Genomic DNA, 144,179 nt, shown 5'->3' on the forward strand with positions numbered 1-144,179 from the left:
AAATGCCGAACAAGAGGGGGCCCAGGACTGAGACCTGTGGGACACCGCTTGTGACCGGCTTAGAGTCTGACATGGCACCAGCAACTCTAACCCTGTGTGTTCTGTCCTTGAGCCAGTTTGCAACCCATCTTGTGACATATGGGTTTACATCTAAGCTGGTGAGCTTTTCTATGATGCCCAAGTGGGGTATTGTGTCGAACGCTTTTGCTAGGTCAAGGTAGGCTGTGTGAACTGCCTTACCCTCATCAATGGCCTTAGTGACTGTTTCGAAAAAGTCGACCAAGTTCAAGAGGCAGGATCTGCCCTTGACAAAGCCAAATTGGGTAGGATCCAGTGTCTGTAGGTCCCCAATGTCTTTATTTATGAGTTCCATTATGATCCTCTCCATAGCTTTGCAGACAAGGCTCGTCAAGCTTATGGGGCGGTAATTTCCAGGGTCCGTAGAAGCACCGCCTTTGTGGAGTGGGACTACAGTTGCCGTACACCATTCTCTGGGTACTTATCCTGTAATAAGGCTAAGATTAAACAGCAGCCTTATGTGTGGGTTTAGTTCCTCATTGAGTTCGTGTAGCACACAGCCGGGGACACCGTCCGGTCCCATTGATGCTGTGTTTTTGCTTTAGAGAGCAGCTCTCACCTGGGCATCTGAGATGTTTGGGAGGCTAGACTCTGGTGGGATAGATATTTCTCCTTTTGGGGAGGGAGGGCAGAAATTTGCACTGAACCTGTCTGCCAGTATGTTGGCAATGTCTGTGGGTTCAGTGATTTTTTTTATCATTTTGGACTAATTCTGAGCATATCTGGGAGTTTCCACCCAGGTTTCTAACATAGCTAAAGAAGGCCTTATGATTGTCTTTTGTGTCATTAGCGATTTTTCTCTCAAAGTTGGCCTTGGATGATTTTATGAGTGATCGTAGTTTTTTGCTAGTATTGATCAGAGATGCCTTCCCTTTTAGGGAGTTTGCTCTGTCATGTAGTAGCTTTCTCCTCTAGTTGTAGAGTTTGTTTATGGCTGGGGTCCACCAGACTGGGTGCCTGCCTTTGGTGGAAAGGGTCTTGATTTTATTAGGGATTGCTTGATCCATACATTCCTGGAGGTGCTCGTAGAAGGCATTTGTAAGGGTTTCAGCAGCGTGGGTTGTGGTTTCCACTGGCTCGGGGGCCTTGAAGGATACCACTCCAGTCTTAAGAAGTGTGAAGTTTGCTTTTGAGAAGTTCTTCACTGTGGTCTTTTTTGCTGGGGTGGGGGTGGGATGTGGATCTCCAGTGAGATTAATTTATGGTCTGATCTCACCAATGAGGGATATACTTCGGTGTGGAGCATTTTGTCCCCATGTTTGTGATGATCAGGTCTAGTATATTTTCTCCTCTTGTGGGAATGGTGACTAGTTGTTCCATAGCATTTGAGTTTATGAACTCCAGGAATCTTTGGGCTAGGGTGTTGGGGCTTGAGTAATGTTCCCAGTCTATGTTTGGGTAGTTGAAGTCACCCAATATGATGGTGTTTGGAGAGACATTCATACTCTCCAGTGTCTTCAGGAAGGCTGTGTGGGTTTCCTGAGTTTGAGAAGGTGGTCTGTAGCATGCTACAAACTGTAGGGCAGTTTTACCTATGGTTAATTGCACCTGGATGGTCTCCGATGCTTCGTGCATTGCCACTAACCTGGAGGTGTGGGTATCCTTTATGAATATGGATACTCCCCTCCTTTTGTGGTTCGGTCCGGATTTTGGGGCGGAACGCATGATATGAGGTATAACCTGATAGTGCTGGGGTGCTCTCAGGAGCCTTGAACCAGGTTTCAGTCACAGCACAGACATCGATGTTCTCCATACTGAGGAGGGCTTCGAGGGCGTGCATCTTGAGGTTTAGACTTCTGGCATTGAGCAGTATTACCCTTAGTTTTTCTCCATTTTTGTTTTCTAGGGCGGTAGGTTTATCATTTGAGCCTTGCCTAAAAAGGCACTATGGGGTGGCAAGAGCCTTTGCCAATATCCGGAAGCCCAGGGGTGACAGGTGCAAGCCGTCCCTTGCAAAGCAGCGTGGCTTGTCAAGCATGTCATCCCAGGCAGACAGACATTGGATCCCCTTAGAATGACACCAGTAATTAAGCCAATTATTAAAGCTGATCATTTTGTCTCTGTATTGTGGCATCATTCTTGGTGAGGGTAGGATACTGCTCAGGGTCAGGGTCATACCGGCCTGGGCTACATAATCTGAGAGCTCCTCTATGTCTCTTTTCATGTAGTCCAGGGAGGTACGTCTCAGATCGTTCACACCATCATGGACAATGACTGAGTCATACTTGTACTTGCTGTGGAGTGACCTGAGTGCTTGTGTTATGTGGCGGATTCTAGTGCCTGACAGGCAGCTTACTGTGATCTTTTCCTTGTTCAGTCTGGTGAGTGGGACATCAGTGTGTCTGACTATGGAGTCACCTATAACAAGTGTGTCTGGCATTGTGTTTGGCCTTAAGGGCTGTAACTGTTTAGCACACTGACTTTGAGAACTATGTGTTGCATGTCTTATGTCTTGAGGTGGCAGTTGCTTGGGTGTCTGCTTTGGAGGCCTCTGTAGTTTTGGTAGATTTTTGATCAGTGCCTCTGAGTATGTCTTTGTGTGTTTATGTGTTTGTTTTGCAGTTGTGATAGTTCTATGTGAAACTGGGTTTGTGGTGTGCGTGGTTTCCTTCTCCTCCTGTCTGGTCTTGCCAGTCCTGAGTTGAGAGAGCTCAGCCTCCAGTTTGACTATATAGTTGCATCTCTCACATGTATTTGTGTTTTGTGGGAGAAGGAGTGGGTTGTCTGTGTACATGAGGCAATTGTAACATTGCCTCAAGATGCCCAGATTCACCAGCTGAACAGGAGAGGACGCTAGCAACTGGCCCTTCGACATGCTAGAAAAAGTGAAAAAGTTTGCTGTGTAACTGAGTCAGAAGGGACCTATAGGAAATGGGTACTCAAGGGGATTCTAGGCTAATGTAGTACTTTGTTTAGTATATAAGTACTTTACCTATATAAAAATGCTTTAGGAGCAAGTGCTGAGCTTTTGAGATAGAGAATAGACTGTTTAGATTGCAAGTAGAGAAGTTCTAAGGGAAAAATTGAAGAGCAGACTTTACGGAGCCAGAAATAGTTTAACCTTGTTTAACCGGCTGCCCGATGGTGCTCTATGGGCAACTCCGCACTAAATCACGCAAAAGCGCACTAAAGCGGGCTTTATAGCAGGGGGTTGAAAAGAGCTAGGAATTGACCCAAAATGGCCAATAGACTACAAGTTTCTGGCTGGAACCACTGCTCTAGGGACAAATAGGCTGCTCAGTGCTCCCCACTCCCACTGGTGAACAAAGAAGCTTCCCTTTATCCAAATAAGGATATGGAATAGCACAGGAACCAAGCCAAAGCCCAGAGATCAGCAAACTCTGAAGACTGGACTATTCTAGTTCAGTAAGGCGGGAAAACAAGATTTTTTTTTTTTTTTTTTGCAGAAAACAGAGGAAAAACAGACAGTAAATGCTATAAATGCTTTTAAACGGCTAGCACTTGAGTGTGTTAGCCTACAGGTAAAATTAAGCAACAAATAACTTTTTAAAAGTGCAAAACAGTTAATCAACACAAAAACAGTTTAAATAGAATGCAGAGCTGTATAAACAGGCGAAAATGCAGTCGCTAAGCAGTAAATAATCAAAAAGCCAGAAAAAAATACTTAAATCAGGAAAAAGTCACTCTTTTGCTCTCTGCTGCTTGTAGAACTCTGCAGGACACCACGAGGAGCTGTGCTGAGTTGAATACAAGTGAAAAAGCGCGCTAAAGTGGGCTTTATTACAGGGGCTGAAAAGAGCTAGGAATTGACCCAAAATGGCCAATAGACTACAAGTTTCTGGCTGGAACCACTCCTCTAGGGACAAATAGGCTGCTCAGTGCTCCCCACTCCCACTGGTGAACAAAGACGCTTCCTTTTATCCAAATAAGGATATGGAATAGCACAGGAACCAAGACAAAGCCCAGAGATCAGCAAACTCTGAAGACTGGACTATTCTAGTTCAGTAAGGCGGGAAAACAAGATTTTTTTTTTTGTTTTTTTCTTTTTTGCAGAAGTTAAAGTCAGTAAACTTCTATCATGATGTGTTTGTATATAATAAAGCTGTTTGAACAAAACCCACAAAGACTTCTATTGCATCCAGAGTAGGAGAGTGACATGGTGTTAGAACCAGGATTTTAGAGATTGATATTCGGAGCCACGAGGTACAGAGATGACAGTGAAGGTGAACTAACATAAACAAGCATGAAAAAGAGCCAGAAGTAATGAAACTTGCACAGTTTACTTTATAAAAAAAATAATGTGGAGCATTACAAGGGCACAAACTGCATTATTAAACAAGCGGCAGGCACAAAAGGTTTATTAACTAAGAGAAATGCTTAAGATTAAGATATTTGATGAAACGATTATCAGAAAAGCAAAATGAGTATGTTTAAAGCAAAATGAGTGCGCTAGAGGCAAAACAGGCATATTTAGAGTAAAAAGGGCACACAAAAGTTCAATGGGCATGAAAAGAAATTAAGCAAGCAAAACAAATATAATAAGGGCAAAAAGTGGCACATTAAGTGTAAATAAAGCAAAGCAACTACATGTTTTTTGGCAAAGTGCTGTGTTTTGGCATAACTACGAATTCATACTGTATCAAGGGCATAACTAGAGTTATCTGAAGTATCTCAAAGTGTGTAAAAGTGCTTACACTGTGTGCTTATCACTGTGAATGTATTCTGAAGAGTTTATATGTGTGCAAAGTGCAACTATTTTGTGAAGTACTGTCAAAGTATAGCCACTTCAAAAACTTTCTTGTGCTGGGTGTGTCTATTTACAAAGTGCCGCCATTACAGAGTGTTTCTTTCATTGTAAAGAATTATCTAGCAAGGTACCACCATTTTGGGGAAATTTCAATGTGCTGTGTACTGTTTATTTGCAAAGTTCAATTACTTTGAAATGTTTCTGACGCTGAGCTTCTTCTGCCCAGTTTATTCGCATCATGCAGTTATTTCAAATGTTTCTTAAAATGATGAGATAATTTCTTGTAATACAGTAATTTCAAGAGTATTACAGTGCCTGAGAGACTTATTTCACAGAGTTCAGTTATAATGAGGCTTGTTGTGCTATTCGTCAAAGTTATAAATTATTGGCATATGTGTATGTTTTCATGCATATTTGCAAAACCCTTCAGTGGTATGTGTTAATATGGCAGATGGATTTTGATAGCCCTTACCACTTGTATTTGATCAGAATATTGTAGAGAATTGGAGAATATTTGAGCAAGAGTACAATATTTTTATACAAGCAGCTTATTCAGACAAAGATGCATGCTCCAGGGCATTCGTTTTGCTAAACCTAGCTGGGTCAGAGGCCACTGAAAGAGAGCGTTCATTTGTGTATGCCCCAACAGTATATGAGGAAGAAAGTGAAAATCATCATATTGTTGTCCAGGCTGAATGAAGGGAAGACCCCGAGTGTCTGAAGTGCAAATTCATGGAAATATGCACCCTCCAGACAAATATTACATTAGAGAGGCATTTGTTTTACACAAGACATCAGAAACCAGGGGAAACTTTTGCAGCATGTAATAATGACCAGAGAAACAAAGCTAAAATGTGCTGGTTTGGTGACTTAAAAGATGAGTTAATAAAAGACAGGCTATTAATAGTGCTGCTGTGAGAAAGATTTTGCTTTGTGACAGTGATTTAACATTTTGTAAAGCCACAGAGATTTGTCAAATCCATGAAGTTACAGAAAAACACACACGTATGCTTGCAAGTGACAAGAGCATGGTTTCGGCAGGCTCCAGAGCAAATGTGGATAGCATGCAACATGTGGCAAACAGAAGTAGGCCTAAGCACATGGCAGCCCCAACCCCTACTGGTTCACCTAGGAAACCACATAGTTTTCCAGTAAGTTCTAAGAAAGGAGCATGCTCAGTGCAGTACAAGCATGAGTCAACAAAACCCAAGTCCAGCTTTATTGTTAACTGTTGCAACTGTGGTACCAGTCATGAGTCTAAAAGAGAGAAGTGCTTAGCATTTGGTCAGCAATGTCACAAGTGTAAAAAATTGAACTATTTTCAAAAGTTTTGCAAATCAGATAAACCCCACACAGTTGTAAAGAAGGGTCACACAAAAAAGCAAATTGATCAAATAGACTGCAACCCGACTTTCTATGTAGATGGTGCATCAGTGATTGGTGAAAGAGTTGATGCAGTGAATTTATTGGCAAAGAGTGAAGTGTTTTATACTGTCCAGATTAATAGTAAATCCACAGAGCTAAAGTAGACAATGGTCCAAAGTGTAATATTATATCAGCAGAGACACTTGCTAAAGTGAGAACTAGTGAACAACTGAATGTGGCTGGTAGTGAAAAAACATGTTGCTTATGGAGGTGAAGAAATTCAGACCGAGGGCTCGGCAACGCTTTCATGTTATTTGGCTAAGAACTGTTACAGCTTGTTATTCTATGTAGCTCAAAGACCTGTGCAGTCATTATTGGGTCTCAAATACAGTTTGAGAATGAATCTGCTTTCTTTTACCAAAGAAATTTATCACATAAGTGCAAATCCCAGTTCCAACTTTTCTGAAGCCATTTTCTCAGAGTATGCTGATGTTTTCGATGACAAGTTGGGCAAATTTCCAGTTGTGTATTCTATGAAGTTAGACCCATAGGTCACTCCAGTAGTCAGACCAACAAGAAAAGTTCCGATAGCGATGCAGGATAAAGTCAAAGCTCAGTTGAATAAAATGGTACAGCAAGGTGTAATTTGTCCAGTTACAGAACCAATTGAATGGGTGCCATCCATGGTAGCTTCTCACAAAAAAGACTCAGATAAAATTAGAATATGTATTGACCCAAGAGCTCTGAACAAAGAATTGAAGAGGCCACATCATCCAATGTGTACAGTCAAAGAGGTTGCAGCTCTAATACCGAATGCCACTGTTTTTTCTGTCTTGTATTCAAAAAGTTCATTTTGGCAAGTGATACTTGATCGCAAATCCTCATTACTAACTACTTTCAGTACTCTGTTTGGCAGATACAGATTCCTAAGGATGCCATTTGGAATAAATTCTACAAGTGAAGTCTTCCAGCATACAATGGAGCAAATTTTTTCAGGTTACCCTTGTGCCATAATAGTAGATGATTTATTGGTTGGAGGTGATGGTGAAGCAGAGCATGACAAAAACTTAAAGAGAGTTCTAGACAGAGCAATTGAAGTAAACTTAAAGCTCAGTCTTCTGAAGTGTAAATTCAGACTACCAGAAGTTACATATGTATGTCATTTGTTTATCAGTACTGGCTTGTGACCAGACCCAACCAAGCAAGCAGCTATCCTTTAGATGTCAGCATCAGATAATATTCAAGCTCTACAGCATTCCCTAGGCATGGTCAACTATTTAAGTAAGTTTATACCAGACTTCAGTGAGTTAAAAGCACCTTTAAGAGAGCTGACATACACAAATGTTACATGGTCTTGGTTAGAACAGCAGCAGAAGGCATTTGAAGACATCAAGCAAAAAATTGCCACCCCACCTACATTAATATACTATGATGTCAATAAACCACTTTTTCCTGTGATGCTTCAAAATTTGGTCTTGGCGCAGTTATTCTTCAAGAGGGCAGACCAGTGCATCTAGAACATTTACCAAACTGAAATACAATATGTTCAGACTGAGAAAGAACCTTTGGCAATAGTATTTGCATGTTCAAAGTTTCATGATTATATATATGGTCAGGCTATTCAGATTGAAACTGACCACCAACCTCTAGTTATTATTTTAAAGAAGCCTATGCATTCCGCTCTAGCGAGATTACAAAGAATGATGCTCAAATTGCAAAAGTACAACTTCAAAATGGTTTATACAAAAGGCAAACTTCTTTATCTGGCTGATACCTTATCCAGATCGCCCAGAAATACAACAGAATGGCTTGACACAGAGAAGTTTGACTTTGACGTGATGGCAGTGCATAATTTCTCTACCACTAGACTTGATGAGCTAAGAGATCACACAAAGACTGATCCAATTTTGCAAAAGCTGAACCACTACGTTAATGTTGGATGGCCTTCAAAGCAATATAGTGTACCACCTGAAGTGCAAACCTATTTTCCTTACAGAGATGAGATGTTGATGGAAGATGGCATTATTTTCAAAGGTCCTAAAATTGTTGTTCCTACTTCCTTACAACATGAATATATCCAGATTTTGCATCGTGGTCACTCAGGTTCCGCATCTACTAAGAGAAGGGAGAGAGAACTAGTATTTTGGCCTTCATTACTGAAAGACATTGATAAAGTACTTTCTTCTTGTTCAGCATGCAATAGTACTAAAACACATTTGCAAAGAGAGACACTTCAGCTAAGTCAAGTTCCTGACTTACCTTGGTCAACAGTAGCCACTGATACCTTCGAGTGGGACAATCAACATTACTTAGTATTGGTAGACTCTTATTCGGACAGGTTTGAGATTAATCTAATACCTAATCTAACATCCACTTCTGTTATAACTAAGTTGAAACATCATTTCTCAGTCCATGGTAGTCCACACAAAGTGATTTCTGACAACGGTACTCAATTTACTAGTCAGTTGTCTCAGAAATTTGTAAGAGAATAGGATTTTGTGCATGTTACTAGCAGCCCTGAATATCCACAGACAAATGGACTGGCTGAACTAACAGTGCAGAGCGCAAAGCAATTACTTGAAAGGTCAAAGAGTGACAACACTGATGTCTTTTTGAATTTACTTAATCTCAGAAACATACCCCGTGACGATATACTTGGCCCACCTGCTCAAAGACTTCTATCCTGGCAAACCAGAACAATGCTACCTATTAGTTCCAGTTTACTGAGGCCTAAAGCAAAGAACAACAGAACCATCAAAGCCCAATTATTCAAGAAGCGTTCTATCCAGAAGTCCAGTTATGATAAACTGAGCAGATTTCTTTGTCTGTTTAAAGAAGGAGAGACAGTGAGGATACAAGTGGCAAAAGGTTTCAACCAGATTGGTCAAGTTACATGTATATGTATGGAGCCAAGATCCTACTTTGTAGAAATTAAGGGTGTGGAGTACAGGAGAAATCACAGACATCTTCTTCCTGTACCAGAATCATTATCTCATTATCACAGCATTGTTCCTGTGATACAGACTCTAGATCTCAGAGCAAGTCGGACATTGTTCCCATCCCAGAATGTATCTTAACTTCTACTTCCATTCCTGAGGATGTTCCAGATATTTCCAAGGTTAAATGTTCTGCCGTAGAGACTGTTCCAGTTGCTAAATCTAATTCTCAGTTTTATGTCACACAATCTGGTTGTATTTTCAGGCCCAGTGTGAAATACACAGCAACATGGACATAACTGTATATATGTACCTAATTCTGTATAATTGCATGACAAAGAACTGTTTGTATTATCTGCATGCCAAATGTAATTCATTGCATTGCATGATCTATTTCTCAAAGAGGGAGGATATAGAGCAGAGTGTATGTGCTGTATCTTTAAGAAGTATATCAAGGACTGAACGTGCACATATAAATAGCAGGCATGTGCTATACTCAGTGCCATTTTGAGAGTGCAGCCACAGAGTGAGCATGTATGATTGCAATAGCTAGTTTGCATATAAGTTATCTAAGTTAAAGTCAGTAAACTTCTATTGTGATGTGTTTGTATATAATAAAGCTGCTTGAACAGAACTCACGAAGATTATTTTATTGTATCCAGTTTAGGAGAGCAACATGGACATTGTGCAAAAATCTTGACAGTTGACAGCTATATCTGTGATGTATCAAAAAACAAAGTGGCCCATTGTTCAGAGTACAGGTTTCACTGACATAGGGTCAAGTCTCAGTACAATCAGTCTGTAGAACAGAGCATGTGTATGTAACTTTAAGAAGCATTTCCAGATATAGGCATGTACAAATCCATAGTGAGCATATTTAGGCAACAGTGCCATTTTGAGAGAACAGCCAGAGTGTTAACATATATGAGTGTAGTAGTCAATCTGTTTTATAAATTTATTTAAGTTAGAAAGCCTCATTCATAATATGTTTGTGTGCAATAAAGCTACTTGAACTGAAAACACATCCATTCGTCTGATTTATCCTGACTGGACAAGCGACATGGTGTCTGAGAGAGCAACTTCTTCAAGCCATGAAGTGCAGAGCTGAAGGTAAAGGCAGATTGAGTTGGTTGAGTGAAACAGAGCTCAACAGAATGAAAGGGCCAGAAATGAACTAACAGTAACCAGAACTTGCACAAATAATTTATTTTGCAAAGAAAATGAAACGGAGCATTTGTAAGGCACAAAACACATTATTAATTAAATGAGTATCACAAAACGGATTATTAATCAAACAAAAGGTGCAAAATGCATTACTAATTAAATGAGATGTTGGAAACCACAAAATTTGAAATATTCATATGAGCTCAGAATTACCTTGGTTTGCATAACGAGCATATTTAAAGTAAAACGAGCAAAAGAAAAGTACAATGAGCATGATAAAAGAGATTAAATGAGTATAACAAGTACATTAAAAAAGGCAAATTAAGCTTAAAGAGCAAGGTGAATGCCTGTTTTTTGGTAAACAACTGTGTTTTGGGCATAAACTACTATTTTGCATTGACCAAAGCCATTCAAAGCAGAACTAGAGTTGTTCAAAGTATCTCAGAGTGTGCAAAATGTTTGCAGAGTGTGTGCTTTATTACAGTCAAATTATATCAAAGAGTTTGCTTTGTGTAAAGTACAGTTATATTGCAAAGTGCAATCAGAGCATAGCCATTTCAAAATAGTTTCTTGTGCTGTGTGCATTTATTTGCAGAGTGCCATCATTTCAAAGTGTTTCTTACACCATACAGAGTTATTTCACAAAGTACAACCATTTTGAAAAGTTTTGTGCTGTATACAGTTTATTTGCAAAGTACATTAATCTCAAAGTGTTTCTTACTCTGAGCTTTTTCCGCTGTGTACAGTTTATTCACAAAGGACAGTCATTTTAAAGTATTTCTTATACTGATGAGTGGTTTTACAAAGAACAGTGATTTTAAAGTGTTCCTGTGCTATGGACACTTATATGGCAAAGTACAGTTATTTCAAAGAGTCTGTTGTGCTATTGGGCATAATTACAAGTACTGGCATAAAGTTCTGGCATATTTATGTGATTGTATGTTTGTACATAATTCCAAGCACCTTCACTACTGTGGGTTGATATGGCAGAGGCACTGTGTTTGATCATAATATAGCAGACAATTGGAGAGTATCTGAGCAGGAATAAGATATTTTCATACAAGCAGCTTTTCCTGACAAAGATGCATGTATAAGGGCATTTTGCTTAACTTGGCTGGGTCAGAAGCCATTGAAAGACAGCATTCATTTGTGTATGCACCAGAAGTATTTGCAGGAGAGGGGGGAAAAACCATATTGTTATACCAATTGAATCAAGAGAGCACCCTGAGTGCATGAAACATAAATATAGAGAAATGTGTAACCCCAGACAAATGTTACATTAGACACCTATTTTTTACAAGAGACCAAAAGCCAGTGGTCCTGAATACCCACAATCAAATGACCTTGCTGAACATGCAGTACAGGGTGCAAAGCAATTACTGGAGAGGTCAAAGCATGACAATACTAATGTCTTCTTGAATTTATTTACTTTCAGAAATATACCCCGTGACAACCTACTTGGCTTGCCTGCTCAGAGACTTCTATCTAGGCAAACCAGAACAACCTTTCCTATCAGTTCTAGTTTGTTGGTGCCTAATGCTAAAAACAACAAAGCAATCAAAGCCCAACTCTTTAAAAAGCATTCTTTTTAGAAGTTCAGCTATGATAAAAAGAGCAGATTTCTTTGCATGTTAAAAGATGGAGAGACAGCGAGGATGCAAATGGCGAAAGGCTTTGATCAAATTGGTCAAGTGAGAGGTATATGTGCTGAGCCAGGATCTTACTTACTGGAATCTGAGGGTATAGAATACACGAGAAACTGCATACATCTTCTTCCTGTATCAGAAACTATATCACAGCATTGTGCCTGTAGTACAGACTCTAGATCTCAGAGCAACCCTGACAACATTCATACCGAAGAGCATGTCTCAGTATCCATTCCCATTCCAGTTGTCCCCAAAGTTGAACATTCCTTGAAGAGAGTCCCTGTTGCTAGATCCAGTTCTGACTTTTATGTTACATGATCAGGTCATATTTCTAGACCTAATGTAAAATACACAGCAACCTGGACATGATTGTTTTATATGGGTCTACTTTTGTATAATTGCATTTCAAAGAATTAGTTCTGTATAACTGCATGTCAAAAGATCATTTCTGTGTAATTGTGTCAGTGAATACTGTTATTTAATGTATGAGTTATTTCTCAAACAGGGAGGATGTAGAACAGTGTGTGTGTGTGTATGTAACTTTAAGAAGCATTTCCAGATGTAGGCACGTGCATAAAAATAGTGAGCATGTGTAGGCAGAAGTGCCATTTTGAGAGAACAGCCAGAGAGTTAACATGTATGAGTGTAGTAGTCAGTTTGTTTATAAGTTTATTTAAGTTTAAGTTACAAAGCCTCATTCCTAATGTGTTTGTGTGTTATAAAGCTGCTTGAAATGAACCTGCATCCGTTCTTCTGTTTTATCCTGACCAGAAGAGCAACACACTCTGTGATGCCCATGCACTGGTCCAGCAATCATGGAACCTCAATTCTCACCACTAACACCAGTGAGGGGGTGTCCATATAGAGAAAGGATAATAAATACATACACAGTAAAGTACAATTGCCCTTAAGAGCATATAGAGATCACAGTCAGTCTGGTGCTGGTTTCTCCCTTTCTCTCCAGATCCCCAATAAGACTCCCCACTGGCACAGCTATAGGGTCCAGATCTCAGCCTAGTGGGCAAGGTAAAACCTCCAGCACCCTCTCTGTACAACCAGTGCTTCGTGTCCCTGCCCATGTAGCTGACACACACAAACACAGACACACACACACACACACACACACACACACACACACACACACACACACACACACACACACACACACACACACACACTTTAAGATAACAGTTATATACAACCACACAGACACTGGTGGGGAAGGCTGGCACAGGTTCTCCAGCTGTGCCCCTTTTACCCAGGCTATATGGTTGAAATCACTGTCACCACCCAGCTAATATTTATCAGCTACTCAAAGGTCCTTACTAAAGGTTGTCCAATTATTACTGTGTAATATTATTATCCAAATGGTAAGTGTGACTGAACAGCAAAGCTTATTTGGAGTGACTTGATAAAGTATCACTATATACATGCAATGTACTCTTACAGCTTAAATTATCTCTATGCAAAACAGCTACAGTTGAAAGGTTTAAAAATATTTAATGATGTTTGTGTCTTTCGGCTTTTCCCGGTTAGGGGTTGCCACAGCGGAACTTTGGTCCGCTAATGATTGGCAGTAGATTTTTACATGCTGACTTGCCGGGCCTAACGCACAACCTTCAATGAAGGAACGCCCATTCATGCATGTCGACACACAGAAGACGCTCTAACTGAGAATTGAATGGGCAACATCTAACTGTGAGGCGACAACGCTACCGCAGCACCACCAGCGCAGTACTTAAAAATATTTAATAATAAATAATAAAAACACAAGACAACATTTCTTACTACACAGTGTTAGGCAAAAGTTCAGAGATCACAGAGAAATGTTTAAAATAATATAGTAGAAAAGTTCTGACATCACAGAAAAACAAACTAGTCTAATCTTCCTATTTCCTAGCTATATCTAAGAGAAACACTAAAATCTAAGATCCTACTTACATATAGATACAGGCAGTGCTGGTGTTGTTTGATGTTCTCAAGACAAATGTTCTAATGCTCTCATTCTTTCTGTCCTTAAATTGATAACACAGTACCACTGATTCATTTCAAATTACATCATTTCTTACTGGTTCCCAGGCTAACAGACTCTCAGAGGTTAATAGCCCTTTTGATCTTGCAGCTGGTCAGGAACCAGAGCAATAAAATAAAATATACATGCAAATTCTAGCCATTAACTCTGGCCTCAAAACAATAGGCAGAATTCCTTCATCCAGACATATCACCTCTAAATGTTGACATCAAAGACAGTCATAAAATGCTTGACTTAGCTTTCTTACAGCAGAGTGCACTGTTGTTACATTTTTGCATTTCAAAATCCAATGCAGTATTTTCACATTTAAGAGAACAAGCCTGTGGCTTACATTAATATTTACAAATGACAGAATTATCTACAGAATTCTATCTGGCTAGGCTGACAGCCTTTACCTATCTTCACACACTCCATTAAGACAAAAAAAACAAAAAAAAAACTGGTAAACACCCAGTATAGAGTTCCAAACAAAACAGTCCAAGAGTAATAAGTGAAAGGAAGTCACAAAGTGATGTAAAAATACGTTTAAGAGCAAAGCTTTCAAGATAAAGCTCTTCTTTAGTGCTTAAAATCATACTAAAACACATTTTCATATATATATACCATATGAACAAATTGAAGCCAATAGAAGCACAGCAACAATAAAATAATTAAAATAAACAATGTAGTGCTTCTTTCTTGGAAAAAGAGACATTCTCTTAAGAACAGGTTTTAAACTTACAGTATCATTCAGCCCAGTGGGCACATCTGCTTGAAAGTAATTAATCCACCAATATTCAACTTTCTCAGTATTCAGCACAATACACCCTCCTCTAATATTTCTTTCAATGTTTTATAACCCTAAATGTAAAACTATTAATTTTATCTGAGTTTATGATATGTTTAGCTAAAGCATTACTCTCCATTTCCCTATGTATCTCAGAAAGGTATCCTTTCTTTTAACATCCTGTTGGTTTTTCCAACATAAAATGAAGTACATTGATCACAGGTGGCTAAGTAAACCACATTCTTGGTTTTACAAGTGGCAAACGTGAAAATAAAATGTCTTACTTGTATTGGGGTGTACAAAAACATTGTTTATAGAGACACAATTGGCAATCATAGCAAGGCACATTATTTTTAGTTTTTATTATAGCATTGGGCAGTGCAGTGGTACAGCGTTAACGTGTTGCCTCACAGCAAGAGGTTCCCCTGTTCAATTCTCAACTGGGTGCCTTCTGTGTAGAGTGTGCATATCCTCCCTGCATTCACTTGGGTTTTCTCCAGGTGCTCTGATTTCCTCCCACATTTCCAAAGACATGCGTCTGGAGCATTTATCTCCAGGCCTCTGCTGAAAATGGGCTCTGTCCCAGATGGACTTTTCCAGTAAACAAATGTTAAATAAATAAATAAAATTCTTAAAGCACATTTGTAGGTCTTTATAACAGAGTTGTTGTTTCAGATTCCTACACTTCCTAAATGCAAAACTAGGTGATAAACTTACAATTTCTTTAACCACATCAGATGTTCATAGTATAGACCAATTTGTCTTATAAGTTGTTTAACCCAATTGGTATGTGCATTATATTGCATAATATATCTAAACTTAGCTCTTGATGTACTATCCATAATATTACTTACAGGCCCCCTCAGAACTACTAGATCCAAAGACTTGAATTTTTACTTGTGACATAAACAGGACATGGTAGTCATTACTTGGACTTTCTTCTATATCTGAGAAAGATGGTCTAGCTAGGCCATCTCTTTCACTCAACAATTGTTTTTTTTTTATTTTCTTCTTACAATTTATTACTGAAACCACTATATTTAAACTCTGTGACCATCTCATCTAGCTGTTTAATACAGTCAGATATATCTGTATTTAGCTGACTGGCCCTAAGGAGCTGGCTACGCTCAATGCCTTTGTATATATTGGGAGTGAATACTACTGTTATGTAAATGTCTAGCAGTTTGAACTTCTTTTATGTAGATTCTAGTACCTATTGCATTATCTTTAATATACACATTAATATCCAAAAAGTTTATATCTCATTTTAAATATCTAGGTTTAAACTTCAAGAAGGTAGTAGTAGAATCAATATATGTAAAAAAAGGATTTTAAGGTTTCAGTACTGCCCTGCCACACTAAAAATCATCATCCACAAAGTGCTTAAAAAACTTTATCTTTCTAACAAAAGCACCAGTGTCAGAAAATATATTCTCAACTTCCCAGATGAAAAGTACAAGTTTAGCATAAGTGTTGGCAATGGCTGTACCCATCACCACTCCTTTCACCTGATGGTATAGGATTTTATCATAGGAGATTACTAGGCTAATGGCCCTGGGGTCCTTACAAGCCTAGCCAAGAGTTTATCCCCAAAAAAGTAACCTCAATTAGCACCTTTTGCCCTGTCAGTGAGGAACACAGGTGGAACCCCTGGGCCAACTTTGTAGATGTTCTTCGTGTTTCACTGTTGCAGTTATTACATTTGGTTATCAGCCTGCAGGTAGCCCTCAGCCAGTCTGAATATTAAAGTCTTGGGTCCTGCATTGGATGCTGTCTCTTCTTCCATGACGTCAAGTCGTCAGGGGTATAAAGAATGCAGCCGATGCTATTACACCAGTCTTTCTTGCCATGCGGTGCCCGAAGCAGAAGCAGTTCACAAGTGGCGGTTGACCGACTCCTGAAATTTTTGTTTTCGAGTTTCAGAACCGAAGTCTTCAAAAAAGCTAAGTACCCCATTGGGGATCCTTTTTCTTGCTCTAAACTGATGTCAGTAAAAGTTAACAATTTTATTACCTGTGGAAAGCAAATACCTCATAAAGATTTTCATTCGTATTGCATTCCTTGCTTAGGCCCAGACCACGACGTCCCTCACTATCAGTTTTGTGCCTTATTCAATCCTCGAACTATTCGTCATCGGTTTATTTTTGCATCAAACTATTTCGGTACTCGGTTTAATTATCCAGAAATGGCTTCGGTAAGCCATCCTACTACTGACATTCCAAAAAACGTAAAGATAAAGACAGAGACAGACCATATAGGTCCAAAGCTGCCAACGACACTTCCATTAAGCTAGTCGCCAGTTCACCAGTGCTCAGTGAGGCTTTTTCGCAGCCCCTGATACCCACTACTTCAGATTCTCAGGGCTCTACTGAGACCCATTCAGAGTCCGGTATGCCGCGAGATGCTTCTTCAACCATGGAACCTGCGGATGTCTCTACTTTGGATGGGTTCGGAGCCACTGTGCAGGCACCGGCTTTTGAGGGTGTATTCAGGCCTACTGACTTGCATTTCAAACCGACGCCATCTTCTTCTTCAAGGCCTAAAACTCGACTCACGCCTAGAAAACTGACGTCCAAACCACATGGTCAGGCCCATATGCCTAAAAAAACAAATGATAAGAATGGCTGAAGACCTTATTACTCTAATTAGGGGAAGCCAGCCTTCACCCTCAAAGAGACCTACAACTGATTTTCCTTCTGATTCTTCTGATCAGGATTCTGAAATTTCTGCTTCTTCTGTTTACCAGGATTTGCTCTTATCTACCTATGAGGACTCTGATGCAGACGACTCTGTTCCCTCTGCTTCCCCTCCAGAAGATTTTTCTTTTGGTGAAACCTTGCACACTCTTAGGGAGCATTTCCACTGGGAAAGCCAGGATTACTCTGATTCCAAAAAGAGACTCAGGGAATTTGTACTCCTACCTCAACACAGGCCTTTAGCTATCCCTCCTGTTCTGGACATTGTAGATGATGCCTTCTTGGAATCTAGCCTGGCCCCAGACACTTTACCTCCAGCTCCCAGGAAACCTGACAGGTATTACAGAGTACCTGACTCTCACAAGTTCCTCTTCAGGAATCCTACTGTGGACCCAGAGACCATTTCCCTGGGACCTAAAGGCATTAAGGCTACTACTGCCAAAAACCCTACCCCCATTGATAGAGATTCCACGGCCTTGGACAGATGGGGTAAGAAGGTATACACTTCTGTTAGTTTGGCCATTACGGCTTTAAACTGCCAGTTTCATAGGTTAAAGTATCAGCAGCATAATATGGGACTATGTAAACAGAAAATGATGTTGATTCCTGACTGTGCTAAATAAAAGGATTATAGGATTTAATGCATTCTGCTGAACAAGTTGATAAACATACTTTGCAATGTGGTTTTGACTCTTTAGAAGCATCTTGCAGGGCTGCTGTCACTGGGTCTGTTCTTAGAAGGCATGCTTGGCTTAAGGAGCAAAACTTGCCAGATCATGTTAAAGCTAAATTACTGGATGCTCCCTTAAACTAAGACCGCCTGTTTGGCAACAAAGCAGAAGAAGTCCTTAAAAAGATGGAGGAAAAAACTAAATCTATGCAAACTGTTAAAGATTTCCTGCAAATACAGCTTCCCAGATTTAGTAGGCATTGATGTTCTAAGAATTGGTCCTTTCCTGTCTCTTCCAGGCCTTCTCAGTCCAAACGAAGGAACAACAGACCACCTAGGTTACAGCAGTATCTAGGTACTCACAGGCCTAAACAGTGGGGGGGCTCCCATTCTAAAACTGGAAGTAGTAAGACACCCCCCCATAGAAAACTGTCACAATGACTAAACCTTAAACCTTCCAAGCCCTGCTCAATTGACTGCTCCCTTAAGGGGAAAGATCGCCCTGCATGCAGAAAACTGGGAACTCATTACCCAGGACAAATGGGTTTTAAATATAGTTTCCCAAGGATACAGATTCCACTTCCACACCTTACCAACCCCAAACGGTTGGCCAGACCTACCACCAAATCAGTGGGCAGAGGCTGAACAGCAGGTTCTCTCTCTCTTCTAAGTATCAGGGCTATTTGACCTGTCCCAGCAGAAGAAAGGGGACAAGAGTTTTACTCAAGACTTTTCCTGGTACCCAGAAAGGACAGCTCCTGGCATCCTGTCCTGGACCTCTCTATTCTAAACACCTTTTTGGTAATCCCAAAATCCAAAATGCTAACACTTCATCAGCTGCTTCCTGTGCTAGGCAAAGATGCCTGGTTGGCAACCTTAGACTTAAAGGAAGCTTACCTGCACATTCCAATAAGGGAATCTTGCAGGAAATACCTATGCTTCAGAGCAGGCTCCATGCACTATCAGTTCTCTGCATTTCCCTTTGGCTTATCTACTGTGCCCAGGGTATTCACAAAGTGTCTAGCTCCAGTCATTGCATTTTGCAGGCAAAGAAATATTTTAATATACCCATACCTGGATGATTGTTTAATTCAGGCAGAAAGTCAGGACATGCTACTAAATCATCTGGCATTTGTAAAGAAACTAACCTCACTGGGGTACACCATAAACGAAAATAAATCTCATCTAGTACCCCGCCAACAAATTGTATTCCTGGAAGCAAGCTTGAATACAACTTCCCAGATGGCTTACCTCATGCCAGAAAAACAAGTTTATTTGACAGCCTACTTCCAACTACTGGCCACAAAGACCCAGCTATCTGCAAGGAAAATCCTGCAAGCCCTGGGGTTTATGGACTCTTGCATTCTACTAATTCCATATGCAATACTGCATATGAGGAAACTACAATGGTATCTAAAAAGCCTAATGTGTCAACATTCTCAGGACCTGGAATCAATGATTCTTATCATTCCTTGTATAAAGAGAGTTCCTTTGGTGGGCAGAGGCCTGCTACCACAACAAGGGACTGCCATTCACTCTACCCCCTGCCGCACAAACCCTAACAACAGACGCATCAGACTATGCATGGGGGCTCACTTGGTAGGGCTGCGCATTCAGGGCAAATGGAACCCAAGTCAGATGCACCTGCATATCAATCAAAAAAAAATGTTAGCTGTACAGAATTCCCTGACAGCCTTCAAGGACCACATTCTTCCAGGACAATTATTGATAAAGACAGACAATACCACTGTTATGTGGTACATAAACAAGCAGGGGGAACCCACTCGTATCCTCTCTGCAGACTAGCCATGGCTCTGTGGAACAAAGCTTTGAGCTACCAAGTGCACCTACAACTCAATTCCTGCCAGGCAAGCTAAATTGACTGGCAGATGACCTAAGCAGAAATCTCATGGACCCACACGAGTGGAAACTGGAACCAAAGATATTCAACATTTTGAGAAACAAATGGGGGAACCCAGAGATAGACCTGTTTGCCTCCCCTCAGAACTACCAATTGGACAAATTCTGCACAAGGACTTCCCACAGTCAAGCTTGGAAGGTGGATGCCCTGTCCTTCACCTGGGAAAGCCTCTCAGTTTATGCCATTCCCCCCCTGCCTCTCCTCTCGAAGGTTCTGCTAAAGATCAAACAAGACAAACCAAGGACAATACTGATTACACCAGACTGGCCATGCCAACACTAGTACCCCCTCTTGCTCAGTATGACACTGCTGGAACAATGGCACCTGCCTCAGATCCCTTCCCTGTTGTCCCAGCAGGAGGGCCAGATTCTTCATCCCCAGCTTCAAACACTGAACCTTGCAGCCTGGCTAATTCCCTGAGCCCTCCAATAGCATCCCTCAGTAAGCAGGTGCTAGATGTCATTCTGAAGGCAAGGAGACCTAGTACTAGAAAATCCTATGCTGAAAAGTAGAAAAGTAGAAAAGATATTATTCCTGGAGTCAGACTCAGGGGATGGGCACAACAGTGCCCAGCTTACCGCATATTCTTCAATACTTAATAGAGATGCTCCACAAGGGCCTTTCCTTCTCATCAATTAAAATTCATGCCTCAGCCATTTCAGCACATTATAATACTGAGCCACCCCTCTTCTCTCACTCCCTGCTGAAACAATTCCTCAGAGGGGCCAAAAATTTAAGACCACCCAGGAGAGCCCCTATTCCAGCCTGGGACTTTAACTTTGTATTGGAAAAGCTCACTCTACCTCCTTTTGAGCCAGCTGCAACTGCAGAGATGGAATTCCTTTCTTGGAAAACAGCCTTCCTCCTAGCCATCACTTTAGCAAGAAGAGTGTCTGAACTACAGGCCCTCATGGCAGTGGAGCCCTTCATCATCTTCCATGCTGACAGGGTGTCCCTCAGGACCAATCCTTCCTTTATGCCCAAGATGGTATCCAGTGTGGCCCTTAATCAGTCCATTTTATTTGCCAACCTTTTTTCCTAATCCACAGAACAAAGGAGAACGAATACTGCACTCTTTGGATGTGCACAGACAACTTAGATTTTATTTGGACTGGACTAAGCCTTTGCTACAGGGGCAGATGGGAAGACCATTTCAAAGCCATCCATTTCTAAGTGGATAGGCCATTGCAGTAATTTCTGCTATAAGCACAATGGAAAACCTACCCCACAGGGGATAAGATCACATTCTACCAGGGCTGCATCTACCTCTACAGCCTTTCTCAGTAGTGTCCCTACCAGGGACATCCTAGAAGCTGCTACCTGGAGCTCTGTACATACCTTCACCAAGCATTACCACTTGCCTATTTTTTTCTAAGTCCAGAGCTGGTTTTGCCACAGCAGTCTTGCAGGGCTTAATAGCTGGCCCTAATACTGTCTAACTTCCTCCTCCCTTCCTTAGCTTTGGGAATCTACCCAAATGTAATGACTGCAACAGTGAAACATGAAGAACATGGTACAGTTGAGTGCACTTACCATAAATGGAGATGTTCGAGTGTATTTACTGTTGCAGTCCTGGTTACCCTCCCTCCAGCCCCCTGACTGCTCTTGGCTATACCTTTCTTCTTGTTTAGTGTATTTCAGCTTTCTGGTGTATTTGCTTTGTGTTGGAGGTGTAACCTTATATAATTGCTTCCCATTATGGGGGCACCTGACATCTGGGGCAAGAAAAACTGATGTAATGGCATCGGCTGCATGCTTTATACCCCTGATGACCTGACGTCATGGAAGAAGAGACAGCATCTGATGCAGGACCCAAGACTTTGATATTCAGGCCAGCTGAGGGCTATCTGTAGGCAGATAACCAAATGTAATGACTGCAACAGTGAATACACTCGAACATCTACATTTATGGTAAGTGTATACAACTGTATTTTTCTCATCCACTCATCAAGGTTGTGCTTGAATAGGGTCAGTGACATACTTTGTTTGACGTGTATGGGGAGTCTATTCCAGAGACAGGGCAGCCTCTGGGAAACAAACCTGTTTCTCCAGTAGGTTTTGTTAATGTCACATATTAGACTTAGGCCTTTTGATCAGGTAATGTGCAAGGAGTTAGACTTACAGATATGAAGCATCTCTAGTAGACAAGGTCTGAAATTGTCTTGTAGGTGAGACACAGATCACCTCTGAGCAATCTGTATGATACCGAGTAGACTGATAGTGATTTGTGCCTGTCTACACAGGACAGGTTTTGGAGGCCATGGATTTTCTTTGTGAGCTATTTCTGTGGCCTTTCCAGTTGGTGCAGGTTTTTGGAGAGGTACATACCAAATGATGTGTTGTACTCAATTATTGGCCTAATGAGGGAGGAGTATAGAGAGGTAATAACCTCCTTTTTTCTGGATTCAGTCCCTTTACCTATGCGATGAACCAATTAAAAGGCTTTTCTGGCCACTGCCGCTATATGATGGTTGAATGTGAGATTGTTGTCAACCTGTGCACCCAGTTCTCTCACCACAGGTTGTGTGCTTAGGGGGTTGCTGTTGATGTGGTAATCAGAAGGGACCTTGTTTTTGATGAATGGTATGATACATTTTTTTTGCATTTAACTTAAGGCCATGACTTTGGCACCAGTCATTTGTTGCTGTGAGACCCTCTTGTAGTATGTTAACATCATTTGGGGAGTCAATGACAACACCCAACTTACAGTCATCCACAAATTTGGTCAGCCACAGACCATTTGTCTTTGCCTAGACCTCTGAGAAGTAGATGCCAAACAGTAGGGGTCCTAGGACAGATCCCTGGAGAACACCACTAGTGACAGGTCTGCTGTCAGAGGTGGAGGCACCTATTTTGACCTTGTGGTTCATACAAAAATACATTATTACATAGTACAAGCTCTAATAGACTACAGAGAACTTCTACTCAAGTGCTACTCTTGTCTGTGTACATACAAAGATGAAGCCTAACAAATTAAACTCCATAGTCATTAGGTATGTAAGTAAATAAGGAGTTTACATCTAGTGTTACAAACACTATTTCTTTAAATTTATCTGTTACAGATTCAGATTCATTGTTTAGTTTACATTTATGTAATTGCATAATAAAGTATCTTGTGTCTTTAATATAACTTTTAACAAACTTCAGACAAGTTTTCAAGTTTTTTCTAGAAAACTGGATATGAACTATGTCACCCACCCAGAGCCCAAAAAACTGGTCTCACTGGGAGCTTAGCTACATCTTTATGGATCTTAGGAAGACCATAAATAACAGGTATAACAGGGTGCATCACTTTTATATACATATGCTCGTCCAAAGTAATAGAGTGTGTAAGCTGCATATCTTATAAATGTGACTTGTCAGCAAAAGACAACTACTGAACAAAGCTTGCGTCTGCCACTTTAAAAGTACTGTTATCACTTAACAACATCATTCTATCATTATATAACATTGTATCCATTACCACTATAGCCCCACCTTTATCTGCTTGTTTAATAATAATTTCATTTTTTCTTTTTTTTTCATTTAGTTCTTTCAGAGCTAGAGTCTCATTTTTACTTAAATTATACAGTTTATATTGGTTATTTGTTTTAAAGATTTCATACAATTGGTCTTCACACGTTGTTTAAAAAGCACTCAGGAAGGGTATGCTATTAGGTATAAAAGAACTTTTACATTTATACTTAAGTGTATCCACAGTACTAACATTTTTTTTAAAAACAATTTTTAAGTTAAGACCTCTAAGAAACATTCTTAAATCTGTAAGGGCTTCACTATTATCACCATTACAAGATGGCACAAAATTCAAGCCCCTGGATAGAACGTTATACATATCAGAAGTCAAAGTAAAACTAGAAAGACTGAAAACACCATTAATAATTGTATACTGAGTATCAACATTCATACGTTCTACCTGGCTGCTGAGTTCATTTTGCTGTCTGTTTGACTTCTGGTGTTTGGATAAACAATCTGACCTTGTTGTTTCTTTTTTCTGTCTAAACTTCTTACTGAATTGGATCTTTTTCAAAGGGAAACTGTTTGTGGCAGTTGGATAGTCATTAAAAAAAGACACCGTAGTTGTTTCCATTTCATCTGTAGAGTTTTCAGATACAGCTGGAGTATCAGAGGCACCAGAAACACAGGCCACTTTCTGATTCACAGCTTCCTTAATAGGAGGCATGATAACATAATTCTGAGCATTTAAAAGCTCTGTTGCCATGGTGCCAGGCAGCCCAGTCACGTGTCATGTGCAATATATGTAACAAGCAGACATTAGATATGATTTATAAAACACAAGTAAGGTGGGCTGCAGTATAGATGTTAGGAATAAATACAATTAAGGTAAGCAGTGCGAAACAATAGTCAGTAGGTAAATAGTACTTAAAGCTAGAAGAGGGAGGGGGGCATTGTACAGCTAATGAGTCAAGGACAGTGGAGATACAAATATTAGGATAAATATTAACGTAGAATCTGGTTATAAGAAAGAGGTGGAGAGTATCTGAAGGAAACATAAAGAATCACCTATTATCAATAAGATATAAATTGAGTATATAAGAGACAACTGCTTCAATAATATATAAGTCCACAGTCCAGGGTTTCGTTCCTACTATCTGCATTTACATCTTCTGTAACTTTGAGCAAACCACTTAACTAGACCAAATCTGAAATGTAATCCTTTAAAATATCTGTGGGTCTTACAAAGGTAACAAACTACACACACACACACACACACACACACACACACACACACACACACACACACACACACACACACACACACACACACACACACACACACACATCCAGTTTCATCACCCTGGTGTATAAGTAAGCTAGTAATTAGCAGTTATGTAAATAGAATATGATAAATGTATTCTTCCCCACTTTATGAGACAAGATGTCAATATTATACTCTTCAATTGAATCCTATCATGTAATAAAATATCCAGAGGGGTTTTGTAATGCAGACAGTACCACAGTTTAAGTACTGCATTAACATTTCCAGTTACATTAAATAGAACCAGATTGCACAGTGGGAATGTTAGCAATCACAAAATGAATTAACACAGGTCTGAGATAAACTAGTGAGGCAGAGAAGCTCAACTAAGGAAGGGCAGGACCAACTGTTTCAGGGAACCATATTCATCTTCTTGGGGATTGGAAATATGCACCTGTACATCTTTTCAAAGCTAGAGGTACAAAAGCAGGGAGCGATTATATTTATAAAGTATGTGGGGCAATGGACATACATATCCAAAACCAGAAATGAATGCCATGCTTCATATGGGAAGTAAAAAAAGAGACTGGTGGTGGAAGCATGATACCATCTGCTACCATACTATGAATAATGTACCAGAGGCCAAGTCTTCATTTTACTGAGAACAAGAATCTATACTGTTATTCTTTCTTAACCACATAGGTGGACTTCTGAACTGATCTTTTTCCAGCCATAGCCTGAGCCGTACAGCAAAAGTACAGACAATAAAAAGGTACATTATAAAGTGACAGACATAAGGTTTTAACATTTATACAGGGTACATATACAGTCATTGCTATTCTGTACAATAAATAAAAAGGTTTGGGGGTGATGGCACTAGACAAGAAAGAAAGAAAAACAGCAGTTGGACAATACACTGGTTCATTGTACTGCTAAATAAATAAATAAATAAAATAGTAAGTATGCATAAGCCTTTGCTACGTAGTTATCAATTTCAGCATATTTGATCTCCATAATAAACTATGGGGTGAGTTTCATTTCCATAATGCAAAAACCACTAAACATACAGTCTGAAAATTCCTAGTGTAATCACAGTGCCACGATACTGATCCACCTTGCATGTATTGTGTTAAGGGGGATCTACAGGAGGACAGGATCTAGGTTAACAATCAGCTATAAGCTGAAACATGAAATATGAAAAGGCAGTGATGAAAGCATATAACTAGGGAGAGGATACTAAATATTCTGAGATCACCCTCTGACTGTACTGCGTGTTAGTGAGGTTATTTCTAGAGTATTATATGAAGCTTTTATGGCCATGGAGACAAAGTGATATTAGGTTTACATAAAGTCTGCAGTGGAGCATTATAAAAATAGTGAGGAAAATGAAAAGGAATAGGGTTTGAGAAGACACATCTGGTTTGTTGGTATGGCACAGCAGGATAAGGCCACGAGCTGCTAAATACGTTCATAGTGGTACTGTTACAGAAACGTTTCTTTTTTTAAGGCCATCTTATTAATGTATGCTAATCTTAACCCTACCCCTCTGCTTACCCTAACCCTATATTTTACCTTAGAAAACACCTTTCCATGTCTTTACTATTCAGACAAATAAGGTCGGAATGTTATGGAAAGGTTTTGGTTTAGAGATCAGAAAATGAAATAGTTTTTCTTTTGCAATCTTTTTTTAGGTTCTGTGTTTTTAGTACTTGGTTACGTGAATGTACAAAATGTTTTTGCCAAACCTTATGTATACAACATTTTAGCATTTTTTATGTTTCAAACATTTGTACCATAATGATATATATATGTATATATATATATATATATATATATATATATATATATATATATATATATATATATCTTCAGATTGTTAGTAATCCAGCCTTTTATTTCGTTCTCATTACATTGCAATAGCTGCAGCCATTTAAAAAAAAAAGTGAACAGCAAGCTATTTATATCAGTTAATACCTTCTTTGTATTACATTAACTGTTATGAATTGCTAATGATCAGTCATTAAGGGTTATATTAAAAGCTACTCTAATATTTTTTTACATTTTGAAATTGTAAAGCATAAAGGGTTGATATTCCAGGCTACAAATTAGTTCTACTTTATAGAATCCTAGAACTATAATTGTTCACTACTGGTATTGCTATTTTGCCACATTGCATTTCATCAACTGCTTTAAATGAAAGTCGAAAAATGAACAACTGTATACTGATACCATTAGTTGAATGTTTAATAACCACTGTGTATTGCTATAACTATTGAGAAAGTCGTGATGACGCTGCAATTCTGCATACCTGTTTCATGCATTTTAGCTAGTTGCTCAGTATTAAAGCTGTGTCATGAATTTAGCTAATTGCTCAGTATTTAAGCCTATCTGATATCTTTCTTCTCTAACAACAGTACCTCTCAATGTTTTACTGCTTTCTTCTATTACTACTCTTTCTCACTACCATAGCTGCTGTTCAGTCCTATCTAGCTACTTAAATCCTTCAGTTTTTCTTCTCCTCCACCTTCACCCTTCTCCCTTTTTTTTCTAAGTACAAGCACCTTCTGTACCACCTTGTTGACTGCCCTTTCCACTACCTTCTGTTGTAATCTTTTAGACCCAGCAGAACTATTGCATTAACTGTACCTGCACCCAAGAACTTTGCTGAGCCTCAGGATTCTAACGTTTACCATTCAACCAGCCTCAGTAATAAACTTATGTTTATCTCCTAACTTTAAGCTTTGTACTTCACAAATGGCTCCCTGCACACCACCAGAACTCACAGATACCTCCCACCTACTCATCCTCTCTCTCTCTCTCTCTTGTTTACAGCCCTTGCTAAATTACCCCTCAAGCCTACAACATATTTCTAGGTAAGCTTTAACACCCTACCTATCTTTTAATCTCTCATGTATACAGCCACAGCCCACTCACTCCATTGTACATTCTATACTCTCTATGTCTTTTCTTCCTACATACCTAAAACCCTTTCACTACCATTTTCTGTATCTAGTTGGTCTCAGTACTACTGCTACCTTTTTTCTGGACTTTCCTTCCCCTATCTGAGCTCCCCTTACTACTTTGCCTTACACAAAATCTCACTCCTACATACTCCCCTCTTTAAACTTCCCTGCTCTGGACTACCTTCTTTTCCCTCTCCTTTGTTTCCTTCATCTTTCTTCTTAAGTTAAACCATAACTGTAAAATCACTTTGCCTGGGCTGCTTTGCAACCACTGATTGTTTTTTTGTGAGCAGCTCTGGCCAGATGTAGCAGCACTCCATTCTCCCTTGCTATGCTCGGGCTAACTCTGCTCCTCTACCCTACCCCTATTTCCACCCACCCCATATCAATTACATTTATACCTGCCTTACCTCCTCTTCTTCAATCCTTGACCAACTTACACACCACCAATTATCTCTGTTATCTAATCACATACTTCCAATAAACTTCCACCAAATCTGATACTTACAACTATCTTCCAGCAAATCATACCACACTCACCTCCCATATCTCATCACTCTGCACACCCCACTCAACCTACTCATGATTTTTTTGCCACCTATTAAATTCTCTATCATGTTCCACTGAAAACCTACCACAATTCCCCACTCATTGCCCTTTCTCTCTGTATTCTTATACGTATCACATAATTGAATCCCAGAAACTTCCTAATAACAAAGAAATCTACCACATCCAGTACTTTCCTAGAAAATAAAATAGATACCTTCTCTAATATCATGCAGCCTTTATGATTCTAGCATACTATTATTCACCAAATATAGAATTCTACAAGCCTACCCTAAACTAATGGGTCTACTTGAAATAACCAAAAGACCACAACACCAAAACCCAGAAGATTGAGACCAGAATCACGAAACCTCAGAACACCGAAAAGCGTGAAATTCAAAATCACGACATTACGGGAGTTTGATTAATCACTTTTGGTGTTCTGCAGTAGGTAAGTATGTATGTGTAAGTGTAGTTGTGAGGGGTATTGCTGTGTGTAAGTGTGTGTTGTGACTTTGGTTTGTGTGTGTGAGGGACTGTATTGTGTGGGTGTGAGTTTGCCTTGTGTGTTTGTGCAATCTTGGAGTTAGAATATTAAAGTAGGGGGGTGTGGGGGGTGCAGGGAGGCTGTGCCCCCTGCCTATCACTTGTGTAGGTTGGTGTGTTTACTAGTTTGGGGTAGTTGTGTGTGTGTTTGTGTGTGTTATGTGTGTGGTTTACAGTTTCGCTGTTTTCGGTGTTTTGGGGTTTCCTGATTCTGGTCTCGGTTATTTTGTGTTTTGGTGTTGTGGTCTTTTGGTTATTTAAAGTAGACCCAAACTAACCCCCCCACACTTAACCACAATAAAAGCTTTTAATCAAAGCTACCCTCCTTAACCACCACTCAACAATCTACTCCTATTTAGCCCAATGTGATGATATCCAAAACAACCCAAGTCCCACTTTGACCCCTACCTCTTCCAAAACTTCTTCCGCTAAAAATCTATTTTTAATCACTCTTAATCTGTGCAGTATCTGTGACAAAACTACATAGTTCCATGTATGGTTGTCTTAACACTCCCCTGACACACATGCAGTCACTGAAACATGGCTTAAGCCACATATTAAAGATACTGAACTACTTCCACCAGGTTATAAGCATAATAAGAGCAGACCAAACTCATAAAAATGGGGGAGGTGTAGCCTTAATCTATCCCAACACTCTTGCCATACTTTCATATCCCAAACCCATCCCCTCCTTCTGTACTGCTAAAATCCTCTTAAACTCCTTAATAATCAATAACACCAAACAACTATGAATCGATGTCCTGTATATCCCATCTGGGAACAACATCACAGTATTGAAAGACATCCTATCCTGGATCTCTCAAAACATATTTAATGAAATCATAATCATGAGAGACATCAATGTTAACTGGCAAAACCTAAACTCTGACTACCCCATCATTAGCATAAATCTACATGGATTTCCTCAACTCATCTCTACACCAACTAGAAGTAAAACAAGGATCTACTCTGGACTGGATCCTGGTTTCATATCCCCATGAATACTCCAACTCCTGATTCATACCCAGATATTTTAAGTGCCCACCTCCCACCTACACTTGTAGAACAATGACCCACACCTCCAAAAAACACATCTATAAAACTTCCTGCTACTTGTCTAACTTCAACCACCTCTTTAATTCAATATTAAAATTTATAAACTGGTCCATACTAAAAATCCTACCATTAGAAGATGCCATCAGCCACTTCAACAAAGTATTTCTAAATACTCTTAACAACCTAGCCCCACTCTGTTCAAAAAGAATAAAAAACAATCATGATCCCTGGCTAACCAAGCCTACCAAAATATTGCTAGTAATAACAGATAAAGCCTGGCAAGAATAGCAAAGAATCAAAAATGACATACATCACCAAAAATATAAACAGCTAAGCAACCAAGCAAAAAAAATAAAAAAACATTATAAACAATAATAAGAAGCACTATTTCTCCCAGCAACTAACCTCCCACAAAAACAACCCCAAAAAATTCTGGCATACCATTTCTCTACTCCTCACCCCTCGGACCAAAGAAAACTCATCTCCTACCACTGATAAAACCCCATCCCAAATAGCAGATGCATTCAACGCACATTTTATAGACAGTATACTCAAACTACTCAATCACTCCAATAAACCCTCACCCCATGCACCACTCCAGCTCCTCCAAAGCTAATATAAAGCACTCCTCTTCTCCTTCCTTTCCCCCACATGACACACTTACAACTGGCCAACATCTTCCTCTCCTTATGCTTCAACCCATACCCACTCACCACATTCATAGGTTACTCTTTAAACTAAAAACCTGCTCTCCCTCTGCTGACAACCTCCCACCAGAATACTTAAAATACACCAAAGATGTTATAGCTTATTCTGTCAGTATACTTATCAACCGATCCATCTCTGGATCATATATCCCCACCCTATGGGAAAAAATCCATAATAACCCGCTTACACAAAGGTGGAAAGTGCAATGACATTTTCAACTACTGTCCCATCGCTATCCTATCTCCCTTAATCAAACTTTCATACACAAGCAACTAGTTAAATATACTGTTCAAAACAAATAAATGAAAGAGCAAATCACACCCCAACAAGACAAATACTCTGTGTACTACTTATGATAACAATCAGATTTTAGAAATCTTTAAGAGGAATTGGGCAATTTTAACAGTGGATCCGAGGTTGTATGAAATTTTAGGTGACGCACCTAAATTTCATTATAAGAACAAATTGAATCTGAAAAGACTACTTTGCCATCCAAGAACTAATATAGCAGAACCTGTGGAAGAAGAATTTTCCACACATCCATGTGGGAAATGTAATTTTTGTCATTATGTGAATTCAAGCAATGTGTTTGTCCACACAGATACTAATCAGTGTTTTGAGTTCAAGGCTAGAGCTGATTGTTTAACCCCACATGTTGTCTACCTAGCGGAATGTGGCTACTGTCAACCATTTTATATTGGTAAGACAGAATGTTTAAAAAGAGAATCAGGTAACATCTTTATAATGTTAAAATAAAACCAGACCATAATGCTTTGCCTAAGCATATCCTTCTATTAGGCAATGAACATAAGTTTAAGTTCAGGGTGATAGAAGTTATTGCTCCAAGTATTCGTGAGGGAGACCTTAGAAATCGCATGGAAAGTAAGGAAGTGAAATGGATAATAAGGCATAGAGCAGACAGAGGTAAAGGGCTCAATGAAAGAGCCTCATTAAAACCGCAACTTAAATCAAGAAGACTGCAGATATGCTAGGCCTTTATCCATGTTTTTATATATTTTTATATACTTAATGGAGTGGCAGGCAGTTTTCTGGGTGTTTGTTATAATGTCAAGAGTATATATGTGCATCGTAATATAGTTTTTAGTTTTTTTAATTTTAGTTAGGGGTGTAGTAATGTTGCAGCATTTTTATGTTAAATATATGTGTATATATAGTGTGACTTTGCCTATTTTAATTTTGATCTATAGTTGAAGTGACTGGTCAATGTGATGTGTTCTGATTGGTTGCTCTGTATATTTAAGCAGTCATGTCCTTATTCACATTTTGATGGTCTAATGAATCTCTTTAGTGAAAGTGCTTACCAATTTTAGTGTTAATAAAGATTTTATACTCAGTTTACTGCATGGTTGCTCCGTTACCATACGTTGTTTTGGATTAATACTATTCAAAACAATTTACTTACCCTCATGGCTTCAGAACATCACACAGTACAACTACTGCATTAATCTCCTTCAAAGATACAGTCAACAAAGCCAGAGATGCCAGACTACTAACTTCAGTAATACTTCTTGATCTACATAAGGCCTTTGATACAGTTTCTCACCCAAAACTACTACAAAAACCTTCTACCCTTGGCCCTTTCCCTACATCTCAACAATGGTTCAACAGCTATTTAACAGACAGACAGACAACAATGCATAAATTGGCAGGGAAGTCTCTCCCACTATCTACCAAATAAGACAGGAGTTCCTCAGGGGTCCATTCTTGGACCACTACTCTTTAACATCTTCATTAATAGCTTTATACCACCTCCTACCAAAGCTCCCTAATTCAATATGCTGATGATTCTATCATCATCTCCTTCTCCAACAACATAAAACATCTTCTACATGTAACCCAATCTGCTTTCTCTTTCATTGAAACCTGGTTAAACAACCTGGTTAAACAATGCATAGCTCCTGCTGAACCTCAATAAAACCAAACTCCTTTTTACGACCGAGAATTTCTCAGCCAACTTTAAGATCTTTTCACTAAACAACACTCAAATAGAAGTTATTTTTCAAGACAAGCTACTAAGAGTGACCATAGACACTAAACTTTTCTTTGACCTACATATCCACAAGGCAATCAAAAAAAACTCACTGCAAACTAGGAATGCTGTACTGGCACAAAAACGTCATGAATACGACCACCAAAACCACCCTGGCCACTACTGACCTGCTCCCCTCCTTACTTTATGATGCTCCCATTCTAACCAACAGACTACCCTAAAACAAACTCGAAGCCTGTTATAATAAAATTGCTAAATTTGCTATAAATGCACCTCATTGCAAACACCACTGCACAACTCTCAGTACCCTAAACTGGCTCAAACTTCCACATCTCCTAGACTACCTAAAACTAAATATGGCACACAAAGTTATATATCAACCCAATAACTTCCCTGCTCTTTACTCAGTCCTCCAAACCTATATACCCAGCAGGGCTCTCTGATCTGAAGACAAGCAACTAGTAACCCTTACAGACCAAACAAAAAAGCTGGACAGTGTCTATACTCCTACACTGTAGCAAAACTCTGGAATGTCTTACAAGCAAACATCAGAGCAATTACAAACCACAAACGTTTTAAACACACACTAAAAACGACCTTCTAAAAACTAGTATTTGCCCCTGATTTAATACTAGTTAGAAACCCTTTTCCTACCCCCCTCCCTACCCCTTCCCCTTCTCTCTATTATACTTTCTTCCTTCCTCCCCTTTTTCCTCCCTCACCCTCCACCCCTTCAATCTTTCCATCCTCTCCTACAGTATATTTCCAACTCACCCTCCTCTCCCTTCTATATATACCCACCCTAGAGACTTTATTTCCTTTTAGCAAAAGTCTACATTCCTGCTTAACTTCTCTACTAGATCTTTTTCTCCTTGACATATCTAACCTACTTCCTTAACCCCTCTATGCATCTATACTCCTCCCTTACTATTTAACCTGATTTACCTTTACATTCCCATTTCTGTCTTCTTTATCATCTCCTCATAGACATCTCTTCAAAAGACAAAGCAGCTAAATATACTGATACATGATTAAGAACTATACCTCTCAACTGTACAGATTTTCACAGTATGGCAAGATTTTGGCCTAAAATTTTTGGTCCATTTTTCATATACTTGTGATTTTCTGGCAAATTAGTGGTAAATCATTACAGATTGAAGTTAGAAAATAATGACAGACATTTGAGCTTCAGAATTTGCATCACTGAGGTGGAGCCTAGATGGTCAACTGAGAGCAGTGAATTTTGAGAACTCCATAAACTAGTACAATAATATAAGACAATTTTATTATTTTCAAGTTTAAAATGTCAGAAATATATAGATAAACCACTAAACTACATAAATATCAATTTTGGTGGAGATATGCAAAAATTTTCCTGTCAAGTAATATATTGAGTCACTGAATATGAACAACTCAAGGAATTCTCATCCAGATACTGCTTTGAAAAAAGAACTGCAATTGATGACATCTACCTTACAGGAACTATCTTTGAAGATGGAAGGCTTTAACAATGACTTCGAAAACCTCAAATTAAATTCTCAATAACAGACTGGAACTATTACAGCAACACCATACAAAAATAACAAATATAGAGACTTCTCTAAATGACATTGAAGGGAGACTCAAAGAGGAAGAATTCCAAAAAGAATTTCTGCTTAAACAAAATACGTGTCTGCCTAACAAAATAGATGACTTAGAAAACAGTGAAAGGAGAAGCAACATAAGGATCGTTGGTCTGCCTGAAAACACTGAACGAGAAGACATTATTTCATTCTTAACAACCTGGATTCCTGAATTTTTAGACTTGAAAGAGGGACTTTCATTTGGAATTGAAAGGGCACATAGAGCACTGAGGAAACCTGCTTCTAACTCAACAAATACTCCACTTAGAACAATAGTTATAAAATGTCTTTCATTTCTGGACAAGGAACTAATATTAAAATCTGCTTGGAGAAAATCACCCTTAAAATACAATCAAAGCCTGATAAGGTTTGACAATGATTATTCTTCCAGAATACTAGAGCAAAGGAAAAAAAGTCTGGCCAATAATAAAACTGTTGAAACAAAACTGCATTAAAGTACAGCTGGCCTTTCAGCCAAGATAAAAATACTTTTTACCAATGAGATGAGAACATTTAATGACTTAGAAGAAGCTACTATATTCATCAAAAACAATATAGTGTCCATCCCAGATGAAATGGAATGGATAGCCCCTACTCTTAAAAGAACAAAAGAAGCAAATCATTTGGACTTTTTGCTAGAAAGAAGAAATAAAAAAATGATTCCAAAGTATCAACTGATATGGTACATCACTTGTCATCTGTTTTTATTGTAAAAAAGGAGGGATTCTTAAACAACTGAGAAACAATAATGATTTATTCAGAATGTTCAAAGAGTCCAGTAATTCTTCACAAACAAAGGTAGGTCAAGATGGGTTACTATTTACATTATATATAAGCCAAACAAAGCAACATATAATACAAACACAGAAGTTTCTATTTCTTTACTTGAACTCAGTGAATACTTATCTTGTTAATTTTTCATTGATTTTACTTATAATAATTTAAGTAATTAATTAACCAATTGAACAAGATACCATTCATCAGAGTTCAGACTCAAATGTATCAAATTAATATTATATATAATAGCAGTAACAGCAGAGTGTTTTGAAAAAAAAATGCTGTCATGGAGACTAATGCCTTCTTCAGTTAAAGTATGATTTAGAAAAGTCATGTATATCCTGGTTAAATAATAGTAACAAGCTCTTAGTACAAATATCATCATTATTCTGTCTAAATATAGTTAATATCAATTATGGCAGATATCACAGCTACGACTGATGTTTGATCAATCCTGATATGGTGTACATGGATGCAGCTGTGTCTGGCAGCTAGTACAAATGTCATTATTATTCTGTCTAAACATAGTTAATATCAATTATGGCAGGTATCATAGCTTCAAGTGCTGTTTGATCAATCCTGATATGGTGTGTGCAGATGCGGCCGTGTCTGGCAGCTAGTACAAATGTCATTATTATTCTGTCTAAACATAATTAATATCAAATATGGCAGGTATCATAGCTTCAAGTGCTGTTTGATTAAGCCTGACATGGTGTATTTGGATGCAGCTGTGTTTGGCAGCTGTTATATGTTGCCATTTTCATCTCCGGGAAACTGTGGGCTGCGGTTTATGATTGAGGTTTACTGATGCTTGCGTATTAGGAAGAGGCATTTGGTGTTTTAGCCTGGATCTTGGGAAGGGTTGAATAGAACTGTGATTTGGGATATTTGGGCAGAGAATGGTTTGTTTGTACGTCTGCTGAGTGAGAGGTGGGAGGGCTGGAGGAGTGTGTTGTCTGTTGTTGTGGTGGCTTGTTGGGAGTTTTTTTTTTTTTTTTTTTTTATCTGTTTGCTCTCTGTTCTTTTCCTGGCTGCTGCCTCATTGAAAGGGAGGGAATTTAGGCTTGAAGTTGCAGTGAAGTGAAGCTTTGCTTCAGATGCATCACAAGCCTCTGGTATGCAGTACACAGACACACTAACAGAAACAGATGCTCCCAGGTTGCTATGGTAATGGAGACAGAGTGATGATAATGCTTAATGCCTCTGAGGAGCCTCTGAGATGATTCTCGGCAATGACGTTTTTGGTTTAAAAAAAAAATATATATATATATATATATATATATATATATATATATATATATATACATAATAAAAGGGCTGTTTTAAACCACATGTACAAATATTGATGGTCTCCCAACACTTCGTTTAGCTCATTAAGTTGATTCTTAATAAAAAAAATAAATAAATAAAATAATAAGCGCAATTTTATATTTAAAATGTATTTTGGTCTAAACACATTAAGGACTTACATAAGAGTGGAAGTCTGAGTTATTGTGAAAGACTAAGAGCACTTGGTCTTGTGCAGTACCATTTGCAGTGGTCTGGGAGGAGAGCTTGCTCAGACATGTTGGACATATTAGGATAGCTGATTCTAGGGATGTTTGGGGTTGCCGGGAAGGGCTAGAAAGTCAACAGATTTCCTTTGTGGAAATATCTGTGGGAATGGAAAGTGTGTTGAGTGGTTCACTGGCAGGGTGGCCACTGCATGGAACAGGCTGGTAAAATGGAACAGGGCAAATATTGGTTTGGATATTTTAAGAACAGGCTAGAAACACACCACATGAACTAGTGAATGGCATTCTGGCAAAACTGGACGGGCATTGTTGCCCGTGCTTAAAGTGCTGATATGTGTGTATGTATGGATGGAAATATACAAATAAGGAACTAGAAGGGTCTCATAATTTAAAGTCTATGGACTGTATAAACATGCTTGGAAGGAGACAATAATAAGAATAAACATTACATCTTGTGGCCTGTCAAATAAATAACCAACAGCCGAAAATAAGAAAACACACACACGATAGTTATGTAATGTATGATTTTAGTAAATCTAGACATAAAATATATAACTGTCATATAAGATGAAGCAGTCTGCTGAATTTAGATATTAAAGACAGGATTTAATCACATGGGCTTGTGTATAATAACACTACTGTCTTAACTTGTCATAAATGTCATATACTACATTGAACATCAAGGGAAAGCATGATGATTTTCTTATATAAGTAAATATGCATAACAAGTCGTGTAATTGCTTTAACTTGAAATGTAGTTTTTGTAATCCATCTTGACCATATATAATACTTAAGTGGTTACCAAGGTAACTAATGTTTTATACATGACATCAAACTGAAAAAGTTGTTCAGGAGAAACAATAGAAGCCTGAACTTGAAATAACACAGAATGTAACAATCATATTCTGAACAAATAGTATTAAATTGACAATGGACACTCAGTTTAATAACATGGGCTTGTGTATAATAACACTACTGTTTTAACTTGTCATAAATGACATACACTATATTGAACATCAAGGGGAAGCATGTTGATTTTCTCATATAAGTAAATGTGCATAACAAGTCATATAATTGTGTTAACTTGAATTGTGGTTTTGTAATACATCTTGACCATACATAATACTTAAGCTGTTACCAAGGTAACTAATGTTTTATACATGATATCAAACTGACAAAGTTGTTCAATGAAACAATAGAAGCCTGAACTAGGAATGTCACAGAATGTAACAATCACATTCTGAACAAATAGTATTAATTTGACAATAATCAGTCAGTTTAACCTTTGCGATTATACAAAATATAATGTTGCCATTTAAATCTAAAAACTTTCAGTATATGCCATAAAATGGCAATTTATGAATATAGAAATGGAACTTGTAATCATTAATCACAATAAGTGAATGTGTTGTTTTAACCTATAATTTCACTCATTTTATAACAAGAAATGACAGATATAAAAATCCTTATGTGTAGGAAATAGGGGGAAGAGGGATGCACTGATAATTAAAATGCACTAACTTTCATCAATGTTTATATAAAACAAACTTGATGCTTTAAGTAAGTTAGCAACAAAGTGATTACTTAAATGCTGGCAAACAATGAAATATAACTTCTGATATATCTAGTAAAATACATTGTATTATAAACATTAGGTATAAATATTATTACCATCTATTTATATTAAGTAATAAGTTTTGAAAGACTTCATCAATAAGGGTGAATATGTTAAATAATTGTGTGCTATAATCTTTTACTGAGGTTTTATATATGGTACATCCTACTTTACTATGATTGAATTGCTTGTCATCTATCTTTCATGTAAATATTAATTGCTTATACAATAAGTATACATTTATATTGTATTATAATTCTGTCTAATCTACAATAGTACTATATTTGTTCAAAATAATATAAATATTGCTTATTCCTGTTTACAAATATTCTCCATATCATAATTCAATTTATGGAGCTCATATGTTTGGGATTGTCAATGTATGAGTGATAATCGGATGGACTTAGGTTTCTCCATCAGATTAAAATGATTTTCATTCCATGGCTAGTGTGGATCTTAGTTTTGTTAAAATTTATTAGTTTAAATTTATTTCACAAAAACATTTTTAGTATGCATGACCAAAACATGACTTTACTGGTAAAGTATGAAAATGATAATTTCCTTTAAAAGCTCAAACATATACTTTATAGTTATCAGAGGAAAATGTTTAATAGTCACAATAAAACAAAAAACAAATAGTCTAAACAACCTAAGATGAATTTAACTTTATTATCTTTAAATACCAATGGCTTAAAAAATCCTAGCAAGAGATCAAATCTACTGAAATATTTAAAACTGAACAAAGCACAAATTGTCTTCCTTCAAGAAATGAATTTCAAAACAAATGACAATTACAAATGGAATCCTAAGGAATATATGATATTGGCACAATCCACTTATAAGACAAAGACAAAAGGGGTAACAATTTTATGGAAAACAAATGTGATTAACCCAGAAATCATTTATAAGTATGAAGCTAAAGAAGGCCTTATGGCATTAGTAATAGCTAAATATAATAACAGAATATAGACCCTAGCCAATCTATACTGGTTCCGAGGCATTAGATTAGGAACTGTTAAAAAACACTTGGATTTCATTTCCAATAATTACAAGGGCAACTTAATATTAGGAGGAGATTTTAACTGTATATTTGATATTTCTGAAACTACAAATAAAAGACTGTTGCATACATCTGCTGTATCAAAAGCTTTAAACAAGTGGGTAAAATCATTTCATCTTGTAGATACTTTCAAATTTAAAGAAGATAAATCTTTGTTGTTTTCCCATCAAGATCACAGATTTGGTACCCAAACTAGAATAGATAAAATATTTGCTGCCCATGACTTACAGTCTAAAATCATTAATTTCTCAATCACTCCCTGTCCCTTTTAGACCACAATTCATTGATACTAAAACTTCAAAATGGGTACAAACCATTAATCTTTAACATAACTAAAATTAAATAGTTCAAACCCTGGTTATTATCTGAATTACAGTTCTTCTTAGACATTAATTACACCACAGAGATAAATAAAATAATGATATGGGACTCATTAAAAGCTTACATATATGGTAAAACCCAAACTTGGTATAAAAAAACATAGAATGGGATTCTGAATTATTAGATCTACAATGGAAACTTTTGTCAGTAAAAGCTGAAAAAAATAATTTGGAGATGAAAAAGAAAGTAGAAGTATTAAACAATAAATGCAATGAAATTTTAACACATGAAACTAGTTTAGCTTTAGAAAAACTAAAATTTAATACCTTGGCCACTTCTCCCAAATATCTACATAATTAATCCACAAGAATCAAAATACAATCAAAAGCTAATAACATGAAAAATATCTTCCATGAAAAGAAAGGGAAAAATGTCTTGGATATAGATGACATTCTTGATGCCTATAGAAATCACTATATGGAACATTTCCAAAAAGAAAATATACATACCCATCAATTAAATCTAGACGAAAAATGTTCCAACATAAAAAAAATACCAGAAAAATTAAAACTTGATCTGCAAGCACCCATATCCTACAAAGAAATTACAGATTCAATAAAAGAGGGTAAAAATAATAAGGCTCCAGGTATAGATGGCATAATTATGGAAATATATAAACTTTTTCTTTCAAAGATACTATCCCTCTTCCATAAAACTCTATTAGAAATTCAGTCACAAGCTTTAATATCACCCTCTTGGAGATATTCCTTAATCACACCAATCCTAAAGAAAAATAAATCCCCAAACCTCTGTACCTCATATAGACCTGCATCATTATTAAATAATGGCTCTAAGATATTTATGACAATATTAACTAACAGAATGAAAATACCACTATCCAAAACAATAAGTAATGATCAAACTGGATTTATATATCATAGACACACACATGACAATATTAAAAAGATAATTTCTCTTATAGATTATGTTAATAAAAAAATAAAGAAACACTCATAATTGGCTTAGATATAGAGAAAGACTTCAATTCCCTAAATTGAGACTATTTATTCAAAATTCTGATATTATTTGGATTTCCTCCTTCCTTTGTTCATCTACTAAAGAATATATATACAAATAATTTAGCATATGTTAAGCTAGGTCCTTTCACCTCTGAATCTATACATATAACAAAAGGTACTAAACAAGGATGTCCCATGTCACCAATTCTATTTGCTTTGGCTATTGAAATGTTGGCAGATTCAATACGTAACAATACAAAAATCAAAGGAGTAGATGTTTATGAACAATACAATTCTAAAGTAATGTTCTTTGCTGATGACATATTATTAACATTATCCAATACAAAAGAGACATTAGAAGAATTAGTTATTTTAATTGACACATATTACAGGACTTCAGGACTCCATTTTAGTAAATCAAAATGTTTATTTTTATTTTTAAATAAAAAAAGAATTGCAGATTAAGGGGAATCACATTGCCGGGAAACAAGAATCTACCTTAAAATATCTAGGAATTGAGTTATGCAAGGATAATAATGAATTAGTCTAAAAAAAACTACAATAATATCATCAATACAATTAAAATCTCTGTGGAAAAGTGGAACAAAATAATATTATCATTTGAAGATAGACTACAGTTAATAAAAATGGTTTTACTACCCAAGATTCTATGTATAGCTTTGGCAATACAACTGTTACTAGAAAGGAATATACTCACAGAAATAAACTCATGCCTAATAAAATTTTTATGGTTTCCAAAAAGAAACAGAATAGCTTTAATACATCATATCAGACCATGGAAACAGGGAGGATTAAACTTTCCTGATATAGAAACATATATAAAAGCATCAATATCTGAAACAATCTCAGATTGGAAAAGTCCAAATTATTCTGCAAATTGGAAAGAATTACTAACTGTAATATTAATAAATGAATTTGAGTTACAAAAAAAATTCAAATAACAGATAAAAACAATTTGCCATGGCACATATTATGCATTAGTATGCAGTATAACATAACTAAGCACACTAAAACGTGTATGATTAATTATTACATTGACTCATTTAATGCAAATATAGATTTAAAAATCTGTTTTGATCTTTTAACACAATTCATAGTTACAAAGAGCTATCCACATAAAATATACAGAGAAATAATTAATTCCTGAGAACAGAAATGATTTGTTTGTTGGTTTCAATGTATCAAAGAAGTAAAAGTTCTGGATATACAAACAATAGAAACAACATACAAAATTCCACAACAAGATCTAGACGTACTCGCAAGATTTATGCAGAATAATTAGTAATTCTTCATTTAAAGAAATACCTAAACTTATGAAATACCTATATGAAATCATATACAATCATTATGACATGATAAATAGTAGTTAGAAACTTTACAAGATATTGATAAATTATAAAACAACACCCAAATCCTCATATTGGAATTATATAATAAAAGGGCACTCATTACAGCCAACTGAAGAAATTAAATAAAATATTTTATTATCAATAAAACATACATCCTTTACACAATACTGGAAATTTGCTAATTGGACATGCTTGCACAGAGCATTCTTAACTCCAGATAGAATTACTAAAATTAATTATTCAACAAAGGGAATATGTTGGAGGTGTGAGCAAATACACAATGCAGATTGGAATCACATTTTTTTCGACTGTGTTAAAATTAAGCCATTTTGGAATGGTATTAAAATCTTTTTACAAGCTTTATTTAATGAATCGTTCAACTTATCTAAAGCTCTAGTATTATTAAATGTGTACGAAGGTCCTCATTTGAATGAGTCAAATATGTATCTAGTATGGACAATACTTGCAATCTCAAGGAAGTGTATGACAAGAAGATGGAATACAAACACCATACCAATTTTGGAAGACTTCTGCAGCCTACTGAATAACACAGCATTGTTGGAAATTAAAATTAAAGAATTAAGGATTCATCCTAAGCCATTTATTAACAATTCATGGAAAAAAGTCTTATCATTGATTGACACTTTACAATAACTGAACAGATACACTCTGATATCTGGATTGTTATACCTATAAAGTAATGGTATATATTGAACTCTGTTATAGTGTCAGGCTGATGTAAATAGTGCACATAGTTATTAATATGTTATATACAAACACTATGGAATTTATTCAGCTGTAGTTGAAAAATAAAAAAAAAATTGAGGGAAAAATATAATTCACATCCTTCAGAAAAGTAATGCTAATACAAAACATGTTATCAAGTTTCTAAGTTTGTAACAGCAATATTTAAAAATTGTCCCTATTTTGCACCTTTGTCCCACTTTTATTTATGGCTTTGTCCAGATTTCTTGCTCTGAGAGGTTGAGAGATATGTTAAGAACTTGATACATGACTACAAATATTAACTTTCCCCATATGCTCTGTAAATTTAGCTGGTAGTCTTACTGATGTATATTAGTTAACTAATTTAATTTAATCCCTTTTCTAAATGTATACCATCAGTCTACCTAAAAATCATTGTAATTGAAAATCTAACTGCATAAACTTACATTTCTGTATTCTTGTTTTCAAAGTCTACTGCTCTGGAGGTTTCTCCTCATGTCTATACTGTAAATGTACATCAATCGTCTGCCTAGTAGTTTATTGTAATCTACATTACCACATGTACATTTAATATATTTATACTTTTTTATTAATGTTTTACTGTTGTGGAGCTTTTCTCCCTGGGCCTCTGCTGAAAATTGGTTCCTGACCCAGTCGGACATTCCCAGTTAACAAATGTCAAATAAATAAATAAACAAAAGATATATATATATATATATATATATATATATATATATATATATGTATATATATATATATATATATATATATATAGGTTTCCAATCAAACCCTTGAAGTGCTTTCAGCTGAATGCTTATTGCTCAGAACCAGAATTTCAGAAATAAAACTTCTCTTCACCCCCCCCCTTGTTGACCCATGTTAATATCGACAGTTTGACATTTGCTGTTATGGAAATATGGCCATTGGATTAAATGTGCCATTCGATGTTCAGTGTTATGGTTCACTGAGTTTTTGTTCAATGACTAGTCACTTTAAAAACTGCCTGTCAATGTTGCTATCTATGACTGAATACACTTGATAGTAAACCAAATAAATAATATATATATATATATATATATATATATATATATATATATATATATATATATATATAGTAAGTACAGAAGAGACAGAAGACAACACTTGTATAAACGAGTGTAAGAACAGAGAAGATTCAAAATAAGCAAAATAAATAATAATTAAATTTTTTCTGCTACGTTCTTACAAGAGTAGAGAGAGCTAAACAACAAAAAAAAAAGCTAAAAAGCATATATATATATATATATATATACACATAATGGTATATCTCTCATACCAAATGTTGATGTTAACGTCAGCAACACAACATTGATATCATTCTGCTCAAGGATAAACATTAAACCTCAAGGTTAACTTTTTGAATTCAGGGACAGCCTTAACATGGTGCTTTTGGATGAAGACATGCAGCACCGGGTTTGGCTGTCTCTGCAGCTGTGTTGCTTGTTAATAAGGCAGCCTGGTGGAGAGGCATATCTTAGTTAGCCATGTGCTCTGTCCCCTGAAACTGTCTCAGGGAAGGCATCTATGGATCACTCAGCCATGTACATTAGCATGGCTGCTCCTTCCATGTAACAGTACTGAACATGGCTAAAAGGCTGTGTTTGTCTATTGCGGTAAAGGTAAATGCTAAGTAGTTTAGTGGTAAGGTAGGGTTAAGAAGTGTGTGCTTAAGTGTAAGCAAGGGGCTGCATGTGTGAGTGTATGTGTGAGTGTGTAGCTGCCTAGGTGGTAGTGGTATGGGAGATAGTGAGGGGAACATGCATGTGTAAGTGTGTGTGTGTGCGTGTGTGTGTGTGTGTGTGTGTGTGTGTGTGTGTGTGTGTGTGTGTGTGTGTGTGTGTGTGTGTGTGTGTGTGAATGGACGAGTGTATGAGCATGATCAGGTGAGAAGGGCACTGTATGCATGTGTGTTTGTGCATGTATGTGTGGGTGTGAGGCTTGTGGTGCCTGTCATACCTCTTCATACCCATAATGTGCACAGTCTGCAGTATCAGATGGAGGGGCTAATAGCCACCAGAAAAAACTCTAAACTCATGCCTGAGCAGCATTTAAACACTACAGGGATTGAGGGAGATTGGAAACACTAGCCACTAGGAACAATCTAAAGTCGTGCTTGAATGGCACATAAATACTACAGGAATAGGGTCTGAGGGTAGCACTAGCCACCAGGTGCAAATTCTAAATTTGTGCCTGAGTGACATTTAAGCACTATGTGAATTGAGGGGGGACACTTGGCACCAGGAATACTAAATGTGGCATGCTTTAAAGGAACATATTAAAAAAATAAATTGTGGGGAACCACTGGACACCAGGGATAAGTAGTGTGACTTAAAAAGGACTAAACCAGCTTCAAACTCTGTACCCAATCACCTCCCACAGAGGATATTAGTTCTATGCACTATCACTAGATAACAACAATTTATTTTTACCAATATTTAAATAAAAAATATATTTAAATAAAAAGGGGGGGTTAAACTGTGTGTCCCTGGCACAGGGGATGCTGATATTAGCCCACTGCACTGACTGAGAAGTTAGTGCAACAGGTGGGTGACTTATTTAAAATGTATGGAGGATCTCAGGCATTATACAATGCTTGCAACATGTTGAGATGCACAAAGGAGAGGAATAGGAAATATAACATGTACTTCTCAAACTTTTAAACAGCTTTTGCCCTAGCATTCATTTACTGAAGGATACGAACTGTGAAAACTGAATGGCTGACATTAAGGGTTGAATGTAGTAATTTGAAATGATCTGGCTAGGCGAAAATGAGACATGGTGGATGTCCTGCCAATAGGGACATATATGGGGTATGTGCTGTGTGTGTGTGTGTGTGTGTGTGTGTGTGTGTGTGTGTGTGTGTGTGTGTGTGTGTGTGTGTGTGGGGGGGGTGACTGAGGGGTGTCTGTGCTTACATGATGTGGCTACCATAGTTAACTGCCATGGGAAGTACTGATCTGCTCTTTGTGGCAGTTTACTACAATTCATAGGTATGCAGATTAGCCAATAGTGAGATCTTTCTTCATTGCAACCAATATGTCTATGAATTGCAAAACATCGCATTGTGTTAACAGGGTCTTTTTAATCCAGGTTGTACAATCTGCTCTAGGGATCTTAATGAAGCCTTGGGTATGTCTTACGGTAGTTTTAGGATTTTCCAACTGATTTATTTCATTTTGTTTTTAGTTTAAACTGATCAGAAAAGTAGACATTTCATTTTTAATTTAAATTGATTTCAAAAGTAGCTTGTCTGTCTATTTTTGAAATTAATTTAATGAGGAGTTTGGGAGAATTTTTTGTATTGTGAGTTTTGTAGTTTGATGTGTTGGTGTTATGAAGTAATGTATCTATATCTATATCTATATCTATATCTATATGTGTGTGTATCTCTATATCTATCTGCATATATATATATATATATATATATATATATATATATATATATATATATATATATATCTACACACACACACACACACACACACACACACACACACACACACACACACACACACACACACATATACGTACATACACTCTCACACACACACACACACACACACACACACAAGTATCTATACATACATAGAGACATTTAACAATACTCCTAGTAGGCCTAATCCTAACCTTATTTTTAAAAATTGTGAGTCACTGGGGGCAGGCAAAGAATCACATATTGACTCATACCTCTCAACTGTCCAGATTTTCACAGAATGTCCAGATTTTTGGCCTGTTCCTCATAAAATTTGTGGTTTTCTGGCAAATCACTTGGATGATCTCAGGATTAAAGTCATGGATGGGAAATCGCAAATTCATCCCTGGGATCTTTTCTGTGTCCCTGCTCGACAGAGGCACAGTAAACTAATCTTAAAGGGCTACCTTCTGTGACCTACTATACAGAGGCACAGTAGGCTAATCTAACTCGGGCTAGGCTTATAAATGCCCTAGGGCAGATAGCCTAGTATCTACCTATGAACCTATGAACCTAAAATAATGACATACATTTGAGTTTCAGACTTCAAATCCTTCAGAGAATGTATATTTAAACAAACCTCGTTAGTCTAGCAACTTTCTAAGTTTATTAAAGCAATATTTAAACTATGCCCCTATTTTTGGGCCTTTGTCCAGATTTCTTGCAGTAAGAGATTGAGAGGTATGTATATCGTAGACCTCTTGTCTTTAACTGTATGGTAAAATCATGCAACTGTGTAACTTCAGAAGAATCACATGTACACACAACAAGACCTATTTAAGCACATCTAGAAATCTCAGATATCTTCAATGAAGTCAACCTATCTCCTAATAACCAATGTGGAGACTCCGTTAACTCTGAAAAAACCAAGAACTCAGTTTCTTCAGATGTAAGAACAGAAACTTACCTAAAACAATTTCTACTAAAAGTAAAAAACTACTTAAAAACTGAAAAAAAATGTACTTAAACTAAAAAAAAAATGCTTATTCAACACCTTAGCAGTGAAAAAAGTTCTACAGTCGCTGCACACATTTGTAAATTCCTGTACTTATCTGAAAGTGAAACAGGTAGCATACATCTATAAACTAACATAATTATGACTGCATGTAAATTGTATTTCAGTGTAAATTATATATAATTTTTATTATGTGTGGAACTTTTCTCCGTGTCTATGCCAAAAATGGGCTCTTGGTCTAAACAGACTATCCTAGTCAACAAAAATGAAATAAAATAAATAAATAAGTAAATAAATAAATAAATAAATGCATAATTCCTGCATCAGTCTCATTATGAAAAAGAGGTCTGACAAATTAATTAACATACTCCTGTAGTTTTGGGTTTGCTTCTGTTAGTCTGTGTATTCATACTGTAGAGTTCTGAACAAATCACTGAATAACTACTCCCAGATCATCTCTAAAAAGACATACATGCCTAGTGAGTCTTACCTTATGAAAAAAAATATAGCATGGCATGACATGTTAATAACATGAACACATTTCATAGTTAGGAGGCAAGCAGAAGGATGGAAATGAATAAAAACATAAGAATGGAAGACACTGCTGGAAGGCTGATGCTTTAAACTGACTAAAGGAAATACTCTTTCATGGAGAGGGTGGTAGACTCATGAAAAACATTTCCAGCAACCGTGGTGGTATACTGTAGGTCTACAGGGTAGATCAAGAATGTTGGAGACAGAATAGAATGAGATAAAGGTATGCTTTATCAGTTGCAGTGACGTCATTTGAAACTCTGCAAGAGTCAATGGTCCACAGGTCTTCTTTCCTCAGTCTGTTTACTGCATGTATAGATACTGGTATTATATAAAACACTGTCTATGTTAATAGCTGTTCATCTTTGATTGCTCTCCGATTAATGTTTTGCAATGTCAATTAAGTATCTTAAAATAAAATAAACTACTTAGTTATAGATTATGTCCATGAAAGACATCTCTGTGAAAGTTCAGAAAAAAATAAAGTAAGAAGGCAGCTTGGTGTGCTATATGGGCAATCTGTCATGCCCACAAGCAGTAGGCAACCTTACAATCACCTCTGAGGCAGCAGCATGCCAGGGAAAGTTTAGGTCATTTCAAGTAAATGTGTTGTCCAAGAAATAGGCTTTCAAGGATATAAACAGTTACCAAACTTCCCATGAAAAAAGGTAAGAACATGCAAGTATGTTGTATTTTTTCTAGAGCAGAAACAATTAAATAGATACTGAAATATTAAGTTTTCCTTAGTAAATTATGAAATGAAAAATGGGCTAGTTCATAAAATGCATAAAGAACAGCACACAGAAGGTATCATGCTCGTAAATATAACTTTCAGAAAAAAAATGTGTGTGTGTGTGTGTGTGTGTGTGTGTGTGTGTGTGTGTGTGTGTGTGTGTGTGTGTGTGTGTGTGTGTGTGTGTGTGTGTGTGACGAGGACTGGACAGGGATCCATATCAAATAAATACTGCTGTTGTGAAACATAGCAGCATCATAAAGTGAAACACTTTTTAGTGACAATTTACGAATGGTGAGGGTCATCTTGCTCATTTTTTTATAGATAGCAGAGCCGGTGGTGGGATCCTGAGGCACAGCTAAGGGGAAACATTTAATAAAACACAATATTACATAAGTCTACAAACTGAGCAATACCAACGTCTGTGTGTATTTTGTTTGTGTATGTTTGCTTTTACTTTAAAAAGGCAACATTGCAAACCAGAAAACTCACTTTAACATTGTTTGCTGTGTAATTGTTTTACTGACAGAAAACATTTCAAGTCATACTTGCTGGTAAAATTCTGTGGTTTTCAGTCTGAGTCAGTCTTTGCAAGCCTCGAGGCACTTTGTGAGAACAATCCTGCTTCTGCAAGATCAGAAGGTCAATAAAAGAGAGAGAGAGAGAGAGAAACACAGCTATTCTCAAATTTCACCCATCCTCCTTTCTTTTACCTCCTCTGATTGCGAAGAGAGTAGGAACTATAATTCTCATGGTGGAAGTTTATGGGAGGGACTATAATGCCAGGCACAGCAGCTTCCCCTCCCCCACAGCCAGCCCCATTGAAGAAGAACTGCTGGAGAGAAAGAGAGAGAGAGAGAGAGAGGGAGAGAAAGGGGGAGTCGGAACAATCAACCACATAATACAAACAGCACAGGCCAAAGCCTCAAGCCCACACAGGCAGTCAGGTAATGGCAGCCTTTTACCCTTGTTCCATTTCAGTCCCCAGCATTATTTTTGTGGCAAAGCATTCAGCCCTTAATGATGAAGGCATGGAGAAAGGTTTGTTATTGTTTATCAGCCTGTACAGGGAGGCAGGTTGAATAAGAGCAGAATGAACGAGAAGATGCATGCCAGATATGACACATGCCAGCTGTCTTGACAGTTTTCTTCATTTGTAGTACCTCATATTGTTTATGATTTAGTGCATGCGCTGAAAATATTCCTGCTATGTGCCTGCTGAACTCCCTACACTCTGTGCCCTTCAGATTAGAGAACATAATTTGATAAACATTGTTTAGTAAGTTTCTATATATTTTGGTATGCATTCTTTAAATGGTGGGCAGTGTTTTCTCATTTGGAAAATCAGATTGGGGGAACATAGTATCATAAGATATATGCATTTCATTAGTTTGGCCAGTGGTACAGATGTCAGCTGTCTTGCATCATGTGGGATACAGGTGGACAAGAATTTTACCGTCTAAGAGCTGGTACCTTAATTCATTATTACATAAGTTTGTGTAAAGTTGTTTCATAACTAGAAAAGTAATTTCAGAGCTTTTGTTACTACATGCTGCTTGGGCCACATAAGTGATATTTAAAGTTCATCACCCGTGAATATGTAAAATTAGTATACTGGGAGAAATAGTTTATTAACTTGCAGAAGTATGATTCAGATAAGTCACAGCATTATGAATCCATCTTTTTAGCCTGAATTTGAAACTCTGTGTGCTGCCCGTTTTCAAATATGAAAACGAGTTTTGAAGACAGTTGTAGTATGTACCCTTTGTAATATGGACCAGACAAGAAGTACATTGTTAAAACAAAGTTAGTCTTTTTGCTAGCTTTTGGCCTTAAGGGATTTAGTCACAGTGTTGGATGCTAAACAGAGTTAGCCTTTGGCTATATTTTTTATTTTGTATAGAGATTTTGTCACAGTATTAAATATGATGTCAAGCCTTGAATCCACTAGTGACGTGTGTTTCATGGCACGATCTAACACTACAGTGAAAGTGACGTGCATTCCTTGGACAATGTGATTCACAGTAATTTCATCTTTATTATAGGTATTCTGATTTACTAGCTAACAATTGTGATAGATTATTTAACACTATGTTAAAGTCTTGTTTTTTATCTTTCAAAATGATTATTGGTGGTAGTGTTGTTTATTGTGCTGAAAAAGAGCAACTTAAGACAACTATTTGCATCCGTATTTGTTTCTGTGGAGGTGTATAATGTCTGTGTCATGGCTGAGATACTGTGAAGTACAAAGAAGCCATGATTAGAAGTTTAAAAAATGATATGCAAGCACAGATTCTGTCTGTTCATATCACCTAGGGTACTGTTTTGACTGCTGTTGCTTTTGTCTGTTCATATCACCTAGGGTACTGTTTTGACTGCTGTTGCTTTTGTCTGTTCATATCACCTAGGGTACTGTTTTGACTGCTGTTGCTTTTGTCTGTTCATATCACCTAGGGTACTGTTTTGACTGCTGTTGCTTTTGTCTGTTCATATCACCTAGGGTACTGTTTTGACTGCTGTTGCTTTTGTCTGTTCATATCACCTAGGGTACTGTTTTGACTGCTGTTGCTTTTGTCTGTTCATATCACCTAGGGTACTGTTTTGACTGCTGTTGCTTTTGTCTGTTCATATCACCTAGGGTACTGTTTTGACTGCTGTTGCTTTTGTCTGTTCATATCACCTAGGGTACTGTTTTGACTGCTGTTGCTTTTGTCTGTTCATATCACCTAGGGTACTGTTTTGACTGCTGTTGCTTTTGTCTGTTCATATCACCTAGGGTACTGTTTTGACTGCTGTTGCTTTTGTCTGTTCATATCACCTAGGGTACTGTTTTGACTGCTGTTGCTTTTGTCTGTTCATATCACCTAGGGTACTGTTTTGACTGCTGTTGCTTTTGTCTGTTCATATCACCTAGGGTACTGTTTTGACTGCTGTTGCTTTTGTCTGTTCATATCACCTAGGGTACTGTTTTGACTGCTGTTGCTTTTGTCTGTTCATATCACCTAGGGTACTGTTTTGACTGCTGTTGCTTTTGTCTGTTCATATCACCTAGGGTACTGTTTTGACTGCTGTTGCTTTTGTCTGTTCATATCACCTAGGGTACTGTTTTGACTGCTGTTGCTTTTGTCTGTTCATATCACCTAGGGTACTGTTTTGACTGCTGTTGCTTTTGTCTGTTCATATCACCTAGGGTACTGTTTTGACTGCTGTTGCTTTTGTCTGTTCATATCACCTAGGGTACTGTTTTGACTGCTGTTGCTTTTGTCTGTTCATATCACCTAGGGTACTGTTTTGACTGCTGTTGCTTTTGTCTGTTCATATCACCTAGGGTACTGTTTTGACTGCTGTTGCTTTTGTCTGTTCATATCACCTAGGGTACTGTTTTGACTGCTGTTGCTTTTGTCTGTTCATATCACCTAGGGTACTGTTTTGACTGCTGTTGCTTTTGTCTGTTCATATCACCTAGGGTACTGTTTTGACTGCTGTTGCTTTTGTCTGTTCATATCACCTAGGGTACTGTTTTGACTGCTGTTGCTTTTGTCTGTTCATATCACCTAGGGTACTGTTTTGACTGCTGTTGCTTTTGTCTGTTCATATCACCTAGGGTACTGTTTTGACTGCTGTTGCTTTTGTCTGTTCATATCACCTAGGGTACTGTTTTGACTGCTGTTGCTTTTGTCTGTTCATATCACCTAGGGTACTGTTTTGACTGCTGTTGCTTTTGTCTGTTCATATCACCTAGGGTACTGTTTTGACTGCTGTTGCTTTTGTCTGTTCATATCACCTAGGGTACTGTTTTGACTGCTGTTGCTTTTGTCTGTTCATATCACCTAGGGTACTGTTTTGACTGCTGTTGCTTTTGTCTGTTCATATCACCTAGGGTACTGTTTTGACTGCTGTTGCTTTTGTCTGTTCATATCACCTAGGGTACTGTTTTGACTGCTGTTGCTTTTGTCTGTTCATATCACCTAGGGTACTGTTTTGACTGCTGTTGCTTTTGTCTGTTCATATCACCTAGGGTACTGTTTTGACTGCTGTTGCTTTTGTCTGTTCATATCACCTAGGGTACTGTTTTGACTGCTGTTGCTTTTGTCTGTTCATATCACCTAGGGTACTGTTTTGACTGCTGTTGCTTTTGTCTGTTCATATCACCTAGGGTACTGTTTTGACTGCTGTTGCTTTTGTCTGTTCATATCACCTAGGGTACTGTTTTGACTGCTGTTGCTTTTGTCTGTTCATATCACCTAGGGTACTGTTTTGACTGCTGTTGCTTTTGTCTGTTCATATCACCTAGGGTACTGTTTTGACTGCTGTTGCTTTTGTCTGTTCATATCACCTAGGGTACTGTTTTGACTGCTGTTGCTTTTGTCTGTTCATATCACCTAGGGTACTGTTTTAACTGCTGTTGCTGGCACAGATTTGGTCTTGATTATGATTACCTGCCATAGTTGCATTGTTTGCCAGCAGAAACCAAGCCATCATGGTTCACACAGTAAAGTATCCCCCGCACAGATGTATTACAGCTGTTAGAGCATCTACTTGTGTACCAAAAAATACCTGGTATCTGTCAAGAGGAGGAGACAAGGGGGTTGCTGTATTATTGGGTTTACCATTTACATCTTCTTCTTCTTCTTTCAACTTTTCCCGGTTAGGGGTCGCCACAGCAGATCACCTGTCCACTCATGATTGGCAGTGAAGTTTTACAGTGTCGAGTTGCCAGCCCAACCTTTCACAGAAGGCACACGCATACATGCACTCACGCCTAGGTCCAATTTAGAGTGTCCAATCCACCTACAGCATGTCTTTGGGATGTGGGAGGAAACTGGAGCACCCAGAGGAAACCCACGCGACCACAGGGAGGACATGCAGACTCCACACAGAAGGCACCCCAGCCGAGAATCGAAACAGAGAACCTCTTGCTGTGAGGAGACAACGCTAACCGCTGCACCACCGTGGCTGCCTGGGTTGCCATTTACATACAGCAATAAGTAAGGGCCTCTGCTGTCCATTCTGTTGCTAATGCTATCTATCTACAGAAGCAGTAAGTATAAAGAGAGGCGACATTTGTTTTGAGTCCCAAGTTGTCATCCACCTTGCTATAAAACCAGAATGTCAATATTGCAGGCTGTACGTGAGACCTGCTGTGTATTATGGCTTTCACTGTCTTTGCAATAACTTCACTGCCAGTCTAAATGCTGTGTGTATACACACACACACACACATGAAAATACTTTGTTGACTTATCCTTCATTGTTCACTTAAGGTTGAAGAGTTCTTATCTGTGGGGTAATGTAGTCTAACCAACTATGTGGTATAGTTTATACTAGTTTCTGGTTCCAACTCTAAGTCTGATTCTTTGTCCCGGTGCAGGCCAGTGTAGACACCTGTGATTGGCTGTAGGACTGTGCAGTGATGATAAGCTTCCCTCTTTTTCTGTAGCTTAACTGAACTTTGCTGTATCTTGGGAGACTTTTATACACCTATAGTGAATCAAACCTTTCACATTCTCAGATGACAGGTACTGTTATACTACATTTTCTCCTCCCCCTTTAACCTGCCAAAATCTTCAGTTCCTTTCCTTACCAGATTGGTTGTGTTGTAGGTAGATATTGGCTATTAAACCAAGTGAACAGCTTCAGCTAAATCACCTGTTACAAAGCACTGCTCTTACCTGCAGCACATTAATACTCAGCAATATCAGAATTTGATAGGTTATTCCTTTTTTGCAGATTTGTGCTTATGGAAGTAATGGCTTGATGCTTAAATCTGCACATAGTGCATTAGGACAGTGGTTAAGAATTATGCCTCTTTCAGACTCTAGGGTCAGTCCTGCCTCCCATTACTGTTTTATGTGAAAGCCCTACATTCTTCTTTTGTCTCTGTTGGGTTTCCCTGGGTATTCTGGTTTCTTCTCAACTGAACATGCTAGTCGACTGTCTTCTGTAAACTGTCCTTATACACTGTATTGTAGTCTTGTTCATGGCCATAAATTATCTTTTTCTGTTATGTATGAAGTTATGTGTAATCACGTGAAATGGTGACATTGCATTTAATGTAATCCCTGCATTATATTACATTTTATATCCATCATACTGTCTGTTTAAGGACTCAGGCTAATCGTGCACCTGTATACATCAATGCATGCCCATTAGGATGGAAACCAGCAGCTAGTTTCTTCTTTCTAAGTAACGTCCCAGTCAGGGTAGAGTTGGCAGAATTTCAGCAGAAGATTAGGAAGTTGTGGAGTGGGCTAACCAGGCAACACCAACAAACTTCTATGAAGTAGCACCAGTCTATAGTGGAGAAAATGAAGATCCCAAGCCTTCAAAACTTGATTGAAAAACTTGGTTAGTTTGAAACCTGGACACTTCAGGTATTGCAGAGTAGGGGATACATTCATATGTCTGACAAAAGCTTCAGATTATTTCAGTGAGGAGTTCATCTGCTACAGGTTTTTAGTCCAACATGGTTAGCAAGCCAGTCAAGAGAGTGAAACTCTGTTTGCTCCCACTGAGGTCTGAACAATGGCTATTTAAAGAGCAAATCTAACAAAAAATAAAATGTGCACTGGTACTACATACAGGGTATTTGTCAACAAGGCTGGAGATTCTGGATTGAGTAGCAACCTAGGTGACAAAGGCTCAAACCAGGGGATGCTCGGAGGGAGGAATGAGAGGTGGGTAAGCAGATATCTTGACTGTGGCATGGAGGGGAAAATACCACATAACATAGAGAGACCTTCAGTGTAAATTTTGCAGATCAGCTAACAGAGCCTTGCAATTGACATCTTTGTAGGAAGAGGAATGTGTGGAGACTTGTACACTACATTTGCATTTATCCCAATGCATCCGCAATGCCTCTGATGTAAGAGGAATCTTGTGGTTACCATGCAATACATATTTCCTCAGTCTCATTCTTGCCCTGAGCCCCTCCAGTTTTACTAGCAGGTGCATATGTGGGTCTGTGTCAAAGGCTTGTGAAATCCAGGTCAATGGCATACATTGGTACTGTGCTGTCAGAAATTCAATGCAATGATGCAGTCATAAAACTGGATCAGGTTTGACTGACAGTTATATCTGTCCATAAAGACTTGTAAATGCTTGTTGATTGCTGTGCTGCAGGTTGCTGTCTTCCAAGGAAGCAATTGATCTTTACCTCAAGTCCATGTCTTTCCCAGCTATTACTGTTAGGCTCCAAGTCCTGCAGCTCCCCAAATTTGTCTACCTGTCAATCAGTACAACAGCGTCAGTGTTGTTGCCTTCCTATCTGTAGACATTGCTACACTGACTAATGATCTTTTGAAGTTCTTTGTTAGGAGATCATCAGCACACAGTGGCTAGATTTCGTAGGGCCTTGGCACAGCATATTATACAAAATTAATAAATACATTTTAAAAACTGTACACTATGGAATAGGTGGTGTATGTCTGTCTACACACGTTACGTGCACTGTTTTTTGGTGAAAGGCCTGTCTAACAGCTTAGCTTCTACCCTGTAACCATCAAAATAGTACTACAATATGTGATGCACTGCATAGATATGCATGTCAGTGTAAAACATATGCAAGTATAATGTCCCAGAAACCTGGAGAGCATAAAATGGCAGGAGTTTGGAATAATGGTTAAGGTATTTACCTTATAGACACAAGGTGTAAGGTTCAATTCTCCCATGGGGTAATAGGCTAGGCTTAAAATGGTCCACAAGGGCAGTTAGCCTAGTATTAATCTATGAACCTATGAACTGTTTCCTGGTGGAGAGAACTGAGCTGACAGCAGGTGCATGCTCATAAACAGTAAGACACATGTTTGTGTACACATATATACATACATACATACATACATACATACACATGAACACATGCATATTAACACATGGATTTGCATCCTTTCTCATCTGTACTTTCATTATGTTGGAACCAGATATGCCCTATGTATTGATAATGCTGCTGACTGAAGGATTTGGCTGATTGCAAGTGTATTTATTCATCTCCCCACCACACAATACGGAATGTAGCATTGTTTGCCTGTCAGCTTCATCAGCACTGGAGAGAGCTGGAGAGGAAGCTATGCAGAGATCCCTGCTGATGTGTTGAAGAGGCAGAGATGTCAGTCTCATGATGATGTGCAGAACATAGTCTTCTATGCAGGGTGGTGGTATACCATCATCTTTCCCTAATCCAGACTCATGGCTGGGAGGAATCCATGAATGATTGTTTTTGCATCTCTTGTCATGACTGCAGAGTAGTAGTCATTTTAATGTCATCTTAACAAAGGGATCCACTTCTGTATGTGATCCCATTGGTGGGGGCTCATTTGCATCAGAGTGCGGAGCAACATGGAGTATAGGTGTCTTGCTGTGTTGCTGTGCTTGGCACACCTTCTGAAGGAGGCTTCAGCAGTATATAAAGACACACTTTTTTACATATTTTATGTACTGATCTTCTGATATCACTGGTGTGCTGCTGGGAACAACATTAGATTTTTGAGGACATTGGGACTTTTGTGTAGATGATCCACACTTTTATTTACATAAATTTCAGGCTGTAAAACATACTTTACTTCACTGTTCATGCATTTTTGAATCAGAGTTTGCTGAGGGATCTCATCTGTATACCTTTTCTTTACCCAAACTCCTATAATTATGCAGTACTGTTTGTTACCCCATAGCATTGCGACACATTTGTAAGTTGTATTAGGCTGAGGTTTGTGTTTTTTACCACATAGCAACCCTATGCAATTTTAGATGATGTTTATAATAATGACCATACATCTAGTTTGCTCAGGAAAGGAAAAATATGAGTTATATGGCTTGCAAGTATGAGTAATAAAGGGACTTTAAACAAGATTGTAAAGCATATTGCACACTTACTAAGTAGGTAGTTAAGCAAAATGAATGTCTCAATTATGATATATTTAAAAAAGTGTTACAGAAGTAGTATGACTACAATGAAAAGGTGGTAGATTAAAGAAAATGAGTTATAAACTGGCAGATTACCACAGGAAAACATTTTGTGAAGTAGGGAGGATTTTTTTTTACTTTTCTGAAGTATTAGAAGAAGCAAGAGAGAACCTGATGATGAAATTATCATGGCAAAAATTAGGAGGTACCGCACTCAGCAGGATAAAAATGCTCTCATCAAACTAAACAAATAACTCAGATGAGAAATAAAGTTTGTAGCCTCCAAACAGGCTTTGTGCCTCATGAATGGAGAACAGCAACAATCATCCCTCTGCACAAAGGTGGCCCATCTACAGACCCATAAGTCTCACTAGTCTCATATTCAAAGCCATGGAAAGAATTATCATGGAAATGATTAATAATGACATAATAAGCCTCCAGACACTGGGCCCAACCCAATTTGATTTAATCAAGGGCAGGTCATGCCTACTCAACCTGGTGGACTTCTTTGGGAAGATCACCAAAGCAATGGATGAGACCAAATCATTCACAATGCCTATCTTGACATGGCCAAGGCATTTGACACAATACCTCACTCTGGCATTGTTGATAAACTCAGGAGGTTAGGTACAAACCCTTATGTCACCTGGTGGATAGCTAACTGGCTCACAGAGAGGATTGAGTAAGTTAGAATTTGGGAGGCCAGCTCTATGAAGAGATCAGTCACAAGTGGAGTCCCTCAGAGATCGGTCCTGGGACAGCCCTCTTGTTGGCATTTACTTCTCTAAAGTCAAGGCCAATGTCAGTGACCTCTGGCTGACTAAATTTGCAGATTATTGCAAATTAGGAGCTGTCATTGAATCCCACACCAACACAAATGTTCTCCAGGAAGGGCTGACACAGGCAAACAACTGGTGTCAGAGCCATGGGTTAACAGTAAGTGGCAAGAACTTCATAATAGTATCCTTTAGGAAATCATCCACCCTTAGTAACTATCATATTGACAATACACCCCTAAGAAATTATCCACTAGTCAGGGACTTGGGGACATACAAAGGCAGTAATCTAGCCTTTGACCATCACGTGTCTACAGTAGTGAGGAAATCATTCTATGTTGCACAAGTTATAAGCAAAGGTATAACATCTATGTCTAAGAAAGTCATTGTTCCACTGTGTTGGGCATTCATCAGATCTATTGAGTACAATGCCCCCTTTGGTATGTACCCATCCAGGCAAATTCAACAATTAGAACATCCACAGAGGTTCCTCACTAAAAGAATACAGGGCATAATAATATAGCCTATGCAAACCCTATCCCTGCATTCTGTCTCCTACAGGCTGTTGAGGGGAGATCCTTGCCTGGCATAGAAGTTATTGCCAGACCTCACTCTGATGAACCTCCTATATATCTGCAAAACAAACACCACCAGAATTACCCATTCTAAAGACTTAAACCTTGCCTGTGATATCAATAGGACCTGGTGGAGAGACAGGTACAGTATGTATCCCAAAGACTTCCCCGTCTCTGGAACAGTCTCCCCATCCATGTGAAACAGAGTTCCTCCCTAACCCAATTCATAGTTAGATTGTAATTGGATAGTTAGATGGGGAACAGGAAATTCATCCCTAGTTTGGCACCTATGTCTCTAATGGACACAGGCAGTCTGTAAATGGCTCATCTCCCAGGCCCGTGCTTGTAAATGTTTCATCTCCCAGGCCCGTGCTTGTAAATGTTTCATCTCCCAGGCCCGTGCCTGTAAATGTTTCATCTCCCAGGCTCGTGCCTGTAAATGTTTCATCTCCCAGGCCCGTGCCTGTAAATGTTTCATCTCCCAGGCCCGTGCCTGTAAATGTTTCATCTCCCAGGCCCGTGCCTGTAAATGTTTCATCTCCCAGGCCCGTGCCTGTAAATGTTTCATCTCCCAGGCCCGTGCCTGTAAATGTTTCATCTCCCAGGCCCGTGCCTGTAAATGTTTCATCTCCCAGGCCCGTGCCTGTAAATGTTTCATCTCCCAGGCCCGTGCCTGTAAATGTTTCATCTCCCAGGCCCCGTGCCTGTAAATGTTTCATCTCCCAGACCCCGTGCCTGTAAATGTTTCATCTCCCAGGCCCGTGCCTGTAAATGTTTCATCTCCCAGGCCCGTGCCTGTAAATGTTTCATCTCCCAGACCCCGTGCCTGTAAATGTTTCATCTCCCAGACCCCGTGCCTGTAAATGTTTCATCTCCCAGACCCCGTGCCTGTAAATGTTTCATCTCCCAGGCCCCGTGCCTGTAAATGTTTCATCTCCCAGGCCCCGTGCCTGTAAATGTTTCATCTCCCAGACCAGTGCCTGTAAATGTTTCATCTCCCAGGCCCGTGCCTGTAAATGTTTCATCTCCCAGGCCCGTGCCTGTAAATGTTTCATCTCCCAGGCCCGTGCCTGTAAATGTTTCATCTCCCAGGCCCGTGCCTGTAAATGTTTCATCTCCCAGGCCCGTGCCTGTAAATATTTCATCTCACAGGCCCGTGCCTGTAAATGTTTCATCTCACAGGCCCGTGCCTGTAAATGTTTCATCTCCCAAGCCCGTGCCTGTAAATGTTTCATCTCCCAAGCCCGTGCCTGTAAATGTTTCATCTCCCAGGCCCGTGCCTGTAAATGTTTCATCTCCCAGGCCCGTGCCTGTAAATGTTTCATCTCCAAGGCCCGTGCCTGTAAATGTTTCATCTCCAAGGCCCGTGCCTGTAAATGTTTCATCTCCCAGGCCCGTGCCTGTAAATGTTTCATCTCCCAGGCCCGTGCCTGTAAATGTTTCATCTCCCAGGCCCGTGCCTGTAAATGTTTCATCTCCCAGGCCCGTGCCTGTAAATGTTTCATCTCCCAGGCCCGTGCCTGTAAATGTTTCATCTCCCAGGCCCGTGCCTGTAAATGTTTCATCTCCCAGGCCCGTGCCTGTAAATGTTTCATCTCCCAGGCCCGTGCCTGTAAATGTTTCATCTCCCAGGCCCGTGCCTGTAAATGTTTCATCTCCCAGGCCCGTGCCTGTAAATGTTTCATCTCCCAGGTCCGTGTCTGTAAATGTTTCATCTCCCAGGCCCCTGCTTACACGTATCAAGGGTACCAGAACTTGTCAGAGATTTGGGATGAGTGCCTAGGCTTAAAAAGGCCCTTGTGGCCGTTAGCCTAGTAAACACGTATGAACCTAAATATGGGATGAGTCAGGAGAGTTGTTTGAGGCACTGATGGTATGGCTGAATATGTTATAGGATATATTTCAAAAATATTTAATCAGCATAATTGGTTGACTTACAAGATTATGTGCATAAGACAGAAGTGAATGGTACAGAGGGTTAAAACATTTAAGGAAGTCGATAATGAAAAGATTATTGAGAAGATAATTTGTCTAGTGAAATTTGTATTTATTACATTTACTTGAGGATGAGTTAGGGCAAAATGTTCAGTGTGTTTTTAGACCTGGGAGAATTTGTTTTAATGCTGAGTATTTTTTTTTTTGGGGGGGGGTTAAAAATCCGGGAACCTACAGAATGTATAAACTAGATGTCTTTTTATTTGTTATTTGAAACTTGTTGTGAAGTTTCTCAAGAACAGGTAGCAAAATGATTTCCTGAGGTGCTAAGTAGGATTCAGATTTGTCAGAATAAGAGGTAACATCTGGGTACATCATCAGATTTCTGGGACATCAGGTCTTTTGTACAGATGGTCTGCATTTACACTCGCATACATTTCAGGCTGTCATTTGCCCTAACTCATCCTTCAGTACACAGGGAGGAAAAGGGCAGGCATAGAAGTATGTTTATTAGATAAAATGCCTTTGTTAATATGGACTATTGGAGATTATGGAAGAATTTACATGAATTAGGGGTATAAAAAAGTTTTGCAGGCTGGTTAAGAAAGCAACAATGTATCACACTGTGGGCATTATATGGAAGTAATGTGCAAACCACAGGTGTTGTAAATTCCTTTTCTATAGGTAGTGTACCTCTTCTCCCCTAGAAAGTCAGGTATGTCCCTAAAACATAAACATGTTGGTTTTAGGAAGATGAGGGTAGATGCCACATTAGTGGAACAAGGCACTTCATATACAGCAGCTTTAAATGTGTCCAGGCATCATGTGGTGAAATTGTATGTACATTTTTTGATGATGTATTTTAAGTTGAAATAGTTTTCTTTTTTTTTGTCCAACAAGCATCTTTATTAACTAATCACATATGACATGGGCAACCTTACATTTGTATAAATGAAAAACAAACAAAACGACACCACTTTAGATGCAAACATTATCCATCACAGGTACCATTGAAACAGCTGTAGTTGCAAATATTGTATATCACTTATAATCTATCTAGCCATTGTTAGTTAAACATTTTATGGCTCATTTAAATCCTGCCTCTTAAACCTCGTTCCTTCTCTGCATATATTATTCCTACAATTCCCATTTTTCCCTATGAAGTTTCCTCCTTACCTTTTCTAAAGATCACAGTTCCAGTTGTCTTATCTCCGTTACTATATTCACTACTCCTAGTAAAGTTGGTCTAGACTTTGATTTTAATTTTCTAGTAATTGCTTTTCTGGCAGCCACCATAATTAGACTCGGCAAGGCTTTACTATGTCTAGGCAATTCCGATTCTGCATAATAGCTCAAAAACATTATCTCCCCAGTCAATCTCATCCTCTCACCCATCTCCGATAGAGTGGTCTGCAGGGAATCTCTAAAGTCTGCCAGCTCATTACAATCCCAAAAAATATGCTTCCAGCCACCTCTTTCTTGCCTGTCATACCTCCAACATTTGCTATTCACCGGAGGAAAATTTATTTGGAGTCTACTTGGGGTATAAAAAATACCTATGTAAACACTTCCAGGCAAAGATCCTAAATCTTCTAGACTGTATTGCATAATAGGGAAATATACATATATCCCCCATTGTCTCTTTGTGAATTGCTTATCCAATCTCTCTTCCCAATCCTTTCTAAGATCCTATGATTGATTGTTATAATGATCATACAATATTTTATATGCTTTACTAATTATTCCCTTTTTAATGGCAGCTTCTGTTCTAAATTCTATTAAAAACTCTACCAGTGCTGGTCTTTCATTTAAGACCCTCCTATTTCTTTCTCCTTGCCTATACTCTGCCTTTCCTCTCAAGGGTTGATATCAATCTGTAACCTGCAGTCCAAATAAATTCTTGGCCTCTTCCTATTGTTACCTTTCCCTTTCTAGTTATTTGCTGGCGATACCTTGGTTCCTCTGCCAGTTGCCTCCAATAAATTCCAGCTCCCTCTTGCCTATTATCTGTACCCTTAACCACAGTCATTCCTATCAGCAGAATCTCTTTTCTCCAATCTCATGCTGGTTTAGTTCTTAGAATACTCCCTGCTATTTTATGAATGTAATACTCTGTATGATTTTTGTTGTTCTCCTTAAGAGTCTGCATCCAAAATCCCAATCTCTCCTCATTTCTTGAGCTTCTCCCTTGTATCATCATCATTCATTTCCACTTTGAATTTTAGTTTTGTGCTTGTGTTATGTATAAGATCCTTAACTGTGTTGCTCTAATACACCCCAAAAAATTGGGTAATCCTAGTCCGCCTTGTTCTACTGGAAGAATCAGTTTATCCCACTTGAATCTTGCTATCTTCCCATCCTAAATAAAGTCCTTCAACTCTTTTTTTAATTGCTATCCACAGCTTCTCCTCTGTTTGATAAAAACGTGTATAAGACTAAAAGGTCTAAAAACATTTTAATGGCTTGTATCTTCGTATCCACATCTATATAACAAAGCTTCCAGCTTCTCAGTTTTTGTATTATCTTCTGTTTAGTCTCTTCCCACATATCCTTAGCTGCCACAACAGAGTCATTTGTAATACATTCTCATAAATGCTTCATTTTATCATGTCCCGATAAATATAGATACTGTTAGACCAGTTTGTGTGTGGGTACAAAATTTACCGCTATTGCCTTTGTTTTAGCTTCATTCATTTTGTATCCCAAGAAGATTTGAAACTGTCTTAAAATGTTCCATAAGACTGTAATGTCCCTTTCTGGTTTTGTCATGCATAAAATAATATAATCTGCAAACAGAACCAGCTTTTCCTGACTACCATACCAATTATGTCCTTGAATTTCTGATTCCCTTATTTTCTTTGCCAATAGTTCTAAATATAATGCAAACAACAAAGGGGAAAGCGGACAACCCCGCCTGGTCCCTCTACTCAAGCAGAAGTTAACAGAGAGGACCCCACCCACTTTAATTTTTGCCTCTAATCCCTCATATATACTTTTAATCAACAATATAATTGTATCAGGGAACGCAAATGCTTCCATTGCTCTGCTCATGAAGTCCCAGTTTACTCTGTCAGATGCTTTCTCTGCATCAAGACCCACCAATAAAAGTGGTATTTTCTTACATTCTGTTTTCCTCTGGATCATCAATGTTCTGTTAATATTTTCAAATGTTTGCCTCCCCTCCACAAAACTACTCTGATCCGTATCTAACAATTGTGGTATCACTTTTGCCATTCTTTTAGCCATTATAGACATAAACGCTTTATAATCATGGTTTAATATTCAAATGGGCCTGTATGAAGCTGGATCCAATGGATCGTTATCCTCTTTAGGTATTACTCTTACCGTTATCTTCCTCCAGGATGCTGGTACTTCTCCTCCTCTTAAATTACTATTAAACAAAACTTTCCAGATAAGTTGAAATAATTTTCACTAAAAAATTACTTGCAAACATATGTTGCATAAAGGGTAGTTGCATGCTATGAAGTTAACACTTAGTACAAACCGATGACTCCATTTCTGTCCCAGTGCACATAGGCAATTTGAGAATCATGGAGCTCTTTTCTTCTGTATATCTTCAGTGCATAAGTCATATAAATATATCCAAAGTTGTTTTTTCCAAAAATATGGGTTTTGGTGAACCAATTCACATGTGGGTGAATAGTTCATAGGTATAGCCTTTGTTTTAAATTCATTAATTGTATATCTTGTCTCAGTATGTTCCTCAACACTGAGATGTCCTTTTCTGGTGTTATCAGGTACAAAGTAATATTGTCTGCAAATAAAGCCAACTTTATTGATTACCATACCAATTATATCCTTACATTTCTGAGTCCCTCGTTTCTTTACCGACTGATCTAAATATAAAGCAAATAAAGAAAAGAGGACACCCCTGCCTGGTTCCCCTGTTCAGACACATCTTTTCAGAGAGTGACCCTCCCACATTAATTTTTGCTTCTGATCCCTCATATAACCCCCTAATTAAATGTATTATTGTATCAGAGAATGCAAATGCTTCCATTGCCCTACTCCTAAAATGCCAGCTTAGTCCATTGAATGCTTTCTGTGCATTAAGACCCACCAAAACAATTTTTTTTCTTATATTCTGCTTCCTTCAGGATCATTATTGTTTTATTAATGTTATCAAATGTTTATCTCCCCTCCACAAAACCATATTAATCCATATCTATCAATTTTGGTAACACCATTTCCATTGTTTTACTAATAATAGACATATACTCTTTATAATCATGGTTTAAAATTGAAATGGGCCTATATGAAACTGGGTCTGATGAGTCTTTACCATCTTTAGGTATTACAGTTACCATAGCTTCCTTCTAGGATGTTGGTGCTTCCCCTTCTTTTAAAATATTGTTAGACAAAATCTTCTAGAGCTATATCACTTTCCTTCTTCCTAACTTCAAAATTTCCATAGGAATATTATCTGTTCCTGGAGACTTTCCTGCAGATTGATTACGTGCCCTCATTGTCTCATCTCATTCTATCTTAACAGTTAATTATTGAGTCTTGTTTACATTAACCTTCACATATTTAAGCCTTCCATAAACATTTCCATTTGTGAGTTTTCTTGATTTCCAGATTTCTCCACTTTATACAAATTTTCATAAAATTTCTAAAATCTCTCTTATATCTCTTCATGATCTCTGGTTATTTTTCTTGTTATAGGATCCCTAAGTTTAGTAACAATCCTTTTTACTTTCTGTTGCCCAAGTCATTGTGCTAAAAGATTTTGTGATTTGGAGTTATTATCAAAAACAGTTGATTAACTACAGTCTTTCTAAACTCATGCATATTACCCACATTCTCCCTTATTTTCTCTTTAGCACTCTGCAGTTGTGCCTCTTCTTGTTCTGTGAGATTATCCTTATTTTACAATAATTTATCGTTTGTCAGCCCAGCTAAACAATTCTTGTTGCTTCTTAACAATATCTCATTTTCTTTTATTTCTACCATATTTTTAAACTCCGCTTTAATTTTATCCACTCATCATTAGCTGTAACTTTTGAAGAAAACTCTATCTTACTAATTCTCAAATAATTTCCACAGCCCATTCCTTAAATATTTATTTTTTTACAGGTATGTGAGGAAGCACCAGTGTCTCATTTTTGCTTCATTACTCTGCATTTTTATCTTAGTTGTTACTGGCTGTTGATATGAAATAGTTAATGGATGTTTGTTGAAGCTTTCAGTTAAATGCCCACATTCCTGTGAAATGTAATTTCTGTCAAGTCTCATAAAGTTATTGTACCATGGGGAATAATATTATAAGTTATTATCCCCACCTATTATGTATGGCAGCTTTTTTAAATTTCTATTTCCAGCTTTTGTGTTTCATAGACCCACTGTTTGGTAGGTTGATCCTTTATATGGTTGTTTCTTGTCATCTCCATTTGAACCTATGTCACATTTTACAAGACTTTTTGTTTTAATTACAACCTTCAAAAAACACCTCCAGAACCTGTTAACTTAAAACAGACATAGAACTATGTACATCTTAAAATAATGACGTTTAACCCTCCTGATAGGAACAATTGTCCCACATTGACAGCTGCACACACAGGCAAAACCTATCCTAAAATTAAGGTAAGAAGCATGTTACAGTCTATGCTCCTACTTACTCTCATTGCTGGCTGTTCTTGTTTTATCTTTATCCCCGGCCAGATATAAAGTAACAGCTTATATATTTTCAGAAAACATTAACTTTTAGCCTTAAAAAGTAATCTGGCTTTTACTGCAGCTTGTCTCCATGGAAACCTAAAAAGAAAATGTACATGTGCCATCAGCTACAGACTACTGAAGCTAAATATTTATTTGCAAAAGGAAAACTTTTCATTACATTCAGTATTTCTTACTTAATTCCCCTCACACGCACACAAAAAAATTGTTATTAGATGAAGCCGATGCCTTGCATGGGTCCTCTCACATTTTCTATGGTATGAGCCTAGTTATTCTCACTAGAGGTAACATATAACACTTCCATGGGATGGGCAAGGCCAATCTGACATCAAATTAGACAGGGTAATTCAAGCACCAAAAGGACAATTGGCTAGGCTTACAATGGGCCACAACAGCAGCTAGCCTAGTACTTGCATCTGAACCTATAATAGGGACTGCTAGATCTATACACTTCTGCAGGTAGGAGTAGGACCTCACTAAGTACATAGCAACTGAGGCTACATGAAGACTACTGATATTACAAATACATTTTGAGAGCTCATTAAAGAGTTTTAGTATGCTTGCTAATTTTGAATTCCTTACATTTTTATTTGTTATCTGAGAGATGGAGGTGTTCATGATTTAATGAAAATGTTCATTAGTTTGTGGTCAGATTAAAGCAAGGATAGGGATATTATAGGATTGGTACATGTAAGAGCTATATCGGTATTGGCAAAGTCTAGAATATTTTGCTGTGGGGTGGGTTGGTTTACAATTTGTTGTAAGGAGTTATTTATTAATCCCAGGAATATTTAGGCATGCCTAACTTTTTTGCTGATGGATCACTAGATCATCCAACATGAAAATATTTTTCATTATGGATATTTCATGGAAGCCTTAAGCTTACCAGCTGTTTACTACTTCTACTAAATAATAGTACAACCTACATAAGTTGTGAATATTTAAGAAACATGGATGTAATCCATTAGCATCAGCCCAGTATTGGTAAGCCTCATATCTCCAAAACAATACATCAGTCACAGCACAGTATTAGACCTATAACACATGCTGAGGGTGTATCAAAAAATATGCCAAAGCCTCCTAGAACTTAATGTAAAGTATTCCAGCTTCCAGCATGCAGTACAACACCTAATCCTTCTCCACACACACATACTGGAAATCCTCAGAGCTCATCCAAGAAACATCAAGAAAATAGGCTTATGCCCATAAGGCCCACTAAGTTTGCTTTCACAAAGGGAAAAGTTTTAATCATATGTAACTCTGCTAGGCATACAGAATCTACACTCACCAGACATGGTAAGAAAAGGGTGACTGTAAACTGCTTGTCCTGCACAAGGGGCCTAAGGTCCCAGGACTACCACCTAAGGGTGGCCCATGTGGGAGTGAGGGACATGTAAAGACACATAATGGAACTTATTATGCATGTACTAGAGGCAGAAAAGGCACTAGTCTTGAGTAGTATCTTGTTTTCACCAAGAATGATGCCTAGTTACAAAGACAAGATAATTGGTTTTAACAACTGGCTAAGTAATGGGTGTCATTCTAAGGGGATCCAGTGTGTATCAGCCAGGGATGATATGGTAGCTAAGGCTTCCTGTTTTGCCAGGGGATGTTTTTTGTATACTAGCTAAAGCCTTTGCTGTCCCTATATTGTCTTTTTGAGCAGAGTCCCCATACTGGAGATTTCTACATAGAAAATACACTCTAATGTGGACAACACCAAGGTGGCAGTACTCAATGCTAGGAGTCTAAACAGAAAGTTGCCAGAATGTGATGCCCTCCAGCAGCTCAAACACATTCATATTTGTGCAGTTATTGAAACATGGTTTCATTGCAATGCCAATAATCCCTGTATGTATTTTGTGCTTATCACATCTTCAGACCTTCTGGTAACTGCAGGGGAGTAATTATATTTGTTAGGAATACCTTTACTTCACATCACATTGCTCCTAAGCCTAAGGGATCTAAATCACCATTAAAAAATCCATCTATTACTTTGTTGCTAGCTCCTCCCTCAGTGACATCCAAAAATCATAGAAATGACCTCAACACCATTAAGGCATTAAATATCAAGCTAGATACCTTCTTACTAGGGGCCTTCAACTTACACCTATAAAAAAATTCTGCCCAGCATTTCCTAGACTTCACTGATACCAATTTTGTGGAACAAGTTGTATAATTGTTCACTTGAGGCTCTAATACCCTTGACCTGGTCCTTACCAACCTAGCCCCTGCCTGCATCTCATCCCACTTCTCTTCATCCCTTGATAGATTTGATCACAAATCAGTTATCTTCTTTGTTAGGCCTAGTGGTACCACCCCACCAACACATGACCATATTTGGGGACTTCTCCAGGGCAAACCTACATCAGCTTGTAGAAGGCCTATAAAAAAATTACCAACAATTCCTTGCAAATGTACAAAAATGGGAAGACTGATTAATTACCCTTTGATTTTTACCAGTGTCTCTGGTGTAACTGTATTAATAAAATTGTTCAATAAAAGAAGAAAAATAATGAAAAGTTGCAAACTATCCCCATCTCTCTCTACCTCAAGACTATACTGAGAAATACTATTAAGGAACATAAAAACACTATTGGTAGAGAAAGCTGTGGATTCTATTCCCACACCAGGTAAATTGCTGCTGACGCTACAGTGCAGCCTAAAAGGGATGCTGCACTCCTGAGTGTGTAGTTATCTCTTTGGATGACACATTTGCTTGAGTTGGTGGTGTTTCAGGTGGATGTAAAAGAACCCATGGCACCCATTAAAAAGAGTAAGGGTCTTTTATTTTAGCACAACATTAAAACATTATTTACAAAATGTACATATTTACAGGCACATATATACACATTTCTGTTTTTAATATTTATAATTTTTTTCTTATAATACCCTCATTGCTGTTCTTCCATAATTGATTCTTCTCCTTCTTCCACTACCATAGTCTAATTTTTCACAATAAATCTGCCAAAGCTGATTTCCCATTAAACAAAATGTTATTCATTGCTTCATTCCAAATAACCCATATTGCATACAATTCTTATCTACTCTTTTCACATATTCTTTCTTTCATGTTCTTATATTTGTACAAAATCATATTCTTGTATATAGTGTTTGTCATTGTAGCTTCACCAATCTTTTAAGTTTCAAAAAACACATGCTCTGTTCTTTTCCTCCCTACAAAATAAACACACTTCTCTTTCTTTTTTATCTGGCATACTTCCATTTACTGGTAAGTTATTTATTACCAGTCTCTATAGGAAATCCTGCTATCTTAGTATACCACTTTTTCCTTAACTTTAATTTCTTTAATCACTTCTTCTGGTAAATTTTCCAATGGATTTACATAATAATATTATTTCGATGTAATATTATATTACATCATTCTATCTTTCAGTTTATTATCAATTTTTATTTTCCATGTTTAATGGGTTTTTTTTGATAATTTTTAATGTCTTTATTTACATATTATTTTTCCTTTTTATTCTCATCATCTCACAGAACTTTTTATACTTATATTTAAACATTATTCACTATTAATTTCTCATTCTATTCCTTTATCCGCTTTAATAATTTATACAAGTTTAAAGAAACAGAATAAACAACTGGGTTTAGTAAACCTAATCCCCCCTTCATCTTCACTCAGATACAACACACCATCTTTCACTGGATTTAATATTGAACCAAGTATAAAAGAGAACAATTGCACAATTTCTTTTTCATATTTTTTTCTGGGATCATATAAACATTTGACACATATGCTATTTTTCCTATTAATACAGAATTCACAAGATAAATCCTTTTCCTGCATGCTAATCTATATGTCCTCCAGAGAAGCCTCATATCAGGCTTTGTGCCCACTGAATGGCATACAGCAACAGTTTTCCCACTCCACAAAGGGAGGGCCACCACTGATCCCGGGAACTATCGCCCTATTAGCCTGATGAGCCTGGTCTGCAAGGCCATGGAACGTATCATCATGGAACTGATAAACAAAGACATTGGTAACCTCCAAACTCTGGATCGCACCCAGTTCAGGTTTGTGAAAGGCAGATCATGCCTCCTGAACCTGATCAACTTCTTTGAGGCAGTCACCAAAGCCATAGATGAGGGTAAGGTGGTTCACACAGCCTATTTTGACCTCGCCAAGGCTTTCGACACCATCCCCCATTCTGGAATTGTAGCTAAACTTAAGAAACTAGATATAAATCCCTATGTCATAACATGGGTTGCCAACTGGCTCACTGACAGAACCCACACTGTAAAAGTTGCACACTCCAAATCTGACCTCAAACCAGTGACAAGTAGAGTACCACAGGGTTCAGTCCTGGGACCTCTCCTGTTTGGTATCTAATTCCCTCAAGTACAGGCTAGCACAGAAGGCCTCTGGCTAACACAGTTCACAGATGACTGCAAACTAGGAGCCATAGTCGAGTCCCCTGCTGATGTGGAAGTCCTACAGAAGGGCCTCACTGAGACAGATGCCTGGTGTCAGAGTCATGGCCTCAAGCTCAGTGCCAAAAAGTGCATTGTCATCCCCTTTGGTAAAAGCTCTTTACCCATGAACTACTACATAGACAGCAGTCCACTTAACACCGAATGTGTGATAAGAGACCTTGGGACCCAGGTGGACAGTAGTCTGTCCTTTGACAGTCACATCGCCACAGTAGTCAGGAAGTCCTTCTACATGGCACACCTCATCATAAAAGGGTTCTCATCCAGGAAAAAAGAGGTCATTGTTCTCCTCTACTTGACATTCATTAGACCCATTATAGAGTACAATGCCCCTTTTGGAATATACCTCACAAGACATCAGCAGCTGGAAAGGCCACAGAAGTACCTCACAAAGAGGATTACTGGCCTCAAACAGATGCCCTACACTGAACATCTCAAAAAACTCCAGCTTTACTCCGTAGCATATTGCCTACTCCAAGGTGGTCTCTGCCTAACATATAAAGCTATGTCAAACCCAGAGCTGTTGGACATGCTATACCTAAAGAAATCCCAATCCCTCCGAGCTACGGCTCTAGGGACTGAAACCTTGTCACTACAATAAACAAGACATACTGGAGGGATAGAGTCCTGTCCCTGAGACTTCCCATACTCTGAAACAGGCTACCCATCTGTGTCAAGCAAGGTTCTTCATGAGCACTCTTCAAGAAAAACTTGATGAGTGGATGGGAAATATGAAATACATCCCGGGGAATCACTTCTGTGTCTCTGCTTGACAGTGGCGCAGGAAAAAAAACTTTCTTGGGTGGCGTAAGTCAGGGAACCTTGTTGGCTAGGCTTACATAGGCCCTCGGGCTGATAGCCTAGTACCTACCTATGAACCTAAGACATATTTCTTGCAGTCCATTGCATCATCGCTACATAATTTTTCCCAGATTTTATGCCTTGCAAAAACACTTCATTTATTGAAAACACAACGTCCCCAGTTCTCACCACGTCACCCAAACCCTTACTTTTTATTTTTATTCAAGGTCATTGTCATTTCCTTTAAGAATCCATCCAGACAAAACAACTTTCTTCATCCATATTTTGTTCTTAGGAACTACAACTATATCATCTGCAGTAACTTAAAAAGTAGAAGAAGACCACCACGAAGGATCAACAATTTATTATAAACAAAAAGAAAAAAAGCGCAAACGTGCACAACAGCACGCTTCTTCAGATCTAATGCACAAAATAAAATAAAACTTCTTATATATATACAGTGGAATTATCACTCCTATTGATTAAAAGTTACTAAATAATAATTATACAATGAGTCTGCAATCATTAAAAATGTTAAAAAAAAAAAGCATTCAGTATACTGAAGACCCTACAACACATTAACAATAGAAGAAATGAAGGCAATACAAACACAAGACACACATACCATAAACCTGACCAAACAAATAGGTTCATAGTTCATAGGTTCATAGGTTAGTTAGGTTCATACTAGGAGGGGCATTTATAATAAGCCCTATACATTTTTACGCTTACCACCCCTTTTTTAGTTTGGAGAAACTGTGCCCATTATTTTGCTGTGCCTCTGTCCAGTGACACTCGAACAGTGACCCTAAGGTAAGATCTGTGATCTCCATCCATTGGTCATTTTTCCCAATGATTCCAGCCAGCGGTGCCTCTGCCTCACTGGCTCGCTTGTTTGGTTCCATAAGGATGGTTGTTTTTGGTGATGTCAGGATGAGGGTCCCCCCCCTATGAATCCATCACTAAAGTTTAATAATGGGGGCCCTTGTGGCTCTCTGGGATCTCTTGTTTTTGAGATGAAGCATGTTCATCAAATCTATCATCATCAATAGCCTTGTCCTGGTGGCATGGCCTACATCTGGCAGCAGTGTGGAAACTGACTAGATATAACTGGAGTTCTGAATTGAGTTGGGCATAAGACAGTTTTGATTTATTTTTTGGATTTTTGCTTTTTTTTTTGAGGGGCCTCTCCAGCTGCCTTGGGCATTCTCTCAAGGCATTCCAGATCAGATCATTCGATGTAGGAGATGGGAGGTCGAGGGTGATGAGGATTGGAGACTATGACTTCCCTTGATACTGTGACTGAGATGTGTGATAGAAAGGTGTAGAACTGGATCCTAGGTTCCTTCTCACTTTAGCTATGAGGTCTTCCTTGTCAATTACCCAATACTAGGGGTCCCAGGTCCCCTAATAACTTTCTCTGTATTCAGGGTATTCTTCTTGCTATGGCTATTAGGGCTAACGCTTAGTATATGGTTTTTTTTGACTATGCATGTCTCTGATGCCTATTAACTTTTACATATGGTGGCATTTAAATCTGGTCTGTGTTTCTGTCTTCTACGTTTTACTTGATGTTTGGATCGGTTGTGTTTGTAGCCGGGCCCTTGCAGTCAAATTGTGTCTTTGTCAGAAAAGTAGATGCTGGTGTTTGCTTGGGCTGCTTGTACTTCAGAAAGTAGATGCCACAGAGTGGGGGAAGGAGTGGGCACCTGAGCCCATTTGAGGACTGTGTCCAGCTGACAGCTGAGTCTGACAACCCCAGTTGTTCTGTGTGGGTTGGTTTTTAAGTTTTCTTGTTTTTCAGTGAGGTGTTGTAGTAATATGATTTTCACATTTAAGTGATGAGTTTTTCAATGATACCCGAAAGCTGGGTATATTGTATGGAGTTTTTCATGCGCCCTCCCTGGGCCTTCTGGACTGTTTAGACCTGTTTGAAAACCTTTGACAGTTTCAAAAAGGCACAATCCAAACCAAGATGATCTGCTAGTCCTTAGAAAAAGTTCCCTATGTATCTGTCTCCCATCCTTTCCATTGTGAAAATCTCCATGGCTCCTTTGATAAGGCTTTCATGGCTTTAGGATGAAGGCTGGGAGGGAGGGTGGTCAGCCAACACCCAGCAGGGTCGGGTGGAGGTGGAGTGATGCGTGGAGTGCTATGGGACCACAGTAGTGTGACTAGATCCTAGATACGTACCCTCCGGTGCGGTTTCTCATCTAAAGGAGTCCAACAACTGTGTTTCTTTGCCTGGGTTCAGTCCATGGACCATGCTGTGATCTGGGCGGGGACACCCCATGGATGCTGTGTTCTTTGCCTTGGAGTTTGGGGGGCTGAGAATTTGGTACTGATATTGTGGGCATTTATCAGGGAGGTTTGTGTGATCTCCTGGCCAGGGGAGGGGATGAAGGATTTGGATGGATAATCTTGCTTCCATTTGTCTGAAGCCTGTATATAGAAATGGTCTGCCTTTTCCTTTTAGGTTTATTATTCTAGAAGTAATTCCCTTTTTTATTTTTAAGAGAGTTGTTAGCTTTTTTTTAAATTAGCTTTTGATGTCTTACCTTTAAGGATTTTTTTTTAGCTTGTAGTAGCTTTCTCTTTTTTTGTAGTTTGCTTTTATGGTGCGTAGCTCTCTTTTTTTAGGCTCTTTGCTTTGCATGGAGAGTTTTGCTCCTTGCTTGTGTGCTGGCCTTTGGTACAGCCTGTAGGTTTTGTTAGAAGGCATTTGTAAGTGATGGCCCTGTTTGATCTTTGTTTTGGGCTTAGGGGGTAGAAAGGCATTTTTGTAAGTGTATACAGCGGTTTCAGGTAGTTAACAGTGTCGGACTAGGTTTTAGAAGATTAAAGTCGGCTTTCGAGAAAAGAGGAAGGGTCAGTTTTTTTACTGTGAGGTGGGTCTCGAGTACAATGAACCATCCCTATATCATCTGCATATGTCCAAACTACTGGAATCACCACCTCCTTTTGCATCACATATCTAGCAGCTTTTATTTTATAAGCTACTTCACTCACTATTGCATTCATTATCAATGCAAACACTGCTCCACTCATGGGACATCCTTGTACCACACTTTATGCATATTTCTTTACTCATCCACCCATTCACTAACACTCTCATTTTATTGTTTTGATATGCTGACATGCACACACTCCTAATTCTGTTACCTATTCTATACTTCTCCATAACATCCCACAAAGCAACGTATCCTACTGCATCAAATGCCTTGCTAATGTGACTTACCATAAGTTTCACATTCTCCCTTTTAGTTATAATATCATCCACAATTTCTATCTTAATTTCTCACAGCCAATAACAATTTGTGACATCCTTCCCTTTCCTGTCATACGTATTTTCTTCTGTAATATACCACATTCTTCCTACCATTCTCAATTATTCTCAAAAAATGCAGTCTGTGTTATTTAGTGTGATATGCCCCCAGTTTTATTTCATTCTTCTAATCTTTTTTCCATGTAAATTGTAATATCCCACAAATAACTCTTCAAAAACAAACCCTTCCTTCAAGCATTCATTCAGTATATTTACAAAATACTCTCTGTGCCAATCCATTAATTTCTTGTACATTCCATACCCTATACCACCTGGGCCTGATACTGAATCAACTTTTACTTTTCTAAGTACTTTATCCAGTTCAATAAAAGTAATTTTTTTTTAAATTCTTCCTTAACTTGTTCTCGATTTTTTTTTTTTTACTTTCCCATCTCTTTTTTTCCCTTCCTTTTACTCTTATACATATTTCCCAAATGCTGTACTACAATATTCATAATTTGCTGTTGTGCTCTTTTTACCTCCCCTTTTTTACATTTTTCATTTACCTCATTATACTAATATCCCCTTTTACTATTTTACCCAAATATGCAGATACCTTCTCCCTTGTAAATAGTATATCTGCCTAAACAGTAATAACATATTTTTTCCGGATTTCTTTTATATATTTCTTTATCCATATCATAATACAGAATTTAGAGAACAATATAAGAGTAATACATTTCCCCATACCTCACCTTCTCTTCCTTTATTATGTCATGCTGCCATTGTAAACAACACTTCTTTTAAAGTCCAATCCACTATTCACACCAGTTGTTATAGGAGTCCTTCATGGTTATATGATCCTTCCATAACTGTAATACTTTTCACTCTCCAATTTCATCCCATAATTTCTCATTTATTCTTTGTATTCCTTTTCTTATTTTAATATACTGGTTTTCTTCCATCACTTCCATCCATAATGCTAAATATTCTAAAAAGTCACAACTGTATCACTATCTGCTACCCCAAGCCTTTCAGCAATGGAAAATAATCCATTTTAGATCCAAGTGCCCCGCTTTTATGTGTCCATTGACTATGGCTCCATACAGCTAATTTACCTTATTTTTATCACTTCCTGTATTTTTTTATGTTTGTAATTCTGTACAAATGTTTTGGAGGGAAATTGATTTAATTATTTAATTTAAATGGTGTAGAAATGGGTTGCTTTTGTGTTTTTACTGTGTGTCTGAGGAAATAATATTTTATTACAAAAGCGCTTACACAATAAATACATCAGAGGATTTTTATTCTTGTGCCCATCTCCGTGATTTGGGGCTTGGATTTGGTTATACTTAATTCTGTACATATGTTCTCTTCACCTCATATGCACAGCAGTTTACCAATGTTACATCTAGCATTTTCACTCTTTATTTACACAACACAGCCACTCCAGAACAATGTTCACTTCCTTAGTTCTATATTATATTTCCACCCACACTGTTTTTCTGTTTGCAGTCTTTCTTTTCTTGTCAGGAATCTTACATCCTCTAACAGAATAACATCCCATCACATTTAGCATACCAATTCCAGTATCCCTAGCCTTCTTTTATGTGTTAATAATTCTGTTCACGTTTTTTGAAAGTACTCTAAAATTGTTGTTTTAGCTTCTTTTTAAGTTTAGGAGAAATATTTTTAAATGTTCATTTTCTTATTTTTACTCTTTCTTCAATTGAATATTTTCCTGGGTTTATGTACAAATATTCCTCTATTTCTCACCGATTAGAACTTATAAATTATTAGTATCAGTCCCTTCTCCTGAGTTCTCTTCCTGTATGCAATCTCTCTTTGTTTTCACCTTCATATTTTTTCTTCTTCTACAGTTTCTTTTTCATCTAGTTCACCATCTTTCCCCCATCCTTCTGTTGTCCTTCCTCATATGTTTTCTTCCCTTTCCCCTTTTTTGCTCTTGATAATTCATCCAAATTTATCCTTTTTTTTTTAACACAATCTGCATTCAGGCACAACACACCTTCTTTCTGTATGTCCTTTCTCCCCATACTGGTTTCATTGTACCTTGTCACAATCAGTAATTAAATGAAAAAGTCCCTCCCCCAAAAAAATCATTATGTTGGCCAGCATTTCTTAATGTCCCTCTATGACCAACCACAAAAATAAGATTTGGCAAGTGTTTCAGCATGTTGTCTTCAAATTTGAAAACAGCTTCCAAACTCCACCCTCCATTCCATAAGTTTCTCTCATGTCTAAAGTTTCTCTCATGTCTAGCTTTCACAGTGTTAACAGTTTCACACAGACCCTGCATGCATTTTTTAACATCATCTTCCAGTTTATAAGTTCTAAACTGCAAAGTAACATTTTTTTAAAAGTTTACTATCAGAGAACAAATAATTATTCTACGGATAAATATCTGTTTTGTTGCACAGTTCCAAAAATTTCATCATCAGTCCATCAATTTCAAAGGTTAAGTAACAAAAATTCTCTGATCCAATATGTATAAAAGACCAAATTTCTTGAGATTTAAAAGTCAGAGCAATTACCAAATTGTCCCATACTGGCTAACATCAAAGAAGGAAACAGTACTAATTTCATGAATTTTAATCATACTTTGACTTACGAATGGGGTCCCTTCCTGTCATGGTATTAGAAACCCGAAAAGACTTGGAGAAATCAAAAAAGAAAATTCCCATACATAGTATCTGTCTATTACAGTGTCATTTTTTGTTCTTATTCTCACAGCTCACCTTTTTTTTTTTGAAAATAATTTTACTTAGTGTGCAGCTGTTCTACTTTTTATGCCTGCAGTCACTGCTGAATGTGTTTTCAGTTACTGCATTATCTGCTGCCACAAAACTAGACACCTTCTCAGTTTGTTGCAGCTTTCCTACCATATTTTCTGTCACTGCTGCATAAGTTGTCACTATTGCATTTTCTGCTGCCTCCTCATCATCTGCCTCCTTTTCCTTATTACCATCCTCAACTTCTGGAAGAGTTATGTGTCATATCACCCCATGAAACAGCAGAACTGTCATATGGATCTTCATGCTTGATTGTTTTTAACAGAAAATCATCTGCAAGTCATCCTGAGATCAATTATGTTATCTGCACCACTTCAACAGATTTGCTTTCTTCCTTCTCCATGGAGGCAGCTCAACACTGCTCATTTGTAACATTCACCTCTCACCAGTTTTTGTTTACATTCTCTAGCTCCATATCGAACAATTTTTTTCTCCAAATTCTCACTTTCCAACTCCAAACTCTACGTAGGGTTGCCACCTTTTCAAATGCCCAGACTAGAACATTTTTTGAGAAATGTATGATTTGCTGGCAAACTATACCCATGGCTAGTGCCAAAATAGGACCTCATTTTTTGCCATAATAAAAGCTTATTCTTATAGCATTTGGGTTGCTTATGCTTTATCATATAATATTTAGGTGTTTCGATACAAATTAATTGTTTTGTTCAAGTATTAATAAAAGCTTAGGAAATATTTTTGTCCTAAAATCATAGGACATTTGCCATTGTTTTTTTAAGGACTATCATGTGCAAAGAGGGGCAGCTGGTAACCCTAACTCCCCATATCTTTTCTCTCCTTATCCATGTGGCTGCTTCCCTTAGACTTCTTCCCTGCTGCTGTAGGAGTCCTCTGGTGCCATCTAGCAGCTCCAAAGTGTAGAGGAAGTTCCATGATGCCCTGGTCAAATTTCCCCAAGTAGTATAAATACCATCTTGGGTCTCCCTTCAGAAGAGGCTGCTAGCCTAGTGGGACTAACTCGATCAACACAGGATAAAAATAAACAAACTTAAGGTTTCTACATATTCCAAAGGAGACATGCATTTTATCAGCTATGTTCTGGGACCATAGTCTTGTAGTTGTATGAAGATTGTATATTATGTTAAGATTTTAGCATGTTTATATGTTACACTGCACCTCTATTTCTGAAAGTATAATTACCACATTTAGTAATTTATTACAATGTTACTGATAAATTTCTGCATAGTCTGATGCCTTAGTCTGAAGCAGGACTGCAATAGAGGCAGCACTGTGAATTCTGCCAAAGGATTTGTGCTTCAGTACTTTTTATAGCTGATACGCCTGCTTAAAGTTGTATTCCAATGCTTTTCTCTTTATCTTGGTAATGATCATTCCCTGTTCTTAGAGTCTGCCTCACCCCCTACTCAGACATTAAACTAAACATTTCAGAAATTCTAACCATAAGACCAGCGCTCCAGTTTGAATTTTTTTCCACAATCCTCCCTCTCTTCTCTTATGGTTTTAAAAGGCTGTCTCTGGAAGTCAGATTACCATAAGAGGTGGAAGCCAAAGTCCCTGTATCCCCTCTTTCATTGCCATTGTCTGTTGAGCAACGTAAGTACTTTCCCACCCATTGTTTTCTATATATCCATAATACTTAGTGTCCACCCAGCAAATGAGTATTGCACTTGAGTAAACCTCCCTTACTACAATTTGTGTGCTGCACACTAAACAATGCTACTATCAAATCTTAGCACAATCTAACTTAGCTTAGTGCCAGACACCAGAGACCACCCAAGGAGACCCCTGTATAACCCCGTCCATGACCTACACTAGCCCAGCCCACCCAAATACAGGTCCATACAACATAGATATGCAATTTCCAAATGTCTATGTAGGCAGGTTGGTAGATATGAGCATCCAGAGGCAACGTAGCAATTGTCTCATAATCACAGACAATTATTTAATCCTTAAAGACCCAAACACAGTATGTGAGAGATGCACATACACAATTTAACTGATAGTAAAAAATCGTGCATACAACCAAAGTTGGCAAGAACACACACTACATCCATCACACATAGTGTCCACCAGACACACAGGCCAGCCTTTGCTGAGGCACTAAACCCAATCTTCCCAAACCTTAAAGGCATCCTAAGCCTATAAGCATCAATGCCTATCCTCAGCAATCTCTAAAGCAGTCACCAGACCCACACATATACGTACACCCAGTGAAGCCTAACAGCAAAGCCCTTAAGGTAAGGCAACACATTACCCAGGACCCTTGTCCTATGGGACTCCATTGTATAACACACATATGCCCCACTCACTAGCTGAATAAGGAGAAGATAACAGCTAGTTTATTATCTGGAGCCAGGATGCATGCACTCTTGATAACTACACCACAGGTACCAGTATGATTCTATCATAGTCCATCTGGGCATTAATGACCTGAAATGTACTTCTCTGGACTTTACGAAGAGAGAGACATTGTTGATCTCTCTGAATATGTGTCTGTGCCTTGCATTGAGCAACATCTTACCTCCACCAAGAATGATAGCACAATATGAACAAAAGATGATTGATTTCAATAATTGGCTTAGTTTCTGGTGTCTTTCCAGGGGCAAGCAATATTTGTCAGCATGGGAAGACATAGTTAGTAAACCACGTTACTTTGAAAAAAATGGTCTGCACCTGTTTCTCCTATGTTTCTGAATATTGCTTAAAACCTTATCCACCCCCTTAGAACCTTTTTTAGGCAATGCCAAATTGACAAACCTTCCAACACGGTAAATAAAATGCAAATAAACCTAAAGGTGTTACTGCTCAATGCTAGGAGCCTAAACAAGAAACTCCACACCCTACAAGCTCTCCTCACTGTGGTGAATATAAACATCTGTACACGTATCTGTAGAAGTTATCGGGAGTGCATGCACTATACATATATCTGTACATATATGTATCTATATTGGAATGTCTGGTAGCCAAACTGCGCCTAAACATAACAAAAGGGCCTTGGCCAATAAACAGACGTCTTGGACTGAGAGGTATAGGCCATTCTTTGTGAAACAGTTACAATATGTAGTCTAAACCAGGTGTATTTACCAACCTTCAAATTACACTAAAACCCAAGCTTGAGACTTAGTAATAAAATAACAAAATTTACAAGTAATTCCAAAAACTTCACCCATCACTTCTCCACTCTATACTCCCTAAAATGGCCAGAACTACCAAACTACCTCACTTATCTGCAACTAACTACAGCTGACAAACTGATCTTTAAACCTTAAGATTGCCCTGCCTTTTGCTCAGTGTCTACCTACTACCTCCCAAAGAGACTCCTCATATCTGAGAATCAGCAACTTCTTCAGGTTTATAAACCAGATTTTCTACCGTGCCAGCTTCTTTCCTCCTACTCTGTAGTCAAATATTGGAATGGCTCTACCTTTAGTTATTAGAACAACCCAGAATCTCGCCTCTTTCAAAACTTCTTTGCCTGAATACCTATCTTCTGTCTGAAACTGTACATGCACTCATCCTCCGTAGTATATTTAAGACAAGTGATATTTATCCTATCTACTTTTATGTTATGTTTACCAAATGTCCTCTCTGCTCAGATACCTCAAAAAGTCTTGTAAAGTAACTTTTTTTATTTGTTGTGACTGGATTGCCAATTTGTTTTTACATGTAAGCAAATTGTTTGTCAACTAAGTGTTAACCACTCCTTGGTAATATTAAATCAGAAATATATGCAATGTATACATTCAACTTTTATTCATGTATTCATGCTTTTCTCAATGGGCCTCCACTGAAAACAGGCTCTGAATGGCCCAGTGGACTTTTCTGGTAAACAAACTGCAAATAAATAAATAAATCCAGAGCTTTTCAAGTATTTCAACTGCATCCAGGGCCATCCAACCTAAGATCAGAATATTTTCTTGACTTACTGCATTTGAACTTGCTTTATACAGTAATCACTACCGTTTTTGAGCATTTATTTAATTTTCTTGTAAAAATAGTCATTTCTTTATTTATTGTATTTTCTAGTTCTGTGTGCCTCCAGATCTCCTTTGCAGAAGGGCAAATTAGCCAGGGACTTGGTTGTTTGGTAGTTGTTAGGTGTTTAATCTGTACTTGAGAGCTGCTTTTGCTATGCTTTTACATTAAGTAATTCTGGGATCATCCATCTTGGGTCAGAAAGTATTTACCTGGTCTGTCTGAGTTGGGAGGCACTGCAGGAAGCTCAAAGTGTAGTTGTTAATTGGCTAGAGGGCAAAGGATTAATTTTTCAAGCTTTTTTTTTCTGCTCTAAATCAGGCAAGTTTGCATGGAGTTGCCCTCCAGGCAGTGCTGGTTAGCATAGCCCTATATATTATCAAATGCCTAGACAGTAAAATGTCCCTATAAAGTTAGGATTAGATCCAAAACCTGTTAAACAATGTGGCATTGTGTGAAGATAAGTTTAAATCAGCTAACTTGCACATCGACTAGAGTTACCATATCCTAGCATTAATAACATATTGCCCTTAACCCCAGAAACTAGTTTGTGTACTGAATAATATTACCATAGCCTAGCAATATGTGACATCTTGCCCGTAACCCCAGAAAATACCCAAGGAGACCCCTATAAAAAAAACAAACCTTAATCCTAAACAGCCCACCCTGTTACAGGACTGGACAACATAGATATGCAATTTCCAAATACCTGCTTTGCCATCTTGGTAGATTTGGGCATCCTAAGGCAATGTACCAATTGTCTCATGTTCTCAGACAACTAGTTAATCATTAAAGAAAATAACATGGTATGCAAGAGGTGTAAATACACAACTTCCTTGGAGGTAAAAATCTTGCCTACAAAGGAGGATGGCAGGAATACCTACAGTACATCCCTGACACATAGTGCTCACCACACACACAGATTGTCTTATGTGAAGGTGCTTAAAGGAAACCTTCACAAATCTCATACACCTCCAAAGCAACCACTGCTCCTCAGCAATCACTAAAGCACACAACAAAAGCAACACCATACATGTCACATTAGCCTACACCTAATGGTCACAAGGAGCAAAGCCCATAAGGGGAGCATATACATTACCTAATGATGTTGTTATTGGGACTCCATAGTGCAATACACAGACACCCCACTCACCAGGTTAGATGAGGAGAAGATAAGGGTTAGTTGCCTACTTAGAGCCAGGATCCATAATATCGCACATGTTCTCAAGTTATTGCACCTCAGATAACAGTATGATTCTATCATAGTCCATGTGGGAGTGAATGACATGAGACATACCTCACTGGACTTTATATGAATATATGTCACATTTAGATACGAGTGTTGCATTGAGCAGCATTCTACCTTCACCAAGGATGATGCCACAGTATGAAAATAAAATGATTGATTTTAATAACTGGTTTAGTTTCTTTTGTCTCTTTATGGGCTCCAATATCTGTCAGCATATGACAACTTGGTCAAAAGACCACGTTCCTTTGTCAAGGATGGGCTGTACCTGTCCCTCTAAGCTTTTGGACAGTGGCTAAAACTTTATCCACCACCTTAGAACCTGTTTAGGCAATGCTAAAAAGACAAAACCATCATCATAGTGAAAAAGTCTACAAGCAAACTTAAAATATTACTGCTTAGTGCGCAGAGCCTAAACAAAAAACTCCACACACTTCAAGCCCTCCTCACTCTGGAGAATGTAGACATCTGTGCTGTGGCTGAGACTTGGCTTAAAGCCATAGAAACTACTCTGGAAGTGCAAGGCTACAGTGTTTTCCACACATTTAGACCAACAACAGCACATAGTGGGGCCAAAGGTGGATGTGTCTCGATCTACATTATCAACAAACATACCTCCAGGTTGGTTAAACAGGGTGATACCACAGAGTTCATCTACATGCAAGTCACCATAGATAAGGTCCCACACCATATCATGGCTAGCTACAGGTCACCATCTATGTCCCTAGACTCTCACGACACTTACCTAAACCTACTAGAGGTGCTCACTGTCCAACCAAACACCCTATTCATGGATGACTTTAACTACTTCTCTATAGACTGGGAAATGTACACTGCCTCAAAATCACAGGCACAATGCTTCTCAGACTTTATTAATGCAAAGCACCCTGAAACAGATAGTGCATGCTCTATCCAGATCAAACATACTAGATCTGGTACTTACCAACATGGGGCAACATTGCACCCACCCCACCCCATGTTATGTCCTCACTAGTGAGGTCAGATTACAAAGATGTCTCATTTGAAGAAAAATCAACGCAGAAAATCCAGCTAAATGAGTAACAGTTAGGAGCTATTTCAAGGCAAACTACTTCCCATTAAGTGACAGGTTGTTAAAATTCAAGGCTGAGATCAAACCCCGAGAACACAGCTACCTATACAGAATTATTATCAGAGTCCCTATTCCATATATAAACTTGTGAATGGCTGCATAGAGGCTGTTGTACTTACCAGAACTAAAATCGAAACAAATACTAAAAACAAACCCCACTGTAGGAATCCTCACCTAAATGGAGTATATAATAAAAGAAGAAAACTCATGGCCAAAATCAGGAAGAGCAACTGCCTTAAAGACAAGTGCTCTTTTGTGCGAGTAAACAAGAAGCTAAGAAGTCCAAGAGCTATGTTCAGAACCTTCAAGGTAAAATACAGCCGTGTGCTGAACTGGTGATGAATGGTACCAGCAAATCAACTAGCTGATAAATTCAGCTCAAACTTCACCCCCACAAGTTCCACGTGGTGAAATCCCCTCCAACATACCTCCCCCAGCTATTAGCAGGAACCAGGTGCTGGCAGCACTTGCTAAAGCCAAGAACACCACCTCCATGGGTCTCTACAACATTCCTAGTTGACTCTTGAACAGTCTAAAACATGCTTTATCAGGACCATGTGAGGCACTCTTCAACTACAGCCATGAAATAGGCTACATTCCAAGTGAATGGAGGGCAGCAACAGTCATTCTGCTCCACAATGGCAGATCATCAACAGACCCAGGAAACTGCAGACATATCAGTTTAACAGGTCTAATAATGCAAAGCCATGGAATGAATTTCCATGGAACTGATAAAGAAATAAACAAGGACATTGCCAACCTACAGACACCCGATTCATCCCAATTTGGCTTTAAGGGAAGGTCACTCCTACTTAACCAGGTAAACTTCTTTGAGAGAGTCACCATGGCAATGGACAAGGGTAAAGCAGTACATACAGTGTATCCTGACCTGGCTAAGGCATTCAATACAATACTCTATTCAGGCATTGTTGACAAGCTCTCTGAGTTAGATGTAAATCCTTACATAACACGCTGGATTGTCGGGTGGCTCACAGACAAGATCCAAGAAGTCAGGATTGATGATACCACCTCCACCAAGAGACCAGTCATCAGTGGAGTACCCCCAGGGTCCATACTGGGCCCGCTGCTGTTTGGCATCTACTTCTCAGAAGATGAGGCTGTTGTTCAAGGCTTCTGGATCACCAAGTTCACAGGTGACTATAAATTTGGAGTTATTATTGATTCCCCTAAGACATGAACGTCTTGCAGCTGGGTTTAACACAGCCAAAAAAAAATGCATTATAGTTCCCATTGGGAAACTGTAATCTCAAGTTAAGTACTACACTGATTAAATGTCCCTAAGAGTCGACCCAGTAGTAAGGGATCTGGGAACACATGTAGATAACAATCTGATGTCCTTACATTCACCACTGCAGTATTCCTTACAAATGGGGATTCCCTGCCATGAAGCTCTCCGACCGGCTGGTTTACTAAAGTCTACCATTGCTTTAAGGTATGCTGAAAGTCACCTACACATTCCTTGCATAGGGAAGGGCATAAAGGTGGCGTTAGTCATACCATCCTCAGAACTTTTTTGCCACCAGTCCGAACACTGTTTTAATTGTCGTTCTGTTACCTTTGTCCATTTTTTTTTTCGGTTTTCTGTTTGTTGGCATTCCTGTGCTTTCTCCTGATGTTCTTCGTGTTTCACTGTTGCAGTCATTACATTTGGGTAATCTGCTGGCAGGTTCCCCTCAGTCGGCCTGAATTCCAAAGTCTTGGGTCCTGCGTCATTTGCTGTCTTCTCTTCCATGACGTCAGGTCGTCAGGGGTATAAAACATGCAGCCGACGCCATTTTCTTTAGTCTTTCTTGCTGCGCGGTGCCCAAAGCAGAAGCATTTTGCAAGTGCCGGTCGGCCGACTAGTGAAATATTTGTGTTTGAGTTTCAGAACCAAAGTCTTCACTAAAGCTAAGTACCCCGTTGGGGAAACTTTTTGCTTGCTTTTTACCGATGTCAGAAAAGTTAATAATTGTATTACTTGTGGAAAGCAAATACCTCATAAGGATTTCCATTTATACTGTATTCCTTGCCTAGGCCCTGATCACAACATGCCTGGCTGTCGGTTTTGTGCTAGATTTAACCAATGCACTATTAAGCGTCAGTATATTTTGCATCAAAGTATTTTGGAAGCAGATTTAACTACCCAGAAATGTCGTCAGATAGCAATCCGACAACCGGAGTACATAAAAAATGCAAAGAAAAGGACAGAGAAAGGCAGTTGAGATCCAAAACCGATGACAAAGCTTCTCCTAAGCCAGTCGCCAGTTCGCCGGTACTCAGTGAGGTGCTTTGGAAGCCCCTGATATCCGCTACCTTCGAGTCGCAGGCCTCTATCGACACCCATGTGGAGTCTGGCATGCCGCAAGATAATCAGGGTATTGGACCAACGGATGTATCTCTGTCAGATGGATCCAGAGCCGCTGAGCAGGCACCGACTTCTGAGGGTGTATTCAGACCTCAGCATTTGTATGTCAAACCGACGACAGCTGCAAAACCAAAAACAAAAGCACCTTCCAAAACTAAAAAACCAACACATGAACCATGTGCACAGGCCTCTATGCCTAAAAAACAGATGATCAAAATGGCTGAAGACCTTATTAACTTGATCAGGGGTACCCATCCCCCTCCAGATAAGAGGCCTAGGCAAGACACTGACTATGAATCTTCAGATCAGGTTTCTATTTCTTCTGATTCCTCTTCTGATCAGGAATTGTCTATTCCTCCCTATGAGGATTCTGATGCTGAGGAGTCTATTCCATCTGCATCTCCTCCTGAGGAGTATTCATTTGGAGAAACATTGCATACTTTGAGGGAGCATTTTCACTGGGAGAGTCAAGACTTCTCAGAATCAAAAAAGAGGCTCAGGGATTTCCTTCTTCTCCCTCAGCACAGACCTTTAGCCATTCCCCCTGTCCTAGACATTGTGGATGATGTGTTTTCGGAGTCAAGCTTGACCCCTGACTCCTTACCTCTGGCTCCCAGTAAGCCTGACAGATATTACAGGGTCCCTGACTCGCATACATTTTTATTTAGAAACCCTGCTGCTGATCCTGAAACTATTTCACAGGGTCCAGAGGGAGTTAAGGCCTCGACAGCAAAAAGTCCTACCCCCTCTGACAGAGGTTCAAGGGCACTGGACAGATGGGGAAAAAGGTTTATACATCTGCAACCTTGGCAATCAGGGCCTTAAATTGTCAATTTCATATGCTTAAGTACCAACATGTTATGGGATTGCTGAAACAGAAACTGATGTTGATTTTAGAATGTGCAGAAAATAAAGAATTGCAGGAACTATTGCATGCAGCTGAACAAGTAGGAAAGCATACTTTGCAATGTGGGTTTGACTCCTTAGAGGTCTCCTGCAGGGCCGCAGTTACTGGATCTGTGATTAGGAGGCATGCCTGGTTAAAGGAACAAACTTTGCCTGATCATGTTAAAGCTAAACTGCTAGATGCACCTTTACAGCATGATTCTCTGTTTGGTATTAAGGCAGAAGAGGTTTTAAAGAAAATGGAAGACAAAGCTAAGTCTATGCAAACTGTTAAAGACTTTTTACAAGTGCAGCCACCAAGATTCAGTAGACACTGGCCTACAAAAAACTGGTCCTTTCCTGTGTCAGACAGAGCTCAAAGGGGCAAATCCAGATGCCCTAAGGGTTCCAGATACCAAGCGCAAGATTCATACAGGTCAAAGCAATGGGGTGCTTCTACCTCCAAATCTGGAGGAGATGAAGCGCAAACCTACAGAAAGCAATCCCAATGACTTCCCTCTGTCTATTACCAAGCAATTATCTTTTGGCAGCACCCATAGGGAGAAAATTAGCACTTTTTGCTCAAAATTGACAGTTAATAACCCAGGACAAGTGGGTACTAAACATCGTATCACAGGGATACAGATTCCATTTCCACACTCTGCCAATGGTAAATGGTTGGCCAGATCTGCCAAAAAATCAATGGGCAGAGGCACAGAAACAGGTTACATCACTCATGGATATGGGGGCCATTCAGATAGTACCAGAACAAGAAAAAGGACAAGGTTTTTACTCAAGACTGTTCTTGGTACCCAAAAAGGACAAGGGCTGGCGGCCAATACTGGATTTATCGATTTTGAACACATACCTGGACATTCCAAAATTCAAAATGCTGACTTTGCAGCAGCTTCTGCCCATGCTGGGCAAGAATGCTTGGCTGATGACATTAGACCTAAAAGAGGCATACCTGCATGTCCCAATAAGAGAATCGTGCAGAAGATACCTCAGATTCAAGGCTGGCTTAATGCATTACCAATTCTCTGCACTGCCCTTTGGCTTATCTACTGCACCCAGGGTCTTTATAAAGTGCCTGGCACCAGTAACTGCATTTTGCAGACAAAGAAGTATACAAATATATCCTTACTTAGACAACTGTCTCATTCAAGCAGAGAACAAGGACATTCTTCTTCAACATCTGGCATTTGTGAAAAGGCTTCTAACATGCCTAGGGTACACAATAAATGAAAGTAAATCACAACTGGTGCCCTCTCAAAAGATAACATTCCTGGGTGCAAGCTTGAATACAACTGCCCAGATGGCTTACCACACGCCAGATAAGCAAAGGCAACTGACTACTTACTTCAAACTGATGGCAACAAAGACCCACTTATCTGCAAGATAAATTCTGCAGGCTCTGGGCTTCATGGCATCCTGCATCCTACTGATTCCATATGCAAGACTGCATATGAGGAAACTTCAGTGGTACCTGAAAAGTTTATGGAGTCAGTATTCTCACAGTCTGGAAGCAATGATTCCTCTCATACCCTGCCTACAACAGGAGTTTCTATGGTGGTCAAAGGCATGTCACCAAAACATGGGACGGCCCTTCACTCTCCCCCCTGCCAGCCAAATCTTAACAACAGATGATTTGGATTATGCCTGGGGGGCCCACATGGCAGGAAGATGCATTCAGGGCATATGGACCCCAAAACAAATGCATCTGCATGTCAACCAGAAAGAGATGCTAGCTGTTCAAAATATCCTAACAGCCTTCAAGGACTTACTTCATCCAGGACAACTACTGATAAAGACGGACAACACCACAGTCATGTGGTATATAAACAAGCAAGGAAGCACACACTCATACCCCCTTTGTAGATTAGCCATGGCACTGTGGGACACAGCTTTGACCTACCAAATACATCTTCAAGCTCAATTCCTGCCAGGAAAACAAAATACACAGGCAGACGATTTAAGCAGAAACCTTATGGATCCTCACGAGTGGAAACTAAATCCACAAGTCTTCAGCATGATAACACAGAAATGGGGGAGCCCTGACATAGATCTATTTGCATCTCCTCAAAATTATCAGTTGAAAAGATTCTGCACAAGAACTTATCACAGACAAGCATGGAAAGTGGACACCCTATCCTTCAGTTGGGAAAACCTATCAGTTTACTCCTTTCCTCCTCTGCCTGTTCTCCCCAAGGTCCTCCTAAAAGTCAGACAAGAGAAACCAAAGATGATACTAATTGCCCCGGACTGGCCCCGCCAATACTAGTACCCAATCCTAAGGAACTTCTCAATACCCAGCTTGGACCTTACCTCAAAGACCTCAACTACTGTCCCAGCAAAACAATCAGATCCTGCACAATCAACTACAGGCACTGAACCTGGCAGCATGGCTGATCATGTAGTTATACAAACAACACCTCTCAGTAAAGCTGTGATGGATATCATTTTGGAAGCCAGAAGGCCTAGTGCTAGAAAATCTTATGCTGACAAATGGAAGAGATTCTGTGCTTGGAATCAAGCACAAGGAACTATTACAGCAGAACTAAATATTCCTCAGATATTACAATACTTAACTGAGATACTTGACAAAGGCCTATCCTTCTCATCAATCAAAATCCATGCCTCTGTCATTTCGGCACATTATAATACAGAGCCACCAATCTTTTCTCATCCTTTACTAAAGCAGTATCTTAGAGGAGCCAAAAATTTAAGGCCTCCTAGAAGATCACCATTATCTGCATGGGACCTCAATTATGTGTTGGAAAAGCTCACCCTGCCTTCATTTGAACCAGCTGTTACCGCTGATATAAAGTTCTTATCATGGAAAACAGCTCTGCTATTAGCAATTACTTCAGCAAGAAGAGTTTCAGAGCTACAGGCCCTCATGGCTGTAGAGCCTTTTATCATATTTTACCCAGACAGGGTGTCTCTGAGAACAAATCCTACTTTTATGCCTAAGGTGGTTTCCAGTGTGGCTCTTAACCAAACAATTCATCTGCCAACTTTTTATCCAAATCCACAGAACAAAGGGGAGAGAATTCTGCATTCCTTGGACGTACACAGACAGCTAAGATACTACTTGAGCAAGATTAAAGCTCTAAGAAAAACTGAGTAATTACTCGTGTCATATGCTGCAGGATCAGAAGGAAAGGCTATTTCAAAGCAGACAATTTCAAAGTGTATAAGTCACTGCATCCGTTTCTGCTACTTACACCATGGTAAACCTGTGCCCAAGGGCATTAGGTCTCATTCCACCAGAGCTGCAGCTACTTCAGCAGCCTTTTTCAGAGGAGTACCAACCAAAGACATTCTAGAGGCTGCTACTTGGAGTTCTGTTCACACCTTTACAAAGCATTATCATTTGCCTCTCTACTTTAAGTCCAGGACAGGCTTTTCCACTGCAGTGCTGCAGGGCCTTATAGCCGCACCTAATGCTGTTTAGCTCCAGCCTCCCAACCATAGCTTTGGGATTCTACCCAAATGTAATGATTGCAACAGTGAAACACAAAGAACATATCCAAATTCCATCGAGCTACGTGCTCGAGAGACTTGAACCTCAGCACTGAAATAAATAGGACATGCTGGAGGGACAGATTCATAACCCAGATGCTCCCTTCACTCTGGAATAAAATCCCAGTCCAGGTTAGGCAGAGTCCCTCATTGACTCTCTTCAAGAGGAAACTTGATGAGTGGATGGGAGATCATAGGTTTACCCCGGGTATCACTTCTGTGTCACTGTTAGACAGAGGCACAGTATACTAACCTCGAAAAAGAGCATAGCAAAATTAATTTAAAATGGGTGGCAAAAGCCAAACACACTCTGGCTAGGCTTATAAATGCCCTAGGGCAGATAGCCTGGTATGAACCTATGAACCTATGATAGTACAGTTGTGTACACTTACCATAAATATAGATGTTCGAGTGTATTCACTGTTGCAGTCCAGGTTACCCTCCTGCCATCCCCCTGTCATTCTGGAGTTTATCTTTCCTTCTCCATCTTCTACAACCTATGTGGTGTATTTGCTTGTAGATGAAGGTAAAGTTTATATTGATATATGTGTGTGTGTATATATATATATATATATATATATATATATATATATATATATATATATATATATTATTTTTTTTTGCTACCTTTTTGGGGGCACCTGACATTGGGGGCAAGAAAAACTAAAGAAAATGGCATCGGCTGCATGTTTTATACCCCTGACGACCTGACATCATGGAAGAGAAGACAGCAACCGACGCAGGACCCAAGACTTTGGAATTCAGGCCGACTGAGGGCAACCTGCCAGCAGATTACCCAAATGTAATGACTGCAACAGTGAATACACTCGACCATCTATATTTATGGTAAGTGTACACAACTGTACTTTTGTTGGAGTCTTCACAGTTGCAGATAAGAACCCAGTTGAGGTTTTGATTAGTTTTTCTGTTTGTTTTGTGCTGTTTGGGTTTCATGTCATACAGGAAGGGTAAATGCCAGTGTGGGAGACTGAGTCCCCATAAAGATCGCTACACTAAGTGCCTTTTTTGCTTAGGTGCTGCTCACGACTATATGTCCTGCTCGATTTGTCAGGTGTTTGTCCCCAAAACTCTTCATAGTAGGATTTCTTCCCTTAACTTGTATCTTGAGAACCAGTGCCTTAAGCTTCTTGCTGGAGATACTATGGATGGAACTTCCTGTTCTGAGGGTCAGCCGTCAGGGAAGAAGAAGGTGCATAAGGTAAGGACAGAATCTTCTGCTGTCCTTCCTCTGCTGGGTGTTTCTCCTGAGGTTGTTTTGAACCCAGAGGTTCGCCCGGTTGTCTTGTCAGTTTCTTCTACCATGTTTGGGTTGGAGGCTGGTGAGGATCTGGCAGGCAGCACATCTGACGAGGCTTTCCAGCTGTTCATTTCGGATGTTCAGAAGGAACCACAGTTGATTGTTTCTGAGGGATCTAGAGAGGTTCTGCAGTTTCTCTTTAGGGAAGAGGTTCCTACTACTGTTGTGGAATGCCGTCCTGAGTTTGGGCCTTCTTGAGTTTCCAGGATGGATGTCCCCATAAGGAAAAAACAGAAAACTAATCATGTTACTGCTGTTCCTGGGAATCCACAGAGTGAGTGGCAGACCTTTACTAAGGGGTTATTTGATACTTTACTGGTGCTGAGGCCTCCCCAAGGGGTTTTGTTTCCTGCTTGTTCTTGGCCGTCTTCTCCTAAAGGGTCTAGGGACTTGAATTCTTCTGAGGTGGATTCTGATGAGGACTCCCTTGCTTATTCTACCCAGATTCCTTCTCCTTTAGACTATGGGTCTGAGGAGGAGGATTCTCATACTCTAGATAATCCTTCTGAGGAAATTTCCTTTGGTGACACAATCTCTAGAATGATGGATTTTTTTTAAAGTGGGATTGTGTCCAGTTTCAGATATCCATAAGAGGTACTATGACTGACTGCCGATGAAATCTCTTAAACCTGCGACCATTCCTCCTGTCTTGCCTGCTTTTTTGGATGTTTTTCCAATGCTTCTAAAGTGCTGGAGTATCTGCCCCCTGCTCCCAATAAGTCTGATAGGTTTTATAGGGTGCCTGAGGATTGTTCCTTTTTGTTTAAATGTCCTGCTTCTGACCCCTCTGTGGTGTCTGTAGCCTCTGATAAGCCGTCTCAACTGCTTCCTTCGTCCAAGTTACTACCTTCTGACAAGGACAGTAGAACCATGGATAGGCTGGGTAAGAACTTCTATATTTCAGCTGCCCTAGCTTTTAGGGCTATTAATTATCAGACCCATATCTCTAGGTATGTCTTGGCTCTTCTTTCTCAGGCTTGTCAGCTTCTTTCTGATCTTCCTGACTCTGAGAATAAATCTGCTATTTCCTTGCTTGGGACTTTTCTCTCAGGTAGTTCATCATTCTATCAAATGTAGTTATGATGCAACAGATACCTCTTCTAGAGCTGCTGCTTTTGGTTCATTTCTGAGGTGATACTCTTGGCTTCAGCTTCAACCTTTGCCCAATGATATTAAGGCTAAGTTGCTGGATGCTTCTCTGGATAATGCATTTTTTTTTTGGTGAAGCAACTGTTCGTTTATTTAAGTCTCTTCAGGAGAAGGGGAAGGCTTTACAGGAGCTTAAGCATGTCTTTTGTTTCTCCTGTGCCTAGATTTCAGTGAAACTACCCTTCTAAGCCAGCCTTTGTTCGTAGGCAGTCTCGCCCTCCTCCTAAAGGTAAAAAGGGTAGTAAATGGACTCCTCCTGCTAAGGCCACTCAGACTGTGGGGATTCTTAAGCCTTCATTTCCTTACAAACCATGTGCTCTCTGACTATCCACCTGTTCCCAGCCACATTCCTCTTTCTTTTAGCCTTTCTCTTTCTCTTCCTGTTTGGCTGTGAATCACCCAGGATTCTTGGGTTCTGTCAGTCATTTGGCAGGGGTATTCATGGTCTGTATTTCCAACCCTCCTTTTATGGGCATTCCTCATCCTCCTCGGGAACAACTTCCATTTTTCCCAGAGGTTCTTCAGGACCTCCTATCTCAGGGTACTATTCAAGAAGTGCCTGTGTCCAAAAGGGGGAAGGGGTTTTATCCCATAATGTTTCTAGTGCCCAGAAAAGAAGGCACTTGACAGCCTATTCTAGACCTCTCACATCTAAACACCTTTCTGAAGGTGCCTTCCTTTCGGATGTTGTCCCTTCAGTCCCTTTTTCCTCTCTTGCTCATTCAGGCCCTTCTGGTGTCCCTGGACCTCAAGGATGCTTATCTTCATATTCTGATCCATCCTGTTTTCAGAAGATTTTTGTGTTTCTGTATTGCTTCCTGGCATTTTCAGTTCTGTGTTTTGCCCTTTGGCCTTTCTACTGCCCCAAGGATATTCACCAAATGCCTTGCTCCTGTGATTGCTTTTGCAGGCTTCAAGGAATCCACATCTTTCCTTATTTGGATGACCTACTGATTCAGGTGTCTTTTCCAGAGGCCCTTTTGCAAAATTTTCATGTTACCATTTCCCTTCTTCAGAACCTGGGGTTCACAATAATTCCCTGACTCCTTCTCAGGATCATGTCTTTTTGAGTTGCAGGATTCAAATGGTACCAATGATGGCGTTCCTGCCTCCTCCAAAGGCATTAACTTTCATTTCCTTCCTTCAAACTCTTCTTCAGCCAGGGAGTTTCTGAGAGCTCTGGGGTTCATGGCTTCCACCATTCCGATGCTTCCTCTGGCCAAACCCCACATAAGGAAGTTCCAGTGGTTTCTGAAGTCGGTGTGGCTTCAGCATGTGCATCCTCTAGACTTTCCTGTTCCTCTTCTCCCGTGCCTCAAGAAGTCTGCGGTGGATTCAGCAGTTGTCTCTGAATCCAGGGCTCCGTTTTCAACCTCCTCATCCCTCTCAGAATCTGTTCACAGGTGCTTCAGATGTAGGATGGGAAGCTACATTTGGGTCCCTGAGGGTTCAGGGAGTGTGGTCGCCTCGTCAGCAGAAGGACCACATCAACATCAAAGAGATGACAGCTCTTCTGTAGGCTCTTCAGGCCTTTCATCCTCTCTTCTCTCCGGGGCCTCTCAGGGTATTCACAGACAAAACCACAGTCATGTGGTATATCAACAAACGGGTGTACGAGATCTTACCATCTTTGCCAGCTGGCACTTCTGGTATGGGATCTGGCTACCCAGTATCAAGTGTCTCTTCAGGCGGTTTATATTCCTTCAGATCAGAATGTTGTGGCAGACAGTCTAAGCAGATCCTTCACTCAATCCACCAAATGGATGCTTCACAGGGAAGTCTTTCTGGACATTGTTCACCAATGGGTACTCCTGAAGTGGATATCTTTGCCGCCCCTCTGAACAGGCAACTTCCTCTGTTTTGTGCCAGAGTCCCAGGTCCTCTGGTATGGAAGGTGGATACCCTCTCCTTTTCTTGGAAGGTGATGTTTCTTTATGCATTCCTTCCCCTTCCTCTCATTCTGAGAGTCCTGTTCAAGATTCAACAGGATGCTCCCAAAAACTTGTTGGTGACCCCCTTTTGGCCACGACAGCACTGGTTCCCTCTACGTCTGCATTTAGTCAAGGGCAATCATCACACGTTACCTCACAGGGTGGATCTCCTTACACAAGACAAAGAGGTCTCTCATCCATCCCCACCTGTTCACTTCAACTGACACTGTGGGTGACAGGGTTTTGATCCCTTATAGACACCTTCTTTCTGAGGACATGCTGTAGGAGGCCAGGAAATCTTACTTGTCTAAATAGAAGAGGTTTTCTATTTGGTGTCTTAAATGTGAACTGGACCCAATTTCTGTGATGTTCCCTTGGTTCTGTCTTATTTGTGTGAGTTGCTCAATGCTGGTTTTGCCTATTCTTCTATTAAGGCCCACTTATCAGCTCTTTCTGCTTGTCTGCTCATTAGCTTCTAGATTTGAAGCTAAGCAATTTCTTAAAGGTGTCCTTAATATTGGGCATCCCAGGAAGCCTATTCCTCCTCCCTGGGATCTTAATCTCATTCTAAACAAATTGACTTGGACTCCTTTTGAGCTTGCTGTTTCAGCTTTCTTACAATATTGTTCTTGGACGACTGTTCTTTTGTCAGCTCTTACTTCTGCCAGATGGGTGTCTGAGTTGCATGCCCTTATGGCTTGTCCACTTTTTCTGATATTTCATGAAGACAGGGTGTCCTTGCATACTAATCCTTCTTTCATGCCCAAGGTGGTTAATGAGTTGTCACTTAATCAGTAAATTAATTTCCCTACTTTTCCCCCTCTTCCCAGTCTGACAGTGAGAGAGTGTTGCACACCTGAGATGTACATAGACAGCTCAGATTTTATTTGGGTAAAACTAAAGCTATAAATAAATAAATAAATAAATAATAAAACAATTGGGTTTCTAAGGCTATTTCCTTTTATTACACTTTTCATGGTGAGAGCCTTCCTTCTTCTGTAAAGGCTCATTCTACTAGAGCCATGACTTCTTCTGGTTCCGTTTTCAAAGGCTCAGACACTAATTCTATTCTTGATGCTGCTACTTGAACTTCTGTGCATACCTTTACCAAACATTACCAGTTGGATGGCATCTCCAGGGCTAGGGATGGTTTTGCTGATGCCATTCTTCATGGCCTCTTGGAGGGCTCTGCTGCTTCTTCCTCCCAAGTTTTGTCTTGAGCTTTGGCACTCTCCCATTTGTAAAGAATACTGCAGCAGTGAATGTAAGGGCATAGTACAGTTGTGTAAAATCTTACGGTAGATGTCCTTGCCTTCACTACTGCAGTAGTCACTCCCTCCCTCCACCCCCCCCTGGTCTTTTTCTTTCCTGGATGTGCAGGTTCTCCTTGGTTTTCAATGGACTGCTGTTCCTACTGGGGCAGTCAGTTCTGAGGATGGTACGCCTGAATGTCATGTTTATACCCTTCCCTGCAAAAGGAATGTGTAGGTGACATTCAGCATACCTTAAAGCAATGGTAGACTTTGGTAAATTGGCCAGTGGGAGGGCTTCACGGCAGGGAATCCCCATTTGTAAGGAATACTGCAGTGGTGAAGGTAAGGACATCTGCCGTTATGGTATGATTTTACACAACTGTACTGTCTTTGACCAAAACATAACTAAGAAAATTTCTCACAACTTTTAGATAAGAGTATGGCATCCAGGTCAACAAAGTTATAGTACCATTCTACCCTAACCTTATCAGACCTTTCATTGAATACAATGCCCCTATTTGGCAAGTATCTAACCAGACACTTGCAACAGTTGGAACGCCCACAAAGGATGTTATTCATGTTTCACTGTTGCAGTTATTACATTTGGGTAATCTGCTGGCAGGTTGCCCTCAATCGGCCTGATTAACAAAGTCTTGGGTCCTGTGTCGGTTGCTGTCCCTTCTTCCATGACATCAGGTCGTCAGGGTATAAAACATGCAGCCAACGCCATTACATCAGTCTTTCTTGCCGTGTGGTGCCCGAAGCAGAAGCAGTTCGCAAGTGCCAGTCAGCCGACTCCTGAAATTTTCGTTTCGAGTTTCAGAACCGAAGTCTTCAACTTAAAGCTAAGTACCCTATTGGGGAAACGTTTTGTTGCTCCTTACCGATGTCAGTAAAAGTTAATAATTGCATTACTTGTGGAAAGCAAATACCTCATAAAAATTTTAATTTATACTGTATTCCTTGCCTAGGCCCTGACCACGACATACCTTACTGTCAGCTTTGTGCTTTATTTAATCAGCGCACTATCCGTCATCAGTACATTTTTGCCTCTAAATATTTCGGTTTAATTATCCAGAAATGACGCCGGTTAGCCATCCGAAATGCAAAGATAAAGACAGAGACCGGCCATCGAGTTCCAAAACTGTTGATGACGCTTCTCCTAAGCCAGTTGCCAGTTCGCCGGTACTCAGTGAGGCACTTTCGCAGCCCCTGATACCCGCTACTTCTGACTCGCAGGCCTCTACTGAGACCCATTCAGATTCTGGTATGCTGTGAGATGCTTCACCTATGGAACCCGCGGATGTCTCTACCTTGGATGGGTCTGGAGCCGCTGTGCAGGCACCGGTTTTTAAGGGTGTATTCAGGCCTACAGACTTTCATATTAAACCTACTCCACCTTCAATACTAAGGCCTAAATCTCAATCTATGTCTAAAAAAACGATGCCCAGGCCACATGTTCAGGTCCCTATGCCTAAAAAACAAATTATCAAAATGGCTGAAGATCTAATTACTCTAATCAGGGGTAGTCAACCCCCCCCCCCCTTCTAAGAGGCCTAGGGCTAAGCTTGACTATGAATCTTCTGATCAGGACTCTGTTTCTTCTGACTGTTCTAATGACCTGAATTTGTCCACACCTACTTATGAGGATTCTGATGCAGAGGATTCCATTCCCTCTGCTTCCCCTCGAGGACTTTTTTGGGGGAACCTTTACATACCTTAAGGGAGCATTTCCACTGGGAATGTCAGGAATTTTCTGATTCAAAAAAGAGGCTTAGGGATTTCCTTCTTCTACCTCAGCACAGGCCTTTGGCTATACCTCCTGTACTAGACGTTGTTGATGATGTGTTTACGGAATCCGGTATGGCCCCTGATTCCCTGCCTCCGGCTCCTAGTAAACCTGACAGATACTACAGGGTTCTTGAGTCCCACAAGTTCCTTTTCAAAAATCCTGTTGCAGATCCAGAAACCATTTCTCAGGGGCCCAAGGGCATTAAGGCTTCTACTGCTAAAAATCCTACCCCTTCTGATAGAGACTTCAGGGCGCTGGATAGATTGGGTAAAAAAGTTTATATTTCTGCAACCTTGGCAATCAGTGCTTTAAACTGCAAATTTCATATGTTAAAATATCAACAGCATATTATAGGACTGCTTAAACAAAAAATGATGTTGATTTCTGACTGTGTGGAAAATAAAGATTTACAGGATTTATTGCATTCTGATGAACAAGTTGGAAAACATACTTTGCAATGTGGTTTTGATTCTTTAGAGGCCTCCTCCAGGGCTGCTGTTACTGGATCTGTGCTTAGAAGGCATGCTTGGCTTAAGGAGCAATCTCTGCCTGATCATGTTAAAGCAAAATCGTTGGATGCTCCTTTAAATCAGGACCGCCTGTTTGGCAATAAGGCTGAAGAAGTTCTAAAAAAGATGGAAGATAAAGCTAAATCTATGCAAACTGTAAAAGATTTCTTACAAGTGCAACCTACAAGATTTAGTAGGCAATGGCCTACTAAGAATTGGTCCTTTCCAGCTCCTTCCAGATCCTGTCAAGCCAAACCCAGACAGACCAAAAGCACCAGGTTTCAGTCCCTGGGGACTCTCAGAACTAAGCAATGGGGGCCTCCACTTCCAAATCTGGAAATAACAAGACACCCCCTATGGTAAACAGTCTCAATGACTTTCCTTTAAAATTACCAGGCACTTTCCTTTTAGCTGCCCCTTTGGGGGGAAAGATTGATCTTCATACAAAAAACTGGGAACTCATAACCCAGGACAAATGGGTTTTAATTATAGTGTCCCAGGGATACAGATTTCATTTCCACACGTTGCCAACACCACACGGGTGGCCAGACCTGCCCCCAAATCAGTGGGCAGAGGCTCAAAAACAAGTACTTTCCCTCTTAAACATGGGGGCTATTCAGCCAGTACCAGAAGGAGAAAAGGGACAAGGTTTCTATTCCAGGATTTTCCTGGTACCCAGAAAATACAAATCATGGTGTCCAGTTCTGGACCTGTCTACTCTAAACACCTTTCTGGACATTCCAAAATAATTCAAGATGCTGACTCTTCACCAGTTACTTCCTATGCTAGGCAAAGATGCCTGGTTGGCAACTCTAGATTTAAAAGAAGCATGCCTGCACATCACAATCAGGGAATCTTGCAGAAGATACCTATGCTTCAAAGCAGGCTACTTGCGTTATCAGTTTTCTGCACTGCCCTTTGAATTGTCTACTGCGCCCAAGGAATTCACAAAGTGCTTGGCTCCAGTAACTGCATTTTGCAGGTAAAGAAATATTCAGATATATCCATACCTGGACGACTGTCTAATTCAGGCAGAAAACCAGGGCATACTTCCTTTTGGGAAGACAGTTTGTGACACCTTAGTCCAGAGCGACAATGACGGGAAGACTCTGTCTGCCGTCGGAGTCCGCTTCTCTAGCCCTCAAAGATCCTTTCCTAGGAATCAGAGAGGGCAGAAGAAGATGTGGTTCCAAAAATCTCAGTTTTCCCGGGACACTCAGGACAACACATCCCGTAGAGGCAGAGGGGGACAAGACAGACACTGCCCCAGAGGTAGAGGGGGTCCAAGGAACTTTGGGTCGAGGGAGACCTTCTCAGACAGACCCGTGCAGCAACCCTGAGGGGTTGCTCGACTGTCCTACTCTGGAGACAGTCTGGGGAAGATTGTCATTGCCCCTTATAGCTTGGGAGTCCATCACGACGGACCGCTGGGTGCTCCAAATAATATCCAGAGGATACTCCATCCCGTTCATTGCCCCACATATACAATCAAAGCACCTCCTGTCTGAATGTCCCACCCACTCAAAGGGAGGCCACAGCGGACGAAATTTCAAAGCTGCTTTACAATCGGGCCATTGAATCGGTCCCCCCAGATCAGTCCGGATTAGGCGTTTACCCCAGGTTCTTTTTAGTGCCAAAAAAGACGGGGGACCTCAGACCCATATTGGACCTGTCTACCCTAAATCTGTCAGTAGCCAAGCAGAAATTCCGGATGGTCACCTTACAGTCCATCCTACATTATCTCCAAGGATGCGACTGGATGTGCTCAATAGACCTCCAGGACGCTTACTACCACATCAAGATTTGCAGAAGCTCCAGGATATTTCTTCACTTCCAGCTGGGAGCCAATCATTTCCAGTTCAGAGCCCTACCCTTTGGTCTCATCACAGCCCCCAGGGTGTTTACCAAGGTTATGGCAGTAGTAGCGGCTCACCTGAGGCTTCAGGGAATTCAGGTGTTTACTTGCCTAGACGATTGGCTCCTCACTGCTACCACCAAGTGTCTACTTTGCATGGCCAGAGACTCCTTCATGCATCTTGCAGTCAGTCTAGGGATCACCATCAACATCTACAAGTCCCACCTAAATCCGACACAGACCTTGGAATTCATAGGGGCATGGTTGGACACTCTACTATTACAAGTTTTTCTCACTCAGGACAGGGTCCAGAACCTACGGGCCCGTGTGTCAGTGATCCTTGGCCCCAGGACACTGATGGCAAGTGACATTCTCCATGCACTAGGCTCCATGGCAGCAGCAATTTCAATTCTACCATGTGCGTGCCTTCACATGAGGGTGATTCAGTGGATCTTGGCAGTTCAGTGGTCTTGGTTAGACCTCCCCATGGACTACCCTATACGGATCAGCAGAGCCTGCAAGGCTTCTCTTCTCTGGTGGCTCCAGTCGCCGGAAATCTTGGCAGGTCATCCATTCTTAACATTCCCAGCCCAAGCCACAGTGACCATGGACACCTCCCAGCTCGGGTGGGGGTGGCACTTTTGGGGAAGGACAGTCCAAGGCACATGGTCCCAAACCGAGACCAGATTGCATATCAGTGTTCTGGAGATGAGGGCAGTGCTTTTAGAATTGCAAGCCTTTCACACTGTTCTCCCCCCGGGGAAGATTGCAGTTCAGTCAGACAACATGTCCACTGTCTGGAACATCAACAAACAAGAAGGGACTAGATCTTACCCTCTCTGCCGTGAGGCCATGAGAGTGTGGGAGTGGGCGATTTCCACCAGTTGGTTTCTGATTGCAATGCACATCCCGGAACGTTCCAACATTTTAGTGGACAGATTGAGTCGGGCTATTCTAATGCCATATGAGTGGTCTCTGAAACTGTCAGTAGCGGATGAGATCTTCCTAGCGTGGGGACACCCTTGCTGCAATCTCTTCGCATCTCCTTCCAACGCAAAGTGCAGTGAGTTCTTCGCTCCGATCCCCTCCCCTGGGGACTCCCCCAGAGATGCTCTAGTCCATGCTTGGCCTCCCGGGTTACTGTATGCCTATCCCCCACTACCTCTCATTCTGAAGTTTCTTCAGAAAGCTTACTGACTGGGGTGCAAAGTGATCCTCATTGCCCCGTTCTGGCCTTGTCAAGTGTGGTTCCCCTTCCTCTGGTCTCATGCTCTAACTCCTCCATGGATTCTGGATCCCTGCCTGGATCTCATATCCCATCCCTCGGGCATCAGTCCGCCCAACCTGGACAGCCTCAAGCTGACGGCTTGGTTGCTCCAGTTCCCCTGACCACTAGGACTCCCGTTTTATCATCTTTGGTAAAGAGTATTCTGGTGGCATCCCTCAAAGCTTCCACTAGGAAGGTTTATCGCAGCAAATGGAAACACTTCACCATTTGGGCTTCTCAGAGAAACATAGATCCATTTGCTGCCCCGGTTCCTGCAGTGGTGGAGTTTTTGTCATATATTTTTCAACAAGGGGCTAGTTCCTCCATAGTGAAAGTACAACTGGCAGCCATATCTAATTTTCATATTGGCGAAAATTTGAATGATCTGGTCTCCTTGAGATTGTGCAAGGCCTGCCTAAAAGGTATTTTTCTCTTGCGTCCCCCAGTTAAGATTTCCATCCCTCCTTGGGACCTTACTCTAGTTCTGCAGGCATTGGTGGCACCCCCTTTTGAACCAGCAGCATCAGTAGACTTAAAATTTCTGTCCTGGAAGACAGCCTTTTTAGTGGCCATTACTTCAGCTAAAAGGGTTTCTGAGATCCAAGCTTTGTCTGCAGTGCCCCCCTACTTGATCTTTCATAAAGACAGGGTTTTGCTTCGCACAAACCCTTCTTTCTTACTGAAAGTGGCTTCTGAATCTAATATTAACCAGATGATTAATCTGCCTGTGCTCTTTCCAAATTTCCAGGGTGAATATAAGCTGCACTTGCTAGATGTTCATAGACAGCTTAATTTCTATTTACACAGGACTAAACAATTTTGCAAGTCTGACCAATTATTCATGTCTTTTTCTGGACCCTTTTTGGGCAAGGCCGTTTCCAAGGTCTCCTTAGCCAGGTGGATTACACATTGTATACTGCAAGTCTATAGGGATAAATGCCTATCCCCACCTGGTCCTATTAAAGCTCATTCCACCAGATCTATGGCAACTTTTGCTGCTTTTTGGTCTAGGGTTTCTCTGGATGATGTCTGTGCAGCAGCGACCTGGGCAAGGTCACATACATTTATCTCTCATTATAAGTTGGATTTGATCTTTAGAGGGAGAGCATCCTTTGGCTCTGCGGTGCTCAGGAATATCCTTCCATGAGGGCCTACCAGGAGTTTTGGTAGCTGGGGACTCAGGTTGCAGATAAATGAAGTTAACTACTTCAGATAAAGAAGTTATGTACTCACCATAACGTTCCATAGTTATACTTAATTTTCTGCAACCATCCCTCCCTCCTTCCCCTGGACCTGTTCTAGGTTAACGTTATTGAGTTGCTAATAGTTTGGTTAGTGGCAAACTCGATCTGAGGGAAGGTAGGAGAGGTGAGGGATTATGGGTAAGGGGAGGAGCTTGGAGCAGATGCTTGATAAAATGTTGCCGGCTCAGATCCGATATGGATCCAAATACCCACAGGTTGCAGAAAATGAAGTATAACTACTCAGATGGACTCTTATGGTGAGTACATAACTTCTTTTTTCATACTGAGAGTTATATTTTCTGTTTGGGAGTGCTCTATCCGAGCTTTTCTGTGCATTTTTGATTTAGTGAGGTTTCTGTGTTCTAATCTAGTCTGTTTACTGTTAAAAGCATTCTCTAGAGTCTGTTTGCTCCTTGATCTGTTTAAAACTTTCATTTAGTGGCTACAGCTAGGAACTAATAGTTTCCTCACCCACCCTCCCTAGTGTTGTGGTGTTTTTATACTTGGTGGCTTTGCAGTTGCCCAGCCATACTATATATTTGATCTGTGAAACTCCTCCCAGTGTAGTGTCATTAGTTCATTCAATCTAATAGAGAACATTTGTGAAGGCCAACCTGCTCAGATTCTTAACCTTGAATTAACTTCTGTTCCAGCTTTCTCCATTTCCAGTTTACTGAAAAAAAAAATATTCTAAGCTTGCTTCCCCCCTTTCCTGTAAAAAGACTTGTCCAGATAAAGATTTGCTGTACCCAAGACTGTCTGTAAGCTCCTGCTTAGCTAGGGTTAAACTATTCCTGGCGCCATAAAGTGTGCTCTTCAAATTTTCCCTTGCAACTAGCCAGCTTTTTAGTTTTAGTACTCAAATCTGTTTCTTTGAGCTCAGCACTTGTTCATAACTCATTGTAAGCACTAAACAGGCTGCAAATTACTACAGCACTCAACTTTCCTCACTTGTGTAGAGGAAAACTGTTTTTAGTACTTAATAAATAAGCACCTATCGAGGTATGTCTAAAGGTCAGCTCCCAGTGTTTTCTCCTGTCTACCTGATGAATCTGGGCATCTTGGGACAATGCAGCAATTGCCTCATGTACAGACAACCCTCCCTCCTACCACCCAACACTATGACCTGTGAGAGATGCACTTATATAGTCAAGCTGGAAGCAAAACTCTCTTCACCAAAGACTGGAATAGACAGTCAAGAGGAGAAGGTAAACACTTGCACCGCACCACACTCATCACATAGTCCCTCAAAACCTACACCACCAAAACACACACACACAAGCACAAAACACACACCTACATTTGCGGAGGCTCTCAGTAAAAATCTGCCCAAACAACCAAGACCTCCAAAGCAGAAATGCAAGCAACCTCCACCCCCCCAACACAACCCAAATGACACACAGCCCAAATACTCAGTGTGCCACTCAACTACAGCCCATAAGGCATAACGTACCCAACACTCTAGTCATAGGTGACTCTACAGTCAGGCACACTGATGTTCCACTCCCCAGGCTAAACAAGGAGAAAGTTACTGTCAGCTGCCTGTCAGGTGCCAGGATCCGCCAAATAATGCACGCACTGAGGTCACACCACAACAAGTACAAATATGACTCTGTCATTGTCCATGTTAGTGTGAATGACCTGAGACGTACCTCCCTGGACTACATGAAAAGAGACATGGAGGAGGTCTCCGATCTTGTAGCCCAGGCAGGTATGACCCTAGCCCTGAGTAGCATCCTGCCATCACCCAGAGTGATACCACAGTACAAGGACAAAATGATTGACTTCAACAATTGGCTAAGCTTCTGGTGTCATTCTAAGGGAATCCAGTATCTGTCTGCCTGGGATGACATGATCGACAGACCACGCTGCTTTACCAGAGATGGCCTGCACCTGTCGCCCTTTGGATTCCGGATACTGGCAAAGGCTCTTGCCACCCCTATAGTGCCTTTTTTAGGCAAGGTTCAAATGACAAATTCACCACCATAACAGATACAAGCAAGCAAAATCCGAGGGTAATGCTACTCAATGCTAGAAGTCTAAACCTTAAAATGCACTCACTCAAGGCACTCCTTAAAATGGAGAACATCAACATCTGTGCTGTGACAGAGACCTGGTTCAAAGCTCCAGAGAGCACCCCTGCATTACCAGGCTATAATTCATACCACACCTTTCGGCCACCAAACCAGGACTGAAACACTAAAGGTGGAGACGTGTCCATATTCAACAAGGATATCCACACCTCCAAGCTAGTTACTCAGAATAATGCATCCGAGATTATCCAAGTTCAACTAACTCTGGGCAAAACCGCAATCCAAATTGTAGCTTGCTACAGACCCCTCACCATGCCCCAGGATTCCCACTGATACACTGGAAAATATTAAGATACAACCCAACACCCTAATAATTGGTGATTTCAACTACCCCACCCTTAACTGGGAAAACTACTCGTGTACCAACTCTTTTGCTCAACGTTTTCTGGAATTCATCAATTCCAACGGCTTAGATCAACTTATTCACACCCCCACCAGGGGCAGCAATATCCTAGACGTGGTCATCACCAACATGGGTGACCGGTGTTCCACACCAGAGGTCAGCTCCTGGTTGGTCAGATCCGACCATAAGCTAATCATCCTAAACATCCACATCCCGCACCCACGCCCCATTAGGGAAACAATCATAAAAAATTTCCCCAAAGCCAACTTCATGCTTCTTAAGACAGAAGTGGCAAACTTCACGGCACCCCTGCAGATGTACAATAGAGGTACGACTGCTGAATCCTACACAAATGCACTTTATAAGCACTTACACGAGTGCATGGATCGTGCTATCCCTAACAGAACCAAGATGCTATCCTCTTAAAAAAAGGAAGCCAATCTGGTGGTCTTTTGCCATAAACAAACTCTACAACAGAAGAAAGAAACTGTTGCAAAAAAGAATAAAATCCCATGATTGGAGGAACTCCCTGGTCAACCTCAGTAAGAAGCTGAGATCCCTCATAAAATCCTCCAAAGCTAGTTATGAAAACAAAATTGCCACCGATTCTAAAGACAACCACAAAGCATTCTATAGCTATGTCAAGAATCTCAATGGTAACACTCAGATCTGCTCTGAGTTACAGCACAATGACACTAAGTATACAGAACCAACTGATATTGCCAACATCCTGGCAGATAGGTTCAGTGCTAACTTTACTCCCCCTCTCACCCCCTAAAGGGCCCATCTTTATACTGGAAGAATGCAACGTTCCTGTAATCACGGCTGCACAGGTAAAAACCTCACTCTCCAAAGCCAAGAACGCAGCATCCATGGGACCTGACAACATCCCAGGCTGCCTTCTACATGAACTACAGAATGAACTGGCACCCCACCTAAGTACCATGTTCAATTATAGCTTCACCTCAGGCTTTGTACCCATTGAATGGCGCACCGCGACAGTTATCCCACTCCACAAAGGGGGGGGGTCACAACAGATCCCGGGAACTACCACCCCATTAGCTTGACAAGCCTGGTCTGCAAGGCCATGGAACGTATCATCATAGAACTTATAAACAAAGACATTGGAGATCTCCAAACTCTGGACCCCACACAGTTCGGGTTTGTAAAAGGCAGATCATGACTCCTAAACCTGAAAGATTTCTTTGAAGCAGTCACCAAAGCTATAGATGAGGGTAAGGTGGTTCACACAGCCTATCTAGATCTCGCCACGGCGTTCAACACCACCCCCCACTCTGGAATTATAGATAAACTCACTAAACTAGGTATAAAATCCCTATGTCACAAGATGGGTTACCAACAGGCTTACTGACAGAACCCACACTGTGAAAGTAGCAGACTCCAAATCAGACTTCAGACCAGTGACAAGTGGAGTACCATGGGGTTCAGTCCTGGGTCCTCTCCTGTTTGGTATCTACTTCTCTGAAGTACAGGCTAACACAGAAGGTCTTTGGCTAACTAAATTTGCAGATGACTGCAAACTAGGAGCCATAATTGAAACTCCTAACGATGTGGACATCCTACAAAAGGGCCTCACTGAGACAGATGTCTGGTGTCAAAGCCATGGTCTCAAGCTCAATGCCAAAAAAGTGCATTGTCATCCCCTTTGTTAAAAACTCTGTACCCATGAACTACCACATAAGCAGTAGTTTACTTAACACCGAAAGTGTGATAAGAGACCTTGGGACACAGGTTGACATTAGTCTCTCCTTTGATAGTCACATCGCCACAGTGATCAGGAAATCCTTCTACGTGGCACACCTCATCACAAAAGGTTTCTCATCCAGAAAAAAGAGATCATTGTTCCTCTCCACTCATCACTCATTAGACCCATTATAGAGTACAACACCCCTTTTGGTATGTACCTCACAAGACATATGCAATAACTGGAAAGGCCACAGAAATACCTCACAAAGAGGATTACTGGCCTTAAACAGATGCCCTACACAGAACGACCCAAAAAACTCCAGCTTTACTCCGTCGCATTTCGCCTATTCAGAGGCGATCTCTGCCTAACATACAAAGCTATGTCAAATCCAGAGCTGTTGGACATGCTCCACTTAAAGAAATCTCAATCCCTCCAAGCTACATGCTCTAGGGACCTAAACCTTGTCACCACAATAAACATAACATGCTGGAGGGATACATTCCTGTCTCAGAGACTTCCAATACTCTGGAACAGACTACCTATCTATGTCAAACAGAGCTCCTCATTAGCACTCTTCAAGAAAAATCTTGATGATTGGATGGGTAATAGGAAATTCACCCCGGGGATCACTTCTGTGGCTCTGCTTGACAGGGGCACAGGAAAATAATTTTCTTGGGTGGCGAAAGCCAGGGTACCTTTTTGCTAGGCATGTATAAGCCCTAGGGCCAATAGTCTAGTACCTACCTATGACTATGTAAGGGAGCATATTTAATGGGAGATGGTGTGGCTACTTTCTAAGGTTAATGTATGGCTTTCAGTTATAGCACACATGTATCTATTGCATGACTCAGATAATATTATCATCCTAAAATATTTTTGTAATTTATACTTTAAATAATCTACAGATCAGTATGGTAGGATGCGATAAAAACATATGGAATCCCACAGTTGGTATTTTTACAGAGATACAGGCAAGTGTGCTCTAAGTAAATATAATGGTGGTTATGCCTGATATTGTTTTCTGACTATGTCCTTCTGTATTTTATTTGTAGGCCTCTGTAGAAAGAAACAATGGACCATACTGGTCGGCATGCATTTTCGGCAGTTCCAAGTGGTAGCACAGATCCAAATGGCCCTTCTAGTGGGATGAAACAAAGTAATGGACCAATGCAGCTGTTCCAGACAATGATTTCACAGGATTCAAAACCAGGGCACGGGCTAAGTCAGTACAACACATATCTTCACAGATCAATGTTCAACTATCTAGCAGCCAGAAATACAGAGAGTAGCAGTGGTATTCCCAGGAATTGTGGAGATTCCAATAAAAGGTCTCAGGACATTGTTTCAAAAAACACTCACTATAACAACAGACCACTTAGTGGATCTGTTGACTGTAAATTCTCATACTTTCTGCTGCCCAGCAGTGGGGAAAGTGGCTCAAACGCTGGACAAGTTAAAAAGAAAAAAAATACTGCTGAAGGTTTCATTTTCACCAAAGCTTTTCAGCCTCCAAGGGCATTAGGTACTCCAGTCACATCTGGTGTTTCTGGAAGTAATTGTTTTAAAGGCAGATTAGGACATGGGCAGAAAAGTAAATACTCGAATAATGTACAGGCAAGCAATTTATTTACTGATTATGTGCCTCCAATGGAATATTTCACTGAATATTCTATGGAAAAAGTGATGCCTAAAAGAGAGCCAGTTAAAAGTCTTAACTTAAAGGGCACAGACAACCAAGAGTACCTCAGCAAACAAAGTGTGTGGACCAAAGAAAAAACTGTCTTGAAGGCTACAAGCGCTGTAGCGGAGACAGTACCCAAAGAAGAGAAAAAGGTGGAAAGATGCAAAAGAAGAACGATCATGCGTCCGCGAAAGAGAACATTTGACTTTAGTTGCAAAGATACAGAGACACAAGAGTTCAGCAGCAAACTGTTAGATACCTGTAGAAAGGAAACATCTGACAACTTATCCTCTTTTCCCTCAGCAGCCTCACAGGTGCATCCAGGGGAAAGAGAGTCTAATAATATCAAAAGAAGAACTCAAATGCCACCAAGGAAACTGACGTTTGACTCCATCCAGCGAGATTTAAATGGAATGGAAAGTCATCTCAATATTTCTCAAAGCAGAAAAAATCCAGCTGATTCAGAAGTCAGCACGTCAACAACCAAAGTAGGTTATCAAGGTCATCGTGTACTGGAGGGCTTAAAGAGAAGAACCTTGATGCCTCCAAGGAAACTGATCATTAATTCCACCACTGATGAAAGTAACCACACTGAAGCTCTGAATGACCTGAAAACAGAACTTTCTGGTGACCCACAAATACTAAAGTCAGTACCTGGATCTATATCTCAAGGAAAACCGGAACCTGAGAGCTGTGAAAGAACTCTGATGCCACCAAGAAAGCTTGACGAGTTTATCTGTAGCCATGCTACTGTAACTCAGACCAATGATGTGGCAAATGAGGCAGAGTCTCAAGGGGCAAAACAAGCTTTCAGTTCCAGAACAGTGACGGCAACAATGCAATCAGCTGACCCAAACTTGAAGGGCACAGACAATATGAATTATAACAGTATGCAAACATCTGCAGTGCAAATAGAAAGAACAGCTGACCTGCAAGATGTAAAAGTAGAAACTGACCCAATTTCTGTAGGAGATCAAGAGTACAGTAGCTCTAAGCGAAGAACTGTTATGCCTCCAAGGAAACTACCCATCTTGCAATGTAATGACTTGAAGATGGAAGGCTCTAAGGGTCAAGAAACATGTTCTGATGATAACAGTATGCACAAAATGCCTGACAGTGACAACTCTGAGAGCTCCAGTGATGCTATGGACAGTTCAGATCAAGAAGATTGTTCTCAGGGGACTGGCAATGATCCAGAAGATGATGATGATGATGATGGTGATGATGATGATGATGATGATGAAGATGAGGATGATGATAAAGACCATTCATCTCAGGACAGATCAGAAAGTGGTGAGATGGTACAAGATGAAGATTATCTTTTGATTGATGACAAAGGAATCCCTTATACTATTTCCAAAACAGAGTTAGTGAAGAGCACAAAAAAAGAAGGTAAACGAGATCCAAGGTGGTTTGGTAGTATGGAAAAGCCACTGGATCCCAGAAAGATCCACTACTGTACAGTGTGTTATCGAATGTTTCTGTACCTTTCAGACTTGGAGAGACATAGCATCACACATTCGGAACAAAAGCCTTTCCAGTGTAAGGACTGTGGTAAGTCATTTAAGCGCTCATCCCACCTGGTACGGCACAAGCACATCCACACAGGTGAAAAGCCTTTCCTGTGTGCCATTTGCCAAAAAGGCTTTCGAGAATCTGGTGAGCTTCTGCGGCATCAGCGGGTCCACACAGGTGAAAAACCGTACCAGTGTGAACTGTGCCACATGCGTTTCACAGAGAGGAATACACTGCGCCGACACATCAACAGAAAACATGTTAAAGAAAGGCTTTATCAACAAAACACAGACTGTGCCTGGGACAATCCTTGTAGTGAAGTGCCAGATGTAAACAGTGAATAGAAGGAATGGGAGAAGAAAAGACAAAACAAGTTCTTGTATATTCATAGGCATTGTCTGTCAGCCTTGTACCAGATTCAGGAGTTCTGTTTGCAGTTGTTCATCTTATGGGAGTATAAATTTAGTTGTCTTGCTTACCAGTTTGCAAGGACTAGGAGGGTAAAGGCAACCAGTGAAAAAGTAAACTCCTAAACCAGTGCTGCTTCTGATAATGTGCTTTATCTTATCTGGGTCGTCATTCAGATTACAGTTACAATATCCAAGTCACCCCCCAGTTCAGCTCCTGTAGTTCTAAAGGCTAGACTGCATCACATGCTTAAAAATGCCATACAAAAGTAGCAGAAGGCTGGGTGTACGGTTAGAATAAAGGTCAACAGACAGTTGGAACATGGACAGTGATAACACAGGTAGAATACTTGGATTGTCATTAGGATATGGCAATATTTGGAATGAACTCCATCAGAAGCCTACATTTCTGAAGACTTAAGGCACATAATATTTATTGACCTTATCATGTCCTGTGGTCAGTACTAAGGTTTTAAAATGGCTAAAGGACAGTGCACTGCAGAGAAAAATGCTCCTCCGTAGTTTATATAACTTTCTCCCTTTTTTCTTTTAACATAGTAAGTGCAGTTTTGCTATTGTTCAGAATTCATTATAGTTTTTAATATCAGATATTACACTCCTTACTGCTTTCTGTCTCAGTTTAGAAGAAGATTGGAGATCATGTACTGAGTACAGCTTCAGAAAGTATTTTTTTAATGTCACAAACACTTCAAGGAAGAAAACGGTATTGCACATAAAAGTAGCTGATGGCAAAGGCCCTGGTGGCTGATGGCCTGTGATTTTTATCAAAGTACTGTTCTTTGCTGGCCTTGTGGCTTAGTCAAAGCAATATCTTCAACCCCAGAATTTTTTTTTTAATTATTATTATTTTAGAGTAATGGGAAAGCTAACGCTTTATAAAGATGGACTGTGTGAATTAGGCCATTGTTTGTCTTAAATCCCAGTGATGTCCCTCAGTAACCAAAATGGAGATGTCTATCACAGCACTCACTGCTATAGTCTGTTTCTATAATGTATTTTTTCTGCCAATGGCCGATATCTGTTCTGAGCAGAATTCCAAAGCTGATGTCCCCCCCATGCTGCTTGGTTATCTCCCTTGCATAGTGGATGCAAAGGGTAGCATAACCCATACCATCCTTTTTTTTTTTGCTGGAGAGTGCAGTCATTTTCTTATGCTCTGTAGTGGATGACTGTTGGTCAATTCAGTTCTAGAATTCCTGCAGAACAGTGAGTACATTTGGCTGTGTCTTTTTCTTATTATCCATAAATTTTGCTATTGTGATTTTAGGGATTTGTTTTTTTTTTTTGTTTTGTTTTTGGAACATCATCTCGAGAAAAAGGTACTAGAACATGCCCATGTGAAACATATTCCTCCTAAAGGTTACTGTCTAGAACATGCCCATGTGAAACATATTCCTCCTAAAGGTTACTGTCTAGAACATGCCCATGTGAAACATATTCCTCCTAAAGGTTACTGTCTAGAACATGCCCATGTGAAACATATTCCTCCTAAAGGTTACTGTCTAGAACATGCCCATGTGAAACATATTCCTCCTAAAGGTTACTGTCTAGAATATGCCCATGTGAAACATATTCCTCCTAAAGGTTACTGTCTTCATTGCTATTTTTTTTTTTGTGGGGAGATGTTACAATATTCTGACCATGAGGATTTTAAAAGTTTTATTAGTACCACAGTTTTAAAACTGTTTTCATTAATTTCTGCCTGAAAACCACTTAATTTATCAAACTTTCCCCTGATCTCCATTGTGACTGTGGGTACTGGGACATTTGCCCCATCAGCTTCCAAGGTACACCACCTGGGGGGGGGGTTACTGCTAGTAGCTTCACCTAATGTCAGTTTATGGAAGAATACATAATGGGTTTGCAGAGACATTTCTATCCAAGTTCCACAGCCCTCCTCATCTGTTTCAGGGAACAATCCCTCAAAACATGGAGAGAGAGAGAGAGAGAGTGAGAGAGCGCACCCGTTCAGGAACCCTCTTCAAAATTTGGACCTGGTTGAAAATGACTTATTATACATGGTCCAGATTCATTCCTCCATGATGTTTGAAACTAGCACTGAGAACTGTCATTCTCACTGGCAGCGATAGTGAGGATCAGTATTATAATGGGGTACTTCGAATAGGGACTGAATCGCTCATAACTATTCAAAGAAGTAATGTGAGGAACCCAGGTCTTTAGACATTCCTTCTTTTAGCAGGTATCTAGGAATGGTTTTGAATCTGCATTTTTAGAGCTGGAGACTCTCAGCCATCTGCACCTGAAAAGCCTGACTGACTTCATAGCGTGCAGGGCAAGCACAGGCATTTGTAAAGTTCCAGTTCCTTTTGATATTCAGGATCACCATGTTTGTTCATCCTTGTTAGAAAAATAGGTTCAACAGTTCCTGAACAGGATCAGAAATGAAACTGCAGTGAGGCTTTATGGTTTAAATGGAATCCCACTTTGAACAGTTGGCCTGTTTAAAATGTCAATCTACATACTGCAGATTACCCAGGGGTGTTTTAAGTTTTGCCGATAAATGTCTCACTAAGTTATTAGTGGTTACTGTTGGACTGAATTTTACTTCCCGTTCTTATTTATTTTATTTTTGCCACAGTGCCTATCAGAATTTTCTGTAAGTGGACATGACTGTTAATTCTGCCTCACTAGCTATCTCACCCAGAGTGCCAAGGTGAGTGCTGTTTGAAGGAGGATGTCATTTAGGCAGCTATGAGAGTGCTCTGTGCCCTTGCTACCTTTCCAACAATGATGGATTTTAGTAGTGGCCTAACTTCACCTCTGAGTGGGAGAATGTACTATCCTCATCACTGCAGATTTATGTTGATTGCCACATATTACCTTGGCAGTAAAGTTAGCAAAACAAATTTGCTGAAACGGCTTCAAGTGAACCTCAGAAATTTTTTTGAGGGGGAGAAGTACCTCTGTACTCCCAAGATCTGAGGGTTGGGACAAGCCCGCACCCCTAAACTTAAATATACCAACTATGAGGTTGCACAACAGTGAAGAAAGATGAATACCACACTATCGCTGAAGTAGTTTTGCAAATTTACTTTGAACACCATACTTTTGCTGAAACTGTCATCAACAATTTGTCACGTTCACATCACTGCAGAGGCCTACAATGCCTTCCCCATACGTGTGCATGCTTTTGTACACAAGTGCTGGAGGCTACCACCAGGTGTTTGCTTGGTGAGATTAACTCCTGCCCAAGTCCATGTATGTGATGATTTGTCTTTCCTTCTCAGTGGAAAAGTGGTAATATGCTGGTAAGTGTGCACCCCCCCCCTGCAGAATGGGACCACCCATCCTCCCCACCAGCTTCATCAGACCCATAAGGGGTTAAGCAAACCCAGGTCACCTGGGCTGTAATCGGTGCTTTAGAGCTGGCACTTTTCATTGCTGCTTAGCTAGGAATGACGTATTTTCAATTACCATTGAGAAACATAATACTTCCCTGAAGGTAACTTTCTTACATTTTATACAGCGTATTCTGTGGAACCAGTTACCACTGAGACTGAGACAGGCTATTAACCTGAATAATTTTGAAACTGCGAGTATTTCAGTGGACTGGGGACATGGTTTGTAAGGTGTATGTGGGATTCAGACTCCTTTGTTATGTCACCTGAGGTTCTTGAGTCCTGTTATTAGCTTAACGCTGTAAAAACCCAGTTACAGATTCAGCAGGGGTATTCTCAGATGCTGCATGAGGAAATGGATCTGTAATGAAAAAGTCAGTCTTCTACTGTTATGACTCAGATGCTCCAGACACCCCAAACCAAACTGCACTGCATTCCTTCTTCATTCTTGTATCCAAACTCTAGCATTCCCTCCCCCCCAACTAAAAGAAGTCTGCTCATTCTCCATCTTCAGAGCACAGCTGACGTCAGCTCTGTCAAAAATATGATTGCAAGTGCTTTTCCACTGGACCCGTTGCCTAACACCCTCCTGATCTACATCACTTCTGCTTTGACCCTATGATCTCACCTGCTGCTTCTATATCATATTTACTACTTAAAATGAATTTACATTTGTTTTCATACTCTGTCAGTAATAATTATGTACTGTTTCAATTGCCTACAGGATTATTTACCTTCTGTGATTACTCTGTAAACTTAACCTGTTTCATTTTTTTCTTCTGAATTTCTTCACCAGAGCTGCGCCTACATATTTTTTTATAGTCAGTGTACTACCCCGATAAACAAACTGAATGAATGGATGAAATATCTGTGCCCTACAAACTCAGCAACACAAAACAGTATGCACCATACTAGCACACAAAACACCAAAACACCATTACAGTGCTGCTTCCCTGCACCCCCATTGTGGGAGCTTTTTTTTTTTTTTTCTTACACGATTTATTTCGAAATATACTTTTGAAGCATGGTGACAGAGAGGCAGGATCTCTGCTTCACAACTGCAGGATTCAGGTCCTCCACTTATTGTCTGTGTGAAGTTTTCTGTTTGGCGTCTACTCCACAGAAGTGAAAAGTGATGTAACTGGATTGTTGCTAACTAGATATCTGCAGACTGGATGCAGTTGTCAAATCCTCCCAATACTCAGTCAGATACTCCAGTAAGGTCTGGTCTAGACCAGTGCCTGGTGTGTCAGTTCCAGGCTTACCTTAAATGCCAAAAGATGCAGTAGTTATCTTTGAAAAAGGCACCCCATCTCCTCTCACTACAAAGGCATCCCCCCACTCCTCCTCCTCTCACTGCAAAGTCATCCCCCACTCCTCTCACTACAAAGGCATCCCCCACTCCCCTTGCTACAAAGGCATCCCCCCACTCCTCTCGCTACAAAGGTCACCCCCCTCCTCTCTCTACATTGATGGTACCCCTGTCAAAGCAGGTACAGTTATATGGGACTTTGTGTTTATGTTGATAACAATCTTTCATTTGATCACCTTGATGCCATTGTGCTTAAGAAGTCCCTCTACCTTACCTAGGTGATTTTTATGAGAGATTTTCTGTAGGTCCCATACAGTCTTTGTCTATACTGTCTCCTTATTAGACCTATTCTTGAAAACTATGCCCTGTTTGCACTGTACCTCTCAAAACACCTTGATTAACGTGAAAGGCCCCAAAGGCTTCTGACCAAGACAATTTTTGCTCTACACAATCTAACTGCCTCAAAAGAATATAAATCCTATCGCTCTACCATGAGTCACACAGACTTCTGAGGGCTGATATCCAGTCAGCCTTATTCACCCAGGGTTTTCAGCAAGGAGTGTTCACAGTGACAAGACAGTAATACAGTGATATCATGTATTATAAAGCTGGGGAGCTCCAACTTTTACCCACTGTGGAAACTTGCAGTGATGGTCTGGGAGATACCCATCAACATGGGCATTCATCTCTAGACTGCATTTGCTTGATAGTAGAAGGAAACAGTAAATTTATCTGGTCTAGAGAGAAGTTAGGGAAACAGTAAACTTATCTGGTCTAGAGAGTAGTTAGCCCCTACAGCCTGCTGCTTGTGTCTCCATTTTACTCGTCTTCCCTTCCTGTTTAGAGTGAAGCTTTTATATACCCATAACATGATCTTGTTTCATGTCACACCTGTTACTTCTTGTCTGCAGTGAGAAAAACCCTACATCCTTTAGTCTGTGGTCATATCATTTTATTTCTCTTGTTTATTTTATTGTATACATTTGTTAAACAGATAACTGCAATGGACACAACTGTTGCTTTTCGGTAACAACCTGGGAGCACTCTCTGCTTAACTGACTTTCTCAGAGTCATGCAGTAGGCAAATGGAGGTGAAAGAAATCAAACCCTGTTCCCTTGACTACAGGAAATAGCTCAGAACCTCAGTCCTCTGAGCTAACTGCCTTGTGGACATTTTAAGTATGATCACCATTCCCAGATCACTTTCATTAGTTTCATGCCCCCAATTGATATCTACACAAGGGCTATTGTGAACCAAGTGCAGTATTTATCTGCACTGAACCCCAGCTACCACCTCTCTGCTTACTTGGTCAGCCTTTCCAAAACATTCCTTAGAATGTTTCCCCCATACTGTGCTACTGCACTGCTCTTTTTATTGTCAGCAAACAATCTGTTCCTTTTCTTTCTTCTGTTAAGTATGTGTACAGTAAACACAATGAAGGGTACTGGACTGGAAGAGGACTGACTCTTCTATTATTCATGACATCTTCCCTCTCACTAAAACCCTCTGTGCCCTGCCCTTCAAACATAAACAACCCAATTCCTTAATCTTGATCCTGCTCGCTCGTCTTCCAGTTTTACTGTCAGCCTCCTCTATCTGAATGAGTCAGTGGCCTTGCTGAAGGTTAGGCATACGTTGTTTAACAGTTATAAAAGTGGAACAGATGTAACTTGTCGGCTCCTTCTAGCCATAAACCATTGTTAATTGTTGTTCCAGAGACTGGTAACAGCCTTCCTTTCAGGGTTCTCCCCATGTTATTTCCTACCTTCCCCATAAAAAGGTACTACTGTTGCTATCCCCAAGTCCCCAGGCAGTTCTGCTGTGTCCAGTGATCTTTTGAAAGTCTCTGCCAAGGGTTCCACTGGCACAATAGACAGAATTATGAGGACTCTGTGAGGCAACTCATCTGCTCCCTGCATTTTATCCTCCTTTAGGGTAATCAGTTCCATATCCACCTCCTTCTGCTCATCCATGATGCTGTCATCCTACTGCTCTTCCAGCTTTACCCTGCATGCCTCCCAGCAGTTACCCACCCCTTGCTTTATGGAGACTGAATCAAAGATGTTCCTTCAGTTCATATGATTTTCACGTCTTCTGATGTCACTTCTACATTTGCTTGTCCTAGCCAGATGTGTCCTTCCTTTCCTCCATTCTGTTATAGGTTCATAGGTTGGTATTAGGCTATTTGGCCCTAGGCCCTATACAAGCATAGCCATAACAATTCCCTGGATATTTCTTCCCACAATATTTACTTCCGTGGAACCCTGTCTAGCAGGGTGACTGAAGCGATCCCCGGGATGAATTTCCTATCTCCCATCCAGTCGTCAAGGTTCCTTTTGAAGAGGGCCAAGGAGGCGCAATGCTTGACATGTATAGGCAGTCTGTTCCAGAGTATGGGGAGTCTCTGGGTCAGCAGCCTATCCCTCCAGCATGTTTTGTTTATTGTGATGACAAGGTTTAGATCCCTGGAACGTGTGGCTCTGAGGGATTGGGATTTCTTTAAGTGGAGCATGTCCAACAGCTCTGGGTTTGACATGGCCTTGTATGTTAAGCAGAGATTGCCTCTGAGTAGACGATATGCCATAGAGTATAGCTGGAGTTTTTTAAGACGTCAGCATAGGGCATCTGCTTTAGGCCTGTGATTCATTTTTTGAGGTATTTCTGTTGCCTTTCCAGCTGTTGCAGATGTCTTTTAAGGTATATATACCAAACGAGGCATTGTACTCTATAATGGGTCTAATGAGGGCTGAGTACAGTGGGACAATGACCTCCTTTTTTCTGGATGAAAAGCCCTTAATGATGAGGTGTGCCACATAGAAGGATTTCCTAAATGTTGTGGCAATGTGGTTATCGAAGGTGAGACCACTGTCCACCTGTGTCCCTAAGTCTGTCATCACACTTTTGGTGTTTAGTATACTGCCACCTATGTAGTAATTTATGGGTACAAGGTTTTTCCCAAGGGGGATAACTATACATTTCTTGGCACTGAGCTTGAGGCCATGGCTCTGGCACCAAGCATCTGTTTCTGTAAGGCCCTTTTGTAGAATATCCACATCATTTGGGGATTCAATAACGGCTCCCAGTTGGCAGTCATCTGTGAACTTTGTTAGCCAGAGTCCCTTAGTGTTGGCCTATACTTCAGAGAAGTAGATGCCAAACAAGAGTGGTCCCAGGACGGAAACCTGAGGTACTCCACTTGTCACTTGTCTAGAGCTGGATTTGGAGTCAGCTACTTTTACAGTCTGGGTTCTGTCAGTAAGTGAGTTGGCAACCAGTCGAGTGACGTAGGGATTTATGCCCAGCTTAGCAAGTTTATCTATGATTCCAGAGTGGGGGATGGTGTCAAAGGCCTTGGCAAGGTCCAGATAGGCTGTGTGGACCGCCTTACCCTCGTCCACAGCTCTGTAGACTGATTTGAAGAAGTCAATCAGGTTCAGGAGACAAGATCGCCTCTTCACAAAACCAAACTGGGTGGGGTCCATTGTTTGAAGGTTGCCAATGTCTTTATTTATAAGTTCCATGATAATGCGTTTCATGCCCTTGCAGATCAGACTTATCAGACTGATGGGACAGTAGTTCCCGGGATCCAAGGTGGATCCCCCCTTGTGGAGTGGGATAACTGTAGCTGTGCGCCACTCAGTGGGCACAAAGCCTGAGGTGAGGCTATGATTAAACATGACACTTAGGTGAGGTGCCAGTTCATTTGTAGTTCATGTAGTACACAGCCTGGGATGTCATCTGGTCCTATGGATACTGTATTCATAGCTTTGTTGAGTGCGGTTTCTACCTGTGTGGCGGTGATTACCGGAATTTGGCAATCGTTTGGTATTGAGATGGGCCCTTTAGGGGGTGAGAGGGGGTGAAGTTGGCACTGAATCAATCTGCCAGGATATTGGCAATATCCTTGGGATCAGTATATTTAATACCATTCTGTTGTAGCTCAGAGCAGATCTGAGCATTGCCATTTAGATTCTTGACATAACTATAGAATGCCTTGTGGCTGTCTTTGTAATCTTTGGCAATTTTATTTTCGTAACTAGCGTTGGAGGATTTTATGAGGGATCTCAGCTTCTTACTGAGGCTGGTAAGGGAGTTTTTTGCATCCTGGGATTTTCCTCTTTTCTGCAACAGTTTCTTCCTTCTGTTGTATAGTTTGTTTATGGTAGGGGACCACCAGATTGACTTCCTTTTTTTGGAGGAGAGCGTCTTGGTTCTATTTGGGATGCCACGATTCATGTATGAGTTGATGTGCTCGTATAGTGCCTTAGTGTAGGATTCAGCAGTCGAACTTTCAGCTCATGTCTGCATGGGTGTCATGAAGTTTGTCACTTCTGACTTGAGTAGCATGAAGTTGGCTTTGGAGAAGGTTTTTTATGGAGGTTTCCTTACTGGGGGTGGGGGTGGGATGTGGATGTCAAGGGTGATTTGCTTATGGTCAGACCTAACCAATGAGGGGGTGACTACTGGTGTGGAGCATCCATCTCCCATATTTGTAATAACCAAGTCTAGGATATTGGAGCCCCTGGTGGGACTATGGATTAGTTGATCCAGGGTGTTGGAATTTATCCAGCTACCCAGTTAATGGCAGGGTAGTTGAAATCACCCCAGTATTAGGATGTTTGTTTGTATCTTAACATTTTCCAGTATGTTTAGAAAGGTGTAGTGAGAATCTTGGGGCATGGTGGGGGATCTGTAGCAAGCTACAATTTGGATTGCAGTCTTACCTAGTGTTAGTTGCACCTGGAGAATTTCAGATGCATTGTGTTGGGCAACTAGCCTGGAGGTGTGAATATCCTTGGTGAATATGGACACTCCTCCACCTTTAGTGTTTTGGTCTTGGTTTGGTGGCTGAAAAGTGTGGTAAGAGTTGTAGCCTGGTATTGCAGGGGTGCTCTCTGGAGCCTTGAACCAGGTCTCAGTTACTGCACAGATATCGATATCCTCCATTTTTAGGAGTGCCTTGAGAGAGTGCATTTTGAGGTTTAGACTTCTAGCATTGAGTAGCATTACCTTCAGATTTTGCATGCTTATATCTGTTACGGTGGTGGTTTTGTCCTTTGAACCTTGCCTAAAAAAGGCACTATAGGGGTGGCAAGAGCTTTAGCTAGTAACCTGAATCCCAGGGACAACAGGTGCAGACCATCTCTGACAAAGCATCGTGGTTTGTCGATCATGTCGTCCCAGGCAGACAGATACTGGATCCCCTTTGAATGACACCAGAAGCTTAGCCAATTATTGAAGTCAATAATTTTGTCCTTATACTGTGGTATAATTCTGGGCGAATTATATGATAAAAAAATGGTTCATCTGAAGTAACCTTCAGGCTATTGCCGCAGGCATTAGGACTGCGTGACAAAAAAGACTGTCCCAGCTGTTTGGGACCCTCCCCTTCCCATCATGCATCACTCATCTCTCATGCTATACTTCTTTGCCACGCTGTGAAGTTCAAAGGTTGGACAGAAGAAAATGGTTCAAAGCTACCTTCACATAAATCTGTTTGATTTTTTTTTTTTTGTTTGTGCAGATGAGAAGTTTTTTTAACGAAGACCTTCTTTCTGAAAAAATTTTGACAACATTATTATTGTGGCTGTTTGCATACCATATAGTCTACTTTCCTCACAATATCCTCACTGTTTAGAAATTCTGTCTGCCCACCAGTGGGCACACTATTTGCCTTTATTGCTTCTGCAAATCCCATGATATTCTATAACCCTCTATTTGTCTTCATTAAAACTTTCTGTCATAAGTTTAGGAAGGCTGTTCTACCCTTTTGTATTTTTTAAGCTTTGTCTAACATACATGCGTAATTCTTCTGTCTTTTGACTCACTTTTCAGTTGAGCTGTGCAGGTTTCTCATGCTTATTCTTATTTTATCAATAAGTCAAAGAAAACTTTGTCAAAAATGAAGCTTTCTTATTGTGTAATACTTTTTTTGTCACTTTGGCAACTACGAACCTACTGGGCTACGGACAAAATTGTCCCAAACTTGTTGTGAAGGAATTTTCTCTTTCATCTAATTATACAGGAAACATGCCATGCATAATAGTTGTCCAGTCTACTTCTGCTGTTATGGCAGTTCAGGTTTTGCCTGTTTATTCCAGACCTGAAATACCTCATGTATTTTATCCAAGTATTAACCAAACTGAACCGGTAGAAACTGCACAGATTTCAAGCCAGTCTAAGGTGCCATTTCCTGTCCTGTCTCTTCAAGGCACAAAGGTAGTTCTGATGTTCTGCTATGAGACTCTTATTTTCCCCTATGCACTGGTATCCATTGTGCCACAGGCTCTGTCTCTGGCATCAGTAGCTGCTTTTCTGGTTTTACTGAGAACTGATGTAGGTTCTTCTGATGTAATTTCCCATTCTGCTGATACTTCTGACACTTCTGATATTCCTGCCACTGGTGGCCCTAGTGCTTGGCCCTCTGGCACTGGGATTGTCATTAGGATTTCTGGCACCTGTCTCTCTTCTGCAGTGCCGATGGTTTCGGCTCTGATTGTAATGCAAATTGCCTTCCAGTCATTTGTTGTAGTGCATTTTCCCCTGGTAGGGACCCTTCTATAAAGAGGGAACCTAGACAAAAAAGAAGGGGCCAACTTTGCCTTATCCTTTAGAAAGTTTAGAGACTGTAGATAATGTGATAGAGATACTGACCATTAGAGTCAATTCCATCTCCTCAAAGAAGACTTCAGTGGGTCTTCCACTTTACCCACCTCAAACCTCTTGAATAGTCCTATTATTAGTGGACAGTTTTAAAAATGCCTCTAAAATAGTTGAGGACAACATGGCCACAGCAGCACCTTTACTAAAAAGGCTGACTGGGTTTACTAGTTTCCAAGAGAATGTTCGGTTTAAGAGGAGACCAGTATAGGGTGCCCCTGTCTTGGCAATTGTCCTTTTAAGACTCCTGCACCATGGAGTCCTGCTTTTCATCACTGAGACACAGAGTCCAGTGTGATAGATTTGGAAAGAGCAGACTCCTAGTCTGAGTTATTTACAATGTGGGAGAAGGGACAGCCAGAGTGGCAGGATCTGGTGTTAAGGAATGACAGCACTTGTGGATGTGGTTGATTGAGTTCATTGAGAATACTGAGATGACCTTTTTAGATTGTCCATTCCAAAGGCCTCTCTTGCTTTGGCTTTATGTGCCCCAGCCAGTTAAACATGTGAAGGGTTAGGGGTCAGACCTTCACTGCTGTAAGTGTGAAATGTCACCCTATAGAACAGTCAGCAGTGGATGTGGTTTCATCATACTTCACATTACCAGCAAATAATTAAACAGTCCCTTCAGTCTAATTTCAAGCATTGTCATGGACCCAGTGATAGGGGGTTTTAGCAGACATAAGGAGAGCATGGTCATCCCCAAGGTGGATTGCAGCAGCTGAGGGCTTCCTAAAATGCCACACTCTTGAGACAGTCAAGGTCCATTACTTTTTAATTTCAGTTGTTGGAAAATACCACCAAGGATAAAAGGATAAGCAAGGTCATTTTCAGAGGTTATACAGTACCATTTGCCACTCTTCCTTAAATTCCATCATTTCCCTTGCTAGCTGTTCTTTCTGTCTCAAAGTAGCAAGGAGGGAGGACTTAAAACTCCTTGACAAGCCATCTAGGAGGTCCCAACAGACCATAAATGCTTAAAATATCATTCTTGATTCTTTTATTCATTTCCAAGAAAACAAAAGGCCTCAGGCCAATCCTGGATCTCGGTGATCTAAACATCCTTATCCCTAAAGAAGCCTTTTGATTAGTCACAGTACAGTAACTATTTCTTTTGTTAGAGTAGCATTCACCTTTGTGAAGGTTCAACTGATTCCATTTCAGTGTTTGACACTTAGAAACTACACTATGCCAGACACTACAGTATGCCAGACATTTGTTTTGTCCTAAAATGTCACTGGGATTCAATTTCTGCAATCTTTTCAAAGAGAGACTTGTCTCAAGCTTTAGGCCTCATTTTTTGCTCTTTTGGACTAGGTTTGGATTCAAAGTACCTTGCTGATGTTTGTCAGTTTGTTTATTTCCTTTGTTAATCAGGTAAATAAACTAGTCCTAAACACCTAAACGTATTGTCATGATCCAGGCCAAATGGCAGCGACAAACGTCCAACAGAATGTACATGACCAAAAACAAATGACACAGTAATGAACTAGGCACACATGCAGCTATTACCTCAGTATTTCTTTTAATCTAAATTGCCTAATACATCTGAGCAACAAGAGAACTGAGAAATAGAGTAAAACATGTAGTTATGATGATGGTGACCATGATTGCACCTCTATCCCAATCAGTATTTGCTATAACAAAACATTGATAGATTTAAAAAAAATTATGTCAGCAGTCATTGAATGAGTTCCTGAGTTGCAAACAAATGGCAAAGCCACTGCAAGCCTTTTTAATTTCTCCAAGTGCTTTGGGTTTGTAAGACCATGATGGGAATGGACCCCATTCCTAAGTCCAGGGTATAATTAAAGTTCATTAAATTAATATTACTTTAACCTTTGATGTTAGTCAAGAGTGCTGGTCTTGTTCCCCCATGATATACCCAAAATTGCTTCTATTTGAAGTTCATAATGGGTTACATGTGTTGGTAGTATATTTAAGTACACACTTAAGTACAATTATAGCTCTTTTTTTTTTACTGGCCCTATTGTTCCTACTGCTACTGCTAGAACTATCTGGATATCTTTCTTCCACATTGCTGTCATTTCTACTTACAAATCCTCTTATTTTTTGACTTTGTGTCTCCGTATGCAAGTTGCAATATTTACTGGGTACAGAAGTTCCAATGAGCAGTGCTACTTTTGTCTTTTTAACTACTATAGCTAGTTTTTTTGTGCGTATTTTCTCAGCTGTTGATAATGGGTGAGATCCCATGTGATCTGAATTTCATCATTGTCAGTAATGTTTTGTGGTTCATGTTTACAGTGCTTATCAATTACTTTTGTATTGCAGTGTTTGCACAATCTTGCTACTTTATTGTGCCTTTTGCTATACAGACCCTCAGCCATGAGTGTATCACACCTAGCAATGAGATATGCAACTGTTTACAGTTCTGTGTTACAGAACCTGCATTTGTCCGTTTTTCCAAGATTTTCAGTTGATTTCATAAACCATCATGTATATGTAGCCCACTATTTTTGGGTCACCATTATTAGCTTTTCATCTTTGATTTAAATTCACCTCACCTTAACCATTCCTGCTTCAAATTTTGGTCAACACAGGGTTCTTCAAGGAGTTTTTTATACATAGCCTTTTATTTGTGGGTGTTTCAATTTTATTTCCTTTTCTTTATATTCTTTCTTTTATTTTATTGTGTGTGTGTGTGTGTGTGTGTGTGTGTGTGTGTGTGTGTGTGTGTGTGTGTGTGTATGTGTTTTTTTTTTTGGTACTTTCACTTGCTGTCTGATCGTCATTTTCTGCTTGATTCGATTCTCATTCTTTTTCAAAATACTTCTGCTAAGTTAAGCAAAGATGTCATCTTAGAAGTCTCCTCATGTTTTAAAACTTTCACGATGTTTGGCTCTGATGAGTTCAGCAGATATGTATGCAGTCACACAATGGCTGCTCTAAACATGTTATCAATTTTGAGGAGGTCCATACCTCCTTCAGAGTGTTGAAAAAATAGTCTTGGTATGCACTGTTTTTTATATATCATTTGATAAGTGCAAAGCATTTTTTTGTTTTCTTATTCAACTGATTGAATATTTTGGGGTCCAGTCAATCACACTAAACCTGTAAGGTAGAACTGGAAGAACAAATTGATTTACAGTTTGTTCTTCATTCCTAGATGTCAAGGCAGTTTTCAGTAAAACCTTTAGTCTTTTGAAATATTCCTTACTGAGCTTTGTTTTCATTTGTTCATGTTTTATTGCCAGCCCTTTGTCTGTTCCCAAATACTTATGCAGACATCCCACTTAAGTTCCTTTATATCACATTCCTGTCCCATGTTGATATTTTATTGGTGCTGCAACCTTCCTCTTATAAATATTGCTTTTGCACACTTATCAACACCAGATGTCATTCTTATATTATCTGATATCAAGTTTTGACCATTTGTAGTGTACTTTCAGATCCTTATCTGATAAACAATATAATTTTAAATTGCTCACAAAAAGAAAATGTGATGTCTGCAAACAAGGGTGGTTTCTAGGAGTTACCATAAACTACTCTATGAAGTAAACAGCTTAATGGATTAAGGGCAAGACAAAACAGCAGCTGTGATAAAGGATCACCTTAGGATAGCCCCCTTTAAATTTGTATCCCTGGGATAATAATTTGCCCTTTACCATGGCTTAACTGCAAAGTGGTTTGCCACTGTTTCATTGTTGCAGCAATACAAATGATCAGTGCATGATGTATATTGTACATCATTTAGTATTTCATTATCTGTAAATGTGGATGCTGTTGAATGCACTTTTTTGTTGTTTATTCATGACATACTTACACATTCATCCCTTTCTTGCAACTCTGTATTAAGGCTTTCTTTATCAATAGATAACTCTTTTTTTCCATGTGGCTTTCTTTTATTACCTTTTTGTTCTGTTGCCATGATTAGACTTTTTTTTCCAAATCACTATAATCTGCGGCTGCATCAATTCCAGTATATAATTTATATGTTGTCAGAAGATTATTTATTGGTGTGTAGTTCTTAGGATGGCTTGCAGATTTACTGTTGAGGAGGATTATCTTTTTCTTGTTGTTAACCATATTGGTGCCTGTTTTGTAATGTGCATATGTTATTTTTACTCAGGGCTAAATCATTGTGTAGAGATTTTAATACTTTTATCCAGAAGTAGGATACTGTGTCTGGGCCTGGGATTTTCCATTAGGTACTTCTTTTAATTTTGTTTTGATTTCTATGCCTATACTGTTATTCCGTTTCACATCCTCTACATTACAGCTCCTTACTGTTTCTTTTAATTCTTCCAGTTATTTGTAAACTTTGTTGTACTCAAAAGGGTCTTCATAAATGCTTCCCCAAAATGTACTTATTCCTTCTTTTTCGGTGGTGTTTCTTTTCATTTTTTTCTTTATTTCCAATTATCTTTAAAACCTTTTTGTGTCACCATTAAATTGCTTATTTTCTGCTTTCCATTTATATTTGTCTGTATACCTTCTAAATTGTGCTGCTTGTGAGGATATTTTTAGTTTATTATTGGAAATGGTGTATGATAAATCCTTATCTGCTTTAATGTGGCAAAAAACACACAATGTCAATCTTTCTAAAGATTTTTGATGAACGGTTCTCTTATTTGTATTCTTCTAACAGTACTATTTGTCTTAAGTTGCTTTCTAATTTCTTTATTTGCTGCTTCCGTTGTCACATTCTTCTTGTTCCCTTCCCTTCCTTTGTTTTTCTACATTTTGTGATAACACTTTATCCATTATGAGTTTAGCTGCACAACAGTATATCCTACTTATTTCTGTTATCACATGAATTTCTCTTAATAGTCATGATTACTTTGTCCATCAGGCTTCTGACATTTGGATACTTACTTTCTGTAATCTATTTATTTCATCTATTTTAATATATCTGTCCATCACTATTGTATCTGTCTGTGCTTGTCATTATGAGGACCTATTGGCTCATCCCTGCACAGCATTACCTGTAGCATAGTTGCCATTGTTTTCTATTTTTCCCTTGCTGTGTAATCTTAACTGGACTTGTGTGTGAGTCTCCTACAGGAGATTCCAGTATATCGCACAGTGGCACATACTTTTTACATGCATCTCGCTCCACCTGCTACTCCCCTGGCTGGGAACCCAATGGTCCATCATGTACATTGTGGAGTATTTGTAGATGTGGCTTAACCAGGATCAACAGATCACCAACACATAATCTACATGCAAGGTAAGGCTTTAGCAGTTTATGAAATACTGGAAGATGGTCACTGTTTTTCACATTTTGTAGCAAAGTATGTGATGGAAAGTGATGGTTCTTCATAAGATCACCATCGCAGTATTCTTTACAGATCGGTACTTATCTGCCACAATGCCCCATACAGCCAGGCAGCTTTCTTGCTTATCATACAGCCACCCTTAGCAAAGGTGAATGTGCTTCTATGAGGGATGTGCAGACATGCCAAAACTCAGAACTTTCTTGCTGCTGATTTACTTATGCAGATGTCCATCAGGATCATGTCTAGTCCTCCATATGAGTTAGCTTAATTACCAAGTTTACAGGCAGATTCCATTGGGATACTTCCTCATTCTGTATAGTTTTTGTCTGTGAAAAAGTTGTTTATGTGTATCAGGAGAAAAGTATGAGTGTCAAATACAGTACAAAAGCTCCCACTTCAGTCGTCTTTTTTTTTTGCTGAGACAAAACACATGATTAAATCCTGTAGTGTCTCTCAAGTATTCAACCCTATGACTATCACAATTAGGATTAATTCCCTTCAAACATACTTAGAAAATGTCTTCAGGACTTGGTGCATAGGACTATAACATTGTTCTGCCCTTCTTCCATGCACCTTTCCCCTCAGGTAAAAAAGAAAAAAACTACAAGAGAAGTTCATAGGTTCATAGGTAGGTACAAGGCTATCGGTCCTGGGGCCTATATAAGCCTAGCCAAAAAAGTTCCCTGGCTTTTGCCACTCAAGAAAGTTATTTTTCTGCATCCCTGTCTAGCAGAGCCACAGAAGTGATCCCCGGGATGAATTTCCTATTTCCCATCCAATTGTTGAGATTTTTCTTAAAGAGGGCTAATGTGGAGCTTTGCTTGGCATAAATGGGTAGTCTGTTCCAGAGCATGGGAAGTATCTGGGACAAGAATCTATCCCTCCACCATGTTCTGTTTATTGTGGTGGCAAGGTTTAGGTCCCTGGAGAGTGTGGCTTGGAGGGGATTGGGGTTTCTTTAAGTGTAGCATGTCCAACAGATTTGGGTTTGACATGGCTTTGTATGTTAGGCAGAGGTCACCTTTGAGCAGGCGATAAGCGATGGAGTAGAGTAGTAGTAAGGTATTTCTGTGGCCTTTCTAGTTGTTGTAGATGTCTTGTGAGGTACATGCCAAATGGGGCATTGTACTCTATAATGGGTCTGATGAGGGATGAGTAGAGAGGAACAATGACTTCTTTTCTTCTAGAGGTGAGCCCCTTTGTGATCAGGAGTGCCACATAGAAGGATTTCCTGACTACTGTGGCAATGTGATTATCAAAAAAGAGACTACTGTCCACCTGTGTCCCAAGGACTCTTATCACACTTTTGGTGTTTAGTAGGCTGCCGCCTATGTGGTAGTCCATGGGTACAGTGTTTTTCCCAAAGGGGATGACAATGCACTTCTTGGCATTGAGCTTGAGGCCATGACTTTGACACCAAGCATCAGTCTCAGTGAGGCCCCTTTGTAGAATGTTCGCATCATTAAATGATTCTATTATGGCACCTAGTTTGCAGTCATCTGTGAACTTCGTTAGCCAAAGACCTACCATATTAGCCTGGACTTCTGAAAAGTAGATGCCAAATAGGAGAGAACCCAGGACTGAGCCCTGTGGTACTCCACTTGTCATTGGTCTGAAGTTGGATTTGGAGTCGGCTACTTTCACTCTGTGGCTTCTTTCAGTGAGCCAGTTGGCCACCCATCTTGTGACATAGGGATTAATGCCCAGTCTAGTGAGTTTATCTATAATTCTAGAGTGGGGGATGGTGTCAAAAGCCTTGGCGAGGTCAAGATAGGCTGTGTGCACCACCTTACCCTCATCCACGGCTCTGTTGACTGCTTCAAAGAAGTCAATCAGGTTTAGGAGACATGACCTATTTTTTACAAACACAAACTGAGTGGGGTCCAGAGTTTGGAGGTTACCTATGTCCTTGTTTATAAGCTCCAAGATGATATGTTCCATGGCCTTGCGATAGTTCCCGGGGTCTGTGGTGGAGCCCCCTATGTGGAGTGGGATAACCGTCGCTGTGCACCATTCAGAAAGCACAAACCCTTAAGTGAGGTTATGATTGAACATGGTACTTAGGTGGGGTGTCAGTTCGTTCTGTAATTCATGCAGACCGCAGCCTGGGATGTTGTCAGGTCCCGTGGATGCTGTGTTATTGGCTTTGCAGAGTGTGTTCTTTACCTGTGCAGTTGTGATTACAGGGGCTTTGCATTCTTCCGGTGTAGTGATGGGCCCTTTGGGGGTGGGGGCGGTGAAGTTTGTACTGAACCTCTCTGCCAGGATGTTGGCAATATCAGTTGGTTCTGTATATCTAGTGCCATTGTGCTGCAGCTCAGAGCAGATTTGAGTGTCGCCATTGAGATTCTTGACATAGCTGTAGAATGCTTTGTGGTTGTCTTTAGAATCAGTAGTGATTTTATTTTCCTAACTAGCTTTGGAGGATTTTATGAGGGATCTCAGCTTCTTACTGAGGCTGACCAGGGAGTTCCTGCAATCAGATGATTTTACTCTTTTTTGCAACAGCTTCTTCCTTCTGTTGTAGAGTTAGTTTATGGCAGGGGACCACCAGATTGGCTTCCATTTTTTGGAGGATAGCATCTTGGTTCTGTTGGGGATGGCACGATCCATGCACTCGTGTATGTGCTTATATAGTGCATTTGTACAGGATTCAGCAGTTGTACCTCTATTTTCTGTCTGTATGAGTGTTGTGAAGCTTGCTACGTCTGTCTTAAGAAGCATGAAGTTGGCTTTGTAGAAGTTTTTTACAGTGGTTTCCTTAATGGGGGTGAGGGTGGGATATTGATGTCGGTGATTAGCTTGTGGTCGGAGCTGACCAGCGAGGAGTTGACGTCTGGCGTGGAACATTGGTTGCCCATATTGGTAATGACCAGGTCCAGGATATTGCTGCCTCTGGCGGGGGTATGGACAAGCTTATCCAGGGCATTGGAATTTAATTCCAGAAAGTGTTGAGCAAATGAGTTAGTACAGAAGTAGTTTTCCCAGTTGATGGTGGGGTAGTTGAAATCTCCCATTAATAGGGTATTGGGTTATACCTTAACATTACCCAGTATATCAAGAAACATGGAGTGGTTATCCTGGGGCATGGCAGGACATCTGTAACAAGCTATAACCAGGACTGCATTCTTTCCCAGTGTTAGTTGCACTTGGATAATTTCGGATGCATTATATTGAGCAACTAGCCTGGAGGTGTGGATATCCTTTATGAATATGGACACACCTCTTCCTTTAGTGTTTCAGTCCAGGTTAGGTGGCTGAAAGGTGTGGTATGAGTTATAGCCTGGTAATGTAGGGGTGCTGTCTGGACCCTTGAACCAGGTCTCTGTCACTGCACAGATGTCGATGTTCTCCATTTTAAGGAGTGCCTCAAGTGAGTGCATTTTGAGGTTTAGACTTCTAGCATTGAGTAGCATTACACTCAGATTTTGCTTGCTTATATCTGCTATGGTGGTGATAGGCAATAAACAAATATCCTGTTCTCTCATTTGGTCTGAGACTGATAATTCTGCCAAGGCACTTTTGGTCCCCTAACACAGTATCTTTGGAGTTTTTTGTGGCAGAGAAAGCCTGAATACCATGCAAGACTGAACATTTGCATGAGATACCTGGGAAGGGAAAAATAACCAGGACTAATATCTGAAGGACAGTGACCCATCCACCAGCTACTAGTCAGACAGTACATCTATGGCTCACTTATGGAGGCCAGGCCTATGGCTTTCAATCCAAAGACTAAATGTGGAGATGCTGTTAGGAAATATACTCAGAAAATTAAACACATTTTTCCACCATATACCTATTCCATTCAGAAAGCAAGGAGGAGGACTGATTCACTTTTGCTCAAGGTCTCTCCAAAGTAATTCAGTCCTTCCAGCCATTTCTACCTGCTACCTCTTCCTCAATTTCCACTATTTTAAAGAGGGAAAGAGTTCCCTTCTCTTTTCAGTAAGAAGAATTCTCTGTTTCTGATCAAGAAGGGCTTGAGTATGTTAGACAAATTCCTTCTCCCACTAGAATTGAATGTGAGGCTGATGACACTTTATCGTCTGATTTCCCTAATGAGGAAATTAAACAACTTTTTTAAGTGGGAGGATTAAAAAAATCATTTGGTGGGCCAAATAAGTCTCCCTGCTCTTATCTGGCAGTGGCTACAGATGCTTCAGACTTTGCTTGGGGTGCTGTTTCTCAGGGACAAGGTACAGGGAATGTGGGATCCACAACACAGATGCAAACACATCATTTTGAAAGAGATGATGGCTCTTATAAATGACCTAAAAACTTTGAATTAACTATGGTCTCCAGGCATTCTTAGTTGTGACAGCACTGATGTATGTCATACTTAAATAGGATGGAACCTAGTTTTATCTTCTTTTTAAACTGACTATGATTGCCTAGGACATAGCAATTCATCAGAGCGTATCCTTCAGGCAAATTCATAGCCAACTAAGGTGGCAGACCCCCTGTGCAGATTCAGTGTAGCAGTGTAGACCCTCACGAGTGGATGCTACACTGGGGAGGTCTTTCTGCAAATAGTATTCCAGTAGGGAATTCCTCAAATAGATCTATTTATCTCTGGTCTCAGCTGGTAACTGAAACATTTCTGTTCTAGGAAGCCTTGTAAGGAGAACTGAAAGATGGATGCCTTTTCATTCCATTGGACATGGATGTTTCTTTATGTCTTTCCACCCTTTCTCTCATCTCCCAAGTTCTTCAACAGATTAGGAAGGACCAACTAAATATATTATTTGTGGCCCCCTTTTGATTCAAACAATACTGGGTCTCCCTTCTCATGTAATTGGCCAAGGTCAATTACCAGACACTTCCTCACAAAGTGAGCTTATTTGCACAGGGCAAGGGATCTCTGATTCAATGGAGTATCCAAAATCTGTTTGGATGATAAGTTTTTGATTCCTTCTACACAACGTTTTCTGAGAGCATGCAACAAGAATTGAAGGAGGAAAGAAAACCTATTAGGAAATCTTTTTTTTTATCGAAATGGAAAATATTTTCTCTTTGGTTCCAAAAGACATGATACATATGTCATACAGGGGCACCTGTATTTCTTCAGTACCTGTAAAAGATGCTTATTTATCCCTAGTATGCACTTCAATAAAGACACATCACACCTTTCAGCTTTATTAGCCTGTCTTCCACTGGATCTCCCATTATCTGTTCTTTCCCAAATGTAACAGTTTTTCAAGGGATGTTGCATATAAGACCACCAAGAAAGATGGTAGATCCTACCTAGGATTTGACTTTCTTTTTGGATAAGTTAACTGAACCTCCCTTTGTGACCTGCAGCTAGCTTTTCTCTGAAATTTCGGACTTGGAAGACTGTATTGCTGCTAGCCTTAATGTCTGCTAGATGGGTATCAGCATTACAGACCCATATGTCTGTTCAACGTTTCTTGTTTTTTTCATAAGGACAAGGTGAGTCTTAAAACCAACCTATGCTTTTATGTCTAAAGTTGTTTTGAGTTCAAACTTTTCCACTCCTTCTCTTTCACCCTAGGCCACAAAGTAAGGGAGAGAAAATTCTTCATCTCCTGGATGTGCATAGAAAGCCGAGCTGGGTATTATTTGTATAAAACTAAAGACTTTGGAAAATTGATCAACTTGTTGTATCTTACGAAGTCAAGAAAAAGGTACAGCAAATTTCTAAACATACTGTTTCCTGATGCATTTACTTTATATTCAATTCTGTTGTTCTGGCCATGGCAGAAATCTTCCCAAGAAAGTTAAGGCTCTTTCTACTAGGGCAGTTGCCACCAGAAGCACAGCTGGCTAAACTACCACCCTGTGCCAGTCCAACAAAAGGCATTCATAAAGCTTTAGGACCACCAGTTAGCTTCCTACAAACAGTAACCAATCCTTTCGCCCCCCCAGCTTTTCAAGAGCAGATAAAGAAAAAAAACAAACAGCCCATGATTAGATACCTGGGGATTCTGAAATGCAAGAGTCAATCAGGTCCCTTCTCTGCACCCTGCCTCGGACCCTCCTTCCTCTCATTTTTGTTAAAAAAAAAAAAAAACAGAAAGACATCTTGATATGGTTTATATTCTGCATAAAGCTATACACCTCTCAGGTTTTAGTTTAAAAAAAAATGAAAGGTTTTAAAAAGTAGGAAGCTACTTTGGAGCCAAGACTGGTTTCACTAGGGCTGTAGTTCACCCTGACTTGTCACCTGCGACCCTTATGGACAGGGGCAGTTTGTAGATGCCCTAAGGCACAGGCATGTACAATGCCATTGTAGTCCATGGGTATTGATAGTTGGTAAAATTAGGGCATAAATGGCTAGGCTTAAAAAGGATTTAGGGTGGTTAGCCTAGTAACCTGATATGATCCTATGTAGCAAGCAGTTGATACAATTAAGATCACAGATGGACCACTGCAGCGCTCAGGTTTTACTGCAAATGTAGTACCGGCTTTTAAAAGCTAATATGCATTAAAGAGTGATCAGGATCAATTGATCCCTCTCCCCAACATTTTGCACCTGGGGCAGTTGCCCATCTTGTCCCACCCTAGCTATGCTACTGATTACCACATCTGAGGCTTTTTGGAAGGATGTGGACTTTAAATCCATTTTGGAAGCAGCTACTTGGTCCTGTGTTCACACATTTACCAAACATTACAAACTGGATGCCTTTTCCAGAGCCAGGACTAGTTTCAGTAGGGCTATTTTACAGGGCACTCTGGACTCTGGTTCAGCTCCATTCACCCTGTCTTCTTGAGATTTGGCAACCATCTTGTCTGTAAGGATTATTGCAACAGTTATCTAATGAAGAACACTGCACAGCTGTGTAGGATGTTCAAAACGATCACTATTGCAGTACAGCTACCTTTCCTCTAGCCACCTGAATGATCTCTACCTAGGCCAGGGAAGGGTAACTTTTCTATCTTATTTATTTGCTCACCTTCCTTTTTCTCCTTGATTAGACTAGATTTAAAGCTATGGGCTTCAGCCTCCCATTTCACAGGCAGGAAAGCGGCAAGTTTTGGTGAGTCCATACATCTCTGTTATACTAGCATGTGAGATCATAGTAAGAGTAGTTATATGGTGCATGAGAAGGCTGCCTGTGATTTGTAAACGTGATGGATATATGGGGTATCTTGACAGATAAGTCCCTATCAATACTGAATACTGCAACAGAGATCTATTTGAAAATTTAGTGTTAGGGTTAGTTATCAACTCAATTGTAGTATATTGTGATTCAACTGAAAAATATTATAAAATTAAAGTTGACACTGTGATTTGTTAACTTGCACAGTGAACACAATGAAAAAACATTTTGCAAGAATATAAATTGACCAATAGTCCTCACACCCCTAGCTCAATAAATATATTAACGCTAACCTAATTCATTAGCAATTTTTTTTTTTCTGCCTGGGTACTTAATAATGATATACATAGATTCATAGATTACTACTAGGCTAACTGCCCTTGTGGGCCATTTAAAGCCTAGCCAATTACCCCATGTGAGAATCAAACTCTGCACATTGTGTCTGTAAGGTAAACACCTTAACCATTATGCCAAATCCCACCACCATCTTTTTAAAATCACTTTTCCTTTAGTCCTTTCTTATTTCTGTGAACATGTTAATACTGGTCTTTGTCACTGTTCTATCAGTGCATTTGCCAGCCATTTCTCACTTTCATTCTGGTCTGGCATCTTATATTTCATCTGTTAAAGTTTCTAGAGCCTTCTTATTATTCAGGCTCCCACCTGGAGATCTTGTATTTCCCTGGGTAATTTTCTTTATATCTGAAAATATTACTCTTGCAGTTGTTTACCCTGCTACCTTTGTGCTTGTTCTTGTCTTGGGGAAACTCTCTTCCTGGTAGCTACAACCTCATCTAAGAAAATCTCTCGCGCTGCAAGATCTTTCTGTCAAACCTTCCTTATGTAAATTTCTGCAAGGAAAGGATGGCACTTAGAAGTGATCTGTTCTTTGTTTGAAAATTCACCATATAGTCAAATTTGAACCACTCAATAAATATGCTTGTTTTTTTAGAAAATAGTGAAACCATGGTGAATACTTCTTTCATTGTGAAACCATGGTGAATACTTCTTTCATTGTGAAACCATGGTGAATACTTCTTTCATTGTGAAACCATGGTGAATACTTCTTTCATTATGAAACCATGGTGAATACATCTTTCATTATGAAACCATGGTGAATACTTCTTTCATTGTGAAACCATGGTGAATACGTCTTTCATTATGAAACCATGGTGAATACGTCTTTCATTATGAAACCATGGTGAATACTTCTTTCATTGTCCTCACTGCTTTATTACTCTTTTGCAAACCTATGTATACGCTGCCTTCTCTGCCATCATTGCCACCTGTTGTAGGCCCTGGCTTTTATTTTAATTGCTAGCCTCCTATTTCAACATAGCCTCATTGGCCTTATAGGCTTTTTGCCATTTTTACACCTTCCTCTCACCCCTATCTATGGCCTGAACCCTCCATCCCTAGCACCTTTCCATAGCATACTTATTCTGTCAGTTTGCTCCTAGTCTCCTAACTGATTCTTAATCCTCTCCCCCAGCTTAATCAACTTTCCTAAAGTCTCACACCATTGTCCTTGTATTCTTACTCTTCCATCTCCACTCTCGATGGTACATACCAGTGAATGGTACCTTCACCCGAGCATCCACAACCCTCTTTGCCTCATTTGTGATGGTATCCTGAGTCATTTCCAGTCTGGTACAGTTCTCCATAAGTTGACTGAACCTTACATGGTCCAAGACTTCAAGACCTCATGGAGAGAATTTCACAATCTTCTCCCAGCAGATTCAGATTAGCAGGAGTATTACCTTCTTTCTCCTCCCACATTCCTTTATTCTGTCCTTCAGGCTGTTATCCTCCCTTGATGTACCTAGGGGAGATGATACACTGTTTCTCCCCACCGGGTCTCCATATATCCTCTACCTTAACTATAGTACATCTCCACAGCAACCAAAATATGCTGACAAAGTACTTAAGCAGGTACTTGACAGCTCAAGAGGAATGGGTTATTGACAGGACAATGTTCCTGAAGATAATGAGTGATTGACAGGACAATGTTCCCGGAGATAGTCAATCTATTGGGAAGTCCTACAAGTTGAACTTTTCACAGCAGGAGACCGTCAACAGCTCATTCACTTCTGCTTCCTTCATGAAGAGAGACTAAGGCAAGCAAGGCCTTTTAAGAAAGTGGGATCAGGGACTACTTTATGCCTTTCTGTCCTTCTCCTAATCCCAAAAGTCCTAGCAGGGGGGAAGGCAGTGTGAAGATTATTCTAGAGGTATTTTCCCAGCTCTTTCACTTCACATAATCTGAAGGAACTATGAGATGTTCATCGTGCATACAGCTGCAGTCATAACAGATGGGTTCTCCTGCCGTCAGGCGGGTCCTCGGTCGGCCGAATTCCAAAGTCTAGGTCCGGCATCATGAGCGGACCTATTGATCCGGGGGGGCAGTTACTCATTTCAATCTCAAAGCCCCTAGGAGGAGTGTTTCAGTATGGTACCTCAGACACTACCTGCTCTCATAAGGAAGCCAAGGTACCTACTACCCTGTGACAGAAGCTCCTGTCTGGTCTGCTTGATATGACAGCCAGGGGACTGAATCAGCTCTTGCAAGTATTTCAACAATTCTGCACTACCTATTCAAATCCTGCCAAGGAAGAGGTATATTCCTTTTTTAATTGTTTTATTTTTCATCAGTCTTAACATACATGCCTGTAGAGCCAACTGTTTCAGCAAGTTGCACAGATAAAGTACTCCTTAAAGGGAACTAAATCTTAGACCTCCTTGGAAGCCTGTCCCCCCTCCCACTTGGAGCTTGAACTTTGTGAAAGAGAAGCTGACCCTACCACCATCTGAACTGGCTAGTTTGCCATCTTATATTTCCACTCTTGGAAAACACTTTTCTTACTAGATATCTTATCAGCTAGGAGGATCTTGGCCATTCAGACCATACTGTATAAAGAATATATACATTTTATTGCAAAGGTAGTAGTTCTGCCAAAACCAACCCTTCTTTTATGACTAAAGTGGATTTTGAGCTAAAACTAAATCAGTCCTTCCTGCTTTTTCAGATAAATCATTATATCTAAGTGAAAACTGTTCTAATACACTCCATGGACATGGACAGGTGAGATACTGTAGCAACAGAACTAAACAGAAAACAGGGCACCTCTTTATTTCATTCATGCTAGGGAATCAAGAGAGGCCAGTTTCTGAATAGACTTTCTCCAGATCTCTAACCACTGCCGTTTCTCTCTGTTATGACCACCATCATAAGTCTGGACAGCAAAGTCAGGGCACATTTTACCATGGCAACTGTTACCGCAGTGGACTTTTTTTTCAAGAATGTTTTGGCACAAAACATTTCTGAGACAGTGACTTGACCTTCTATCCATACATCTTCAAACATTGGTAGCTAGACATTCAGTTTAGGAGCAGGGCTTGCTTCACAGCAGCTTGTCCAGGGTCAGGCCACAGCATGCTGTTTCAGAATCCGCCATTTTATATATCTGAACTTCAGTAGTGATCTTTAGAATGAGGGTAGCACAGTTGTCTTGCAAAACAGAAAATGTTTGGGTAGAAGGAGCCACTGCTTCAGTAGTAGTTTATACCTTCTTGCTCTCTTGTTTGTGACCCTGTTCTATCTTGTCCATCCACCCCTTCTTGGTTAAAGAGGGCTGCAGCAGTTTGTTTGCATAGGTTGAGTCATAGATATCCTAGTAACAGGTAGGATGGTGTCCTGTCTAGCATATATGCTCACAGTCACTCCTTTAAGAAAAGGGTAAGTGTTTGGACCGTACGTACAGGGAAACATTTTGGTGTGCATAGTAATGCCTCAGTTTTGGTTGTTCTTTCCAGATGTCCTACCATAGGTGGTAAGGATGGGTTTTCTTTAGGTGTTGGTAGTTACTTTTTCTTCCTCCTCTCAATGCTGCTGGTATCCCCAGTTATCAAAAAGTGAATAAAGATGACATGGGTTGTAGTCTTCTTTGTAGCTGGTTTCCAGCTGACACCCTGGGCAGGGAAATAACCAGATGCAGGGGGAATCATCAATACTGCTTTGGAATTTTGGCAGAAACGGACATTCACTTGCAGTAAAAAGCCACTGTTATTGAATTACACTGCAACAGTGATCCATCCACTCAGAAGTTTACTGTTGTGATTTCCTCACAAAAATGTACTTTTCCTAAATAGCTTTCTTTATAAAGACTTCCCTCACAGTCTTGTATGAAATTGTGTATTTTAACTTGAAATATTTCTTTAAAAAATGACAAAAAGTATGTCCCCAACACTGTATACATGGCTGGTACTATGTTCTTATGGGGTCTGAAAAAAGTAATAAAAGAAACACATCTGGCAATTTTGTTTTGCCTGTAAATATGTGTGTGTGACAAATCAGTAATAAAACATGGCCAGAAAAGTACAGTGAGTGGCTTATTTCACATGTTGCATTTAATTGTTTTACAAAAGCCTAATATGTTGACTGTGAATAACCGTATATTTTTTCTAATTAACTGAAGTGAGGCAATATATTACGGGGTTTGGGAGAACCAGACTTTACCAGGGTCTTTGATGATGGATAAAAATAAAGGCAACTAAATATTTTGAATATGTTGGTAGTTAACCCACTTATCTTTACTTTGGTGATGCATAACTCCACTCACATCATTAGCAACCTGTGTTCAGATATGGCAATATTTTTGTAATCACAATAAAATTCTCCTGGCCTTATTATAGGGGTTTAAAATCACCAAACAGTGTGCTATTACAGTCGCACAGGAGGTGAACCCTGCCATACATGTATTGTTTTAAATCTGCACGTGACTGCTTCTTAGAAAAGTACAGTTATTAGGAACGCAGAGTTCCTCTGTATCAAGTAAGGGTGTGCTCATCTTAAAAGGAGACTTGCCTGTAGTTCTGAGATGAGGCTACTTGCTAGTGTTTTCAAGTACAGATGCACTCATAACACTAAGGCAGCACGTTGGCATGTGCAATCTGACATGATTTTGCTAAGTGTGCATAATGAGATTGTCAACATGGGAGGTACAAGGCTGAAATTCTTAAAGTGCATTTGTAAAAAGTTACGAAAATGTAATTTTTCTTATTTACATCAGTAGTGCAGAAATGGAGTGTGATACTGTTATATTAGAGTGGGTGTTAGTAAAATATGAAGACATTCTGAGATATAAATGTTTGGTTAAGCATTTATGAATATTAGCAACATTTTATCTGCATTAATGTTATAAAAACTGTGTGATATACAGCCAAACAAACTGCACCATGTTATATACAACAGCATTATAGAATGAAAGTTAATTATTTTTCAAAAATATGCATGATGATTGGAAAAAGCAGTCAGTGTATCTGTTTTAAATCAAGTATTGCCAAATTAGAAAGTCAGATCAGCTGCAGCTGTTAAAAACAAATGTTATAGATATTATGATGTCAACTCTACTAAGCTGAGAAAACAAATGCATATACAAATAGGATCAAAACCAAACCTCTACCCTTCCCAAAAGCAGACACAACAAATAACACAGTCATGCAATGTTAAAAAAATACTTTAACCTCATTGGCAATTGGACAGGAATTTGTAAGGATATTCACCTTAACAGATAGGGCAATTCAAACTCACAAGTCCTTAAAAAAAAAAAAAGAAATTACACAAATTGAATTGAACCTAATGTACTGTGTACACATTGGACATACATGTCATTTGCTTTTGCAGGACATTAGGAAGCTATTCCCAGCTGCAGATGAGAAAACTACAGTAAGATGTTCTGAGATATGATGCAGTTATAAAACAGATAAGGAGTTTGACGTCTTTAAGTAGTCTTCCATAATAGCAGTGAGTGTGTGTGTATGTGTGTGTGTGGGGGTAATAATGGGTTTACCAAAGGCTTGGCTGGCTTTGAACAGTTGGACTTTGCCCAGATAAACCCACCCACACCTAGTCATGTGTTATTGATAAGGTAAACAATGTTCCCAGTGATACTCTCCCGCTGTTGTGCATGGTGTTGTAGATTACAATATTTCATAGTAACAATGTTAAACATAATCTATAAAAATTATTCATATAATGTGCAATATCCCACAGGTATATGCTACCTTCTGATGTCATACATCCTTGGAAAGCCCTCAAACAGTTCTGTCACTGATACCTTGCATATCCTTAGAGGTACAGCCCTTTATCTGGCCATAGCACTAGTAATTTTTGGCATGTAAAATATCACATTTCTTTTATAAACATGCAGTATAAAGTCAATATCACCACAGAGACTTTTCACACTAATGCCAGTGTATAGCCTATTGTCTAATAAAGAACTTTCATATTTTACAGCTTTTGCAGGTTGCATCCTTTATGCAATATTCCATATCATATGTTTTGCACTTTCAGTAGAAGATTTTGGGGGAAAATCTTTTAGAAAGCACATAAGTTTCTTTGCTTGTAAGATTTCCGGAAGCAACAGGAATAATAACCCTGCTGCTGATGCTGAGGAATGAATGACTTAAAAGAAAATAATAAGTGGTGGTCATTCAGTTATCCCAGGACACCTGGCACACAGCAGGTAGAGAAAATGTGGCTGATCTTGTCAACTATCAGTCTGCACCCACATCTATTTTGAAGAGGTTTTATTTCTCTAAATGAGTGAAGTGTTGAGCACTCTGAACCACGTTTGCTTTTTAGATGTTATTTTGTATACATATGAGGAAACAACTAGAATCTCCTGGGCATATGAAAATTGTATCCGGTTGCACAACTAAAGTGAACAGTAAGCAGCAAACATGAAATAATGTCAGTTAGTTGTATTTGGTGAAAACAGTGTATTTAGTTACATGAGCAGTAAACATACCGTTCAAACATAGCAGCTGTTCTTCATGATATACCCAGAGCAGGATTGTGGGCACGTATTGTTTAATTCAGTTAGTATATATGTATTCATAAAGTGCCTTTCCCAAAGCTCAGGACATGCTAGCAAATTGAAAAAAATGCAAACAGTAAGTACATATCATGCAACCTTGTAAAAAACAACATTAAAAGAGTCAAAGCACCTTTTTAGAAGTGCAGGTTGGAAATAACAGTGGAATTATGTGACTCATTGCTCTCAACTCATCATTATCAGATGAGGTAATGAGCACCTCATAATTATCAGATGAGGTAATGCGTATCGCATCATTATCAGACAAGGTAATGAGTATCTCATCAATATCAGATGAGGTAATGAGTATCTCATCATTATCAGATGAGGTAATGAGTATCTCATCAATATCAGACGAGGTAATGAGTATCTCATCATTATCAGACAAGGTAATGAGTATCTCATCATTATCAGACGAGGTAATGCGTATGTCATCAATATCAGATGAGGTAATGAGTATCTCATCATTATCAGATGAGGTAATGCGTATCGCATCATTATCAGACGAGGTAATGAGTATCTCATCATTATCAGACGAGGTAATGAGTATGTCATCAATATCAGACGAGGTAATGAGTATCTCATCATTATCAGATGAGGTAATAAGTATCTCATCATTATCAGATGAGGTAATGAGTATCTCATCATTATCAGACGCGGTAATGAGTATCTCATCAATATCAGACGAGGTAATGAGTATCTCATCAATATCAGACGAGGTAATGAGTATCTCATCATTATCAGACGAGGTAATGCGTATGTCATCAATATCAAATGAGGTAATGAGTATCTCATCATTATCAGATGAGGTAATGAGTATCTCATCATTATCAGACGAGGTGATGAGTATCTCATCATTATCAGATGAGGTGATGCGTATCGCATCATTCTCAGATGAGGTAATGAGTATCTCGTCATTATCAGACGAGGTAATGAATATTTATAAGTGTATGCAAATTTGTCATCTCTTAGAGATAGAATAATCTTTATAGATTAATAAATCCAAATCATTGAGCAGATATAAAGTATGTTTTTTGGACCTGTGTCTTTACACAAAATCGTGTTTTCAAGGCATAACAAGGTTGTATCACCAAACAGGCTATGGTTTTGCTAAATGAAAGAAAGAGAGAGAAGAAATGTATTTAATGTTCTGACAGATACCTTTGATGTACAACAGTACCACAAAAAGTTTTGTTACCTTGTTCAAACTGTCTGGATGTTAAGGCCTTACTGACTGTTAAGTTTATGGTTATTAATGTTCTGAGTAGAATATTACATAAGATAAAAATAATTGCTCTCTTTTCATGAGTAAAACAAAGGTGCTGAAGCATAAACCAACAATCAGAAATCATTTGGGTGTCTCTTCTCCGAAACTTCATCCATATATTTAACACTGCAGCCTCATACAGTGTAGTTGAATGTTGAAATCCCTTGTGTAAGGTATTAGCAAAATAGCCTATTTTTTGTTGTTTTTTTTTTTTTTTGCACTGTTGTGCAGAAAAGGCATTCTGAACCGAGATTTGATCAGAAAGTACAGTTGTGTAAAATCGTACTATAACTGTAGATGTCTTTGCCTTCATCGCTGCAGTATTCCTTACAAATGGGATTTCCTGCCTCGAAGCTGTCCAACCGGCCAGGTTACCAAAGTCTACCATTGCTTTAAGGTACGCTGAACGTCACCTACACGCTCCTTGCATAGGGAAGGGCATTAAGTTGACGATCAGGTGTACCATCCTCAGAATTGATTGCTCCAGTAGAAACAGCAGTCCACGGAAAACCAAGGAAAACGTGCACATCCAGGAAGGAAAAAGGACCAGGGGGATGGAGGGAGGGAGGGAGTAAATACTGCAACGGTGAAGGCAAGGACATCTACTGTTATGGTAAAATTTTACACAACTGTACTACGTCCTTACATTCACCGCTGTAGTATTCTTTACAAATGGGAGAGTGCCAAAGCTCAAGACGAAACTTGGGAGGAAGAAGCAGCAGAGCCCTCCAAGAGGCCATGAAGAATGGCAGCAGCAAAACCATCCCTAGCCCTGGAGATGCCATCCAACTGGGAATGTTTGGTAAATTTATGCACAAAAGTCCAGGTGGCAGCTTCAAGAATAGAATTAGTGTCTGAGCCTTTGAAAACGGCACCAGAGGAAGTCATGGCTCTAGTAGAATGAAGGCTCTCACCATGAAAAGTTTAATAAAAGAAAATAGCCTTTGAAATCCAAGTAGAAAGAGTTTGCTTGGAAACAGCCAAACCTAAAGACCGAGGATAAAAGGAAATAAATAACTGGTCAGATTTTCTGATAGCTTTAGTTTTTATCTAAATAAAATCTGAGCTGTCTATATACATCTAAGGTATGTAGCACCCTCTCACTGTCAGATTGCGGAGAGGGTAAAAAAGTAGGAAAATTAATAGACTGGTTAAGCGATAACTCATTAACCACCTTGGGTATGAAAGAAGGATTAGTATGCAAGGACACCCTGTCCTCATGAAATGCCAAAAAAGGTGGACAAGCCATATGGGCTTGCAAGTCAGACACCCATCTGGCAGAAGTAAGAGCTAACAAAGGAACCATCTTCCAAGAACAATGTTGCAAGGAAACGGAAATAGCAGGCTCAAAAGAAGCCTGAGTCAGTTTTTCTAGAACAAAGTTAAGAGTCCAGGGAGGAGGAACAGGCCTCCTGGGAGGTCTAATATTAAGGACGCCTTTAAAAATTGCTTAGCCTCAAACCTAGAAGCTAATGGGGGAGTCAAAGGCAGACAAGCAGAAAGAGCTGGTAAGTGGGCCTTAATAGAAGAATAGGCCAAACCAGCATTGACAACCCACAGAAATAAGAGAGAACCAAAGGAACATCCACAGAAAGTGGGTCCAGATCACGAGATTGACGCCAAATAGAAAATCTCTTTCGTCTAGACAAGTAGGATTTCCTAAGTAGTAGATTTTCTGGCCTCCTGCAGAACTTGCAGCACGTCCTCAGAAAAAAGGTGTCTATAA

The 144,179-nt window shown here is 39.8% G+C and overlaps 1 protein-coding gene across 1 annotated transcript; it reads left to right on the forward strand.

The window, feature by feature from the left end:
* The first annotated feature begins 49,127 nt into the window (after positions 1-49,127).
* On the forward strand, positions 49,128-111,781 carry LOC122809446 (glutamic acid-rich protein-like). The gene is made up of 2 exons (XM_044080969.1): positions 49,128-49,233; positions 108,104-111,781. The coding sequence occupies exon 2, from the start codon at positions 108,123-108,125 to the stop codon at positions 110,589-110,591; it is 2,469 nt and encodes an 822-aa protein (XP_043936904.1). The 5' UTR covers positions 49,128-49,233; positions 108,104-108,122; the 3' UTR covers positions 110,592-111,781.
* Positions 111,782-144,179: the final 32,398 nt, after the last annotated feature.

The sequence above is a fragment of the Protopterus annectens genome, chromosome 1.part1, assembly GCF_019279795.1.
Source record: "Protopterus annectens isolate FY-2018-M chromosome 1.part1, PAN1.0, whole genome shotgun sequence".
NCBI lineage: Eukaryota > Metazoa > Chordata > Ceratodontiformes > Protopteridae > Protopterus > Protopterus annectens.

Bases quoted from the DNA above. Each gene is read 5' to 3' on its own strand.
- LOC122809446 (XM_044080969.1), top strand. From the start codon at position 108,123: ATGGACCATACTGGTCGGCATGCATTTTCGGCAGTTCCAAGTGGTAGC.